We start from the raw sequence: 144,179 nt of genomic DNA, 5'->3' as shown, positions 1-144,179 counted from the left end.
GCTGGTCATTCAAACTTGTATTTAGATGCATTTTACTTTAATTAGTAATTACATCAGTATTTTCATAACAAACAATACATGTGCTTAGGGGGTAAGGGTTTCTTTAACTAATCTAGTGGAAGAAACTCGAGTGCTAAAATCCCGCGGGTTAGGGGGCGCAAATTACTTGCCTTGCCCCGGGTGCTGACAACCCACGCTACGCCACTGGTGGTAGCATACCTCAACAAACAGGGGGGCACACGCACGAACAGTCTCTTGACTTGGGTCTCTCCTTGACCCAGCATATTCTGAGCTGGGCAGAAAGTCGTATTGCCTCAATCAGGGCTGTCCACATCAATGGCACAATAAATATTCTAGCAGATTATTTGAGCCGAGTAAAAGTCAGCAGAAGCAATTTGGAATCGAACAGGGAAATCTTCCAGGAGAATACACAGAGATGGGGAGTACCCTCAGTGGACTTCTTCGCTTCCAGTCAGAACACAAAGCTTCCAGCCTTCTCATCACTGGAAAGAGAGACTACGGTGTTGGGAACAGATGCACTGACCTTCCTATGGGGGTTCAATCTCTCTTATGCCTTCCCGCCATTTGCAATGTTACCTCTAGTGATCCGAAAGATTGCCCAGGAACAGGCAGAGGTAATCCTGATAGCTCCTTGGTGGCCCGATTCTGAGGTCCCTCTCAACAGCACCCTGGCGCATGCCAGATCGAAGGGACCTTCTCCAGCAAGGGCCAGTGTTCCATCAAAACTTTTAGATTAACCAGCTGATGGCTTGGAGGCTGAGCAGCTCATCCTACAGTTAAAGGGGTGTTCACAAAAGGTTATTAGTACTATTCTAGACAGCCGTAAATTGATCACAAGAAAAATTTCCAGCAAAGCCTGGAAGATGTTTGTGACCGGGCAAAATAAGGACGAGGTTGATTCTTTTCTATTCCCTGTATCTTGAATTTTTTACAGGAAGGATTAGAAAAGGGTCTTTCTGTTAGTCCCCTAAAAGTACAGATTTCTGCCCTGTCACTTTTCTTAGATGTCAGGTTGGACAAGGATCCATTGAATAAAAGATTTCTCCTATCTAGAGCCAGACATACTCCTAGATTAGTTGTACAGATACCTCCTTAGGATCTGTCTTTAGCGCTGAATGCGCTTACCAAAGATCCCTTCGAGCCCTTGAGTGAGGTTTCTTTAACCACTTAAACCCCCGGAAGATTTTACCCCCTTCCTGACCAGGAGATTTTTAGCGATTCGGCACTACGTGAATTTAACGGATAATTGCGCGGTCGTGCGACGCTGTACCTAAACGAATTTGGCGTCCTTTTTTCCCCACAAATAGAGCTTTCTTTTGGTGGTATTTGATCACCTGTGCGATTTTTTGATCATGCGCTATAATCAAAAAAAGAGCGACAATTTTGCAAAAATAACAATATTTTTCACATTTTTTTATATGAAATTCCCAAAAAAAAAAAAGTCATGACATCACTTCCGAGGTTTTTACATGGAGACCCGATCAGAGCCGAATGCGGCTTTGATCGGATTTGCGGCAGCCGTGCGGGCTGGTTGCCCGGGTCTCCCTCCCGCACCTTGTAATGACAGCCGAGCGGCTTCTCAGCCGCATCGGTTGTCATTACAAGACAGCCGACCGTTGGCTATGGACGCCGGTACCGGGGTGATTCCTCTAGCTGCAGGCATCACTCCGGTACAAGCACTTTCTGAAATATCTGAAATAATGGCCGATACTGATATATCGGAGAAAGTGCATATTGGCCCTTGATATATTGGCTTTGCAGGCAGAAAAGCCTAGTTATAACCCTTTCTATGTGTATTATTCAAAATAAAAACAAGTTTTGCCTAGAATTCTACTTCTAAATTTCCGCCATATCAATCTTAGCCACTAGGTGGCAGTGTCTCACTAGAGATTGAACTACTAATGGCACAACGCTGACAGATATTGCACTTATAGAAAGTTTATGTAATAAAAGACAAGTAATACAATTAAATTGTGTCTTAGCATAGGCTGCTCTGGTGAATAAAACATTTTAGAAAATTAGTGGAATGTATCTGGGAATTCAGATTTCACTGCATTATTTCTGTTGATAAAATATTGGGAAAATAATATAAGGAAAGGCCCAATTCATAAATCTCTGGAAGGGTTTTCTTGTCTCCTCTGGCATGGAAATTTCTGGGGATAAATGTGAGAGAAGGAAGTTTGCAGCAGTACTGCAGGTTAGTGGAATCACCTCTGGCACTGCGGTACGTGGCACTGGCGGTGTTGCTGGGTGCTGCGCGGTGCCCGCTGGCTGCAGGGCTGTCTTTAACACAGGGCAAAAGGGGCAGCTGCCCCGGGTCTAGTCATTGTTGTGGGGCCCAAAGTAGCTGCCTCTTGAGCCCCCAAATAGTTGAAAAGTGGATTCAAGAGGGCCCAAGAAAATATTTGCCCAGGGTCCAATCAAGCATAAAGACGGCCCTGGCTGGCTGCATAGATCCATAATGATGTCAGTTTTGGTGTCAGATATTTTCTGCATTGTACAGAAGGTCATCTGACAAGTGAAGGTTAATGATGACATGAACATTTCCTGACATGTATCATTTTTTTTTCTCATCTCTTTTATACAAAAAAAAAATAAAATAAAAAGAGATATTGAGGAGGGTTATCGATCCTGACACCCCAGCAGAGACAGACAGATTTACTATGAGATCTCTGTCTGGTCCATGTAGGGTTACTGTTAGAAATCACGGGCCCCCATCCAGCCGACCTGACAGGGCCCCCATGACTGAGGGCATAGATTTATCAGCTCCACAGATTACCAGTTCTGGACCGGAAGATTTTCCCCCCTTAATGACCAGGCCCTATTTTGCAATTCGGCACTGCGTCAGTTTAACAGACAATTGCGCAGTCGTGCGACGCTGTACCTAAATAAAATCAATGTCCTTTTTTTCCCCACCAATAGAGCTTTCTTTTGATGGTATTTGATCACCTGTGCCATTTATTTATTTATTTATTTATTTATTTATTTATTTATTTTTCACTATAAACAAAAAAAAGAGCGACAATTCTGAAAAAAAAAAAAAAAAACAATATTTTTCACATTCTGCTATATAACATTCTCAAAAAAAAAAAAATTTAAAAATCAAAATTTTTTAACATTTTAGGCCAATTGGTAATTAGTTTTCTGCTACATATTTGTGGTAAAAAAAATTGCAATAAGCGTATTTTGATTGGTTTGTGCAAAAGTTATTGCGTCTACTAAATACGGGAGAGATTTATGTCATTTTTATTGTTTTTATTTTAGTAGTAATGGCGGCGATCTGCGATTTTTAGTGGGACTGCGACATTGCGGCAGACAGATCGGACCCCTAACTGACATTTTTGACACTTTTGGGGGTACCGGTGACATTACTACAGTAATCAGTGCTAAAAATATGCTCTGTTGCTGTAATAATGACACTGGCAGGGAAGGGGTTAATACTGTGGGTGATCAAAGGGTTAAATGTGACCCTAGGGGAGTGATTCTAACTGTGGGGGGGTTGGACTTGTGAGATGATCACAGAGACATGTGATCCTATATAGCAGCATCACATGGTCTCTGTGATCATTGCAGAGAGAAGGACAGACAGATGTATTTACATCAGCCAACCGTCCTTCTCTCTCAGTAGGGAGCGATCGCGGGTGTCAGGCGGCAATCGGAGCCACCTGACACGCGTGTCGGCTTCCCTGCTGACAATTGGGGGCGGGAGCGCGCCGGCGGCGGGGCGCGCTTGCCCCCTAACTCCTCCCAGGCAAATTACGTATATATACACCCAGGGCTGCTGTTAGAAATCGCGGGGCCCCGTACAGACTACCTGGCAGGGCCCCCCCCAAGAAAATATTAAAGATATATTTATCTAAAATTACAACAAAATCACTATTATCAGACACAAATATAACATAACTCGCATAATTCCTGCTAAATCTAAAAAAAAAACTATGTTAAATAAAAATGAAGATGAGATGAGAAAAATATACAGGCTGGGCAGTTGGAGCTCAGTGATCAGAGAGACAGAGAGAGAGAAACAAAGTTACAAATAAACTCCTGAGTAGAGATAACATTAGAGCCAGTGCTGGGAGGGGGCCCACACAGGGAGGGGGATTAGTGAGGGATGACTGTCTCTTTCTCAGCAGATAAAAGCTGATAGCAGGTAGAGGGACAGATCAGATTCAGGTGCTGGAGGAAGATTTCTGTATTTGTTGTCCATCACTAATCCACCTCTCTGTGTGGGCCCCCCATGTGCTAGAGGGTTGGTGGTCCCCCCCCTATCAGCGGCCTTGTATACACGTAAATCTGCCTGTAGGTGCCACTTTGCCGCCGCTTAAATACAGTAAGTGGTCGGCAAGTGGTTAAATTAATAGATAGCGCTCTGAAGCTTCCTGCTCATTCACAAACTGAAGCATAATAAACACAGTTTACTATGCTTCATTGATGAATGGACACAGGAGTGATTGGTACCGATTGCTCACTGTGTTTATTCAGGGGCCAGTAACTTACCTATTTACCAACCCCCTTCCCCTGCTCTCCATCCTGCAACATCCCCCTGTGTTCATAGCAACTGCCAGGAGGAGAGGAGGGAAGCCAGCAGTAGTGCAGGGAAAGGGGCACATGGGGGGGGGGGGGCTGGACAGCAAATGGAAGGGGTACACATGCTAGGACCAATCCCCTGCAGTGCGGCCAGAGGGAGAAAGAAGAGGAGAAGCTGGCAGCGCTGCAGGGGGAAGCAGAAGGGGATTGGTGTCTGCAATAAGAGAGTACAGCAGGTGCCCGGGCCCCCATTTTGAACTGATGGGGCCTGGGCCCAGTACAGAAGGACTGGCTGTACTGCCTTATCAGTGGCCCTGATACTACAGGAGATGTTCAGAGACTCCTGTAACTGCAGTCTTCATCCTCCAGGAACTGGCTGCATACTCTCGCCACATGAGGCCGGGCATTGTCATGCACCAGGAGGAACCCAGGACCCACTGCACCAGAGTGGGGTCTGACAATGGGTCTAAGGGTCTCATCCCGATACCTAATGGCAGTCATGGTGTCATTGTCTAGCCTGTAGAGGTCTGTGCGTCCCTCCATGGATTTGCCTCCCCAGACCATCACTGACCGACCACCAAACCGGTCATGCTGAACGATGTTACTGGCAGCATAACGTTCTCCACGGCTTCTCCAGACCCTTTCATGTCTGTCACATGTGCTCAGGGTGAACCTGCTCTCATCTGTGAAAAGCACAGGGTGCCAGTGGTGGACCTCCCAATTCTGGAGTTCAATGGCAAATACCAATCGAGCTCCATGGTGGCGGGCAGTGAGCACAGCGCCCACTAGAGGACGTCAGGCCCTCAGGCATAGCTCCCAACTGTCCCTGATATTGAGGGACTGTCCCTGATTTGGAACAATGTCTCTCTTTCTTCTTCATTTGTCCCTCGCTTTGGTCTGATCTATAGAAATGTCTATGAAATGCATTATTTATCTTTCAAAAAGTATTTTACAGTGATAAACCTTTCATCCAATTTCCAAAAGCCAGTATAAAGGAATAGTAGTGGTAAAAAAAAAACACTTTTGAGTTTAACCAATCATTTATTTTTGTACAATCCTCCTTTACGGGGGCGTGGCAGGGGGTGTGTCCTATACCTGCATACTTTTGCTAATAGAAGTCCCTCATTCCGATCTCAGAAAGTTGGGAGGTGTTCCCTCAGGCCACCTTCATGAAGTCTGTTTCTGATTGTTTGGTCAGAGACATTCATACCGGTGTCCTGCTGGAGGTCATTTTGTAGAGCTCTGGCAGAGCTCATCCGGTTCCTCCGTGCACACAGAAGCAGAAGTCCTGCTGATGGGTTAAGGATCTTCTACGGCCCTGTCCAGCTCTCCTAGAGTAACTGTCTGTCTCCTGGAATCTCCTCCATGCTCCTGAGACTGTGCTGGGAGACACAGAAAACCACCTGGCAATGACACGTATTGATGAGCCATCCTGGAGGTCAAAGACTGCAGATATAGTACAGGAGACGTTCAGAGACTACAGACATGATACAGGAGATGGTCAGAGAATGCAGATGTATTACAGGAGACGGTCAGAGACTGCAGACACTACAGGAGATGGTTGGAGAATGCACACATACTGCAAGAGATGGTCAGAGACTGCAGACATACAGTATCTCACAGAAGTGAGTACACCCCTCACATTTTTGTAAATGTTTTATTCTATCTTTTCATGTGACAACACTGAAGAAATGAGACTTTGCTACAATGTAAAGTAGTGAGTGTACAGCTTGTATAACAGTGTAAATTTTCTGTCCCCTCAAAATAACTCAACACACAGCCATTAATGTCTAAACCGCTGGCAACAAAAGTGAGTACACCCCTCCCTAAGTGACAATGTCCAAATTGGGCCCAATTAGACTTTTTACCTCCCTGGAGTCATGTGACTCGTTAGTGTTACAAGGTCTCAGGTGTGAATGGGGAGCAGGTGTGTTAAATTTGGTGTTATCGCTCTCACTCTCTCATACTGGTCACTGGAAGTTCAACATGGCACCTCATGGCAAAGAACTCTCTGAGGATCTGAAAAAGGAATTGTTGCTCTACATAAAGATGGCCTAGGCCAGTGATGGCGAACCTTGGCAACCCAGATGTTTTGGAACTACATTTCCCATGATGCTCAGGCACTTTGCAGTGTAGTTGAGCATCATGGGAAATGTAGTTCCAAAACATCTGGGGTGCCAAGGTTCGCCATCACTGGCCTAGGCTATAAGAAGATTGCCAAGACCCTGCAACTGATCTGCAACACGGTGGCCAAGACCATACAGCAGTTTAACAGGACATGTTCCACTCAGAACAGGCCTCGCCATGGTTGAACAAAGAAGTTGAGTGCACGTGCTCAGCGTCATATCCAGAGATTGTCTTTGGGAAATAGACGTATGAGTGCTGCCAGCATTGCAGCAGAGGTTGAAGGGGTGGGGGGTCGGCCTGTCAGTGCTCAGACCATACGCCGCACACTGCATCAAATTGGTCTGCATGGCTGTCGTCCCAGAAGAAAGCCTCTTCTAAAGATGATGCACAAGAAAGTCTGCAAACAGTTTGCTGAAGACAAGCAGACTAAGGACATGGATTACTGGAACCGTCTCCTGTGGTCTGATGAGACCAAGATAAACTTATTTGGTTCAGATGGTGTCAACCGTGTGTGGCAGCAACCAGGTGAGGAGAACAAAGACAAGTGTGTCTTGCCTGCAGTCAAGCATGGTGGTGGGAGTGTCATGGTCTGGGGCTGCATGAGTGCTGCCGGCACTGGGGAGCTACAGTTCATTGAGGGAACCATGAATGCCAACATGTATTGTGACATACTGAAGCAGAGCATGATCCCCTCCCTTCAGAGACCGGGGCGGCAGGGCAGTATTCCAACATGATAACGACCCCAGACACACCTCCAAGATGACCACTGCCTTGCTAAAGAAGCTGAGGGTAAAGGTGATGGGCTGGCCAAGCATGTCTCCAGACCTAAACCCTATTGAGCATCTGTGGGGGATCCTCAAACAGAAGGTGGAGGAGCGCAAGATCTCTAACATCCACCAGCTCTGTGATGTCATCATGGAGGAGTGGAAGAGGACTCCAGTGGCAACCTGTGAAGCTCTGGTGAACTCCATGCCCAAGAGGGTTAAGGCAGTGCTGGAAAATATTGGTGACCACACAAAATATTGACACTTTGGGCCCAATTTGGACATTTCCACTTAGGGGTGTACTCACTTTTGTTGTAAGTGATTTAGACATTAATGGCTGTGTGTTGAGATATTCTGAGGGGACAGTAAATTTACACTGTTATACAAGCTGTACACTCACTACTTTACATTGTAGCAAAGTGTCATTTCTTCAGTGTTGTCACATGAAAAGATATAATAAAATATTTACAAAAATCTGAGGGGTGTACTTACTTTTGGGAGATACTGTTTTACAGGATCCGCTCAGAGATTGCAGACATACTACAGGAGACAGTCAGAGACTGCATACTAACTACAGGAGATGGTTAGAGAATGCACACATACTGCAAGAGATGGTCAGAGACTGCAGACATTTTACAGGAGCCGGTCAGAGACTGCAGACATACTAACAGAGATGGTCAGAGACTGCAGATGTATTACAGGAGACGGTTAGAGACTGCAGACATACTAAAGGATCTGCTCAGAGATTGCAGACAAACTGTTGGCCAGCGTGTCCCTATCAAAAAGTGGGAAGCTTGATAAATCCCTCTATCCCACAAAGCCACCAGAGCGCGATCCAAAGTTCCCGGAGGGAACAACGGATGGCCCAACACCGGCAGAAGGGGTGAGGGCGAGGAAAAAAGGTGGAAACGTTCACCCCAATGTTCAATCACTGTAAGAGTGGCCCCAATCAGAGGATGCCAGCGAACCAAGGGTGGAACATAACGGATACACCCTGGTGCTCCCCGTATTGGGAAGCCACATTGTGCCTGTTCCATCTGGACCCATAGCTTGGAAGTAGCATGTCTGCACCAATCCAGGGCCCTGCAGAGTTGATATGCCTGTTGATATTTATAAACATCGGGGAGGGCTAAACCCCCCATACATTTCGGCAACGTGAGGAGGTTTCTACGTAGCCTAGGTTTTTTACAAGCCCACACAAAACGGATAAAAAAAGAATTGATCTGACGCAAAAACTGCCTAGGAATCCTCACAGGCAGAAAAATCTAAATTTTTCATCATTTTAGGCCAATTTGTTTTCTGCCATATATTTTTGGCAAAAAAAACCCACAAAAAGCGTATTTTGATTGGTTTGTGCAAAAGTTATCACATCCATAAACTAGGGCAGTGATGGTGAACCTCTGCACCCCAGATGTTTTGGAACTATATTCCCCATGATGTTCAACTACACTGTAGAGTGCATGAGCATCCTGGGAAATGTAGTTCCAAAACATCTGGGGTGCCAAGGTTCGCCATCGCTGAACTAGGGGAAAGATTTATGTCATTTTTATTTATATTTTTACCAGTAATGGCGGAGATGTGCGATTTTTAGCGGGACTGTGACATTGCGGCAGACAGATCGGACCCCTAACTGACATTTTCAACACTTTTGGAGGGACCAGTGACATTACTACAGCTACTGTTACTGTAATAATGACACTGGCAGGGAAGGGTTTAACACAGTGGGTGACCAAGGGGTTAAATGTGTACCTAGAGGCGTGTTTCTAACTGTATGGGGCGGGGCTTGTGAAATGATCCGGCAGCAGGCGGTTGGGAATCGGTTAAAAAAAGGAATCTTTGCAATCACTTTAAGAGGGAATGTTTAGAAGAGCTTACAATCTAATATGAAACGCACTGCGTAAATTGACTGCGCTATACACACCGACCGGCCTGCCACATGATGCAGTGGCGGCCCGTCCATTGGGGGCTCAGGGGCGCCGCCCCCTATCCATGCGTCCAGCCCCCTAATCTACATGCAGGGCGCCGTACACATGGATTCCAATAGGGTTTTATTTTTTTTTGAAGCACGTTATTAGAGCCAGAGGCTCTAATAGGCTTAAAAAAAGGGTGGGCTCGGGGCGCAGAGCACTGTGCCCTGAGCCCACCCAGTTGTGTGACAATAGCAAATGAATACTCGCTGTTGTCACACAGATTCTCCTCCTGGCCAATCAGGAAGAGGTTCCTGAGACCCGATTCCTGATTGGCCGAACGGAGAAGCCATGCTATTGGCCAAGGAGGAGGGAGGAGATGCAGGGGAAACGCAAACCATGGAGGAGACTGAGGGGGGAAGCCGCCGCCTGCCCTCCACATGTCAGGGTGAGTGAAACGGTGACCGGGGGGGCCTTAAGATGTGCGGGCTGGAGCTGGTGTGGTCCGGGGGGAGGGGTTATGGTGTGCGGGCTGGTGTGGTCCATCTGACGCCGGCCCATGGAGCACCAGCCGCCACGGACACAATGTAAAAGAACACGTGATTCATCAGACCAGGCCACCTTCTTCCGTCGCTCTGTAGTCCAGTTCTGATGTTCAATTGACCATTGTAGAAGCGGTGTGGACACGGATCACCATGGGCTTCACATCCCCATACACAACAAACTGCCATGCCCTTTTCGGCAACTTCATGGACAACATGTTCACTTCCTGCCTAAAATATCCCAACAATTTTCAGATATCATTGCAACAAGATATTCCCTTTACCTGTCAGTGTCATATTGTTATGGCTGATCGGTGTAATAAATAATAAGTGGCCATTATTTTGCATAGAAAGAAGTGAGTTTATGGTTGAGATTATTTACTTTATTCAAACTTTGTGTATGTCATAAACTGTTCAAACGAGGCAACCAAATTTCAATAAAAGAAGTTCATCGATTCACTGCATGCAAATACCCCCCAATGCACAGAATGTCGCCGTTATCCTCGCTGTGTTCATAGAACGCCGGGAAACGCAGTGACACCTCCATTGACGCACGCTCACAGTTCTGCGTCACCTCTGCTGGAAATCGCACACTTTGTGCCGCTCTTGTTTGTTTTAAAATAAAAGGATCGATAACTGCGTAGCGACCCGCGTCTAACATCGACCTCAGGAGACGCATCGGAGACCGCCAAGAAGAAAACGAGGATTTCTGCGCAAATACCAACCTCACCAAGCGGATTGAATGCGTTTCATCTGGTTGTTCATTTTAGCAGATTGTAACAAAAATATGGCGGAGACATCGAGAAATGTCCGTTGATTGAATATAGATTACAAATTAAAAATAAAGGGGGGGGGGGGGGTATACAGACGATACAAATACAAAAGTGGGGATACAGATAATACAAATACAAAAGGGGGGATACAGATAATACAAATACAAAAGGGGGGATACAGATAATACAAATACAAAGGGGGGATACAGATAATACAAATACAAAAGGGGGGATACAGATAATACAAATACAAAGGGGGGATACAGATAATACAAATACAAAGGGGGGATACAGATAATACAAATACAAAAGGGGGGATACAGATAATACAAATACAAAGGGGGGATACAGATAATACAAATACAAAGGGGGGATACAGATAATACAAATACAAAAGGGGGGATACAGATAATACAAATACATAGGAGGGTATACAGATAATACAAATACAAAGGGGGGATACAGATAATACAAAAGGGGGATACAGATAATACAAATACAAAGGGGGGATACAGATAATACAAATACAAAAGGGGGGATACAGATAATACAAATACATAGGAGGGTATACAGATAATACAAATACATAGGAGGGTATACAGATAATACAAATACAAAGGGGGGATACAGATAATACAAATACAAAGGGGGGATACAGATAATACAAATACAAAGGGGGGATACAGATAATACAAATACAAAAGGGGGGATACAGATAATACGAATACAAAAGGGGGGATACAGATAATACAAATACATATGAGGGTATACAGATAATACAAATACAAAGGGGGGATACAGATAATACAAATACATAGGAGGGTATACAGATAATACAAATACATAGGAGGGTATACAGATAATACAAATACATAAGGACATTTTTTTAATGACATCATGAGAGTCCCATAAAAACTCATTTTGAAGACGCAGATCCTTTTCTGGGAATGCAAAGCAGCCGTCCGTTTTGCATTTTCCATGGAATGTCGGGACATCTGACACCTCGCACTTTGTTTATGGTGTTTGCACCTAAATTTGTCCTCACACAGCTGTTGTCACCGGCTTTCCCCGGCCTCTGTTCCTGATGATGTGCGGACAATGGTGACACCTCTTTTGTGCTTTCCCTGTCACCCTTAGGAGGGGCAATAGGGATCATGTTCCCTGCGATGAGGTCAGGTTTAGGGAAGTGTGATATGAGGAGACAACCAGGAAACCCCCTGAGAGCGTCTTCTATCTCTATTGGTAGGATCTCTGCAGTTCCAGGGTCTGTACACCTGCTGTGCCCATTATGAGGGGTTCTCACCATCCCTGTGCTGAGTTCCCGGGTCTGTACACAGAGCTCACACATGGCCCACAGGGGACACAGAGCTCACACATGGCACAAAGAGCTCAAACAGGGGAACAGAGCATACATGGAGCTTACACAGAACACATAGAGCTTACACAGAGGACACAGAGTTCACCAAGCAGACAAAGAGCTCCAACAGGGCACACAGAGCATACAAGGGGCACACAAAGCTGCACAGGGGGAACACAGAGCTTACAGAGGGGAAACTGAGCTTGAACAGGGGAAACAGAGGCTACACAGATCCAGTGTATGTAATGTATGGAGTGCAGGGGTCCAAAGTATGCAATGTATGGAGGGCAGGGGTCCAGAGTATGTAATGTATGGAGGGCAGGGGTCCAGTGTATGTAATGTACAGAGTGCAGGGGTCCAGTGTATGCAATGTACGGAGTGCAGGGGTCCAGGGTATGTAATGTATGGAGAGCAGGGGTCCAGTGTATGTAATGTACGAAGTGCAGGGGTCCAGTGTATGTAATGTATGGAGGGCAGGGGTCCAGTGTATGCAATGTACGGAGTGCAAGGGTCCAAGGAATGCAATGTACAGAGTGCAGGGGTCCAAGGTATGCAATGTACGGAGTGCAGGAGTCCAGAGTATGTAATGTATAGAGTGCAGGGGTCCAGGGTATGCAATGTACAGAGTGCAGGGGTCCAGGGTATGCAATGTACAGAGTGCAGGAGTCCAGGGTATGCAATGTACAGAGTGCAGGGGTCCAGGGTATGCAATGTACGGAGTGCAGGGGTCCAGGGTATGCAATGTACGGAGTGCAGGGGTCCAGTGTATGCAATGTACGGAGGGCAGGGGTCCAGGGTATTTAATGTACAGAGTGCAGGGGTCCAGTGTATGCAATGTACGGAGTGCAGGGGTCCAGGGTATGTAATGTACGGGGGGCAGGGGTCAAGGATATGCAATATATGGAGTACAGGGGTCCTGGGTATGCAATGTACAGAGTGCAGGGGTCCAGGATATGCAATGTACAGAGTGCAGGGGGTCCAGGATATGCAATGTACAGAGTGCAGGGGTCCAGGGTATGCAATATACAGAGTGCAGGGGTCCAGGGTATGCAATGTACAGAGTGCAGGGGTCCAGGGTATGCAACGTACAGAGTGCAGGGGTCCAGGGTATGCAACGTACAAAGTGCAGAGGTTCAGGGTATGCAATGTACGGAGTGCAGGGGTCCAGGGTATGCAATGTACAGAGTGCAGGGGTCCACCGTATGCAATGCACAGAGTGCAGAGGTTCAGGATATGCAATGTACGGAGTGCAGGGGTCCAGGGTATGCAATGTACGGAGTGCTGAGGTTCAGGGTATGCAATGTACGGAGTGCAGAGATTCAGGGTATGCAATGTATGGAGTGCAGAGGACCAGGGTATGAAATGTACAGAGTGCTGTAGTCAGTGTACAAAGCCTCCATTCCTGATTCTCAGAACAACCCCCCCTCCCCCCCCCCCATCCCTCCTACCTGCAAAAATCATTCCTTCCCTTGATTACTCTTCTTAGCACAAAATCTCCCCCTTCTTCTATCACAAATCTTCTCCCCCATAATACCATCTTAGCACAATTTCTCTTCCCCCCATCTAGCACAAATCCATTCCCCAAATCTTCCCTCCCAGCAAAATCATCTCCACTACCCCAATCCACTATCTAGTACAGATCCTCTTGTCCTCCCATACCCCCTGTCCCACCACAAATCCCCTTCACCCAAAATCCCCCCCCCCCCCCACAGCACAAATCTCCTCACCCTTTAAAAACCCCCTCCCAACACCAATCTTCTTCTCCCTTCTAGCACAGATCCCCGCTCCGAGGACCAATTGACTTCCCTTTCTGCTACAAATTTTGTAGGAGATTCTAGGCACATGCCCTGGGCACCCCTTCGAGGTACTTTAGAGGATCCAAGTGCCAATACTCGTTCAGGCGCTGAGCTCTGAGAATGCAGCCTGGATGCTGGAATTTTGTTAAAATCCCAGAACAGTCCCGCTGAATCCAGGACAGTTGGGAGCTATGGAGTTGGTGGGCTGACGAGTGAACCTGGAATTTTGTCCTGAAAAGGTAAAAGGACAAATTTGCAACAAAATTTCTAAATTAGAACAACAAAAATTCAAAACATTTCCAATCAAATTCACATCTGAGGGGGATATCTGCCTGTTTATGGCCACTTGGCCTAACTTCCCCGTACATTGGCCCCCATATTGATATCAGTCACCAGGCCTCCAGCATCAGGTGAGAGCGGACCTGTGGATACATTGTGGATTGTGAGGCACCACAGAGAGGCCGATGGCTTTACTACATACTTGTAGATACGGGGTCCTCTGGCTCGGTGCACAGCTTCACGGCATTAGCAGGTGTTAGGAATGCTCTCCAAGTCAGGGGCAGATTAAAGCAGAATGGGGCCCCAAGCAGGGTAGCAGCTTTGGCCCCGTCATACCTTTTATTAGGATGGATAAAGACTGCAGTAGGTACAGAGAGGCCCATCCCTATTACATTTTAAGTACTGGCCCCATCAGACACCAACTGTCTACAAGTCCATCGTCCCCTGTGAGGATGCTGGAACCTGGACTTCGGACCTCAGAACAATGCAGAGACTTGTGTGGAATGTCATCTGACATAATCAATATCAATACATACCAGAAGACATTGGTGGCGCTCTACTCCTGCTCCTCCCCATACCTGTTCCCATACTCAGGATGATGTCCGATGAATCTTCCCAGGTCCATCAGTGAACTCTGGGTCCTAGAAGTCTGTCCCTGGTTTCCATAAGCCTGTGCCCAGACTTTAGGTCCTATAGGTCCATCCCTATACCCTGGATCCTATAGGTCTATCCCTGTACTCCGAGTCCTATAGGTCAATCCCTGGACTTTTGAGTCCCATGGGCCTGTCCCTTTATTCTATAAAAGCCTGTCCCTGGTATTTAGGTCCAACCCTATGCTTTGAGTACTTTAAGTCCGTCCTGGAATCTGGGATCTATAGGTCCATCCCTGGAATCTAATTCCTAAAGGTCCATCCCTTGACTCTATAAGCCTGTCCCCGACTTTAGGTCTCTATACGTCCATCCCTATACTCTGGGTCCTAATGGTCCACCTCTATACTCTGGGTCCTAAAGGGTCCATCTTTGGATTCTAAGTTCTATATAGGTCTGTCCCTGGTTTCCATAAGCCTGTCTCGGGACATCGGGTCCTTTAGATCCATCTCTGGGCCCTACAGACCCATCCTTCTACTCCGAGTCCTATAGGTCAATCCCTGGACTCTGAATCCCATGGGTCTGTCCCTCGATTTTAGGTTCTATAGGTACATCCCTATACCCTGGGTCCTTTAGGTCCGTCCCTGGAATCTGGGACATAAAGGTCCATCCCTGGATTCTAAGTCATATAGATCTGTCCCTGGTGTCTATAAGCCTGTCTCCAGATGTGAGGTCCTATAGATCCATCCCTCTACTCTGGGTTCTTTGGGTCCGTCCCTTGAATCTGGGTAATATAGATCAATCCCTACTCTCTGGGTCTTATAGATCCATCCCTGTACTCTGGGTCCTATAGGTCCATCCCTATACTCTGGGTCCTATATAGGTCCATCCCTATACTCTAGGTCCTATAGGTCCATCCCTGTACTCTGGGTCCTATAGATCCATCCCTGTACTCTGGGTCCTATTGGACCATCCCTATACTCTGGACCCTATAGGTCCATTCCTATACTCTGGATACTTTAGGTCTGTCCATGGAATCTGGGTCCTATAGATTCATCTCTATACTCTGGGTCTTATAGATCTATCCCTTTACTCTGGGTCCTATAGGTCCATCCCTCTACTCTGGGTCCGTCCCTGGAATCTGGGTCCTATAGATCAATCCTTATTCTCTGGGTCTTATAGATCCATCCCTGTACTCTGGGTCCTATAGGTTCATACCTGTACTCTGGGTGCTATATAAGTCCATCCCTAGACTCTGGGGTCTATAGGTCCATCCCTGTACTCTAGGTCACATAGATCCATCCATATACTCTGGGGCCTTTAGGTCCATCCCTATTCTCTGGGTCCTATATAAGTCAATCCCTATACTTTGCATCCTATAGATCCATCCCTATACTCTGGGTCCTATAGATCCTTCCCTACACTCTGGGTCCTATAGATCCATCCCTATGCTCTGGGTCCTATATAGGTTCATCCCTATACTCTGGGTCCAAAAAATCTATCCCTATACTATGGGTCCTATAGGTCCATCCCTATACTTTTGGTCCTATATAGGTCCATCCCTATACTGTGGGTCCTATATAGGTCGTCCCTTTAATCTGAGTCCTATAGATCCATCCCTATACTCTGGGTCCTATAGATCCATCCCTATGCTCTGGGTCCTATATAGGTTAATTCCTATACTCTGGGTCCTAAAGATCTATCCCTATACTCTGGGTCCTAAAGATCTATCCCTATACTCTGGGTCCTATAGATCCATCCCTATGCTCTGGGTCCTATATAGGTTCATTCCTATACTCTGGGTCCTAAAGATCTATCCCTATACTCTGGGTCCTAAAGATACATCCCTATACTCTGGGTCCTATATAGGTCCATCCCTATACTCTGGGTCCTATATAGGTTGTCCCTTTACTCTGGGTCCTATAGATCCATCCCTATACTCTGGGTCCTATAGATCCTTCCCTACACTCTGGGTCCTATAGATCCATCCCTATGCTCTGGGTCCTATATAGGTTCATTCCTATACTCTGGGTCCTAAAGATCGATCCCTATACTCTGGGTCCTATAGGTCCATCCCTCTACTCTGGGTCCTATATAGGTCCATCCCTATACTCTGGGTCCTATATAGGTTGTATCTTTACTCTGGGTCCTATAGATCCACCCCTGTACTCTGGGTCCTATATAGGTCCATCCCTGTACTCTGGGTCCTATACGTCCATCCCTGTACTCTGGGTCTCATAAATCCATCCCTGTACTCTGAATCCTATAGGTCCATCCCTATACTCTGGGCCATAAAGGTCCATCCCTATACTCTGGGCCCTATGGATCAATCCCTATACTCTGGGTCCTATATATCCATCCCTGTACTCTGGGTACTATAGGTCGATCCCTGTACTCTGGGTCCTATAGATCCATCCTGTACTCTGGGTCCTATAGATCCATCCCTATACTCTAGGTCCTATAGGTCCATCCCTATACTCTGAGTCCAATATAAGTCCATCCCTATACTCTGGGTCCTATAGATCCATCCTGTACTCTGGGCCCTATAGGTCCATCCCTATACTCTGGGTCCTATAGGTCCATCCCTATACTCTGAGTCCAATATAAGTCCATCCCTACTCTCTGGGTCCTATAGGTCCATCCCTATACTCTGGGCCCTATATAGGTCCATCCCTATACCCTGGGTCCTGTAAATCCATCCATATACTCTGGGTCCTATAGATCCATCCCTATACTCTGGGTCCTAAAGATCCATCCCCATACTCTGGGTCCTATAGGTCCATCCCTATACTCTGGGTCCTATATAGGTCGTCCCTTTACTCTGGGCCCTATAGATTCGTCACTGTACTCTGGGTCCTATATAGGTTCATCCCTATACTCTGGGTCCTATAGGTCCATCCCTGTACTCTGGGTCCCATAGATCCATTCCTGTATTCTTGATCGTATAGGTCCATCCCTATACTCTGGGCCCTATAGGTCCATCCCTATACTCTGGGCCTTAAAGGGCCATCCCTATACTCTGGGTCCTATGGATCAATCCCTAAACTCTGGGTCCTATAGATCCATCCCTATACTCTGGGTGTAATAGATCCATCCCTGTACTTGGTGTCCTGTATAGGTCCATCCCTATACTCTGGGTCCTATAGATCCATCCCTGTACTCTGGGTCTCATATAGGTCCATCCCTATACTCTGGGTCCTGTAGGTCCATCCCTATACTCTGGGTGCTATAGATCCATCCCTGTACTCTGAGTCCTATAGGTCCATCCCTGTACTCTGGGTCCTATATAGATCCATCCCTGTACTCTGGGTCCTATAGATTCATCCCAATTCTCTGGATCCTACAGATCCATCCCTGTACTCTGGGTCCTATAGATCCATCCCTATACTCTGGGTCCTATAGATCCATCCATGTACTCTGGGTCCTATAGATCCATCCATGTACTCCTGGTCCTATAGATCCATACCTATACTCTGGGTCCTGTAGATCCATCCCTATACTCTGGGTCCTATAGATCCATCCCTGTAGTCTGGGTCCTATATAGGTCCTTCCCTATATTCTGGGTCCTAAAGATACATCCCTGTACTCTGGGTCCTATAGATACATCCCTATACTCTGGGTCCTATAGATCCATCCCTATACTCTGGGTCCTATAGATCCATCCCTATACGCTGGGTCCTATAGATCCATCCCTATACTCTAGGTCCTATAGATCCATCCCTATACTCTGGGTCCTATAGATCCATTCCTATACACTGGGTCATATAGATCCATCCCTATACTCTGGGTCCTATAGATCCATCCCTATACTCTAGGTCCTATAGATCCATCCCTGTACTCTGGGTCCTATAGATCCATCCCTGTACTCTGGGTCCTATAGATCCATCCCTATACGCTGGGTCCTATAGATCCATCCCTATACTCCGGGTCCTTTAGATCCATCCCTGTACTCTGGGTCCTATAGATCCATCCCTATACTCTGGGTCCTATAGATCCATCCCTGTACTCTGGGTCCTATAGATCCATCCCTATACTTTGGGTCCTATAGATCCATCCCTGTACTCTGGGTCCTATAGATCCATCCCTATACGCTGGGTCCTATAGATCCATCCCTATACTCCGGGTCCTTTAGATCCATCCCTGTACTCTGGGTCCTATAGATCCATCCCTATACTCTGGGTCCTATAGATCCATCCCTGTACTCTGGGTCCTATAGATCCATCCCTATACGCTGGGTCCTATAGATCCATCCCTATACTCTGGGTGTAATAGATCCATCCCTGTACTTGGTGTCCTGTATAGGTCCATCCCTATACTCTGGGTCCTATAGATCCATCCCTGTACTCTGGGTCTCATATAGATCCATCCCTATACTCTGGGACCTGTAGGTTCATCCCTATACTCTGGGTGCTATAGATCCATCCCTGTACTCTGGGTCCTATATAGGTCCTTCCCTATATTCTGGGTCCTAAAGATACATCCCTGTACCCTGGGTCCTATAGATCCATCCCTGTACTCTGGGTCCTATAGATCCATCCCTATACGCTGGGTCCTATAGATCCATCCCTATACTCCGGGTCCTTTAGATCCATCCCTGTACTCTGGGTCCTATAGATCCATCCCTATACTCTGGGTCCTATAGATCCATCCCTGTACTCTGGGTCCTATAGATCCATCCCTATACGCTGGGTCCTATAGATCCATCCCTATACTCTGGGTGTAATAGATCCATTCCTATACACTGGGTCATATAGATCCATCCCTATACTCTGGGTCCTATAGATCCATCCCTATACGCTGGGTCCTATAGATCCATCCCTATACTCTGGGTGTAATAGATCCATCCCTGTACTTGGTGTCCTGTATAGGTCCATCCCTATACTCTGGGTCCTATAGATCCATCCCTGTACTCTGGGTCCTATAGATCCATCCCAATACACTGGGTCCTATAGATCCATCCCTATACTCTGGGTCCTATAGATCCATCCCTATACTCTGGGTCCTATAGATCCATCCCTATACTCTGGGTCCTATAGATCCATCCCAATACTCTGGGTCCTATAGATCCATCCCTATACTCTGGGTCCTATAGATCCATCCCTGTACTCTGGGTCCTATAGATCCATCCCTGTACTCTGGATCCTATAGATCCCTCCCTGTACTCTGGGTCCTATAGATCCATCCCTATACTCCGGGTCCTTTAGATCCATCCCTGTACTCTGGGTCCTATAGATCCATCCCTGTACTGTGGGTCCTATAGATCCATTCCTATACTCCGGGTCCTTTAGATCCATCCCTATATTCTGGGTCCTATAGATCCATCCCTGTACTCTGGGTCCTATAGATCCATCCCTGTACTCTGGATCCTATAGATCCCTCCCTGTACTCTGGGTCCTATAGATCCATTCCTATACTCCGGGTCCTTTAGATCCATCCCTATACTCTGGGTCCTATAGATCCATCCCTGTACTCTGGGTCCTATAGATCCATCCCTATACTCTGGGTCCTATAGATCCATCCCTATACTCTGGGTCCTATAGATCCATCCCTATACTCTGGGTCCTATAGATCCATCCCTGTACTCTGGGTCCTATAGATCCATCCCTGTACTCTGGGTCCTATAGATCCATCCCTATACTCTGGGTCCTATAGATCCATCCCTGTACTCTGGGTCCTATAGATCCATCCCTGTACTCTGGATCCTATAGATCCATCCCCGTACTCTGGGTCCTATAGCTCCATCCCTGTACTCTGGGTCCTATAGATCCCTCCCTGTACTCTGGGTCCTATAGATCCATCCCTATACTCCGGGTCCTTTAGATCCATCCCTGTACTCTGGGTCCTATAGATCCCTCCCTGTACTCTGGGTCCTATAGATCCATCCATGTACTCTGGGTCCTATAGATCCATTCCTATACTCTGGGTCCTATAGATCCATCCCTGTACTCTGGGTCCTATAGATCCATCCCTGTACTCTGGGTCCTATAGATCCATCCCTGTACTCTGGGTCCTATAGATCCATCCCTGTACTCTGGATCCTATAGATCCATCCCCGTACTCTGGGTCCTATAGATCCATCCCTGTACTCTGGGTCCTATAGATCCCTCCCTGTACTCTGGGTCCTATAGATCCATCCCTATACTCTGGGTCCTATAGATCCATCCCTATACTCTGGGTCCTATAGATCCATTCCTATACTCTGGGTCCTTTAGATCCATCCCTATACTCTGGGTCCTATAGATCCATCCCTATACTCTGGGTCCTATAGATCCATTCCTATACTCTGGGTCCTATAGATCCATCCCTGTACTCTGGGTCCTATAGATCCATCCCTATACTCTGGGTCCTATAGATCCATCCCTGTACTCTGGGTCCTATAGATCCATCCCTATACTCTGGGTCCTATAGATCCATCCCTATACTCTGGGTCCTATAGATCCATCCCTATACTCTGGGTCCTATAGATCCATCCCTGTACTCCGGGTCCTATAGATCCATTCCTATACTCTGGGTCCTATAGATCCATCCCTATACTCTGGGTCCTATAGATCCATTCCTATACTCGGGGTCCTATAGATCCATCCCTGTACTCTGGGTCCTATAGATCCATCCCTGTACTCTGGATCCTATAGATCCCTCCCTGTACTCTGGGTCCTATAGATCCATCCCTATACTCCGGGTCCTTTAGATCCATCCCTGTACTCTGGGTCCTATAGATCCATCCCTGTACTGTGGGTCCTATAGATCCATCCCTGTACTGTGGGTCCTATAGATCCATTCCTATACTCCGGGTCCTTTAGATCCATCCCTATACTCTGGGTCCTATAGATCCATCCCTATACTCTGGGTCCTATAGATCCATCCCTGTACTGTGGGTCCTATAGATCCATCCCTATACTCTGGGTCCTATAGATCCATCCCTGTACTCTAGGTCCTATAGATCCATCCCTATACTCTGGGTCCTATAGATCCATCCCTATACTCTGGGTCCTATAGATCCATCCCTATACTCTGGGTCCTATAGATCCATCCCTGTACTGTGGGTCCTATAGATCCATCCCTATACTCTGGGTCCTATAGATCCATCCCTATACTCTGGGTCCTATAGATCCATCCCTATACTCTGGGTCCTATAGATCCATCCCTGTACTGTGGGTCCTATAGATCCACCCCTGTACTCTGGGTCCTATAGATCCATCCCTGTACTCTGGGTCCTATAGATCCATCCCTATACTCTGGGTCCTATAGATCCATCCCTGTACTCTGGGTCCTATAGATCCATCCCTGTACTCTGGATCCTATAGATCCCTCCCTGTACTCTGGGTCCTATAGATCCATCCCTATACTCTGGGTCCTATAGATCCATCCCTGTACTCTGGGTCCTATAGATCCATCCCTGTACTCTGGGTCCTATAGATCCATCCCTATACTCTGGGTCCTATAGATCCATCCCTGTACTCTGGGTCCTATAGATCCATCCCTGTACTCTGGGTCCTATAGATCCATCCCTGTACTCTGGGTCCTATAGATCCATCCCTGTACTCTGGATCCTATAGATCCCTCCCTGTACTCTGGGTCCTATAGATCCATCCCTATACTCCGGGTCCTTTAGATCCATCCCTGTACTCTGGGTCCTATAGATCCATCCCTGTACTGTGGGTCCTATAGATCCATTCCTATACTCCGGGTCCTTTAGATCCATCCCTATACTCTGGGTCCTATAGATCCATCCCTATACTCTGGGTCCTATAGATCCATCCCTGTACTGTGGGTCCTATAGATCCATCCCTATACTCTGGGTCCTATAGATCCATCCCTGTACTCTGGGTCCTATAGATCCATCCCTATACTCTGGGTCCTATAGATCCATCCCTATACTCTGGGTCCTATAGATCCATCCCTATACTCTGGGTCCTATAGATCCATCCCTATACTCTGGGTCCTATAGATCCATCCCTGTACTCTGGATCCTATAGATCCATCCCCGTACTCTGGGTCCTATAGATCCATCCCTGTACTCTGGGTCCTATAGATCCATCCCTGTACTCTGGGTCCTATAGATCCATCCCTATACTCTGGGTCCTATAGATCCATCCCTGTACTCTGGGTCCTATAGATCCATCCCTATACTCTGGGTCCTATAGATCCATCCCTGTACTCTGGGTCCTATAGATCCATCCCTGTACTCTGGGTCCTATAGATCCATCCCTGTACTCTGGGTCCTATAGATCCATCCCTGTACTCTGGATCCTATAGATCCATCCCCGTACTCTGGGTCCTATAGATCCATCCCTGTACTCTGGGTCCTATAGATCCCTCCCTGTACTCTGGGTCCTATAGATCCATCCCTATACTCCGGGTCCTTTAGATCCATCCCTGTACTCTGGGTCCTATAGATCCCTCCCTGTACTCTGGGTCCTATAGATCCATCCATGTACTCTGGGTCCTATAGATCCATCCCTATACGCTGGGTCCTATACATCCATCCCTATACTCTGGGTCCTATAGATCCATCCCTGTACTCTGGGTCCTATAGATCCATCCCTATACTCTGGGTCCTATAGATCCATCCCTATACTCTGGGTCCTATAGATCCATTCCTATACTCTGGGTCCTTTAGATCCATCCCTATACTCTGGGTCCTATAGATCCATCCCTATACTCTGGGTCCTATAGATCCATTCCTATACTCTGGGTCCTATAGATCCATCCCTGTACTCTGGGTCCTATAGATCCATCCCTATACTCTGGGTCCTATAGATCCATCCCTGTACTCTGGGTCCTATAGATCCATCCCTATACTCTGGGTCCTATAGATCCATCCCTATACTCTGGGTCCTATAGATCCATCCCTATACTCTGGGTCCTATAGATCCATCCCTATACTCTGGGTCCTATAGATCCATCCCTGTACTCCGGGTCCTATAGATCCATTCCTATACTCTGGGTCCTATAGATCCATCCCTATACTCTGGGTCCTATAGATCCATTCCTATACTCGGGGTCCTATAGATCCATCCCTGTACTCTGGGTCCTATAGATCCATCCCTGTACTCTGGATCCTATAGATCCCTCCCTGTACTCTGGGTCCTATAGATCCATCCCTATACTCCGGGTCCTTTAGATCCATCCCTGTACTCTGGGTCCTATAGATCCATCCCTGTACTGTGGGTCCTATAGATCCATTCCTATACTCCGGGTCCTTTAGATCCATCCCTATACTCTGGGTCCTATAGATCCATCCCTATACTCTGGGTCCTATAGATCCATCCCTGTACTGTGGGTCCTATAGATCCATCCCTATACTCTGGGTCCTATAGATCCATCCCTGTACTCTGGGTCCTATAGATCCACCCCTATACTCTGGGTCCTATAGATCCATCCCTATACTCTGGGTCCTATAGATCCATCCCTATACTCTGGGTCCTATAGATCCATCCCTGTACTGTGGGTCCTATAGATCCATCCCTATACTCTGGGTCCTATAGATCCATCCCTATACTCTGGGTCCTATAGATCCATCCCTATACTCTGGGTCCTATAGATCCATCCCTGTACTCTGGGTCCTATAGATCCATCCCTATACTCTGGGTCCTATAGATCCATCCCTGTACTCTGGGTCCTATAGATCCATCCCTGTACTCTGGATCCTATAGATCCCTCCCTGTACTCTGGGTCCTATAGATCCATTCCTATACTCCGGGTCCTTTAGATCCATCCCTATACTCTGGGTCCTATAGATCCATCCCTATACTCTGGGTCCTATAGATCCATCCCTATACTCTGGGTCCTATAGATCCATCCCTGTACTGTGGGTCCTATAGATCCATCCCTATACTCTGGGTCCTATAGATCCATCCCTGTACTCTGGGTCCTATAGATCCATCCCTATACTCTGGGTCATATAGATCCATCCCTATACTCTGGGTCCTATAGATCCATCCCTGTACTCTGGGTCCTATAGATCCATCCCTATACTCTGGGTCCTATAGATCCATCCCTGTACTCTGGGTCCTATAGATCCATCCCTGTACTCTGGGTCCTATAGATCCATCCCTGTACTCTGGGTCCTATAGATCCATCCCTATACTCTGGGTCCTATAGATCCATCCCTGTACTCTGGGTCCTATAGATCCATCCCTATACTCTGGGTCCTATAGATCCATCCCTGTACTCTGGTTCCTATAGATCCATCCCTGTACTCTGGGTCCTATAGATCCATCCCTGTACTCTGGATCCTATAGATCCATCCCCGTACTCTGGGTCCTATAGATCCATTCCTATACTCCGGGTCCTATAGATCCATCCCTATACTCTGGGTCCTATAGATCCATCCCTGTACTCTGGGTCCTATAGATCCATCCCTGTACTCTGGGTCCTATAGATCCATCCCCGTACTCTGGGTCCTATAGATCCATCCCTGTACTCTGGGTCCTATAGATCCATCCCTATACTCTGGGTCCTATAGATCCATCCCTGTACTCTGGGTCCTATAGATCCATCCCTGTACTCTGGGTCCTATAGATCCATCCCTATACTCTGGGTCCTATAGATCCATCCCCGTACTCTGGGTCCTATAGATCCATCCCTGTACTCTGGGTCCTATAGATCCATCCCTGTACTCTGGGTCCTATAGATCCATCCCTATACTCGGGGTCCTATAGATCCATCCCTATACTCCGGGTCCTATAGATCCATCCCTGTACTCTGGGTCCTATAGATCCATCCCTGTACTCTGGGTCCTATAGATCCATCCCTATACTCTGGGTCCTTTAGATCCATCCCTATACTCTGGGTCCTATAGATCCATCCCTATACTCTGGGTCCTATAGATCCATTCCTATACTCTGGGTCCTATAGATCCATCCATGTACTCTGGGTCCTATAGATCCATCCCTATACTCTGGGTCCTATAGATCCATCCCTGTACTCTGGGTCCTATAGATCCATCCCTATACTCTGGGTCCTATAGATCCATCCCTATACTCTGGGTCCTATAGATCCATCCCTATACTCTGGGTCCTATAGATCCATCCCTATACTCTGGGTCCTATAGATCCATCCCTGTACTCCGGGTCCTATAGATCCATTCCTATACTCTGGGTCCTATAGATCCATCCCTATACTCTGGGTCCTATAGATCCATTCCTATACTCGGGGTCCTATAGATCCATCCCTGTACTCTGGGTCCTATAGATCCATCCCTGTACTCTGGATCCTATAGATCCCTCCCTGTACTCTGGGTCCTATAGATCCATCCCTATACTCCGGGTCCTTTAGATCCATCCCTGTACTCTGGGTCCTATAGATCCATCCCTGTACTGTGGGTCCTATAGATCCATTCCTATACTCCGGGTCCTTTAGATCCATCCCTATACTCTGGGTCCTATAGATCCATCCCTATACTCTGGGTCCTATAGATCCATCCCTGTACTGTGGGTCCTATAGATCCATCCCTATACTCTGGGTCCTATAGATCCATCCCTGTACTCTGGGTCCTATAGATCCATCCCTATACTCTGGGTCCTATAGATCCATCCCTATACTCTGGGTCCTATAGATCCATCCCTATACTCTGGGTCCTATAGATCCATCCCTGTACTGTGGGTCCTATAGATCCATCCCTATACTCTGGGTCCTATAGATCCATCCCTATACTCTGGGTCCTATAGATCCATCCCTATACTCTGGGTCCTATAGATCCATCCCTGTACTCTGGGTCCTATAGATCCATCCCTATACTCTGGGTCCTATAGATCCATCCCTGTACTCTGGGTCCTATAGATCCATCCCTGTACTCTGGATCCTATAGATCCCTCCCTGTACTCTGGGTCCTATAGATCCATTCCTATACTCCGGGTCCTTTAGATCCATCCCTATACTCTGGGTCCTATAGATCCATCCCTATACTCTGGGTCCTATAGATCCATCCCTATACTCTGGGTCCTATAGATCCATCCCTGTACTGTGGGTCCTATAGATCCATCCCTATACTCTGGGTCCTATAGATCCATCCCTGTACTCTGGGTCCTATAGATCCATCCCTATACTCTGGGTCATATAGATCCATCCCTATACTCTGGGTCCTATAGATCCATCCCTGTACTCTGGGTCCTATAGATCCATCCCTATACTCTGGGTCCTATAGATCCATCCCTGTACTCTGGGTCCTATAGATCCATCCCTGTACTCTGGGTCCTATAGATCCATCCCTATACTCTGGGTCCTATAGATCCATCCCTGTACTCTGGTTCCTATAGATCCATCCCTGTACTCTGGATCCTATAGATCCATCCCCGTACTCTGGGTCCTATAGATCCATTCCTATACTCTGGGTCCTATAGATCCATCCCTGTACTCTGGGTCCTATAGATCCATCCCTGTACTCTGGGTCCTATAGATCCATCCCTGTACTCTGGTTCCTATAGATCCATCCCTGTACTCTGGGTCCTATAGATCCATCCCTGTACTCTGGATCCTATAGATCCATCCCCGTACTCTGGGTCCTATAGATCCATTCCTATACTCTGGGTCCTATAGATCCATCCCTATACTCTGGGTCCTATAGATCCATCCCTATACTCTGGGTCCTATAGATCCATCCCTGTACTCTGGGTCCTATAGATCCATCCCTATACTCTGGGTCCTATAGATCCATCCCTATACTCTGGGTCCTATAGATCCATCCCTATACTCTGGGTCCTATAGATCCATCCCTGTACTGTGGGTCCTATAGATCCATCCCTATACTCTGGGTCCTATAGATCCATCCCTATACTCTGGGTCCTATAGATCCATCCCTATACTCTGGGTCCTATAGATCCATCCCTATACTCTGGGTCCTATAGATCCATCCCTGTACTCTGGGTCCTATAGATCCATCCCTATACTCTGGGTCCTATAGATCCATCCCTGTACTCTGGGTCCTATAGATCCATCCCTGTACTCTGGATCCTATAGATCCCTCCCTGTACTCTGGGTCCTATAGATCCATTCCTATACTCCGGGTCCTTTAGATCCATCCCTATACTCTGGGTCCTATAGATCCATCCCTATACTCTGGGTCCTATAGATCCATCCCTATACTCTGGGTCCTATAGATCCATCCCTGTACTGTGGGTCCTATAGATCCATCCCTGTACTCTGGGTCCTATAGATCCATCCCTATACTCTGGGTCATATAGATCCATCCCTATACTCTGGGTCCTATAGATCCATCCCTGTACTCTGGGTCCTATAGATCCATCCCTATACTCTGGGTCCTATAGATCCATCCCTGTACTCTGGGTCCTATAGATCCATCCCTATACTCTGGGTCCTATAGATCCATCCCTGTACTCTGGATCCTATAGATCCATCCCCGTACTCTGGGTCCTATAGATCCATTCCTATACTCTGGGTCCTATAGATCCATCCCTATACTCTGGGTCCTATAGATCCATCCCTATACTCTGGGTCCTATAGATCCATCCCTGTACTCTGGGTCCTATAGATCCATCCCTGTACTCTGGGTCCTATAGATCCATCCCTATACTCTGGGTCCTATAGATCCATCCCTGTACTCTGGGTCCTATAGATCCATCCCTGTACTCTGGGTGTAATAGATCCATCCCTATACTCTGGGTCCTATAGATCCATCCCTATACTCTGGGTCCTATAGATCCATCCCTGTACTCTGGATCCTATAGATCCATCCCCGTACTCTGGGTCCTATAGATCCATTCCTATACTCTGGGTCCTATAGATCCATCCCTATACTCTGGGTCCTATAGATCCATCCCTATACTCTGGGTCCTATAGATCCATCCCTGTACTCTGGGTCCTATAGATCCATCCCTGTACTCTGGGTCCTATAGATCCATCCCTATACTCTGGGTCCTATAGATCCATCCCTGTACTCTGGGTCCTATAGATCCATCCCTGTACTCTGGGTCCTATAGATCCATCCCTATACTCCGGGTCCTATAGATCCATCCCTGTACTCTGGATCCTATAGATCCATCCCCGTACTCTGGGTCCTATAGATCCATCCCTATACTCTGGGTCCTATAGATCCATCCCTGTACTCTGGGTCCTATAGATCCATCCCTGTACGGGGAGAGGGGGGTGACCCCTGGAAATCAGCTGACACCAGAAATGTCTGTGCTCTCACACCAGCCAATCAGCTTGTCTGTTTCTTGTTTGCAGGGCAGGTCAGGAAATATCTGGAAGCTCATTGGTTGCTGAGGTGGGTGGGGGAGGGGGGGTGATGATTGCCATGGGTAACAGTCTCACGCCAGAGAGGGCATGTCTCCATTATCCTCTGAGTCCTCTTGGTTGCTATGGACAACGCAGTTCAGCGGAACCTCCCCCTCTCCATATCACCCGAGTGACGTTTAAAGCCGGGCGGGGCCAGACCCTGGGAGGGCGTTTTGTCCTAAGAGGCGGTCTTTCTAGGTAGGCGGGTTCTCAGGCTGGGAGTCGGGCAATACAGTTCTACTCACTGGGCGGGTCCCGGAGGCGGTCCTTTTCCTAAAGGGGCTGGGCCTTTGTAAAGGGGCTGGGCGTGCGCGGGGCCGAGCTGTGAAGCTGATTGGGCGGGGTCGGGTGTGTCCTCCGTCCGGGGGGCGGATCGGATGCCGGGAGTGGGCGGTGTGCCGGAGGTGGGCGGCTCCCTGTCTCAGTCGGGCTGTGCGGGGTGTAGCGGGCTGTCAGCGCTCCGCTCTGTTCTCCGGGTGATCGGTGTGTGATCGGTGATTGGGCGGGAGGAGGACCGAGCTTCGCCGCCATGGGCTGCACGGTGAGCGCCGAGGACAAAGCGGCGGCCGAGAGATCCAAAAACATCGACAAGAATCTCCGGGAGGACGGAGAGAAGGCGGCCCGGGAGGTCAAACTGCTGCTGCTCGGTAATTCTACAGCCAGAGATACCCTGTAGTGTATACCCCTATATATACATCCATATATACCCTGTATACCCCTATATATACATCCATATATACCCTGTATACCCCTATATATACATCCATATATACCCTGTATACCCCTATATATACATCCTTATATACCCTGTATACCCCTATATATACATCCATATATACCCTGTATACCCCTATATATACATCCATATATACCCTGTATACCCCTATATATACATCCTTATATACCCTGTATACCCCTATATATACATCCATATATACCCTGTATACCCCTATATATACATCCATATATACCCTGTATACCCCTATATATACATCCTTATATACCCTGTATACCCCTATATATACATCCATATATACCCTGTATACCCCTATATATACATCCATATATACCCTGTATACCCCTATATATACATCCATATATACCCTGTATACCCCTATATATACATCCATATATACCCTGTATACCCCTATATATACATCCATATATACCCTGTATACCCCTATATATACATCCATATATACCCTGTAGTGTATACCCCTATATATACATCCATATATACCCTGTAGACCCTTATACACACACACACACCCCTATATATACACATCCTAATATACCCTGTATACCCCTATATACATCCTTATATATACACACACACACACACACATATATATACACCCCTATATACTCCCTTATATACCCCTATATATACATCCTTATGCCCTGTATACCCCTATATACTTCCTTATATACACACTATACATCCTTATATACCCCTATACACACACTATACACCCCTATATACACGCATCCTTATATACCCTGTATACCCTCTATACATCCTTATATACACATATATACCCTGATATACTTCCTTATATACCCCTATATATACACACATCCTTATGTACCCTGTATACCCCTATATACTTCATTATATACACACACTATAAATCCTTCTATACCCCTATATACACACACATATACCCTGTATACCCCTATATACACACCATACATCCTTATATACACACATATACCCTGTATACTTCCTTATATACACACATATACCCTGTATACTTCCTTATATACACACATATATACTTCCCTATATCTATATCTATATATATATATATATATATATATATATATATATATATATATATATATATATAATCTCCTGTATACCCCCCTATATACTTCCTTATATTCACACACTATACATCCTTATATACCCCTATATACACACATATATACCCTGTATACCCATATATACTTCCTTATATACCCACTATACATCCTTATATACCCATATATATATATATACACACATCCTTACATACCCATACACACACATGTTCCATGTATACCCCTATATACACACACTTTACATCCTTATATACCTATATATATATATATATATATATATATATATATATATATATATATATATATATATAAACACTCACACCCTGTATACCCCTATATACACACACTATACATCTCTATATAGCTTGTACACCCCTCTGTGTATACTGATCATTAATAAATACCATGTATTATATCTATTACCTCTATATACACACTCTGCTCTGTATACCCCTCTATATACACACTCTGCTCTGCATACCCCTCCATATATGCTATACTGGGCTTACAATGTATATACTTTATATATTGTATATCAACACATGACATCCTATCTATATATTGCGCATCGTCGTTAGCCATCTATATATAGTATATGGGGATATATTATATATACTACTTATTGCTGCTGCTGGGTAACCGAACATACAGGACTTCCCATATATATAGATTGTATCCATTCCTCTTACATATATAGCACACATCTATACATCACATCCTGTATAGATATACATTGTTTCCATCTTCTGTCTATACTATACTGGGCTATATATACCACCCTCTGCTACTGCTGGGTAAATGAACTTCCATGTATACACTGTAGACCCATCTGTATATACTATACCGGGCGCACACTGTATATACTATACATACATATATATTTATATTCTACCAGGCACACACTGTATATACTATACTGGGCACACACACACACACACACACACACATATATATATATATATATATAGGTATTTGGACATTCTATATATGTATATAGATTGTATATATTCCTTTTGCATATATACCTCACATCCTGTATAGATCTACATTGTATTTATCTACTGTATATACTATATATACCACCCACTGCTACTGCTGGGTAAATGAACGTCTACACATCATACATATATATCAGCCATTCCATATCTATCTATCTATCTCAGGGATAACATCATGTATACCGTTTTATATTTATCCATCTCTTCTGTATATACAGGAATGGCATCTATTGACACATAACATGATACATTGTATCCATCTTTTATACAACCCCAGGATAACATTGTATATAAATTGTATCCATTCTTCCAGTACACTATACTGTGCATCTACACAGCAATATAAATGTATATCCTTCATATCCATCACCGTGTATACATTGTATCCATCTTCCTTTCTACACTGAGGTAACATTGTATATACCTGTCCTATATTTACTGTACATCTACACTGCGATAACATTCTTCTATAGGCCACGTCTGCACTGGGCTTACATTGTATATACACTGTATACATCTACTATATATACTACACATCTATACTGGGATTACATTGTATATACAATATGACATGCTATTTCTATACTATATATCTACACCTGATGCTGTGATTGTATACATATTATATACATCTTCTATATACTACACATCTATACTAGGATAACATTGTCCATCTACAGTATATACATACTGGGCTGCCAATACATATATATATATATATATATATATATATATATATATATATATATATATATATATATATATATATATATATATATCTATCTTATATGCCACACATCTATGCCTGGGAAACATAGTGTATGTATGTGTGTGTGTATATATATATATCTCATGTATACTGTCCTCACCTTCTAGATACTGTATATTCACTCCTTTTTATATGTATATAACCTCTACATCTTTACTGTGCTAAATATCTATATATACTCTTTATATCCCCTTTATTACATATACTCCCCCATATCCTTGGTATATATAGTGCATCCCACCTGTATACTGTGCTATATATGGTACGCCATTCCTACACACTGTACACGCCTATATACACCCCTCATCCTGTATATACCGTACGCCCCTCATCCTGTATTGTTGTTAGATATCTATGTTGTGCACTTCATTGTGTAATGTTACCCTGTAGTGGGCGCTACACCTGAGTACACTTCCCTGTACCCCTCCTATAGTAGAGGGGCGCTCTCTGTACCCCCTCCTATAGTAGAGGGGCGCTCTCTGTACCCCCTCCTATAGTAGAGGGGCGCTCTCTGTACCCCCTCCTATAGTAGAGGGGCGCTCTCTGTACCCCCTCCTATAGTAGAGGGGCGCTCTCTGTACCCCCTCCTATAGTAGAGGGGCGCTCTCTGTACCCCCTCCTATAGTAGAGGGGCGCTCTCTGTACCCCCTCCTATAGTAGAGGGGCGCTCTCTGTACCCCCTCCTATAGTAGAGGGGCGCTCTCTGTACCCCTCCTATAGCAGAGGGGCGCTCTCTGTACCCCTCCTATAGCAGAGGGGCGCTCTCTGTACCCCTCCTATAGCAGAGGGGCGCTCTCTGTACCCCTCCTATAGCAGAGGGGCGCTCTCTGTACCCCTCCTATAGCAGAGGGGCGCTCTCTGTACCCCTCCTATAGTAGAGGGGCGCTCTCTGTACCCCTCCTATAGTAGAGGGGCGCTCTCTGTACCCCTCCTATAGTAGAGGGGCGCTCTCTGTACCCCTCCTATAGTAGAGGGGCGCTCTCTGTACCCCTCCTATAGTAGAGGGGCGCTCTCTGTACCGCAGTACTGCCCTCCTCTGTATCTTCATCATCACTTCTACATCTCTGTACACCATTCACTATACTGTGTACTATTCAAAGATATCCTGTGTCCCTGTCCGGTCGTGTGTACAAATCTGAGGGACTACAGGTCTCAGCAGGCCGTGTCATACAGGGACTTCTAGTTCTTGGAAGGCTTTGGATCCCACTGCAGGTCCCCTTTGTAGAACAGATCAGAGACGACATATGTGCTATCACTTGTATCCGCACAAATCCTGACTTTCCTGGTGAATTCAGCCTCTTGATTTCTGTAAATGGCGCCATCACAGCGAATGCGGCATGCGCGGCCGTCTTCTGACGCACAGATGATGCGAGATAAGCGACGCTCTAGGTGAGAGGAAAAGACTTGTGTATTTGGTCATGGCTGTCCTTTCCTTCTACACTGCGGGATTGTCTATTGCAGGTAGAAGCATTGAGTACTGCTGACCCCCTGTGTGGTAAGGAGGCACCCCAATATCTGATGTGACCCCACCCGGGGGCTGGGGATACCCTGCTGCCTCAGGATTCCATGTTTCAGTGGAATGCCTACAGGAGGGTCACATGTCTATCATATAGATTCCGAATTCTATCACCTCTGTATAGCACCAACATTGTACCAGTTTCTCAACCAGAGGAGCTTACACTTTAATGTCCCCCCCCCCCCCCCCACAGTCACAAACTATTATTATTATTATTATTATTATTATACATTTATATAGCTCTGCAATATACCGCAGCGCTGTACAGAGAACACTGAGCCAGTCACATCAGTCTCTGCACCAGAGGAGCTTACACTCTAATGTCCCCTCCCCCACAGTCACATCAGTCTCTGCACCAGAGGAGCTTACACTCTAATGTCCCCCCACAGCCACATCAGTCTCTGTACCAGAGGAGCTTACACTCTAATGTCCCCTCCCCCACAGTCACATCAGTCTCTGTACCAGAGGAGCTTACACTCTAATGTCCCCCCCCCAGTCACACATTTTTATTATACATTTTTATATCTCTGACATATACCGCAATGCCAATCACATCAGTCTCTGTACCACTGAGCCAATCACATCAGTCTCTGTACCAGAGGAGCTTACACTCTAATGTACCCCCACTGTCACACGCTATTAATATACATTTCTATAGCAGTGATCTTAATGGGTGTTGTGTGAGATGCCAACCAACACTTTTTTTTTTTTTTTTTTTTGTGGGGGGGCTCTAGAACTAATGGTTAAAAACATTTTAGTTGTGTTTTCAGTGATGACTGGGACCTGTAACTTGCCATAAAGGGTGGCAGGAGCCCAGTGCCCTGGCTTATAGGCTGCCAGTGGCATTTTCCATGTAAGGGATTGGTGGAATTGTAGAGGATGACATGTGTTGGTAGAAAACCATACAGGAAGGTGGAGGCCAGCGGCATGGCCTGGAGGAAGGTGGAGGCCAGCGGCATGGCCTGGAGGAAGGTGGAGGCCAGCGGCATGGCCTGGAGGAAGGTGGAGGCCAGCGGCATGGCCTGGAGGAAGGTGGAGGCCAGCGGCATGGCCTGGAGGGTGACAGGGTTTGGTGTAATGTCAGAGGATGGACTAGAGTATGTGAGGGGACTGTGGCATAGCAGGGAGCATGGCTGAGGGCTGGGAAATGGCACAGGGGATGGCAGAGGCCCAAGAAATGGCATGGACTAGGGGAAGTGAGGGGCTGATGGCATAGCATGGAGGATGGCGGAGGCCAGTAAAACAGCACAGACTAGAGGAGATGGCATAGTAGGGAGGATTGCAGAGGCTGGAGGAATGGCATATAGAGGAATTTGGACATGAATAGAATAGACAAGAGGATGGTAGGGGCCAGAGGAAAGCATATGGAGGATGTCGGGGACCAGTGGCATAGTAGAGATTATGGTTGAGGCCATAGACAAGCATATAGAGGATATGAGAGACAGGGAGAATGGTTGGGGCCAGTGGAAGGCATATGGAGGATGTGAGGGACTGGTGGCATAGTATGGAGGATGGTTGGGGCCAGTGGAAGGCGTATGGAGGATGTGAGGGACTGGTGGCATGGTATGGAGGATGGGTTAAGGACAGTGGAAGGCATATGGAGGATGTCAGGGACTGGTGGCATAGTATGGAGGATGTGAGGGACTGGTGGCATAGTATGGAGGATGGTTGGGGCCAGTGGAAGGCGTATGGAGGATGTGAGGGACTGGTGGCATGGTATGGAGGATGGGTTAAGGACAGTGGAAGGCCTATGGAGGATGTCAGGGACTGGTGGCATGGTATGGAGGATGGTTGGAGACATTGAAAGGCATATGGAGGATGTGAGGGACTGGTGGCATGGTATGGAGGATGTCAGGGACTGGTGGCATGGTATGGAGGATGGTTGAGGCCAGTGGAAGGCATATGGAGGATGTCAGGGACTGGTTTGCATGGTATGGAGGATGGTTGGGGACAGTGAAAAGCCTATGGAGGATCTCGGGGACTGGTGGCATGGTATGGAGGATGGGTTAAGGACAGTGGAAGGCATATGGAGGATGTCAGGGACTGGTGGCATAGTATGGAGGATGGGTTAAGGACAGTGGAAGGCATATGGAGGATGTCAGGGACTGGTGGCATAGTATGGAGGATGTCAGGGACTGGTGGCATAGTATGGAGGATTTCAGGGACTGGTGGCATAGTATGGAGGATGGTTGGGGCCAGTGAAAGGCATATGGAGGATGTGAGGAACTGGTGGCATAGTATGGAGGATGGGTGAGGACAGTGGAAGGCATATGGAGGATGGTTGGGGACAGTGGAAGGCATATGGAGGATGGTTGGGGACAGTGGAAGGCATATGGAGGATGGTTGGGGACAGTGGAAGGCATATGGAGGATGGTTGGGGACAGTGGAAGGCATATGGAGGATGTCAGGGACTGGTGGCATAGTATGGAGGATGGGTGAGGACAGTGGAAGGCGTATGGAAGATGTTGGGGGTGGGTGGCATAGTAGTGACTTAGATGAGGGTCGTGCATTACATTGGAAATGTCTCTCTCTAGGGGGCAGCGCACAGAGGATGTGGGGGGGGGGGGGGGCTTATGTTCTGTATCCGCGGTGGAACATTTCGGTTGATCTCGGTGTAGAAATGGCTTTCACAACATCGGACCACAACGTGGCTGATTCTTCATGTGACAGTCATCGCTGTCCCCGCCACTTCCTGCTCCGTTCTGCAGCCCTCTCTTCCCCGCTGCGTCGTCAATACGCCACTGCCAGAGGTGCAGCAGAACCTGGGCGGAGGCTGTGTGACCACATCCGTGTTGAGTAGGTTACTTGGCCTCGCGTGTATCGTGCTGAACAGGAAGGCTTTGCTTACATTTAAACAGCCCCCCCCCCCCCCCCAAAAAAAAAAATCTGCTTCACCCACAAGATTCTCAGTCTATCTTCCAGTCTGTGCCCCTCTTCACCCAAATAGTCTCACTCCTCCTGCTGCAGTCTCTGGCTCCCTGAGCCGGGGAAGGTTTGTGCAGTTGGTTGCCGCAATTAAAGATCAATGGCGGGCAAATTTTTTCTTTTTTTCCCACGAGTGGCCGGTGTAGCTTTTTACTGCCTCCCATCAGATTCAGACCTGCAGATGAAAATGGAAGAGTTTAAATCTGATTGGCTGCTGTGGGGCAGAGCAAACAGTTCTTAAAGACATATTAAGTCCTGGATAGTTGCAGATAAAGGGAACTAGTCAAAAATTACCCTCCCCCCCCCCCCCCTCCTTGGTGGGTTAGAAACAAGGAAAGTTCCGTCCTCTTCAGCCTGGTAGCGGCTTCCTGATTTGCTTCACTTCCATGTCATCATATTTTACACGCTTCTGCTTTTCTCCGTCTCTCGATTCTCTGATGGGGGAGGAGGCATTAGGTTTTAACCCTCAATTTTTGGATCATCAAGGGCATCAGCGCCATTCTGTGCCAACCCGGCACCCCTCTGGGGGGGGGACCACAAATATCTGATGACCCCCCCTTTCTCTTCCTAGTTAAAACCATTAAATACATTCTGGCCCTGTTCACATTCATGCATTTGGAAATATCCTGTTTGCAGCATCTTTGCTGCGATTTGCAGTAGAATGCATAGAGCTCAGTGGTATTGCTTGTTGTTTGTGCGTGTGCCACACCTAAAGGAGTGCAGGAGTCAGCAGAGTAATGAGGGTGGTGCTTTACAGCTTTTTCAGTGAAGCTTGGTTAAAAAAAGCAGTAAAAAGTCCCAGCATGCTTTGCCTGGGCTGGGCCTTGTGGTTCGTGGCCACTGTTTCCCTCAACCCCCCCCCCCCCCCACTTCTCCCACATTAACGGGTGATTTCCTAGATGTAGATTGACTGCATCATATCTAGCTAGGAACAAACTGATCTAAAACCTAGAAGGCTCCGCGGGGGCTTGGCCTGCTGAGGAGGGTTTGGCCACATTTGTTACATTTGTATTAGGAAAACTAAGTAGCAAATATGTGTGTATGAAGTTACATTTGTATTATAAGGAGCTGTTTTCCCCCAACCCCCCCTTCTCCCACATTAGCCAACACGTGATATCCTAGATGTAGATTGACTTCATCATATCCAGCTAGGAACAAACTGATACCAATTGCAAAACCTAAAAGGCTCTGCGGGGGCTGGGCCTGCTGAGGAGGGTTTGGCCACATTTGTTACATTTGTATTAGGAAAACTAAGTAGCAAATCTATGTGTGTGTATGAAGTTACATTTTGTATTATAAGGAGCAGAAAAAAGAAAGTCCCAGCATGCTTTGCTCTGGTTGGGCCTTGTGGTTCGTGGCCACTGTTTCCCCCAACCCTCCCTCCCCACCCACTTTTCTCCCAAATTAGCCAACGGGTGATATCTTCGATGTAGATAGACGGCACCATATCTAGCTAGGAAAAAACTGATTCCAATTGTAAAACCTAAAAGGCTCCGTGGGGGCTGGGCCTGCTGAGGAGGGTTTGGCCAAATTTGTTACATTTGTATTAGGAAAACTAAGTAGCAAATCTATGTGTGTATGAAGTTACATTTTGTATTAGAAGGAGCAGAAAAAATAAGGTCCCAGCATGCTTTGCCTTGGCTGGGCCTTGTGGTTCGTGGCCACGGTTTCCCCCAACCACCCCCCGCCCTCCCACATTAGACACCGGGTGATATCCTAGATCAGGGGTCTCCAAACTATGGCCCTCCAGTGGTTTATGAACTACAATTCCCATCATGCCTAGTTATGTCTGTGAATGTCTGAGTTTTACAATGCCTCATGGGATGTATAGTTCCACAACAGCTGGGGGACTGTAGTTTAGAGATACCTGTCCTAGATGTAGATTGACTGCATCATATCTAGCTAAGAACAAACTGATACTAATTGTAAAACCTAAAGGGCTCCGTGGGGGCTGGGCCTGCTGAGGAGGGTTTGGCCACATTTTTTACATTTGTATTAGGAAAGCTGAGTAGCAAATCTGTGTGTATGAAGTTACATTTGTATTATAAGGAGCAGAAAAAAAAGTCCCAGCATGCTTTGCCCTGGTTGGGCCTTGTGGTTCGTGGCCACTGTTTCCCCCAACCGCCCCCCCCCCACCCCCTTTCTCCCACATTACAGCGGGTGATATCCTAGATGTAGATTGACGACATCATATCTAGCTAAGAACAAACTGATACCAATTGTAAAACCTAAAAGGCTCTGGGGGGGCAAATCTATGTGTGTATGAAGTTACATTTGTATTATGAGCAGAAAAAAGAAAGTCCCAGCATGCTTTGCCCTGGTTGGGCCTTGTGGTTCGTGGCCACTCTTTCCCCCAACCCCCCACCCCCACATTAGACAGCGGGCGATATCCTAGATGTAGATTGAATTCATCATATCCAGCTAGCAACAAACTGATACCAATTGTAAAATCTAAAAGGCTCCGCGGGGGCTGGGCCTGCTGAGGAGGGTTTGGCCACATTTGTTACATTTGTATTAGGGAAAACTAAGAAGCAAATATGTGTGTATGAAGTTACATTTGTATTCTAAGGAAACAAAGTAACAATTGTGTGCCTCCCCCCCTCTTCCCAATTGGACAGCTGGAGATATCCTAGATGTGGATTGGTTGTGTAATATCCAGCTAACCACAAACTGATACCAATTCTAAAATGTAAAAGGCTCCATGGGGGCTGGGCCTGCTGAGGCTTCGGCCAGGTTTGTACATTTGTGTTCTAAGGAAACAAAGCCAACAAATATGTGTGCCCCCCCCCCCTTCCCATTGGACAGCGGGAGATATCCTAGATGTGGATTGGTTGCGACTTATCCAGCTAGGAACAAACTAATACCAATTCTAAAACATACAAAGCTCTTTGGGTGGCTGGGCCTGCTAAAGAGTGGTTTGGCCACATTTGTTGTTACTTTGTTTCCTTTTAATACAAATGTGGCCAAACCCTCCTCAGCAGGCCCAGCCCCTGCAGAGCATTTTATGTTTTAGAATTGGTATTAGTTTGTTCCTAGCTGGATATGACGCAACCAATCGACATCTAGGCTATCTCCAGCTGTCCAATTGGCAAGGGACACACACATAATTGTTACTTTGTTTCCCTATAATACAAATGTAACTTCATACGCACATATAATTGTTACTTTGTTTCCTTTTAATACAAATGTATGTGTATGAAGTTACATTTGTATTCTAGGGTAATTAAGTAACAATTATAGGGTAATTTAGTAACGATTATATGTGTGTCCCTTCCCCATTGGACAGCTGGAGATATCCTAGATGTGGATTGGCTGCGTCATATCAAGCTAGGAACAAACCGATACCAATTTTGAATTGTAAAAGGCTCCACGGGGGCTGGGCCTGCATGTTTTTTTAAATTTGTGTTCTAAGGAAACAAAATAATTATGTATGTGTATGAATTTTGTTATATTATAAGAAAACAAAGTAACAATTATGTGTGCCTCCCCTTCCCCCATTGGACAGCGGGCGATTATCTTCGATGTAGATAGACGGCGTCATATCCAGCTAGGAACAAACTGATACCAATTGTAAAACCTAAAAGGCTCCGCGGGGGCTGGGCCTGCTGAGAAGGGTTTGGCCACGCTTGTTACATTTGTATTAGCGAAAATAAGTAGCAATTATGTGTGTATGAAGTTAACTTTGTATTATAAGGAAACAAAGTAACAATTTTGTGTGCCCCCCCCCCCCTTCCCCATTGGACAGCAGGAATATATCCTAGATGTGGATTGGTTGTGTCCTATCCAGTTAGGAACCAAAATGTAAAAGGCTCCATGGGGGCTGGGCCTGCTGAGCCTTCGGCCATGTTTGTTATATTTGTGTTCTAAGGAAACAAAATAATTGTGTGTGTATGACATAACAATTGTGTGCCCCCCCCCATCGGACAGCTGGAGATATCCTAGATGTGGATTGGTTGCGCCATATCCAGCTAATACCAATACTAAAATTTACAAGGCTCCGCGGGCGCTGGTCCTGAGGAAGCGTGCGTAAGCACGCGAAACGCGTCGACATCACACGTTGACGCCCCGCCCACCCTTCGTCCCCGTAGGAGATCGCACCGGACTGGCTGTATACTTCCACCGTGACCCGGAAACAGCACCAGGACTGCACCCGGACACGGAACTGAGTCTGCCCCTGCAGTTTCCTCGATGGTAGAGGCCACAACGCCACTGGCAGTTACAAATCCATCGGACAGCCGAATCATCCATCATCTGCGTCTGCCTGCCCTGACTGTGACCTAAGTGCGGAGCATGCTACCTCCATCCCTGTTATCCTGGATGAGCACGGGTGATATCTGGTAAGACCAACACTTTCCTTAATACACATCCAACTTTGGATCATCAGTTATACATGGTCGCTACACCTCATCCCCGGAACCTTTAGCAGCTCCAGCCAATGGTCTGACCGGGACTTTTCTCATGCAGACTCTAGACGTCTGAGCTGTTCAGGCACTGCCAACTTGTGGATCAGCCACCCAGTGAACTAGTATCTCTGGCGATAAGCCATTATTTGGGACTATCATACAGCCCTCCCTCTACTCACACGGGAGATCCTTTTTAGGAAACAAACATTCATCTATTTTGCTGTCCTAGCAAAGTGGCTGGTTAAGCCCGGATCCCCCCAACATATCCTACCTTTTTTCGGTACTTGCTGATTAAGCAAAACGGCTGGTTAAGCCACGATCCCTCCCAGCACCACCATTCCGTGCACTGCCCCGTTGGGCTAGGTTTCCTTGGAGGCTCTCAGCCAGGAAATGAGACTTACATCATAGGGAGCAGGCCCGTGTTGTCTGTTACTACATGAGACAATGATGCTTTACTTTGTCCAATTTTTGTGATGCACTGATGATACTTTTTGACATGACGTCATATCAATATTTATAAGATTTCTTTCAGGTGCCTCCCCACACTTTATTGGCATCCCCATGTACTTTCCCTCCACGGGCCCACCATAGTTCCCTCCTGGCCACAGCACAGTTGCTCGGGCTTCTTGAGTGATTTTCAGGTCGTGTTTCCTCGACTAATCACACTAAGCCCGCCAACAACAGTGCACACTGGGACTGGGTGGGTGGGGACCTCAATGTGTTTTATTGCTGTCTGTACCATTCTGACCCCCAAGGGGTCCACGGAGTCAAACAGTTCACCTGATGAGCTTCCACACCTCTTTTATTGATTAGATTTACCTGTCTATATTTTTCATGTGTGTTTATCTTCACCATTAAAGCTTTTTTTGTCTGCACCTATATCCCTGTGAGCCCCTCATTGCAACCATTCACGGAGGGTAAATCTTGTCCCTCCACCTCTCAACCTTTTTTGTCTTCATATCTTAGGTTGCGCTGGGTTCCCGGTCCCATCTGACCGTGTGGTACGTATCCAAGTGCTTTCTCGCCGACATACTTAGTCTGGCTTGAGAGTACCACCTCAGCCACTCAGTTTTTTATCAATATTTTTTCTGCTGGGCCTGCTGAGGAGGGGTTTGGCCATGTTTGTTACATTTGTATTAGGGAAACTAAGTAGCAATTATATGTGTGTGTATGAAGTTAACTTTGTATTATAAGGAAACAAAGTAACAATTGTGTGCCCCCTCCCCCCTTCCCAATTGGACAACTGGAGATATCCTAGATGTGGATTGGTTGTGTCATATCCAGCTAGGAACCAAAACGTAAAAGACTCCATGGGGGCTGGGCCTGCTGAGGCTTCGGCCAGGTTTGTTACATTTGTGTTCTAAGGAAACAAAATAATTGTAGGTGTGTATGAAGTTACATTTGTATTATAATGGTTACTTTGTTTCCTTATGTGTGCCCCCCTATTGGACAGCTGGAAATGTCCTAGATGTGGATTGGTTGCATCCTATCCAGCTAGGAACAAACTGATACCAATTCTAAAACTTACAAGGCTCTGTGGGGGCTGGGCCTGCTGAGGAGGGTTTGGCCACGTTTGTTACATTTGTAATATAAAGAAACAAAGTAGCAATTATATGTATGAGGTAGCACTATAGACTTATTGGTTTTTACACTTTGATACATTTGAGGCATTAGAGTAAAGAACACCCCAGTACATTTACAAATCGGGGCCCCCCCCTCCTCCACAAACGTGGTTGTATAGGAGACAGCTGTCAGTGAGGAGGGGAGTGGCTTGCGGGTGCCATGTGTTTAAATGGACACACACAGCCCTGTCTACGGCTTTGTTCAATTACCTGCTTACTTATACTTCCCTTCCTTGCTATGGCAAAGAGCGACCCCCCCCCCCCCTCTTTACCTCCTCTCCTGGGGTCCCTTGCAGGCCGGGGCGATGGCCCAGGGGACGGCAGAGGCCAGAGCTGGCTCCCTCGCCAGGTGAAAAGCGGCAAATTCTCCGGCCGGGAATAACCTTGTACTAAGAATTGGGCCTCCACAATTTTGTAACTGACCCCACAGACTTGACTTCCGGCACCACCGGCCTCATCATTCCAGGTCAGTGACTCCTAATTAATGAAAGGATGAGCATGACACCCCCAGAGTTATTCTGCATTGGCAGCTCCTGTATTCTGCAGTGACAGGTTCATTTTAATGAAAACCGTAAAGCGTTGTGCTGAATTCCCATAATAACTGCCCGACTTTTCGTGTCTCAGTTGGGGAATAAATCTGAAGGCTTTGATGAGGGAGAAGCTCACTGGGAGGACCGGTGTGCACATACTGATATACAGAGGGGGAGGGAGTATGGGGACATGTATGATGATTGTACTCATAGATCAGGGGTCCAAATAAAGAGCCAGTTTACTGTCCTTCAGACCTTAGAGTGCCCCATCATTGGTGTTAGTGGGAGGAATAGTGTCCCATCATTGGTGTCAGTGGGAGGAATAGTGCCCCATCATTGGTGTCAGTGGGAGGAATAGTGTCCCATCATTGGTGTCAGTGGGAGGAATAGTGTCCCATCATTGGTGTCAGTGAGAGGAATAGTGCCCCATCATTGGTGTCAGTGGGAGGAATAGCGTCCCATCATTGGTGTCAGTGGGAGGAATAGCGTCCCATCACTGGTGTCAGTGGGAGGAATAGCGTCCCATCACTGGTGTCAGTGGGAGGAATAGCGTCCCATCACTGGTGTCAGTGGGAGGAATAGCGTCCCATCACTGGTGTCAGTGGGAGGAATAGCGTCCCATCACTGGTGTCAGTGGGAGGAATAGCGTCCCATCACTGGTGTCAGTGGGAGGAATAGCGTCCCATCACTGGTGTCAGTGGGAGGAATAGCGTCCCATCGTTGGTGTCAGTGGGAGGAATAGCGTCCCATCGTTGGTGCCAGTGGGAGGAATAGCGTCCCATCGTTGGTGCCAGTGGGAGGAATAGCGTCCCATCGTTGGTGCCAGTGGGAGGAATAGCGTCCCATCGTTGGTGTCAGTGGGGACAATAGCGCCCCCTTTGTTGGTGTCAGTTGGGGAGAATAGCGCCCCCATTGTTGATGGCAGTGAGGAGAATAACGCCTCAAGGGCTGGATAAAAGCAAATCGGAGCCGCAGTTTGGAAAGCACTGTCATAGATGGTCAGATTGGATTTATGTGATGATGTTAAGGATTCATCTTGTTCATCACTGGTGCAGTCTGCTCTACCTGTGCAGTACTTCGAATGATTCAGAAATTGGAATTAATACCATTACAGGGAGGTAAATGGTGAGTGATGGTTCAGGGTTGGCGGTGCGATGGTGTCACTCCCATTTATGTGCTGGAATCCTGTTTGTGGGGTTTTGATGCTCCAACAGTCGGGGGGTGGGGGAGGTGCTTTAATATTGTTGTCCAGTTGCATTTTCCTTATTAAAAAATAAATAAAAAATCTGTGACTGTGGAGTTCCCCTTTAGGTGGGCGGCGGCGTCCCGTTGATTCGGTGGTGTCGGTTGTGTTTGGCGCAGAGTGCCGGGACCCTCGCTGAGCGCCTTAAAAGGGAAAAATGTGGGATTTCCTGTTTATGTTGCATTCATTGTGTGGCCATCTGACGATAATATTTACATTATAAATAGGGCTGTTTATACGCCGCGCTGCCCGCCGCCAACCCGCGCTCAACAAATGTCACACAGGACAGGGGGGGGGGGGGGGTGGCTGGCCTTCTGTTAACCCTTCACCTGCCAGGGTGCTCGCAGATCAGATAATTGCTGCCAATGGCACACGGCTCTGACAATGGCGGCTTCCGCTTTCATTCATGACTTCCTGTTGGCTCATAAACGCCGCGCTGCACTTCGCAGGAAATGTTCGCCATTCCCGTCTGTCACCCCTCTGGGCTTTTTATCCTCATCTGGTATGGTTGGGGGGGGGGGGGGATTTCTCATTTTATAAAAAGGCCAGAAAGACCTTTAGGCCGTCTCACTCACACCTTTGTGTTGCAGCGACATCAGCGTTACGTGCCTCGCAATGCGTTGGCGTTCATTCTGAATGGCACGTATGGGCACATTCTCACTATTGCATTTGGGTAACACGTGCACGTTGGGTGAAATTCACTGTGATATGTATTACATACATTGGTGCAATGCAGTGCCATTCATTCTGAACCCCGACGCACCTGCATTGTAGCAACGCACAATGTGTAACAACATGCTAGCATGAGTTACGGTGCTGTGTGCTGCCTAAAATACTGCGTGCACCTTTGTAATGTCCATTATAGTGCGAAGGATGGGGCGCTGTCCCCTCCCGGGGACGCATGGGTCGCGCTGTCCCCTCCCGGGGACGCATGGGTCGCGCTGTCCCCTCCCGGGGACGCATGGGTCGCGCTGTCCCCTCCCGGGGACGCATGGGTCGCGCTGTCCCCTCCCGGGGACGCATGGGTCGCGCTGTCCCCTCCCGGGGGCGCATGGGTCGCGCTGTCCCCTCCCGGGGGCGCATGGGTCGCGCTGTCCCCTCCCGGGGGCGCATGGGTCGCGCTGTCCCCTCCCGGGGGCGCATGGGTCGCCCTGCCCCCTCCCGGGGGCGCATGGGTCGCCCTGCCCCCTCCCGGGGGCACATGGGGCGCGCTGTCCCCTCCCGGGGGTGCATTGGGGCGTCCTGTTCCCCTCCCGGTGACGCATGGGTCGCGCTGTCCCCTCCCGGTGACGCATAGGTCGCGCTGTCCCCTCCCGGTGACGCATTGGGGCGCCCTGTTCCCTTTCCGGTGACGCATGGGGCGCCCTGTTCCCTTTCCGGTGACGCATGGGGCACCCTGTTCCCTTTCCGGTGACGCATGGGGCGCCCTGTTCCCTTTCCGGTGACGCATGGGGCGCCCTGTTCCCTTTCCGGTGACGCATGGGGCGCCCTGTTCCCTTTCCGGTGACGCATGGGGCGCCCTGTTCCCTTTCCGGTGACGCATGGGGCGCCCTGTTCCCTTTCCGGTGATGCATGGGGCGCCCTGTTCCCTTTCCGGTGACGCATGGGGCGCCCTGTTCCCTTTCCGGTGACGCATGGGGCGCCCTGTTCCCTTTCCGGTGACGCATGGGGCGCCCTGTTCCCTTTCCGGTGACGCATGGGGCGCCCTGTTCCCTTTCCGGTGACGCATGGGGCGCCCTGTTCCCTTTCCGGTGACGCATGGGGCGCGCTGCCCCCTCCCGGTGACGCATGGGGCGCGCTGCCCCCTCCCGGTGACGCATGGGGCGCGCTGCCCCCTCCCGGTGACGCATGGGGCGCGCTGCCCCCTCCCGGTGACGCATGGGGCGCCCCGTCCCCTCCCGTTGACGCAGGAGTCCTCTTTGCTGAGGAGAAATGTACATTGGAAGAGATGCCGGGGATACAAAGTTTCCTATTACAATAATAGGAATGATTATGTGATTACAGATCAGATCCTCCTGCCCAGCTCCCCATTGCCTGGCATGGATCATCTAAGAATCTACAGAGCAGAAGCAGGAAAGTTTCAGAATAAAGAAGGGATATGGGGGGGGGGGGGGGATAGGTCTAGTGTGCCAGGACAGATCTAGATCCGATACTGTACAGATGCAGAGATTCACACAACAGGGTAGGGGATGCCTGTGATTTGGCTTCAGGCTCTCTGCAGTTTGCATGCCATGGTTGCAAAGTAAAGAAATGTGAATTTTTTTGTAGTTTTTGAATAACACTGAGCGTTGTATCAACAATGTAACACTATATGCAGAGAGCGGGAGGTACACCCCCAGGGACCCTGTGAGGTGCTGAGCCAGGAGGATCTGTAATCACATGATCAGTCCTATTGTTGTAATGGGAAACATTGTATCCCCGGCATCCCTTCCACTGTACAGTTCTCCTCAACAGACATGACTCCTGCAGCAGGGCAGGGGATGCCTGTGATGTGACTTCAGGCTCTGTCCAAAGAGGAATTGCATGCAATAGGACAGGGGATGCCTGTGATTTGGCTTCAGGCTCTCTGCAGTTTGCATGCCATGGTTGCAAAGGAAAGAAATGTACATTTTATGTAGTGTTTGAATAACGCTGGGCACAGTATTAACAATGTAACAATATATACTCAGAGCAGAGAGCGGGAGGTACACCCCCAGGGACCCTGTGAGGTGCTAAGCCAGGAGGGTTTGTAATCGCATGATCAGTCCTATTGTTGTAATAGGAAACATTGTATCCCTGGCATCCCTTCCAATGTACAGTTCTCACCTGACATGACTCCTGCAATAGGACAGGGGGTGCCGGTGATTTGGCTTCAGACTGTGTCCAAAGAGCAATTGCATGCAGCAGGACAGGGGATGCCTGTGATTTGGCTTCAGGCTCTCTACTTTTGCAACCATGGCATGCAAACAGCAAAGAAATGTGAATTTTTTTGAATATCGCTGGGCACAGTATCAGCAATGTAACACTATATACAGGGAGCAGAGAGAGGGGGGGGGATGTAAACCCCCAGGGACCCTGTGAGGTGCTAAGCCAGGAGGGTTTGTAATTGCATGATCAGTCCTATTGTTGTAATAGGAAACATTGTATCCCTGGCATTCCTTCCAATGTACAGTTCTCACCTGACATGACTCCTGCAATAGGACAGGGGGTGCCGGTGATTTGGCTTCAGGCTCTGTCCAAAGATGACATTCATGTATCGGGACAGGGGATGCCTGTGATTTGGCTTCAGGCTCTCTGCCGTTTGCATGCCATGGTTGCAAAAGTAAAGAAATGTGAATTTTTTGAATAACGCTGGGCACAGTATCAGCAATGTAACACTATATACAGGGAGCAGATAGAGGGGGGGGGGGGGGGATGTACACCCCCAGGGACCCTGTGAGGTCTCTCAGATGTGCAGAATTTCGTAGGGTAGGGGTCACCCTTTATATACACATTAGATTATGCTGCAGTTATGTATCCCGGTCGCAGTGAAATGAAGGTGGAGTGTCTCTTTAAGTGTGATGCCGCACTCTGCATGATAAATATGGATAATGATGGCGTTGTGCGCACTTCCTGTGTCTGCGGAATCGGTGCGGGCGCAGGGAGTCGTCGTGGTCGCACTCGGGAGGCTGTGATGTTCCAGGAGATGTGAATTTTAGCGTTTAAATTTAGAGTAACGGTTCTCTATAACATCGGCCGATCATTAGTGTAACTCCGCCCGGCGCGTTACGTCCTTCTTCCCTGCAGATGGTCCGCTTAGCTGTCTCTCCTCCACCATTCTCCCAAATAATGAACAATCTATTTTTATTCCTCATTCTTCCCACGCTGCCCACATTCCCCCCCATCCCCCCCCCCCTTTTCCCAAACCAAGGCTGGAATCTGAGGAGGGGGACGGTCCGCACTTAACCCCTCGACTGCCATGTCGAAAGTGCCAAGGGGGCAACAAGCCTCGGCATGGCACAGAACAGAGGAGGGGACGGTCCGCGCTTAACCCCTCAACTGCCATGTCGAAAGTGCCAAGGGGGCAACAAGCCTCGGCATGGCAAGGCACAGAATAGAGGTTTGTAGCTCCACACTGACTGAAGGTCTACAGCAGGCTTACCATCTCTGTATAATATGTAAATGCCAGTGGTGGACAAAGCCGGGAATAGCCATAAACGCCCTCATTTGAGGCAGCCAAGAATTGCAGAGGATCGGCGTCCTTGTGTCCGGCATCTCAGTCCAGAAAGTAGATGGTGACTCTGGATGATGCCTAAATATAGATGGTGCCGTCATGAAGGGAAAGGGGGGATGCTGTGATCTCTGTGAGAGCTAATAAATACCTGGAAGGGTTACACTGACACATTCCTCAGCATGCTGCGAGTATATCTGATGACGGGTCCACTTTAACAAATATTGATACAATTGTTTCCATTAATCTGATCACATTATTAGTATTATCAGGCTATTGGGGGATGCTGGTTATTGTGGCCCCCACCTCCAGAATGAGAGTTTCATTATCTCTTTAATATGGTATCGGACTGTGCATGCTGGGAGTTGTAGTTCCACCCAGGCTACTGAGACACAAGAGCTTTGTTCAGTCATCGGACAATTAATGCATGCTGGGCATTGTAGTTCCACCCAGGCTACTGAGATACGGGAGCTTTGTTCAGTCATCGGACAATTAATGCATGCTGGGAGTCGTAGTTCCACCCAGGCTACTGAGACACGGTAGCTTTGTTCAGTCGTTGGACAATTAATGCATGCTGGGAGTTGTAGTTCCACCCAGGCTACTGAGACATGAGAGCTTTGTTCAGCCATTGGACAGTTAATGCATGCTGGGAGTTGTAGTTCCACCCAGGCTACTGAGACACGGGAGCTTTGTTCAGTCATTGGACAATTAATGCATGCTGGGAGTTGTAGTTCCACCCAGGCTACTGAGATACGGGAGCTTTGTTCAGTCATTGGACAATTAATGCATGCTGGGAGTTGTAGTTCCACCCAGGCTACTGAGACACGGGAGCTTTGTTCAGTCATTGGACAATTAATGCATGCTGGGAGTTGTAGTCCCTCTGTGCATTCCTCTTGTTGCTCTCTTGGTAACCCAACTCACGCAGCGCCATGTTTACTCATCTCTTAGCAGCGAGTTCGGCTTCTTCTCCTGACACTCGGCAACAGGGAGGGGGGGGGGAAGAATCTGCCTGGGGGGCAAAGTCCAGCTCTTATGTCAGCCCTCATACGAAGGGTTAAGTGCCTGCGGGGTGGATGGGAGGGGTGGTTGTCACCTGCATGCTGCCGGATTGTAATTTGACATCTGCGCCGTCACCCCGACTGCTAATTAGATGATATTCATTTAACGCCATTGTAACGAGGCCTGGGGCCCCACACACCCTCCAGAGGGAGAGACATCTGGGGGGGGGGGGGTATTATTGCTCTATTTGTACCCCATTCACCCCTCTGCCATTTTTTATTGTACACAAATCCTCCCCTCACCCCTCTATTGTACCCTATAAACCCCTCTATTCCACTGTGATACCCAACCCTCCAGTCCATCTCTTTATTCTACCCTAGTGCCCCCCCCCCCCCCCATCCCTCCATTGTACCCACTTCCTCCTTTATTTCTCTCAATTCCCGCGCTGTTTCTTTGTCTCCCAGTGACCCCCATTTTATACCCAATTCTCATGTATGTCCCTTTGATTCCTTTTTTATTATACCCTAGCCCTTCACTGTCCCTCGGTTTTTACCCCAATCCTCCTCGTTTTGTTCACTTCAATATACCCTCGATCTTCCAATGTTCCCCCTTTTTGTACCCCAATCTCTCCTGCCCCTCTATTGTACACCAACCCCCCCATCCCTCTTACACATCAATCCCCCTCTGTACCTCTATTGTATTCTAGCCTCCCCCCATTTCCTCTTTTGTACCCCAATGTCCCTCTTACATGCTAATCCCCCCCCTCTGTCCTCCTATTGTCACCCAAATCCCCTTCTATCCCCCCCCCCCCCCATTATATCCCTATCCCTCCTGTCTTTTTTTTTTTTAACCCAGTGCCCCTCTGCCCCCTTCTCTTACACCCCACGCCTCCCTCTGCCCCCTTCTCTTACACCCCATGCCTCCCTCTCTGCCCCTCTATTGTACCCCAGTCCCCCCTTTGTCCCTATTATACCCCAACCCCCTGCTTGGTCCTTCTATTGTACCCCAGTCTATTGATCCCCTATGTTGTACCCCAATCACCTCTGTTTGATCCCAATGTCCCTTTCACACCACAATCCACCTGCTGTCTCCCTTATTGTAAGCCAACTCCCCTTCTGTCCCCTTATGATACCCCTATCCCTCCTCTGTCTCTATTTTTTTTTTTTTTTTAAATCCCAATGTCCCTCTTACATCCTAAACCCCCCCCCCCATCTGCCCCCTCTAGTGTACCCCAATCCCCATCTGTACCTTTTTTATGCCCCAATCCCTCTTCTGTATCTCTTCTCCCACAGCCCAGTCTACCCTTGCTCCCTCTTTTTTTTACCCCTGTCCACCTTTTGGCTTCCCTTTTGTACCCCAGTCCCCCCTCATTCTCTCTGTTGGTCCCCAATATTATTCTCTCTGTTGGTCCCCAATATTATTCTCTCTGTTGGTCCCCAATATTATTCTCTCTGTTGGTCCCCAATATTATTCTCTCTGTTGGTCCCCAATATTACTCTTTCATGCCAATCTCCCCTCTGTCACCCTTATTGTAACCCAACTCTCTCCTTTTATTCCCCTATTATACTCCTATCCCTCCTCTGCTCCCTTTTTATACCCTATTCCCTTCCTGTCCCTCCAGTGTACCCTAATCCCCCATCTCTACCTCTATTATGCCCCAATCCCTCCCCCTCTGTCATACCTCAATTCTCCCTCTGTCCCTCTAGTGTACATTAATCCCACATCTGTATCTCTATTATGCCTCATTCCCTCTTCTGCCCCCCCCCCTCATTCCCTCTTCTGCCCCCCCCCCTCATTCCCTCTTCTGCCCCCCCCCCTCATTCCCTCTTCTGCCCCCCCCCCTCATTCCCTCTTCTGCCCCCCCCCCCTCATTCCCTCTTCTGCCCCCCCCCTCATTCCCTCTTCTGCCCCCCCCCTCATTCCCTCTTCTGCCCCCCCCCTCATTCCCTCTTCTGCCCCCCCCCCCCCTCATTCCCTCTTCTGCCCCCCCCCTCATTCCCTCTTCTGCCCCCCCCCCTCATTCCCTCTTCTGCCCCCCCCCCCTCATTCCCTCTTCTGCCCCCCCCCTCATTCCCTCTTCTGCCCCCCCCCCCATTCCCTCTTCTGCCCCCCCCTCATTCCCTCTTCTGCCCCCCCCTCATTCCCTCTTCTGCCCCCCCCTCATTCCCTCTTCTGCCCCCCCCCTCATTCCCTCTTCTGCCCCCCCCTCATTCCCTCTTCTGCCCCCCCCTCATTCCCTCTTCTGCCCCCCCCTCATTCCCTCTTCTGCCCCCCCCCCTCATTCCCTCTTCTGCCCCCCCCCCCTCATTCCCTCTTCTGCCCCCCCCCCCCCTCATTCCCTCTTCTGCCCCCCCCCCTCATTCCCTCTTCTGCCCCCCCCCCTCATTCCCTCTTCTGCCCCCCCCCTCATTCCCTCTTCTGCCCCCCCCCTCATTCCCTCTTCTGCCCCCCCCCCTCATTCCCTCTTCTGCCCCCCCCCCCCTCATTCCCTCTTCTGCCCCCCCCCCCTCATTCCCTCTTCTGCCCCCCCCCCCTCATTCCCTCTTCTGCCCCCCCCCCCTCATTCCCTCTTCTGCCCCCCCCCTCATTCCCTCTTCTGCCCCCCCCCTCATTCCCTCTTCTGCCCCCCCCCCTCATTCCCTCTTCTGCCCCCCCCCCCCTCATTCCCTCTTCTGCCCCCCCCCCCCTCATTCCCTCTTCTGCCCCCCCCCCCCTCATTCCCTCTGTCATACCTCAATTCTCCTTCTGCCCCTCTATTTTACTCCAGTCCTTCTATCCCTCTATGCTACCCCAAGTCCCCTCCCCATACCTCTATTTTACCACAATCATCCATCCCCCCATCATTGTACCCCAATCCCCTCTCTGTACCCCCAATTATACCCCATACAAGTCTGTGGGAATAGAAAACGCACTTGAAGCAGGGGTCATATGGAGTTATTTTTGCAGTATATGAAAACTCATTTTATGGATCGGGGGGGCAGGTATTTAATAAACAATAATTTTTGGTCTTTCTCTGGGAATGCGGTGTGCGTCGGGGCGTGTCTTCTGTCCAAAGTTGTCCTTCTTTCCCCGTGTTGGGAAGTTCAGAGTCCTTGGCCGGTGAGGTGTTTATGTTTTCTGCGATTTATGGGACGCTCCCACCGCTCTTCTATTGTTAGTTCCGCTTTGTGACGGCGCCCATCCCTCCGCCGAGCATTTTATGGGCTTCACATGAAGGTCTCAGATCTGTAAATGGATCTTCTCTTCTCTGGCTGTCACTCTGACATCGTGAGAACAAAGTTTGGCGGCCTTTCAGGTAATGCACCTGCTGCACGGTGGGCCCAGCCCTGCCGGGGCCCGTCACCTCTATGCACCCATCCCACCATGAACATAGACTCAGGCATGTCAGCGGACGTTCAGCCATCAAATCCGTTCCTCCAGATGTACCAAAATGCCTCCAGTCTGTATGAACGCTTGGGATGTTTGTGTGTGCCATGGAAAACGAGGTGACCCTCCGTTATCACTTCGCCTCTCCCACCATCAACTGCCACTGTTACCTGCTGGGTGCACTGTGTATTATCAACAGCTGCCATCTTTAAAAAAACATAAAATACACTCACCAGCCACTTTATTAGATACACCTGTTCAATTGCTTGGTAACACAAATTGCTAATCAGCCAATCACATGGCAGGAACTTAAAGCAGAGTTCCACTTAAATGTGGAACTTCCGCTCATTTGCTTCCCCCTCTGGTGCCACATTTGGCACCTTGGAGGGGGCAACGGGTACCTGTTTTTGACAGGTACCCTTCACCACTTCTGGAAAACGGCGCTGTGGCGAAGTTAGGTCCCCTCCTCCTACCCCCCGCCACTGAGCCAATCCGAATGGGCAGTAGGGACCCGCCCGTGAAGCCGCAAGTCTTCACTGACGGGTTCCCTTACCCTCAATGGCGGTGGCAGCACCCGACAGCCAATGGAAACATCAGCTGCGGTGCCGACATCGCTGGACTCCAGGACAGGTAAGTGTCCTAAATATTAAAAGTCAGCAGCTACAGTATGTGTACAGTGTGTGTAGCTGATGACTTTTCATTTTTGGAGGGGGGGGCGGATCTCCACTTTAATGCATTTAGGGCTCTTTCACACAGTCCGCCTCCGTAGGCGGATCCGCTCCGTCTCCGCTTGCAGTGCGGAGAGGGAGGTGTCGCAGCTCCCGCTGCTCTCTATGGGGGGATCAGATGAGAGCGGACCGCCTGTCTGCTCTCATCCGATCCGATACCTGAACGGATGGAAAATAGGGTTTCCATCCGTCCAGATTTCACGGACAGGATCGGATGCGGATGGCAGCGGGGGTCAGTGGAGGTTTCTCCGCTGACATCCGCTGCCCCATAGAGCTGCATGGAGGATCCGATCAGATCCGCCTAAAAAAACTGACAGGCGGATCTGATCGGACCGCCCGTGTGAAAGAGCCCATAGGCATCCAAACATGGTGAATACTTTTTTCTGAAGTTCAATCCAAGCATCAGAATGGGGAAGAAAGGGGATTTAAGTGGCTTTGAACGTGACATGGTTGTTGGTGGCAGACGGGTCGGTCTGAGTATTTCTGGGTTTTTCACACACAAACATCTATCGGGTTTACAGAGAATGGTGGGAAATAGAGAAAATATCCAGTAAGCTCAAGTAAACCCGCTACTAGCAAGATCTCTATCTGGTTTACATAGAAAATATCCAGTAAGCGGCAGTTGTATGGAGGAAAATGCCTTGTTGAGGTCAGAGGAGAATGGGCAGACGATAGAAAGGCAACAGTAACTCAAATAACCACTCGTTACAACTGAGGTATGCAGAATACCATCTCTGAACGCATAACACATTGAACCTTGAAGCAGATTGGCTTCAGCAGCAGAAGAACACACCGGGTGCCACTCCTGTCAGCTAAGAACAGGAACTAAGGATACAATTCACACAGGATCACCAAAATTTACAATAGAAGATTGGAAAAATGTTGCCTGGTCTGATGTCTCGATTTCAGCTGCAACATTCAGATGGTGGGGTCAGAATTTGGCGCATGAATCCATCCTGCCTTGTATCACCGGTTCAGGCTGGTGGTGTAATGGTGTGGGGGAGATTTCCTTGGCACACTTTGGGCCCCTTGGTACTTGAGCATCGTTTAAACCCCCTGACCTACCTGAGTATTGTTGCTGACCATGTCCATCCCTTTATGACTACAGTGTCCCCATCTTCTGATGGCTCCTTCCAGCAGGATAATGTACCATGTCACAAAGCTCCAATCATCTCACCACTGGTTTCTTCACCATGACAATGAGGTCACTGTCCTCCAATGGACTCCACACTCACCAGATCAGGTCACTGTACTCCAATGGACTCCACACTCACCAGATCAGGTCACTGTACTCCAATGGCCACCACACTCACCAGATCAGGCCACTGTCCTCCAATGGCCACCACACTCACCAGATCAGGCCACTGTCCTCCAATGGCCACCACACTCACCAGATCAGGCCACTGTCCTCCAATGGCCTCCACACTCACCAGATCAGGCCACTGTCCTCCAATGGCCTCCACACTCACCAGATCAGGCCACTGTACTCCAATGGCCTCCACACTCACCAGATCAGGCCACTGTACTCCAATGGCCTCCACACTCACCAGATCAGGCCACTGTACTCCAATGGCCTCCACACTCGCCAGATCAGGTCACTGTACTCCAATGGCCTGCACACTCGCCAGATCAGGTCACTGTACTCCAATGGCCTCCACACTCGCCAGATCAGGTCACTGTACTCCAATGGCCTCCACACTCACCACATCTCATCCAATAGAGCACCTTTTTGATGTGGTGGAACGGGAGATTGGCATTATGGATGTGCAGCCGACAAATCTGCAGCAACTGCATGATGCTATCATGTCACTATGGAGCAAAATCTCTGAGGAATGTTTCCAACACCTTGTTGTATCTATGCCACAAAGAATGAAGGCAAAAGGGGTCCAACCCACTACTAGCAAGGTGCACCTAATAAAGTAGCCAGTGAGTGTATTCAACTTTTTCATCCTTTGTTACATTCTTTTGCTGTTGATCTCCTAGAGCCTCTTTGCAGCTACTTCCTGTCTTCATGCTCCAGTGATGTCTGCATGGTATTCCTCAGGGCAGGTTTCCGGATAGTGACCATGTGTGTTGAAACGACCACTTGCAGCCTCCATCAGAATCCCATGTGAGGGTGACAACGCAGGTGGGCGATTGGGCGTCGGGGACAGAGCGTTGTCACCCTCTAACAGGAAGTGGCCATCATGGCAGGGTCACTAGAGATTTTAAAATTATTTTAAGATGACATTTGAAATGACACAAAATGTTAACATTTCCACCAGACTGGATTTGATGTACTAAGGAGCCTCCCTGTGACAGATGAAGGGTTAATGAGGCTTGTGGCTTCTGCAAAAGGCGGGGTTTATCTTCTCTGCGTGTGGCTGGGAGGTCAGTTAGGGCTGCAATTATACCGGGCCGGTTGCCTGAATAGTGCGAGATGTGGCAGTGCCCTCAACAACAACACAGACATGACGTGACGTAACTTGTACGGTTGAGGTGCCAGCCATCCTTGTTACACACATATCACCCCCACCCCCTCAACAACCACTTTCCAGCCCTTCCTGCTGGGTGACAGTGCCAGAATGCCATCTTCCTACACCACGAAATGACAGACCATAAAACTAAAAATCATGAAAAACCTCCAGGAGATACAATGGTGACGGGATATAGATGACATTTTTCTGGATTGAATTTTTTAATTTGTATTTTTTTTTCTTTTAAGATGGTCCTTGGTCTATTTTTAGTTCATTTTTAGTTGACACCTTAATGTTTATGACTAGTGTCAGTATTGTTTCATATAGTTTTGTGGAACAGATACTTATTATTTCATGTGTATCAGTTATTGTTTAAGCAGAAAATGGCGTTATTGCAATCCTGTGGACATGAAATTTAGATTTTCTTTCATAAAGCTGAACTCCAGGGATCATCACCGCGTTTCGGAGGTCTAAACACTCCCCCCTTCATCAGGGCTACAAAAGCATAAACTGTAACATATCTTATTCAAAAAGGCGCATTTCATATATTTTCCACTTTGGTCCAGCTTGGCACGGCCCAAGCGGGTCCCCCACCGGTATCAGTTGTTTAGGTAGGAAATGGTGTTATTGAAATCCTGTAAACATGAGATTTGCTTTTATTCGATTCATAAAGCTAAACTCTAGGGATCATCAATGCGTTTCGGGGGTCTGAACACTCCCTCTTCATCAGGGCTATAAAAGCATAAACTGTAACCTATCTTATTCAAAAAGGCACATTTCATTTTTTCCACTTTGGGCCAGCTTGGCACGGCCCAGGTGGGTCCCCCTACAGGTTTCCAAAGTCCCAGCAGCCCACCTTGGAACCTTGACTGCCCCCCCCCCTTCTCCCAGCTTGGTACAGCGTAGGTATGTATATATAATATCTTATGTGCCCTTGGGAGGTTACCCTTCTACATAGTATTTATTTTCCACTTTGTTTGGGCCAGCTTGGCACAGCCCTGGCGGGTCCCCCACAGGTATCAATTATTGTTTAGGTAGGAAATGGTGTTATTGAAACCCTGTGAACATGAGATTTGCTTTAACTTAATTCATAAAGCTGAGCTCCAGGGATCATCAATGCGTTTCGGGGGTCTGAACACTCCCTCTTCATCAGGGCTATAAAAGCATAAACTGTAAAGTGTGTCGTATCCAAAAAGGGTATATTTGCCACTTACTTTGGGCCAGCTTGGTACGGCCCAGGTGAGTTCCCCTCACAGGTTTCCAAAGTCCCAGCTTACCCGCCTTGGAATCTTGAATGACTTCCCCCCCTTCTCCCAGCTTGGTACAACGTAGGTTGGTACAAGCATGCTGTTGCCCTTCGGTGTAGTAACCACAGGAGGTTGCTCGGTACAGAATGTGCAAGATAATGGCCATCACTTGAGCAGCTCGGACTAATATATGAATTTACAGCTTCCTCAGAGACAGCTCAGGTATGAAATATTCATACTTGCCTTGTGCCAAGCTGGTCGTGAGGTGTGGGAGAAGGGGGAGCTGGCCGAGGCTTCAAGGCAGGTGGGGAGTTTGAAATGCCCAGGGAGACCTGGCCCGGTCGTGCCCAGCTGGCTTCGAGGTGCGGGAGAAAGGTGAGACGGCCAAGGCTTGAAAGTAGGTGGCTGCGGCTTTGAAATGCCCTAGGGCAGTGATGGCAAACCTTGGCACCCCAGATGTTTTGGAACTTAATTTCCCATGATGCTCCACTACACTGCATGAGCATCATGGGAAATGTAGTTCCAAAGCATCCGGGGTGCCAAGATTCACCATCACTGGCCTAGGGAGACCTGTTTAGGTCATGCCAAGCTGGCCAGGAGGTGTGAGAAGGGGGAGAGACGGCTGAGGCTTTGAAATGCCTTGGGAGACCCAACTGGGTCATGCCAAGCTGGCCACAAGTTGTGGGAAAAGGAGAGACGTCCAATGCTTTGAAATATTCTGGGAGACCCTTCTGGGACGTGCCAAGCTGGCCTCGAGGTGCAGGAGAAAGGCAAGACAGCCAAGGCTTGAAAGTAGGTGGCTAGGGCTTTGAAATGCCCTAGGGCAGTGGTGGCGAACCTTGGCACCCCAGTTGTTTTGGAACTACATTTCCCATGATGCTTATGCACTCTGCAGTGTAGGTAAGCATCATGGGAAATGTGGTTCCAAAACATCCGGGGTGCCAAGGTTCACCATCACTGCCCTAGGGAGACCTGTTTGGATCTTGCCAAGCTGGCCACGAGGTTTGTGATTAGGGGGAGACAGCTGAGGCTGTGAAATGCCTTGGGAGACCCAAGTGGGTCATGCAAGCTGGCCACAAGTTGTGGGAAAAGGAGAGACGTCCGCGTCTTCCAAATATTCTGGGAGACCCTTCTGGGACGTGCCGAGCTGGCCCAATGTAAGTGGAAAATAACTCATGGAGTTCAGCTTTAGGTGAGCTTTTTTTGGATATCCTACACATTACATTTTAGGCTTCTTATAGACCAAAGAGGGGCTTTCCAGACCACCGAAATGCGTTGGCTGTTTGACGAACGTTTAAAACTTCTTTAGACTCCCTTCTGGTCTGGCGCTCTTCATGCCATCTTTCTGGATTCTGAGTCTGGGGCCCGAGTTAGGGTCTCCGGGGCCCGAGTTAGGGTCTCCGGGGCCCTCGAGCCTTAGAAATTGGTTGGACAAACTGCAATATCACCCCGTGGCTTATCGGTATTTCATGTGTCTCCCCAATACCCCCCATGCTCCTCTCCGTTTTATTTGGGGTCTCATTAAGGGGTCATCACACCGAAAACTGCGCTTGTCATCCGCGGATGAAGGGGAGTTTACTGTTCCCATAGGAGGGTGGGTTATTCAATATTCTGATCCCCCCCTCCCCCCCCCAAATTCTTTGGAATGGGCAGGACCCGACACTTTACAGGGATCACCTTCTGGGTCCTCAGAGTCCTGGCCACGCCCCCTGCAAAGGGGGTGTGGTTTTTATTTTTGGATTTTCCTTTATATTAGAGAATACGGGAGGAGCAGTGGGGATCTGGGCTGTGGTGTGTGCAGGATTTCCTCCTCCTTCCTTTCACACCTTGTGTTCTTGTTACTGTCTGTGCTGGCCCAGCTCCCCCCTCCTTACACATTATTATACCTCTCCTCTTCTGAACGGGTCTAATTACTGTCTGTGCTGGTCCAGCTCCCCCTTCCTTGCACATCATAGCCCTCTCCTTTACTGTGAGGGTCTAATCACTGTCTGTGCTGGCCCAGCTCCCCCCTCCTTACACATCATAGCCCCCTCCTCTTCTGAACGGTTCTAATCACTGTCTGGGCTGCCCTAGCCTCTCCCTCCTTGCATGTCATATACCTCTCCTCTTCTGGTAGGGTCTAATTACTGTCTGTGCTGGTCCAGCTCCTCCTTCCTTCCATGTCATATCCCTCTCCTCTACTAGGAGGGTCTAATTACTGTCTGTGCTGGCCCAGCTACTCCCCCCTGGCATGTCCTAGCCCTCTCCTTTACTGTGAGGGTCTAATTACTGTCTGTGCTGGTCAAGTTCTTCCCTCTTTGCATGTCATAGCCCTCCCCTCCTCTGTTAGAATCTTAATACTGTCTGTGCTGACCCAGCTCCTCCCTTCTTGTACATCACAGCCCTCTCATCTTCTGGAAGGGAATGGGAATACTATAGAATGTACATGAGTGACGGCTCCGAATCTGCTGGGGCTGCTGACATCGCATCCAAGATGGCGGCACCCAGCAGCAGCCATGAGGCTTTTGGATGTCTACGCAACGGGCGATTTTTTTTTTTTTTTTTTTTACAGGGAAATGAGATGAATGAAATACATTCTACACACATAGCATCTTAGGGGAAAAGTTGCAGAAATGAAAGGTCAGGTGACAGCGTCTCTTTAAGCCCAAAACGCAGGTCCATCCATCAGTCCATCCACATTCTTCTCCCGGTGGTGTGTGTGTGTGTGTGTGGGGGGGGGGGGGGGTTGATAGCACTAAGTACACAATCGCCGGCTTATCTCTGATATCTTCACTCGTCTGATAATCTCCGACACTCCGGCATTGTTCTCGGATTATGTCACCCCGGGTGTTACATTGGATGCAAAACCAAAAACCGTCATCAATTTTCCACCCAACTTATAAGTGTGCAACATCCCTGATATACCGATACATTTACCTACACCTATATTTCTATATTGTGTATTCATTTCCTTCCTTTGTATATTAGAACCTCTATGTATACAATGTATGGGAGGATCCCTGAAGAAGAGTAGAACTTTGAAGTCTCAAAACGCGTTGGATGTCTCACTGTTTTACGTTTTCCATAGAGGTTCTTTTCCTGTTTGTGTGTTTTTCCACTTTTATACACTTAAGCCTGAATTCCCCTTTTTTATGGATGATTTTATTCTGACGTTTAATAAATTTATACTTTGTATCCATTCATACCTGTGTGCTCTGTCTCCGGTATTACCTATAATAGTCCCGCATTTTGGTGGGAGGGGGGGTAGCAATAAGTTATGTACAGTGGACAGTCCTGGGGGGCTCTGGGGGTCTCGCTCTCTTTCCGTGTTGTGGACGGTTCTTCCAGTAGTCCTGCGTTTTGGGGAGGGGGGGTAGCAATAAGTTATGTACAGTGACAGTTCTGGGGGGGTCTCGCTCTTTCTGTGTTGCAGACGGTTCTTCCATTAGTCCTGCATTTTTTTTTGGGGGGGGGGGGGTTGCAATAAGTTATGTACAGTGACAGTCCTGGGGGGTCTCGCTCTCTTTCCATGTTGCGGACGGTTTTACCAGTAGTCCTGCATTTTAGGGGGGGGGGGGAGCAACAAGTTATATACAGTGACAGTCCTGGGGAGTCTCGGTCTCCTCGCTCTCTTTCCCTGTTGTGGACGGTTCTTCCAGTAGTCCCGCATTTTTGAGGGGCGGGTTGCAATAAGTTATGTACAGTGGACAGTCCTGGGGGTCTCGCTCTCTTTCCATGTTGCGGATGATTCTTTCAATAGTCCCGCATTTAGGGGGGGGGGGCAAAAAGTTATGTACAGTGACAGTCCTGGGGGTCTCGCTTTTTTTCCATGTTGTGGACGGTTCTTCCAGTAGTCCCGCGTTTTGGGGAGGGGGGGTAGCAATAAGTTATGTACAGTGACAGTCCTGGGGGGCTCTGGGGGCCTCGCTTTTTTCCATGTTGTGGACGGTTCTTCCAGTAGTCCCGCGTTTTGGGGAGGGGGGGGTAGCAATAAGTTATGTACAGTGACAGTCCTGGGGGGCTCTGGGAGTCTCGCTCTCTTTCCATGTTGCGGATGGTTCTTCTAGTAGTTCCTCATTTTGGGGGGGGGGTAGCAATAATTTATGTATAGTGACAGTCCTGGGGGGTCTCGCTCTTTCCTCGTTGTGGACGGTTCTTCCATTAGTCCTGCATTTTAGAGGGGGGGGGTAGCAATAAGATATGTACGGTGACAGTCCTGGGGGGCTCTGGGGGTCTCGCTGTTTCCTCGTTGCGGACGGTTCTTCCTCCTCTCACACATGATCTGTTATCTGCAGAGAGGAGGAAGTCAGGCTTGCGGTCAGAGACGTCTTCATGTATACAGATAGTGGCAGCGCAGAGGTTCTACCATCCCCACCCCCATCCTCCAGTCCTCATTGGGCTCCCTGCAATTATACAGTGCCGCTGCGTCTGTCTGCGCCATGTCTCCCTGGCAGTGCTGATGTGTGAATAACGGGAGTGATCATCAGTAGGGTTTTTTTTTTTTTTTTTTAATTGGGGGGTAGACAGTCTTTTCCTGCGCCCCCCCCCCCCCCCCAATCCAGGTGATGCCAGGACGCCCAACGCGAGGGGACAGCTTGGGGACCCCTCTCCCTGTTGGCGACAGACCGCGCACAGCCTGGATTTTATTTGCAGCAGATGGATGGGAAGCAGCGTGCGCACCGATCTCAGCGTATCGCCATTTGCATCTGGCCTCCCCCCCCCCACCCCCACTTTCCTGTCCGCCGCAGCTAATCGCATTAAGAGGCAGCGAGGAGAGTGCGAGGTGGGCTGAGGTTGCTCCCTTCCTGCTGCGGCCCTCCGACTTCCCCTCTGAGCAGAATGGCAGGAAGTGAAGAATGGAGGGATGAGGGGGGGGGGGCAGCTGTTTACACAATCACAGGGCATTGTGGTGTGGGGGGGGGGGGTAATGAGGACGCAGGACTGAGGGACAGCAGAGGGGCGCTAATGAACGCTAATGGACTCAGCGGAACAATTCAAACGTCATCGGAAAACAAAGATTTTTTTTTTTTTTTTTCTGTAAAAGACGCTGAATGAAGAGCAACGCCAGCCTCGCCGTTTCCAAAAATACCAACCATGTGCGAGATTGTATAAAAATTTCAAATATCCGATTTTATTTAAAAAAAAAAAAAAAAAAAAAAAAACACTGGACGCACTGCTGAATGACTCCTTGTGTTTGCTTCTCCCTCCCCCAGTCTGAGCTCTGCTGCGCTGTAGACGGTAAAAGGCGGATACAAAAATGCCGATATCAGCGTTTTTGTATACATTGAAGTGTAGTGGAGGGGTTTGGGGTCTTTTAGGCCCCCCGATCCCTCCATAAAGAGTACCTGTCACTACATATTACTATCACAATGGATGTTTACATTGCTTGTGACCGCAACAAAAGTGATCAGATTTTTTATTTTTTTTTTAATGAACAGTGTTAAAAATAAAAAATAAAATAAATAGGAAAAAAAATTTATTTTTTTAAAGAGCCCCCCCCCCCGTCCCTGTGAGCTCGCGCACCAAAGAAAACGCATACGTCAGTCGCACCTGCAAATGTAAACTGTGTTCAAAACGCACATGTGAGATATCGCCGCGATCGTTAGAGCGAGAGAAATAATTCTACAAAAAGAGCTACTCTAACTAAACCGGTAAAATTATTTAAAGCGTTGCCTGTGGAGATTTTTAAGTATCGTACTTTGTCGCCATTCCACGAGTGTGCGCAATTTGAAACCGTAGCATGTTGGGTATCTATATACTCAGCGTGACCTCATCTTTCATAAAATACAAAAAATTGGGCTAACTTTACTGTTTTTTTTTTTTTAAATTGAGTGAAGTGTATTTTTCCAATAAAAAATTGCGTTTGAAAGACCGCTGCGCAAATACCGCGTGACATAAAAATTTGCAACGACCGCCATTTTATTCTCCAGAGTATTTGTATTTGCCAAAAAAAAAAAAAAAAAAAATATATATATATATATATATATATATATATATATATATATATATATATATAATATAATATAAATGTTTGGGGGTTCTAAGTAATTTTCTAACAAAAAATAAGGATTTTAACTTGTAAATAACATTTCAGACAGAAATAGGCATTAAGGTTTGGGTATCTATTTTCTTTCTTTTATATTTTCCAAAATAGCTGAGAATTTATTGTGTTTTTGTGCCCCCTATAATTTAACTTTTTTACATTTTTTTTTTTTTTTTTTTCAAATTTGCAACGACTGCCATTTTATTCCCCAGAGTCTTTGCTAAAAGAAAAAAAAAATATATATATATATATATATGTGTGTGTATATATTTGGGGGTTCGAAGTAATTTTCTAAAAAAAAAAAAAAAAATCTCTCAAATTTTACGGTAATATCGTGTGAAATAATAAAAAGTTGGAACTATCGATATTTTATTCTCTAAGGCCCATGTGTCAAACACAAGGCCCGTGGGCCAAATCCGGCCCCCCAGACACCCTCTCCTGCAGCTGCTGCACCTCTCCCATCTCTGCCCCAACCTTGTCTCAGCAGAGAGGACAGAAGTTCTCTACCAGATCCCGTCCACAGAGAGGCCCATCTCTGAGACTCCTCCCCCTATCTCAGCAGTCGGCAGCAGAGAGGAGGACAGAACTCTACCTACAGATCCTGCACTTCTCTGTGCAGCCGCAGCACCCCCCTCACCTCCTTCTTCCCTGGTCTCAGCATTCAGCAGACTCCAGCCCTCCTCTGGTCCACCTCCAGGCCATGCACTTTCTGCTTCCCAGCTCCACCTCCGGCTTCCTCCCTGCATCAGAGACTTCTTTATAATTGCTTGGACCCTGGGTAAACATTTTCTTGGGACCTCCTAAATTCACTTATCAACTATTTGTGGGCAGTGCGGGGCTCAAGGGGCCCAGTCATTGTTGTGGGGCCCAAACCTGCTGCCCCTTTTGCCGTGTGTTAAAGATGGCCTTGCCCTGCAGAAGCACATGGTAAGGGGAATGCACTGTAATATGGGGGGGGGGGAGGGAAAGGACTCTTGACTTCTAATGGGGGTGGGCTACAGATAGAACCGGCCCTCTGAGGGCGACCATAATGCTGATGCGGCCCGCAATTAAATTTGAGTTCGTTTCCCCTGCTCTAAGGTGTCTGCTTTAAGAAAAATATAGAAAGTTTTGGGGGTTTTATGTAATCTTCAGGCCTAAAATAATTTTTTTTTATTCACCGCCAGGCCGCATCGCTCGGGAGAGGCGGCAGAAGGGGGGTGGGACCCCCTTCCGCCACCCGCAGAAGTGATCAAGTGGCTAATTAGCCCCTCGGATGCATTTAACCCCTTGCCGATCGCCCACCGCAGATATACTGTGGCAGGCTGGCTCCGCGAACTGCCGTACTTGTACAGCAGTTTTGCGGGAGCGCTCCTGGGGGGGGGGCGCACCTCCGGAGATGCGCGTCTTCTTCCATTATGAAGCAGGGAAGCCAATCCATTGGACCGTCGGCACCCGCGATCGTTCCCCGCTAAGAGAGAATGACGGTCTACTGTTGTAAACACAGCTGAACGTTGTTCTCTCTGGAATGAACGCAGCGCCTGTGATCCTCCTATATAGAATCACAGGTCTCTGTGTTGATGCCAGAAGTCCCTCCCCCATACAGTTAGAAAGCACCCCCTAGGCTCACAATTAACCCTTTTGATCACCCCTTCCCTGCCAGTGTCATTAGTACAGTGACAGTGCATATTTATAGCACTGATTACTGCAGTAATGTCACTGGTACCCCCAAAAGTTTTAAAAATGTCAGTCAAGGGTCCGATCTGTCCGCTGCAATGTCGCAGTCCCGCTAAAAATCGCAGATCGCCGCCATTACTAGTAAAAAATAAATAATATGAAAAATTTTGATTTTTTAATTTTTTTTTTTTTTGGGTATGTTTTATAGCAGAAAGTGAAAATTTTATTTATTTTTATTTTTTTTCAGAATTGTCGCTCATTTTTTGTTTATAGCTCAAAAAATAAAAATCGCAGAGGTGATCAAATACCACCAAAAAAAAGCTCTGTTTGTGGGAAAAAGAGGTCATCAATTTTTATTTGGGTACAGCGTCGCATGACCGCGCAATTGGCAGGTAAAGTAATGCAGTGCTGAATCAGAAAAAATTGGCTTGGTAATTAAGGGGTCAAATCTTTCGGTCTTAAAGTGGTTAAATTATTATTTTTTTTTTGAGAATGTTCTATATAGCAGAATGTGAAAAATTGTTTTTTTTTTTTTTTTTCAGAATTGTCGCTTTTTTTTTTTTTTTATTATTTAAAATAAAAATCGCAGAGGTGTTCGAATACCACCAAAAGAAAAAAAGGACATCCGTTTTATTTGGGTACAGCGTCGCAAGACCGTGCAATTGTCAGTTAAAGCAACGCAGTGCTGAATCACAAAAATTGGCTTGGTCATTAAGGGGGAAAATCTTCCAGTCTTAAAGTGGTTAAATTATTATTTTTTTTTGAGAATGTTCTATATAGCAGAATGTGAATTTTTTTTTTTTTTATTTTTTTTTTTCAGAATTGTCGCTCTTTTTTTTATTTTTTACATTTTTTATTATTTAAAATAAAAACCGCAGAGCATACCACCAAAAGAAAAAAAGGACATGAATTTTATTTGGGTACAGCGTCGCACGACCGCGCAATTGTCCGTTAAAGTAACGCAGTGCTGAATCACAAAAAATGGTCTGGTCATTAAGGGGGCAAATCCTCCATAAAGTGGTTAAATTATTTATTTATTTTTTTTGAGAATGTTATATATAGCGGAATGTGAAAAAAAAAATGTTTTTCTTCAGAATTGTCGCCTTTTTTTTTTTTTATTTAAAATAAAAATCGCAGAGGACATCTGTTTTATTCGGGTAAAGTGTCGCACAACTGTGCAATTGTCAGTTAAAGTAACGCAGTGCAGAATCGCAAAAAATGGTCTGGTCATTAAAGGGGAAAATCTTCCGGTCCAGAAGTGGTTTAAGAGAATCACCGGCTGAAAATACCGGGATGATGCCTGCAGGTGCGCCCACCATCCTGGTATAACCACCGTACGTCCTTGGGTGGGAAGTGGTTAAAAAAAACCCCTGGCTTCCTAATTGTTTTTACGCATCTCCCAGATTCAAAGCAAATCGGTCCAAGCCCTGCCTAAAGCGCAATGTGCAAAAATGGCGTGGGCGCCCGGGCGCACCTCCTGCTGCTGTGAATGAGCCCTCTATGGTTTCCTTTTTTATGAAGCGCCCTCAGTTCCCCTTTTATAAAATGTAAATCGCCGCCGTAGAATTATCTTTATCAGTAGACGTGTCGGAGCCGCCGTGTCGCGTGCGGGCGGGGTCCTCCGCGATGGCGCGGCGCAGAGGTCGTCTCCCGTGGGAGTTTTTTATCTTTTAGAATTTGGTTGCGTTTTAAATATTATCTTTCGCTTGCCAGTTGTATGAAAATTAAAGTGCTCGGCTTTTTGGTATCGGGCAATTAAAAATAAAAAAGATAAAGTGGCCCCGGCGAGCTCTCCTGGGGCCCCGGGGAATGATGGGCGGGTGCAGCCGTAGCCCCGGGACCCGGTAACGTGAGCCGCCGCCAGTAAATTGAGCAGGAGAGATCCGTCACCTGATGACACCGAGCCGTGTACTGACACCAGGAGCGAGTCTATTATCTCTCATTGTCATGTCGGAGGGAGGGGGGGGGGGCGGAGCTCAGACAGGTCAGACCGGCGTGCGTTTTGCAGATCACACGCCGTTTGGCCTGGTGAAGAATTTGGGTTAAAGGAGACTCCCAACAGCTCCATGGTTACGGCTGAAGGTTATTATAAAGTCATAAAATAGATTGCGCAGTCCTGGGGCTCCGAGAACGGAGATCTGCGCTTATTTCAACGCCATGCGAAGGGGAACTCTGCGTGGGGCTCAGTATGTCGGGACTACAGAATCCACTACAACACCGCATGCAACAATGTATCCAACACAAATCAGGAGAAAAGTTTGAGGTGTCAGTGGGAGGAATAGTGTCCCATCATTGGTGTCAGTGGGAGGAATAGTGCCCCATCATTGGTGTCAGTGGGAGGAATAGTGCCCCATCATTGGTGTCAGTGGGAGGAATAGTGTCCCATCATTGGTGTCAGTGGGAGGAATAGTGCCCCATCATTGGTGTCAGTAGGAGGAATAGTGTCCCATCATTGGTGTCAGTGGGAGGAATAGTCTCCCATCATTGGTGTCAGTGGGAGGAATAGTCTCCCATCATTGGTGTCAGTGGGAGGAATAGTCTCCCATCGTTGGTGTCAGTGGGAGGAATAGTGTCCCATCGTTGGTGTCAGTGGGAGGCATAGCGCCCCATCATTGGTGTCAGTGGGAGGAATAGTGTCCCATCATTGGTGTCAGTGGGAGGAATAGTGTCCCATCATTGGTGTCAGTGGGGGGAATAGTACCCCATCATTGCTGTCAGTGGGGGGAATAGTACCCCATCATTGCTGTCAGTGGGAGGAATAGTACCCCATCATTGGTGTCAGTGGGGGGAATAGTGCCCCATCATTGGCGTCAGTGGGAGGAGAATAGTGTCCCATTAGAACTGTGCCCCAAAGGCTGGCTAAAGGCATGCAAAGGGCCACCTTCGGCCCTTGAGCTGCAGTTTGAAGATCGATGCTTTAGTTACTTAAAGTGATAATCTCAGAGTTCTCCACTATATTATTATTATTATTATTATTAGGATCCATTCACACTATTCCATTTGCCCCGCATTACGGAAGCTTGTAGAAGCGCGTGTTGCGCTTGCGGTGCCATTGATTAGTAATAACACCCGTAGTGCGGGTAGCTGGCGCATGTTTGCCAATGCCGCATATGCACCGAAACGTGCGATGTAAAAACGCGTCAAGCTCTGCTCCAAAAAAAAAAGTGTTGCCGCTTCTTTGGGGCATTTGTCATACCATACGCAGTGAGCAAAAACAAAAGCCCACTCAGGTGTGAACCCAGCCTTGGGGCTCATTTTCACATGTGCAGTGGGGACTTCCTCTCCTCTAAAAAGCGATCTACTTTCCGATCACTTTTCAGAGTTGTTTGTCAGATGGTGAGGCTGATTTAACCCCATAATTGCTGTAGCACCACGCCTACAATCACATGCATTACAATATTTTTCACATTCTGCTATGTAACATTGCCAAAAATAAAATTAAAAAAATCTAACTTTTTCATAATTTTAGGCCAATTTGTTTTCTGCTACATATTTTTGGTAAAAAAAAATCGCAATAAGCGTATTTTAATAAAGTTTGCAAAAGTTATCGCATCTACAAACTAGGGGAAAGATTTATGTCATTTTTATTTATTTATTTTTTTGACTAGTAATGGCGGCGATCAGCGATTTTTAGTGGGACTGCGACATTGCGGCAGACATATTGGACCCCTGACTGACATTTTTGACACTTTTGGGGGGACCAGTGACATTACTACAGTAATCAGTGCTAAAAATATGCATTGTAACTGTACTAATGACACTGGCAGGGAAGGGGTTTAATCGGGGGCAATCAAAGGGTTAAATGTGAGCCTAGGTGGTGTGTTCTAACTGTGGGGGGGGGCGAGGCTTGTGAAATTATCATAGAGACATGTGTTCCTATATAGAAGGATCACAGGAGCTCTGTGATCATTCTCTCAGCGGGGAGCGATCGCGGGGGCCCGGTGGCAGTCGCGCCCTCCAGGCCCCATGGATTGGAATCCCCGCTGCCCAGTGCCAGGAGCGCTCCCGCGATCCGACGTACCCCTATGCCGTTTCGCGCAGCAGTGCCAGCCTGCCGCAGTAAAACTGCGACGGGCGGTTGGCAAGTGGGTAACGGCGTCTACTGCACATTTGCTGAAGGGCAGCGCGTTTCTCTGGGTATTGGGAAATCACATGATTTTGCACGCGTTTCCGACTTGCAATAGCGGGAACCTAGCGCCCAGCAGGCCGCCGCACCCTAAACCCACGAACATATAAAATGTTCTCCATTGCTGCGCTCTCGGATCTTCATCTAATGCAGCGACAGAACGCATTCTCTGCGCAGTCGCCGCTCGTCGCGGAGGGGGCGGGCCCTGCTCTGTCCTGCACCTGCCTCATCAATGATAGTTTTGTCCTCAGCGTTTAGGGAGAAAGGAGGACGACAAAGGATCAGTCTGTGCCGGGGGACCCGCCGCCCGCCACAAAGGAGTCGCTGAATATTAATGCACGTCGGAGAGGGTTTATCCTTAAAGGGCCAGTACACCTAATCTGTTCCTATGGATGTGTAAGAGCGCTGCTCGGAATGTTCACGGATCTACACAGGCACCAGGATCTTCACCAAGGGTCACAAACTGGTGGCCTTCCAGCTGCTACAGAACTACAATTCCCATGAGGCATTGCAAGGCTGACCATTACAAGCATGACTCGTAGAGGCATGATGGGACTTGTAGTTATGCAGCAGCTGGAGGGTTGCCAGTTTGGGACCCCTGATCTACACAATGGTGTGATATCTGATTCAGGAAATAGACGGTGATGCCTGAACAAAGATGGCGCTGCCCTTCTGGTAGATGTCAGCATTGCCCGGGGCGATAGTAAATATCTTGAAGCGTTGCACTGACACATCACTCAGCATCTGTGTACTTGTTATATACAGTATCCCACAAAAGTGGGTCCCCACATACACATTTTTAGAAATATTGTATTTTATCTTTTCATGTGACAACACTGAAGAAATGACACTTTGTTACAATGTAAAGTAGTGAGTGTACAGCTTGTATAACAGTGTAAATCTGCTGTCCCCTCAAAATAACTCAACACACAGCCATTAATGTCTAAACTGCTGGCAACAAAAGTCAGTACACCCCTAAGTGAAAATGCCTAAATTGGGTCTAATGAGCCATTTTCCCTCCCCGGTGTCATGTGACTCGTTAGTGTTACAAGGTCTCAGGTGTGAATGGGGAGCAGGTGTGTTAAATTTGGTGTTATCGCTCTCACTCTCTCATACTGGTCACTGTAAGTTCAACATGGCACCTCATGGCAAAGAACTCTCTGAGGATCTGAAAAAAAGAATTGTTGCTCTACATAAAGATGGCCTAGGGCCCAGTGATGGCGAACCTTGGCACCCCAGATGTTTTGGAACTACATTTACCATGATGCTCAAATACACTGCAGAATGCATGAGCATCCTGGGAAATGTAGTTCTAAAACATCTGGGGTGCCAAGGTTCGCCATCACTGGGCCGCCCTAGGCTATAAGAAGGTTGCTAAGACCCTGAAACTGAGCTGCAGCACGGTGGCCAAGACCATACAGAGGTTTAACAGGACAGGTTCCACTCAGAACAGGCCTCACCATAGTAGACCAAAGAAGTTGAGTGCACGTGCTCAGCGTCATATCCAGAGGTTGTCTTTGGGAAATAGACGTATGAGTGCTGCCAGCATTGCTGCAGAGGTTGAAGGGGTGGGGGGTCGGCCTGTCAGTGCTCAGACCATACGCCGCACACTGCATCAAATTCATCTGCATGGCTGTCATCCCAGAAGGAAGCCTCTTCTAAAGATGATGCGCAAGAAAGCCTGCAAACAGTTTGCTGAAGACAAGCAGACTAAGGACATGGATTACTGGAACCATCTCCTGTGGTCTGATGAGACCAAGATAAACTTATTTGGTTCAGATGGTGTCAAGCGTGTGTGGCGGCAACCAGGTGAGGAGTACAAAGACAAGTGTGTCTTCCTACAGTCAAGCATGGCGGTGGGAGTGTCATGGTCTGGGGCTGCATGAGTGCTGCCGGCATTTGGGAGCTACAGTTCATTGAGGGAACCATGAATGCCAACATGTACTGTGACATACTGAAGCAGAGCATGATCCCCTCCCTTCAGAGACTGGGGGGCAGGGCAGTATTCCAACATAACGACCCCAAACACACCTCCAAGACGACCACTGCCTTGCTAAAGAAGCTGAGGGTAAAGGTGATGGACTGGCCAAGCATGTCTCCAGACCTAAACCCTATTGAGCATCTGTGGGGCATCCTCTAATGGAAGGTGGAGGAGCGCAAGGTCTCTAACATCCACCAGCTCTGTGATGTCATCATGGAGGAGGGGAAGAGGACTCCAGTGGTAACCTGTGAAGCTCTGGTGAACTCCATGCCCAAGAGGGTTAACGCAGTGCTGGAAAATAATGGTGGCCACACAAAATATTGTCACTTTGGGCTCAACTTTTCATTTAGGGGTGTACTCACTTTTGATGCCAGCGGTTTAGAAATTAATGGCTGTGTTGAGTTATTTTGAGGGGACAGCAAATTTACACTGTTATACAAGCTGTACACTCACTACTTTACATTGTAGCAAAGTGTCATTTCTTCAGTGTTGTCACATGAAAAGATAGAATAAAATATTTACAAAAAGGTGAGGGGTGTACTTACTTTAGTGAGATACTGTATCTGATGACAGGTCCACTTTAAGAACTAAAATATTGGACACCTGCAGATTTGTGAGCTTCCATTGGTCAGTAATGCGTTCTGCATTTTTCTACATGCAATATTTTGGCACTACATGATAAGGTGACTGCATGCAAAGGTGTCACATTGGGGTATGGGGGGGGGGTTGGAGGTCATTGATCGGGGAGGGTGGGTATCTCGTGAATCTGGAATCCTCTCCGTATCCCCAGCACCATTTTGCTTCTTTTTTTTTTTCTCATTTTACTGAACATCTAATATGTCATCCAGTCCTCTCCTGACCCCGCGTCCTGTATATTCTACCGAGCGTTCCGCACTTCTGCCAGTGGGCGATGTAAAGAGAATTACGTACGTGATGTGCTGAGGATACCGCCGGAGGGTTCAAATGAAGTCCTCAGATATTGAAAATTTTCTTACTGCTGGAAAGTGGCGCTCACAAATCCGTGGAGCATGAAGAGGGGGCGGGGTCAGGGCGAGATTTCACCGCCGCGCCTGAAAAATGAGCAGGGTAAGTATCCAACAAAATAATCGCCAAAGAAATGAGCGCCTTTTCTGCTGGGGGTGATGGGAATGGCGTATAAATGTAAAGCTCTGCGTTTTCCCCTGCGTCGCAGGACGCTCTTCGTATTCCCCCTGCACTTTGACAGCGAGGCGAGTCTGTGGATTCCATTCCAACAAATGCTAATTATAGAGGCGGAGTCTCCCCATGGAGGAGCACTTATTGAACGCGTTCCCATGCGTTCAGCGAGTGTCTTCTTAACAGAGGCGCCACGAACAGGCGATTTGCGTATTTTACATTATTAGATATCATCTAATCACACAAATAATATAAAAAAATAGTGTAAAATCAATGATTTGGTGCTGCAATGTCTGGCATAAGCAGTGGAAAATTCTGGAAATGCACTGAATATATACTCCAAAAAAACAAATGCCACATGTTTCTCCTCGACTTTGTTACTTCTTCCGTGAGATAAACACGCCATATGCTGCACACACCACCACCAATAGCAGCTCGCATCACTATTTGACATACATTCAATAGGTCACTTGTGGCGTCTTTTTAAGGGATGTAATGCAGATTTGACAACTGGATGGAGGTCCTTTCTACGTCACCTGACCCTGCCACAAGGCGTGGCTTCATCCATTTGGATTCCTCTGATAAAGCCACTCCTTGTGGCGTAACTCGTAAGGGGCAGGAGACGGTGACGTAAGATGTCTTTCTTGGCAGTTTGGGTGGAAGAGTATATGAGAGCGTTAACCTCTAATCGGGTCAAGAAGGACATCCATTGTTAGTTGTGCCTTCCCTTTAAGGGGTGTAATGCAGATTTGACACCTGGATGGAGGTCCTCCTTGATCTGAATGGATTATATTAACGCTCCCATATATTCAAAAGAGAGGTTCTGGCATTCTCTTCTACCCAAACTGTCAAAGACAGTGACCTACTCTAAGGGATCCAAACAGATGAAGCCACTCCTTGTGGCGTAACGCGCAAGGGGCAGGAGCCGGTGATCTAGGACGTCTTTCTTGACCGTTTGGGTGGAAGAGAACGCCGGAACGTTGATCTAAACGAATCGGGTCAAAAAGGACATCCATTGTTACTTGTGCAGTCCATTTAAGGGATGTAATTCAGATTTGATAACTGAATGGATATCCGTCCTTGATCCGAATACAGGCGGTCCCCGTGTTACAAACATCGGATTTACGAAGGACTCCTACTTACAAACGGAGGGAGACAACAGGAAGTGAGAACAAATCTACCCCTAGGAAGGAAATTCACTCCTGTAAGAGTTCTCACGGGAAAAAGGTGTCTCCACTGAAGCTATATCACCAATCTTTGCTTCCTCAACAACCAAAAATGTTCAAAATCCAATTGTCACAGGGACAGTGAGGTGACGTCTTCAGAACAGAGGCACAGACCGCAAAACAAATGATACAGGGGTGTTAACTAACTTAAAAATTACTTAGAGCTACACTTAAAAAATGTACCTGTTCTGACCTACAAACAAATTCGACTTAAGAACAAACCTTCAGACCCTGTTTTGTTTGTAACCCAGGGACCGCCTGTACATGATCCATTCCAAACGGTCCCATATATTCAGAAGACAGGCTCTGCCATTCTCTTCTGCCCAAACTCAAGTCAAGCAAGGCATCCTACGTCACCTGACCCTGCCTTTTACGCGTTACGCCATAAGGAGTGGCTTCATCCATTTTGGATCCCTCTGATAAAGCCACTCCTTGTGGTGTAACGCGTAAGGGGCAGGAGACGGTGAACGTAAGACGTCTTTCTTGGTAGTTTGGGTGAAAGAATATATAAGAGTGTTAACATCTAATTGGGTCAAGAAGGACATCCATTGTTAGTTGTGCCATCCCTTTTAAGATTTGACAAATGGAGGCCTTTCTTGATCTGAATGGATTATGTTAACGCTCCCATATATTCAGAAGAAAGGCTCTGGCATTCTCTTCTACCCAAACTGTCAAGAAAGGCAGTGACTTACTCAGAGGGATCCAAACAGATGAAGCCACTCCTTGTGGCGTAACGCGTAAGGGGCAGGAGACGGTGACATAGGTCGTCTTTCTTTACAGTTTGGGTGAAAGAGAACATCGAAGCCTTGCTTCTGAGTATATGGGAGCGCTAATATCTAATCAGGTCAAGAAGGACATTCATTGTTACTTTTGCTGTCCCTTTTAAGAGATTTAATTCTGGTTTGACAACCGGGTGGATGTCCTCCTTTATTCAAATACATTATATTAACACTCCAATTTACTCAGAAGACAGGCTTTGGTGTTCTTTTCTGCCTAAACTGTTGAGAAAGACCTCCTATGTCACCGGCTCCTGCCCCTTATACGTTACGTCAGAAGGAGTGGCTTCATCAGAGGGACTCAAACAGATGAAGTCACTCCTTGTGGCGTAACGCGTAAGCGGCAGGAGCCGGTGATGTAGGATGTCTTTCTTCACAGTTTGGGTGGAAGAGAACGCCAAAGCCTGTCTATTGAATATATCGGAACGTTATTACAATCTATTCAGGTCAAGGACATCCACCTAGTTGTCAAATCTGAATTGCATCCCTTAAAGCATGGGTGCTCAGCTTGTGGCCCTCCAGCTGTTGCGGAACTACAAGTCCCATGAGGCATTGTAAGGCTGACAGTTACAAGTATGACTCCCAAAGACAAGCATGATGGGACTTGTAGTTCTGCAACAGCTGGAGGGCCATAGGTTGAACACCCAAAAAGATGGCGTTGGTGACCTACTGAATGTAGGTCAAAAAGTGAGGTGAGCTGCTATTGGTGGTGGTGTGCAGCATATGGTGTGTTTATTTGACGGAAGATGTTAAGGAGAAACCCTTTGATACAACACGTGGACTTTTTTTTTTTTTTTGTTATATATTGTCCATTTCTAGAATTTTCCACTGCTTATGGCTGGGCATATTGCAGCGCCAAATCATTGATTTTAAACCAACAGATACTTAATATACAGAGCAAGCAACCGCATTGGTTTAAATGTGTCAGTTAGTGGCGGACAGCCTGGGAACACCTCCTGTGGCGTCTAGTCCAAGGCTTGTCAGAACCTTCGGCTGGACTCTAGTGGGTCCACTGATGAGAGAAGATAATCGGTGCTCCCTCTGGACTTGCTGGGCTGGTAAAGTGGAACTTCAATCAACATTGATTATCTTTTAATCCTTATACTGCTATCAGTATTCAATTGATAGGAAAGGAGAGATATATAATTTTTTTTTATTTACGTTTTTTATATTTCTTCAGTTACTTCTGAATCCTTGCCTTGGCCAATTACGTTGTACATCCCAGGAGTCTTCAGGGGGGGGGGGAGGAGGGGCTTTCTCAGTTGATCACATCCTCCTGCCTGAGCTAAGGGTAGATGGTTTCCAGGAAGCAAATGCTACATAAATCATTTGCCCTTACTCAAGATGGCCACAGCCAGAACTGTTGGGGGTTGTTTTTCAAAGTGATTTCCCAACATAAGAAAGCATGGAGACATGGATGGATTGTTGCATGGAGACATGGATGGATTGTTGGATGGAGACCTGGATGGATTGTTGCATGGAGACATGGATGGATTGTTGGATGGAGACCTGGATGGATTGTTGGGTGGAGACCTGGATGGGTTGTTGGGTGGAGACCTGGATGGGTTGTTGGGTGGAGACCTGGATGGGTTGTTGGGTGGAGACCTGGATGGGTTGTTGGGTGGAGACCTGGATGGGTTGTTGGGTGGAGACCTGGATGGGTTGTTGGGTGGAGACCTGGATGGGTTGTTGGGTGGAGACCTGGATGGGTTGTTGGGTGGAGACGTGGATGGGTTGTTGGGTGGAGACGTGGATGGGTTGTTGGGTGGAGACGTGGATGGGTTGTTGGGTGGAGACATGGATGGATTGTTGGATGGAGACCTGGATGGATTGTTGGGTGGAGACCTGGATGGATTGTTGGGTGGAGACCTGGATGGGTTGTTGGGTGGAGACCTGGATGGGTTGTTGGGTGGAGACCTGGATGGGTTGTTGGGTGGAGACCTGGATGGGTTGTTGGGTGGAGACCTGGATGGGTTGTTGGGTGGAGACATGGAGGGATTGTTGGATGGAGACCTGGATGGATTGTTGGATGGAGACCTGGATGGATTGTTGGATGGAGACCTGGATGGATTGTTGGATGGATTGTTGGATGGATTGTTGGATGGAGACCTGGATGGATTGTTGGATGGAGACCTGGATGGATTGTTGGATGGAGACATGGATGGATTGTTGGATGGAGGCCTGGATGGATTGTTGGGTGGAGACCTGGATGGATTGTTGGGTGGAGACCTGGATGGGTTGTTGGGTGGAGACGTGGATGGGTTGTTGGGTGGAGACGTGGATGGGTTGTTGGGTGGAGACGTGGATGGGTTGTTGGGTGGAGACGTGGATGGGTTGTTGGGCGGAGACGTGGATGGGTTGTTGGGCGGAGACGTGGATGGGTTGTTGGGCGGAGACGTGGATGGGTTGTTGGGCGGAGACGTGGATGGGTTGTTGGGCGGAGACGTGGATGGGTTGTTGGGCGGAGACGTGGATGGGTTGTTGGGCGGAGACGTGGATGGGTTGTTGGGCGGAGACGTGGATGGGTTGTTGGGCGGAGACGTGGATGGATTGATAGATTGAGACATGGATGGGTTAATGAAGCCTTTTTCAACCTGAGTGCCCAGGCACCTTGGTGTGCTTTGAGGTTTCCTTACCAATGCCTCGGCAAAATGTCCTAAAAATTTCCCAAAAAAGTGTATACAAGGCAGCGGGTGGATGAAGCCTGCTTTTTAGTTTACACATAGTCACAGGTTTTCCTTGTGCACCACTACGACCTTCTAGCTGCCAAACTAACGACAAATGATATCATCAGTTGATAAGGAGGATGTTGGTTGCCTGCATAGCATGCTTTTAACCCTCCCCTGCTTCTCTCCATATGTTTTGGGGTCACATTAGCTGAGCGATGGGAGAAAAACTGAGGAAAAAGAGAAACCTTGGAATACTAGTCAGTACCAACTTGTACCTCTAATATTGGGCGTCCTACGTGTGTGGATGTTGCTGCATTATGTAAAACTATTAGAATAGTTTTTACATTTTAGGATGGGGTGCCTCAAGGCTGTCCATAATTTTAAAGGGTGCCTTGAGACTGTACATAATTTGGTGGTGTGCCTCGACTGAAAAAAGGCTGAGACAAGGATGGATTGATGGATGGAGACCTGGATGGATTGTTGGATGGATTGTTGGATGGAGACCTGGATGGATTGTTGGATGGAGACCTGGATGGATTGTTGGATTGAGACATGGATGGATTGTTGGATGGAGACCTGGATGGATTGTTGGATGGAGGCCTGGATGGATTGTTGGGTGGAGACCTGGATGGATTGTTGGGTGGAGACCTGGATGGGTTGTTGGGTGGAGACCTGGATGGGTTGTTGGGTGGAGACCTGGATGGGTTGTTGGGTGGAGACCTGGATGGGTTGTTGGGTGGAGACCTGGATGGGTTGTTGGGTGGAGACCTGGATGGGTTGTTGGGTGGAGACCTGGATGGGTTGTTGGGCGGAGACCTGGATGGGTTGTTGGGCGGAGACCTGGATGGGTTGTTGGGCGGAGACCTGGATGGGTTGTTGGGCGGAGACGTGGATGGGTTGTTGGGCGGAGACGTGGATGGGTTGTTGGGCGGAGACGTGGATGGGTTGTTGGGCGGAGACGTGGATGGGTTGTTGGGCGGAGACGTGGATGGGTTGTTGGGCGGAGACGTGGATGGATGGGTTGTTGGGCGGAGACGTGGATGGATGGATTGATAGATTGAGACATGGATGGGTTAATGAAGCCTTTTTCAACCTGAGTGCCCAGGCACCTTGGTGTGCTTTGAGGTTTCCTTACCAATGCCTCGGCAAAATGTCCTAAAAATTTCCCAAAAAAGTGTATACAAGGCAGCGGGTGGATGAAGCCTGCTTTTTAGTTTACACATAGTCACAGGTTTTCCTTGTGCACCACTACGACCTTCTAGCTGCCAAACTAACGACAAATGATATCATCAGTTGATAAGGAGGATGTTGGTTGCCTGCATAGCATGCTTTTAACCCTCCCCTGCTTCTCTCCATATGTTTTGGGGTCACAGCTGAGCGATGGGAGAAAAACTGAGGAAAAAGAGAAACCTTGGAATACTAGTCAGTACCAACTTGTACCTCTAATATTGGGCGTCCTACGTGTGTGGATGTTGCTGCATTATGTAAAACTATTAGAATAGTTTTTACATTTTAGGATGGGGTGCCTCAAGGCTGTCCATAATTTTAAAGGGTGCCTTGAGACTGTACATAATTTGGTGGTGTGCCTCGACTGAAAAAAGGCTGAGACAAGGATGGATTGATGGATGGAGACAAGGATGGATTGATGGATGGAGACAAGGATGGATTGATGGATGGAGACAAGGATGGATTGATGGATGGAGACAAGGATGGATTGATGGATGGAGACAAGGATGGATTGATGGATGGAGACAAGGATGGATTGATGGATGGAGACAAGGATGGATTGATGGATGGAGACAAGGATGGATTGATGGATGGAGACAAGGATGGATTGATGGATGGAGACAAGGATGGATTGATGGATGGAGACAAGGATGGATTGATGGATGGAGACAAGGATGGATTGATGGATGGAGACAAGGATGGATTGATGGATGGAGACAAGGATGGATTGATGGATGGAGACAAGGATGGATTGATGGATGGAGACAAGGATGGATTGATGGATGGAGACAAGGATGGATTGATGGATGGAGACAAGGATGGATTGATGGATGGAGACAAGGATGGATTGATGGATGGAGACAAGGATGGATTGATGGATGGAGACAAGGATGGATTGATGGATGGAGACAAGGATGGATTGATGGATGGAGACAAGGATGGATTGATGGATGGAGACAAGGATGGATTGATGGATGGAGACATGGATGGATGGATTGATGGATGGAGACGTGGATGGATGGATTGATGGATGGAGACGTGGATGGATGGATTGATGGATGTTGACATGGATGGATGGATTGATGGATGTTGACATGGATGGATGGAGACATGGATGGATTGATGTTGACATGGATGGATGGATGGATGGATGTTGGCATGGATGCATTGATGGATGTTGACATGGATGGATGGATTGATGGATGGATGTTGACATGGATGGATGGATGGATGGATGGAGACTTTGATGGATGGATACATAGAAGGATGGAGATGTGGATGGATGGAGGGGATGGATGGGGGGAGTTTTCTTTCAATAATAAAAATGAATGAAATGGCATTTTTGGATTGTGGTGCTCAGATGTGATGAAGATTCGCTATAAACTACGTTCTGAACTCTGATCTGGACGCTCGTGTCCGATGTTGTGCAGTACGAGTCGGTCTGACATTGCTGGAACGCATCTCTAACTTTCCACCTTTAAAGTACAATGAAAGGCAAAGCTTTTTCTTTTGTTTTGGATGGAGTGGAGAGAGATTCGACCCCCTGTCAGTTTTTATTGCTGTCTGTGTCCCCGTTAGGGAGATTCTCCCTCTCTTATTTGCCTGCTTACCATTATCATAAAAAGTGAAAATGAAGAAAATCCCAAATTTACGATTGTCATCAGAACAGGAATAGAGGGGAAATATTCTAATGGGGGACACTAATTCTGGTGGATTAAGGATTCCCTTAATCTGCAGAGATTTTCTCTCACTTCCTGTTTTGGCTATGGAACAGGAAGTGAAAGGAAATCTCTGAAACGAGACACAGATGGTGGGAAAAATAAAATCTAACCGGGTTATAACCCCTCCCTTACTCTATTCCGAAATAAATAAAAATAGTTTTGCCTATAGATCTATTTTAAGGAAAAAAAAAATTAAAATAGGTTTTGTTTATGGTTTTACTTTAATAAAATAAATAAAATGGTTTTGCCTACAGTTCTACTTAAGTATATATATATAAAAAACCAAAAGGCTGAACTTCAAATAAATATAAAACCTCATTAATGGTTAATCACTCTGTAATGTGGCCCCTCGCCGCCATCTTAGAAAATCCGGTGCGTTCACAGTTGTGCCAGCGGGCTCCGCCCGGCGTTTGGCGCTCACGTCTTCTCACATTCGGGAGTTTCCCATGCATGCGCAGACACTATGAAATCTTGGACCTCTGTACCTACGGCCTCTGCACATGCGTTGGAAAATCCCCTTTGCGTGCGCTGATGTGCTGCAGGTCTGTGCCGGATTCTGTAGCCCTGCGGCACATCTGCACATGCGTGGAATCCGGTGGCACTCGTCATTCTTGCTGGGTGGAGCCAGGTGCGAATAACGTGTTATTAGGTGAAGGCCACTTTAAATACAAGCAGGTACTTAAATTAGGCTTGGCAATTAGCCCCTTGTAGTCTTCTGTACAGCAGAGCTCAGACTGGGGGGAGGGAGAAGCAGCACATGGAGCCAATCAGCTGTGCTGCAGTGTAAGGAGCATGCTGAGAGAAGAAGAGAGCAGAGAGATGACCTTATCAGTGTGTTGCTTATCCATTTATTGCCCGGTCGCAGAGTGGGGGTGGGGAGGAGACTTTTGTAAGTGAAAGGTAGAAATATCAGATCCCCCTGCCCTGCCTGTGATGACATCACTGGGTATAAAATGAAGGTATTTAGTGGAAATGTTGATGAGGAGGGGGGGGGGATCCAGAGAAAACAAAGAGCGTATCTAGCGGCTTTCTAATTGGTTTCTTCTTTGGCCAGAGCTCCACTTTATTATCTGTATAGTTTATAGGACGATATCTGGGATCAGTAAGTCGGTAATCCCCCGATGCGGCTGCCGGTTATTGGTGGAACCGCCTTCACTTCACACTTTATCTTCTACTGACGAATTCTGAAACTGCCCCACCCGCCCAGGAAGACAAAAGTGTGAAATATTCTTTGTAGTCTGAGATCGTATCTTGTGCACCTTCTCAGAACGTTAGAATAGGTAACACCGGGAGAGGGGGTGGTAAAAAAAAAAAAAAAACTGGGGTGTCATAGATATACATTGTGGGGTACAGCAGTGGTCCTCAACCCTGGCCTACAGGGCCTACTAACAGGCCAGATTTTAGGTATTACCTTGGGGAGATGCAGACTAGAGTACTGCAGTCACTGAGCAGCAAATATCACCTGGGATGTATTTCAGTTATCTTGAAAATCTGGCCTGTTAGTGGGCCCTGTAGGCCAGGGTTGAGGACCACTGGGGTACAGGATCTCCTAATTAAAGGTCCTCCTTGGGGAAAGCGTAGCTTGTACTTCCAATTTCGGTTGGAATTCAGTGCTTTAAGTCAAATATGTGACCTGGAATTCCAGGCACATGGAAGTCCTAGGGCAGTGATGGGGAACCTTGGCACCCCAGATGTTTTGGAACGACATTTCCCATGATGCTCAACGATACTGAAAAGTGCATGAGCATGTTGGGAAATGTAGTTCCAAAACATCTGGGGTGCCAAGGTTCTCCATCACTGGCCTATATATACATTTCGGGATGTAAGATCCTCCATGGGGCGTCTTGCACCCTCCGAGGCTCATGGTCTTCTCCTATCCGTCATCTCTTGTATTATTTTGGTATGTCCTATTGTTGTAGATCAGATAAATTGTATCTTTTTACGACTTTCATGTTTTTGGAGTCACGCATTACATATATGATTGTTCATTGTACTTTATTCTGAGATCTTCTCCGGTCTGAGTACAGTCTCTTCTACATCATATTGTTGGAGGTGTGCAGATTTCATCTAGGTTTGTGCATATCGGCAACCTCAGAGCAGGCAGCTATCGGATTGTGTGTTGGAGGATTGTGCAGCTCTATAATATATGGTGATGGCTGATACCTATGGTGGATGGAGTTTGTGGCCTGCAGGTCTGTAGCATGGTCATCGCATGGCCTGCAGGTCTGTAGCATGATCATCGTATGGCCTGCAGGTCTGGTTGATTGTTGGTGTATGGCTTGTAGATCTGGTGGGCCATCAGTGTACAGCCTGTAGGTCTCGTGGATGATCGTCATACGGCCTGGTGTTTGTCGAATGTCATTGCAGATCTGAAAACTAGAGCTGTAGTAAATGGTGTACGGACTGCAAATCTGGTGGGCCATCAGCGTACAGCCTCTAAGTCTGCTTAATGGTCATTGTATGGTCTGCTTGATGGTTGATGTACAGACTGCAAATCTGGTAGACCATCAGCATACCGCCTAAAGGTCTGGTGGAAATATGTTGTACAGTCTGGTGGACAGGGGTTGTATGGTTATTTGGTTTGTAGGTCTATTGGATGAAGCTCAATGCCTGCAGGTCCAGTCGGTATTTGTTGTATAGCCTGTAGGCCTTTTAGATGGTTCACATATTGCTTTTAGGCCTGGTGGACGGTCATTCTACAGCCAACAAGTCTGATGGACAGTTGTATGGTGTGGTGGTCAGTTTTCGGACAACCTGCAGGTCTCGTAGGTATTTGTTGTATAGCCTGCAGGCCTTTTAGATGGTTCTCACAACGCTTGCAGGCCTGGTGGATGGTCATTCTACAGCTAACAAGTCTGATAGACAGTTGTATGGTGTGGTGGCCAGTTGTTGGACAACCTGCAGGTCCAGTAGGTGGAGCTCAGGGCCTGTGTTTCTGGCGGCGGTCATCGTGCAACCTGCAGGTCCAGTAGGTGGAGCTCAGGGCCTGTGCTTCTGGTGGCGGTCATCGTGCAACCTGCAGGTCCAGTAGGTGGAGCTCAGGGCGTGTGCTTCTGGCGGCGGTCATCGTGCAACCTGTAGGTCCAGTAGGTGGAGCTCAGGGCCTGTGCTTCTGGCGGCGGTCATCGTGCAACCTGCAGGTCCAGTAGGTGGAGCTCAGGGCGTGTGCTTCTGGCGGCGGTCATCGTGCAACCTGTAGGTCTGGTAGGTGGAGCTCAGGGCCTGTGCTTCTGGCGGCGGTCATCGTGCAACCTGCAGGTCCAGTAGGTGGAGCTCAGGGCCTGTGCTTCTGGCGGCGGTCATCGTGCAACCTGCAGGTCTGGTAGGTGGAGCTCAGGGCCTGTGCTTCTGGTGGCGGTCATCGTGCAACCTGCAGGTCCAGTGAGCAGTTCTCGTATGACCTGGCTGAAGCTCAAGGCCTGCAGTTCTGTTGGACAGTCCTCTTATACCCTCGCCAGTCTGAGGAACTTGGCACCAGGAAGGTCTCTATGACACAACCAAATTCTGCTCGTTCGACTAAATTAAAGAACACGCCCCACAATTTTCCGTAATCTTACCGGCTGCTGTGCCAGTTGCAGTGAGCCCAAATGGGTTTAGCTGATGTTAATTAATCACATCACCAATCCGTTCCCTTTTCCTCTACATCTGTTAGGCTGCGGCAGAGAGGCAGTTGATAGAGGGGTATGTAGGTCTCCTAAAGCAGTGGTCCTCAACCCTGGTCCTCAGGGCCCACTAACAGGCCAGGTTTGCAAGAGAACTGAAATACATCCCAGGTGATATCATTTGCTGCTCAGTGATTGCATTACTCTAGTCTGCATCTCTCCAAGGTAATACCTAAAATCTGGCCTGTTAGTGGGCCCTGTAGGCCAGGGTTGAGGACCACTACAGTAAGTGTTCGTAGAAAGGATGCTTAAAGTGAACCTGTTTTGCACATTGCTGTACCTGAACCAACAGCCGCAGGTAGAACTGCATTGTGTGTAAAGGCCAGTTTTTGGAGCCCGCTGAACCTGGCTGTTTTACCCCTCTCTTGGGGTCACCGGTTGGGTGTTTGCAGTAAATCTCGCCCCTTTAGGACGGCACATTGGGGGTTTTCTGCTCCTAAACAAAATTGTGCGTCCCGGAGACACAGGCCGGGTGCACTGTAAACACGACTACCACCCTGCCGGATAAATCACTGCCGGGGGAGCCTGGCGTCTCCACACCATAAACTGTTTATTCAACACCCAGCGGTGTTTGTCAGAAGGATGGGGGTGGAGGGGGGGTATGATGGTGGTGTCACGTAGACAGGGGCTCTTTTTTTTGTTTTGTCTGTATAGGGGGGATGAGGCCCTGAAATGTTACCCCATCACAGAACTGTCCTTTCTGGGACATTGATAGTCTTCTCTAGCTTAGCCGTACACAAAGGCAGGAGGGGGTGTCCTGTAGTCCTAGGGTGACAACGCTGCTCCTCCATAGATAACAGTACAGTGAGTGTTGTCACCCTACAACAGGAAGTTTATTACAGGCAGCAATAAAGTAAAATAAACTAGAAAAAAGGAAACAAATGTAGCCACTACATGTCCGGATTGGTGGGATGGAATGTGATGGTTGTTGGGTTCAGATTGGGTGTACGGGGCGGTATGGCGTCCTCCGGTGGACACGCTTGGCTGGGTCAGCTGATTACCATTGATGCATGGAGTGTGTGGTTCTGGGTGCGGCTCAGGAAGAGGGAAGCTTCCTGTCTCTGTACATTCTGCACACTTCTCAGAAGAGGAACTGAGCTGCATCACAGCTGTAACCCTCCGCGGCCCACCATGGATGGGGGGTGATAGGAGCCCCCCGCTCTGCCACCAACACACAATGCAACCGTTCCATCTAGCAGCAATCTACCAGACACCCCATTCTGTGAGCTCCCCTCCCCCACACTACTGACAGGAAGGGGGGGGGGTGGAGGGGGGGGGGTCACGTCACGGCTCCTTTGACTAACAAATCCGAGTTCACTTTGAAGAAAAGATTTATCAGATGAAAAGAGGAACTCCGAGTGGAATCCACTTCTGCAGAATTCATCTCTAATGTCTGAGATCTTCACCAAAATCCCACCGCCTGCGCCACAATCCCACCGCTATCGCCGGCTCCAAGATCCCACCGCCACCGCCTGCGCCAAAATCCTTCCATTTATTACTGACAGCGGAGGGGGCGGAGTCTACCATTAGGAGGAATCCGTCCAATTCCAAAAATATAGATACAAAAACTTCATAGGTTTATTATTGTGTGACTGACAGGCCAGGAATGTCCGACACCGTCCCGGGAAATCATGGAAATGTCCGCCTTTCTTTTCACTCCATAAAGTCCTAATTATTATTTATTATTATTATTATTATTATGCTAAAAATAACCACGACTATAACAAATACTTTCATTATAGTCAATGGAGCCTCCTCTCCATCCCTGTCTCTCTCTTCATCCCCCCATTTCTCTCTCCCCCCATTTCTCTCTCTCCCCATTTCTCTCTCTCCCCATTTCTCTCTCTCCCCATTTCTCTCTCTCCCCATTTCTCTCTCTCCCCATTTCTCTCTCTCCCCATTTCTCTCTCTCCCCATTTCTCTCTCTCCCCATTTCTCTCTCTCCCCATTTCTCTCTCTCCCCATTTCTCTCTCTCCCCATTTCTCTCTCTCCCCATTTCTCTCTCTCCCCATTTCTCTCTCTCCCCATTTCTCTCCCCCCTCCCCATTTCTCTCTCTCCCCATTTCTCTCCCCCCCCCCCATTTCTCTCTCTCCCCATTTCTCTCCCCCCCCCCCATTTCTCTCTCTCTCTCTCCCCCCCCCCATTTCTCTCTCTCTCTCTCTCTCTCTCTCTCTCTCTCTCTCTCCCCCCCCCATTTCTCTCTCTCTCTCTCTCTCTCTCTCTCTCTCTCTCCCCCCATTTCTCTTTCTCCCCCCCATTTCTCTCTCTCTCTCTCTCTCTCTCCCCCCCCCATTTCTTTCTCTCTCTCTCTCCCCATTTCTCTCTCTCCCCATTTCTCTCTCTCCCCCCCATTTCTCTCTCTCTCCCCCCCCCCATTTCTCTCTCCCCCCCCCTCCATTTCTCTCTCTCTCTCTCTCTCTCTCTCTCCCCCCCATTTCTCTCTCTCTCTCTCCCCCCCCCCATTTCTCTCTCTCTCTCTCTCCCCCCCATTTCTCTCTCTCTCTCCCCCCCCCCCATTTCTCTCTCTCTCTCTCTCTCTCTCCCCCCATTTCTCTCTCTCCCCCCCATTTCTCTCTCTCCCCCCCATTTCTCTCTCTCCCCCCCATTTCTCTCTCTCCCCCCCATTTCTCTCTCTCCCCCCATTTCTCTCTCTCCCCCCCATTTCTCTCTCTCCCCCCCATTTCTCTCTCTCTCCCCCATTTCTCTCTCTCTCCCCCCATTTCTCTCTCTCTCTCTCTCCCCCCCATTTCTCTCTCTCTCTCTCTCCCCCCCATTTCTCTCTCTCTCTCTCTCCCCCCCATTTCTCTCTCTCTCTCTCTCCCCCCCATTTCTCTCTCTCTCTTCTCCCCCCCCCCCATATCTCGCTCTCTCTTCTCTCCCCCCCCCCCCATATCTCGCTCTCTTCTCTCCCCCCCCCCCCCCATATCTCGCTCTCTTCTCTCCCCCCCATCTCTCGCTCTCTCCCTACCCCCCCTCTTTACAACACAGACAGACATAATTGGGAGTTCTGGTGTTCTGTCATGTGATAGGAGCGTGTCTATGACGGCGCATTATTAAAGGGGCGCACCGCCTCCGATCTGCATGAGCTGGCATGCCGCTTCTCCCGGTCACCTGCGGCCTCCGTGCCAATCCGCTTATTGGATGAGGGGAGATCATAGCCGAGGATAACCAGCTGAGACGTTTACAGGAGATCAGATTAACGCGTCTTATCTGCTACTGAGACGCTCTGCCGCAGCATGGGGGGGGGGGTCATAGGAGTCCCCGAATAAAATCCAACCAATCGGCTTCACTTCATGAGGACCGGTCACTGACCTTCCCCCAATCTCCATGAATCCATCCCTGACCTGTCACCATATACATCAACGGGGTCATTCCTCCGACACTCCCCATCTTCTATCATTAGAGAGCCGGCCCTGAGATCCACTCAGTGACTCCGCCTAGGCTTAGATGATGTCATCAGTCTGCTGCAGGCAGGAGGAAGCATTTCCTCAGTCTCCCCTCCCCCCAGTGATCAGACTGTGCATTGTAACTTTGTAGAAGGAGGAGGAGTCATTTCCTCAGTCTCCCCTCCCCCAGAGATCAGACTGTACATTGTAACTGTGTAGCAAGTCACAAGGTGCGTGGCTGCAGCAGGGGGCTGATCTGTGTCAGACATTTGTGAACACAGCTGAGAACTGCACAAGAAGTTATTGAGCCGGCGTCTCAGTCCAGTAAGTAGATGGTGACCCTGGATGATGCCTGAACAATGATGGCGCTGTCCTTCCGGAGAGAAAGCAGAGGAAGGCATTGTCAGTGTCCTGTGACTCTGGAGGTCGCCTATGGTGGCACGCCGTGTCCATCTGATGACCTCGTTTGCTCCTCTGAATTAGCGATCGTTCTCCTCCCCCGTTATGAAATCGCAGGTTACTTCATTACAGGAAACATTGCAACCATAAAATAAATCTTCCTGCACCATAAATGATTCATTGTTATAATGTATCAGAGCCGGACTCAGCAGGGTTTTCTCAGTGCCCCTGGGCGGGCCTGCAGCCTCTCACTCCATGGTTCTGTTTGGTGTGTCCTTCATCCATGGAAGCCCATAGGTGGGCGGTCAAGCCCCACCCCCTCTCCCTCCTCCTCCTCCCCCAGCGGCTTCATCATGGGGAGTAAAAACACCCAACAGGTTACACTGGACTGACTCAGCCTCACATGTGGGCGTCACCTATGGAAATACAGCCTGCCTAGGAACGCCCACTCCAAACTGACCCCACCCATCAAGGTGGTTTGATATTTGCATAACTCCTCCTACTGCCTGCATCAGGGCTCTTGAGAGAAGTACTGCTGTGTACAGGCTCCTCCCACCAGCCGTGATCTCCCTGCATCGCATAGAGAAGCACAGAGAGCCAGTGATGCCATTGGGACTCTGGTGAGACGCGTAATAATTTTTTTTTAATTTAAAAAATGTCGTTATGTTAATGACGGGGGAGGGGAGGAACCAGGAAAGGCACAATATAAGCAGATTAAACTTCCTCTTTGAAGGATGTGGGCGGTGCATTCTGATTGGACGGTTCTGGCGCTGTTGGTACAATGTTCGAGGACAGAGGTGTTATTGTACTGGGGACAGGAGGGGGGTGTATGGGACTGTCACTGTACAGAACCAGTGACACGGGGGGGCCGTCTCCTTCTGTTCTCTATCACTGGGTTGGGGGTCACCGGTCTGATCCCGCCTACTTTAAAGCTGAACTCCGGGAAGATAGAAGAGACAGAAATCCATGGAGCTCCATCATTCCATGTTCTTCCCTTCCAGACCCCCCCCCCCCCCCCGCCGCCTTCTCACACTTTCTATTTACAGTTTGTTTTTTGCTACAGAATTACTTAGAACCCCCATATTGTGTGTGTGTGTGTGTGTGTGTGTATATATATATATATATATATATATATACACACACAATCTCACAAAGTAAGTACACCCCTCACATTTTTGTAAATATTTTATTCTATCTTTTCATGTGACAACACTGAAGAAATGACACTTTGCTACAATGTAAAGTAGTGAGTGTACAGCTTGTATAACAGTGTAAATTTACTGTCCCCTCAAAATAACTCAACACACAGCCATTAATGTCTAAACCGCTGGCAACAAAAGTGAGTACACCCCTAAGTGACAATATTTTGTGTGGCCACCATTATTTTCCAGCACTGCCTTAACCCTCTTGGGCATGGAGTTCACCAGAGCTTCACAGGTTGCCACTGGAGTCCTCTTCCCCTCCTCCATGATGACATCACAGAGCTGGTGGATGTTAGAGACCTTGTGCTCCTCCACCTTCTGTTTGAGGATGCCCCACAGATGCTCAATAGGGTTTAGGTCTGGAGACATGCTTGGCCAGTCCATCACCTTTACCCTCAGCTTCTTTAGCAAGGCAGTGGTCATCTTGGAGGTGTTTGGGGTCGTTATCATGTTGGAATACTGCACTGTGGTCCAGTCTCTGAAGGGAGGGGATCATGCTCTGCTTCAGTATGTCACAGTACATGTTGGCATTCATGGTTCCCTCAATGAACTGTAGCTCCCCAGTGCCAGCAGCACTCATGCAGCCCCAGACCATGACACTCCCACCACCATGCTTGACTGTAGGAAGACACACTTGTCTTTGTACTCCTCACCTGGTTGCCCCCACACACGCCTGACACCATCTGAACCAAATAAGTTTATCTTGGTCTCATCAGAGCACAGGAGATGGTTCCAGTAATCCATGTCCTTAGTCTGCTTGTCTTCAGCAAACTGTTTGTGGGCTTTCTTGTGCATCATCTTTAGAAGAGGCTTCATTCTGGGATGACAGCCATGCAGACCAATTTGATGCAGTGTGCGGCGTATGGTCTGAGCACTGACAGGCTGACCCCCCCACCCCTTCAACCTCTGCAGCAATGCTGGCAGCACTCGTACGTCTATTTCCCAAAGACAACCTCTAGATATGACGCTGAGCACAGGCACTCAACTTCTTTGGTGGACCATGGTGAGGCCTGTTCTGAGTTGAACCTGTCCTGTTAAACCGCTGTATGGTCTTGGCCACCATGCTGCAGCTCAGTTTCAGGGTCTTGGCAATCTTCTTATAGCCTAGGCCATATTTATGTAGAGCAACAATTCTTTTTTTCAGATCCTCGGAGAGTTCTTTGCCATGAGGTGCCATGTTGAATTTCCAGTGACCAGTATGAGAGAGTGAGAGCGATAACACCAAATTTAACACACCTGCCCCCCATTCACACCTGAGACCTTGTAACACTAACGAGTCACGTGACTTGGGGGAGGGAAAATTGCTAACTGGACCCAATTTGGACATTTTTACTTAGGGGTGTACTCACTTTTGTTGCCAGCGGTTTAGGCATTAACCACTTCCCGCCCGCCATTCAGCAAAATTATGGCAGCAAGTGATTGCACTATCCTGACTGGCTATCATATGACGTCCAGCAGGATAGACCGACAACCCCTCCTTCTGCTTTTGAAAGTAATCCAGCAGCTAATTAGCGGCTCTGTCCGCTTTCATGAAAGAGAATCACCGGCTAAAAAAATAAAATAAAAAATCTGGCGTAGCTGCATCATCACCCCGGTACACCACTTGTAAAGCACAATGTATCTATACATACTGCGGTGGGCAAGTGGATATTTTAATTGCAGGCCGTGTGACCTGCTATCCACCTCTGTACAGCAGAGCTCAGACTGAGTGCAAGAAGCAGTACAAGGAGCCAATCAGTTCATGTGCTGACCAGAAGCATGCTGATAGGAGGAGAGAGCAGAGCGGTACTGCTTCTCCTATTGCAGGCTGAGGGCAGAACTTGTGCTCAGAGGAAGCAAGTTAAATGATTCTGGCCATCTAGTGGCAGATGTTAGTACTGCAGGGGGATTGAAGGTTATTGTTGCAGCGGTAGTTGGTGGTGTTGTATTATTTGGCTGCAGTTGTGCTATAAATCCCCTCTGTTGCGGGATCATGAGAGGCGTGAGGTGTGAGGTGCGCTCAGACTGTTTTTTACCAGTAATTCTGATCTTTTAGACAGTCAGCTGACTTAGATTAATCCACCATCCATCCCCCCCCCCCCTCCTGGAGGAGAGGGACCTTTGCTCCCCGCGTCTCATCACATATTTCTCTTAAATCCTTTGATATCTTCACACTTGGCTGCCCCCCCCCCCCCCCCCCCCAGGCTTGGCACGGGGCAGGCACTGAGGCACCCCAGGGAGCGGGTGGGGGCTGGGAGGGGCAGTTTTCTAGTCTTGTGCAAGAAATTGCAGTAGTTGTACACCTGAACTGGATGAGGATTATATTCCTCCATGTACCGACATTTGTCATTTTTACTACTACATAAATGTTCTCTTCCTGTTATTTCATTCTTTGTTAAATCTCAGTGCTGCTGATCTCCTGCGGCCTCTTTTCAGCCACTTCCTGCCTACATGCAGTCCAGCGATGGTCACTTTAACTTAATTGTGACAACAATTGATGTGTAGGGTCCTACTTAGAAGCACATGTGACCGGACGACAACACCCGAGCACAATTGGGAGACAAAGACAGAGCGTGGTCACCCTATAACAGGAAGTGCCTGAACAAGGATGACAGGGTGACAATGCAGGAGCACAGTTGGAAGACAGGGATACAGCGTTGTCACCCTGAGACAGGAAGTGCCTGAACAAGGATGATAGGGTAACCACTCAGGAGCCCAGTTGGGAGACGGGCAGAACGTTGTCACCCTATAACAAGAAGAGCCTCAACAAGGATGACAGGGTGACAACACAGGAGCACAATTGGGAGACGGGGACATAGCGTTGTCACCCTATAACAGGAATTGCCTGAACAAGGATGACAGGGTGATAATGCAGGAACACAATTGGGAGATGGGCAGAGCGTTGTCACCCGATAACAGGAGAAGCCTGAACAAGGATGACAGGGTGACCATTCAGGAGCACAGTTGGAAGACAGGGATACAGTGTTGTCACCCTGAGACAGGAAGTGCCTGAACAAAGATGACAGGGTGACAATGCAGGAGCACAATTGGAAGACAGGGATACAGTGTTGTCACCCTGAGACAGGAAGTGCCTGAACAAGGATGACAGGGTGACCTCACAGAAGCACAATTAGGGAAAAGGGATAGAATGTTGTCACCCTATAACAGGAAGTGCTAGAACAAGGATGACAGGGTGACCACGCAGGAGCAAAATTGGGACAGAGCGTTGTCACACTGAGACAGGAAGTGCCTGAACAAGTATGACACGGTGACAACGCAGGAGCAAGATGGGAGACGGGCAGAGCGTTGTCACCCTATAACAGGAAGTGGCTGAACAAAGACCTCCATGGCAGGATCCATAGGGATTGTTTTATTAAAAACTGCTTAAAGATTTAAAAATGACTTTTCAAATATTAGCCTGGTAATGGTTGTAGCAGAATTTGGTAATCGGGTTCACATTGAGTTTATATGTACCTGTCATGCAAGGGGGAGGGGGATGGAGCTGCACTTCACACTCAATCCATGAGGGTTTATGTCTATAAAACACTCTCCATAGATTCTGGAGAAATTAAGCGAGAGAAGTAAGACTACCCCGCGGTGAGCCAGGACATTGGCAGGAAGATTTTTGCTCCTGGAGTCTCGTAGAGCTATAAGAAATCAGTGGATGACTCCTCCCACTAGGCTCCACTATGAGAAGTGGGGGGATGAGCCCTTTAAATGAGCGTTTCCAGTGTTCAGTCCTGGTGTCGCTGTACTGTCAGCTGGTTTCTGGGGACATCTATGAGCTCCAGGACCCCACGGTGGTCCATCAGTGACCCCGTGACCTTAGATGCATGTGGGGTGGGGGTGACAATTGGAGGCAGCCCTCCATAGAAGTGGTAAGTCAGGGTGTTCAGCTTCCGTCGCTCGGCTTCTAATCTCTCTTCTCTCTCTTCTCTCTTCAGGTGCGGGCGAGTCTGGCAAGAGTACAATCGTCAAACAGATGAAGTAATAATCCACTTTAATCTCACAGTAATCTCACAGAAGTCCTTTTCCTGGCTCTGCGCTCTGTTGGCGGCGGGTGAACCGGCCAATCGGCGGCATCCAATCACAGAAGATAAAGAAAGGAGATCATGTGACCTTCCCCCGCAATCCATCACCGACCATTCCGGATCCCCCAACTAAAATCTGTTTATAGAGCCCAGAAATGCAAATCTGATATCAAAGTCTCCAAAACGTAACAAATTCATTATAAATTATATTAAATCTGAAGAGGTTACAATGTATAGAAGTGATCTCCACTGACACCAATGATGGGGCACCCTTCCTCCCACTGACTCCAATGATGGGACACTATTCCTCCCACTGACACCAATGATGGGGCATTCCTCCCACTGACACCAATGATGGGGCACTATTCCTCCCACTGACACCAATGATGGGGCACTATTCCTCCCACTGACACCAATGATGGGGCACTATTCCTCCCACTGACATCAATGATGGGACACTATTCCTCCCACTGACACCAATGATGGGGCACTATTCCTCCCACTGACACCAATGATGGGGCACTATTCCTCCCACTGACACCAATGATGGGGCATTCCTCCCACTGACACCAATGATGGGGCACTATTCCTCCCACTGACACCAATGATGGGGCACTATTCCTCCCACTGACACCAATGATGGGGCACTATTCCTCCCACTGACATCAATGATGGGACACTATTCCTCCCACTGACACCAATGATGGGGCACTATTCCTCCCACTGACACCAATGATGGGGCACTATTCCTCCCACTGACACCAATGATGGGACACTATTCCTCCCACTGACACCAATGATGGGACACTATTCCTCCCACTGACACCAATGATGGGGCACTATTCCTCCCACTGACATCAATGATGGGACACTATTCCTCCCACTGACACCAATGATGGGGCACTATTCCTCCCACTGACATCAATGATGGGACACTATTCCTCCCACTGACATCAATGATGGGACACTATTCCTCCCACTGACACCAGTGATGGGACACTATTCCTCTCACTGACTCCAATGATGGGGCATTGTATAATCCCACTAATGCCGGGACATTTTCATCTCCCATTGGTCACAGTGCAGCCCCCCTAAACTCTGAAGGACAGTAACCTGGCCCTTTGTTTAAAAAGTTTGGAGACCCCTGATGTATAGAATAACAAACCCGTAGATTCCCCTTTTCATTTCCCCCATTGATCTCGGATCCCCATTCACCTGGCAGTGGGCGGAGCTCAGCTTCTCGGCTTCCCATTCACCTGGAAGTGGGCGGAGCTCAGTGTCTCGGCTTCCCATTCACCTGGAAGTGGGCGGAGCTCAGCGTCTCGGATCCCCCATTCACCTGGCAGTGGGCGGAGCTCAGCGTCTCGGATCCCCATTCACCTGGCAGTGGGCGGAGCTCAGTGTCTCGGATCCCCATTCACCTGGCAGTGGGCGGAGCTCAGCTTCTCGGCTTCCCATTCACCTGGAAGTGGGCGGAGCTCAGTGTCTCGGCTTCCCATTCACCAGTCAGTGGGCGGAGCTCAGCGTCTCGGATCCACATTCAACTGGCAGTGGGCGGAGCTCAGCGTCTCGGATCCCCATTCACCTGGCAGTGGGCGGAGCTCAGTGTCTCGGATCCCCATTCACCTGGCAGTGGGCGGAGCTCAGTGTCTCGGATATTCTGTGATGTTTGTTGTATGTTCTGATCTGTGAATATTTGTGGTGTGGGCGAGCGGCTCATTCTGTTCTCTTTTCCCCCCAGAATTATCCATGAGGACGGATATTCAGAGGAGGAGTGCCGGCAGTACCGCGCCGTGGTATACAGCAACACCATTCAGTCCATCATGGCCATCATCAAAGCCATGGGCAACCTGAAGATCGACTTCGGAGAGTCAGCCCGAGCAGTAAGTGATCGCACCACTACATACTTTTATCATTGACAACCTGCGGCTGCCGAACTACAGATCCCAGCACTCCTATCTAGTTCTGTGGAACTACTGGTCCCAGCATGCCCTGCTAGCTCTTTAGTTGCTCTTGTATTTCAGACTCCAACTGCTGTGGAACTGCAGATCCCAGCATGCCCCACCAGCTCCTCTACTACAGATCCCAGCGTGCCCCACCAGCTCCTCTACTACAGATCCCAGCATGCCCCACCAGCTCCTCTACTACCGATCCCAGCATGCCCCACCAGCTCCTCTACTACCGATCCCAGCATGCCCCACCAGCTCCTCTACTACCGATCCCAGCATGCCCCACCAGCTCCTCTACTACCGATCCCAGCATGCCCCACCAGCTCCTCTACTACCGATCCCAGCATGCCCCACCAGCTCATCTACTACAGATCCCAGCATGCCCCACCAGCTCATCTACTACAGATCCCAGCATGCCCCACCAGCTCCTCTACTACAGATCCCAGCATGCCCCACCAGCTCATCTACTACAGATCCCAGCATGCCCCACCAGCTCATCTACTACAGATCCCAGCATGCCCCACCAGCTCATCTACTACCGATCCCAGCATGCCCCACCAGCTCATCTACTACCGATCCCAGCATGCCCCACCAGCTCCTCTACTACAGTTCCCAGCATGCCCCACCAGCTCCTCTACTACAGTTCCCAGCATGCCCCACCAGCTCCTCTACTACAGATCCCAGCATGCCCCACCAGCTCCTCTACTACAGATCCCAGCATGCCCCACCAGCTCCTCTACTACAGATCCCAGCATGCCCCACCAGCTCATCTACTACAGATCCCAGCATGCCCCACCAGCTCATCTACTACAGATCCCAGCATGCCCCACCAGCTCATCTACTACAGATCCCAGCATGCCCCACCAGCTCATCTACTACCGATCCCAGCATGCCCCACCAGCTCCTCTACTACAGTTCCCAGCATGCCCCACCAGCTCCTCTACTACAGATCCCAGCATGTCCCACCAGCTCCTCTACTACAGATCCCAGCATGTCCCACCAGCTCCTCTACTACAGATCCCAGCATGTCCCACCAGCTCCTCTACTACAGATCCCAGCATGCCCCACCAGCTCCTCTACTACCGATCCCAGCATGCCCCACCAGCTCCTCTACTACAGTTCCCAGCATGTCCCACCATCTCCGCAACTACAGTTCCCAGCATGCCCCACCAGCTCCTCTACTACCGATCCCAGCATGCCCCACCAGCTCCTCTACTACCGATCCCAGCATGCCCCACCAGCTCCTCTACTACAGATCCCAGCATGCCCCACCAGCTCCTCTACTACAGATCCCAGCATGTCCCACCAGCTCCTCTACTACCGATCCCAGCATGCCCCACCAGCTCCTCTACTACAGATCCCAGCATGCCCCACCAGCTCCTCTACTACCGATCCCAGCATGCCCCACCAGCTCCTCTACTACAGTTCCCAGCATGTCCCACCATCTCCTCAACTACAGTTCCCAGCATGCCCCACCAGCTCTTCTACTACAGATTCCAGCATGCCCTGCCTGCACTCCAGCTGTTGTGGAACTACAGATTCCAGCATGTCCTGCCCGCTCTTCAGCTGCTGTGAGATTACAAATTCCAGAATGCCCTGGCAGCACTTCGGGGGCTGTGGATCTATAGATCCCAGTCGTTCAGCTCCTGTGGAACTACAAATCCCAGCATTCCCTGCCATCACTTCAACTATTGTGGAACTGTGGATCCTTGCATGCCCTGCCAGCTCTTGAGCTGTTGTGGAACTACAGACCTCAGCATTCCCTGCCAACAATTTAGCTGCTGTGAAACTACAGATCCCAGCATGTCTTGCCAGCACTCCAGCGGTTGTGGAAATACAAATCCTAGCATGCCCTGCCAGCTCTTGAGCTGCTGTGGAACTACAGATCTCAGCATGCCCTGCCAGCTCTTTGGCTGCTGTAGAACTACAGATTCCAGCATGCCCTAGTCGTGTTTCGCATTAGCAACATTAAAGGGCGGAGTTCAAGGGGGACATGAGCTGCTGGCAGATCGACCGTTTTTGCGATAAGATCTATGTTTTATCTCATCAGGAAACTGAGTAATGAGAAACGGTCACAGGGGAAATTCGCTGCGAATATCTGTTGTTCCGTGTCTGCAGAGCGTCTCATTTGTCTATCATAAAAAGTTTTCTATTCTTCACACGCAGGTCGGAGCGCGTTCACCGCTGCGCCGGAGTCACCTGACAGCCGCGCTCTGAGCTCCGTGTGGATCATGCAGATAATTAGCAGGTGGAGAGGCAATCATTGGGGCCTGGATAATCTAATTAAGCGCGGATCCTGGGAGTCGGGTGCCCTCGTTAAGCTGAGTCCTCATTAAACTCCTCCCCGCAGGGAGCGCAGCGTCTTTCTGATCTCGTAACCGCTCTCTCCCAGCATCAGCGTTAACCCTTCCCTGTGTCGGCTTCCAGGAACTGCGCAGTTTTCTCAATCTCCGCTGAAGCAACCTATTTCCAACCATTCGTTGTTGAGGGATTTTAGGTTGGCCAATCGCAGAAGACCATATATACTATAAATGAGATCTCTGCATCTCTCATGTGTAAAAGTTATAAAGTTCCCGAAAAAGCAACAGATGTTATAGAAAGAATCCCGCCACTGATATAAAGTATCTAAACCAAAGAAAATTGTATCCAAGGAAAAGTGCGATCGCTAAAACGCGGGATTGGGACGCACTAAAAGAGCGTGAAGAGGAAGAACCCTTCTAATAGAAATATACAGGAGCATCTCATAAAATTAGAATATCATCAAAAAATTATTTTATTTCAGTAATTCAATTCAACAAGGTAAACTCCTATATTTTCTATAGATGCGTTACACACAGAGTGATAGATTTCCAGCATTTCTTTTTCATTTTGATGATTATGGCTTACAGCGAGTGACACCCCAAAATTCAGTATTTCAGAAAATTAGAATATTACAGAAGACCAATAATAAAAAGGATTTTTAATACAGAAATGTTGGCTTAGTGAGAAGTCTGTCCATGTACAGTATAGGATGCACTCAGTACTTGGTCGGGGCTCCTTTTGCATGAATTACTGCATCAATGCGGCGTGGCATGGAGGCGATCAGCCTGTGGCACTGCTGAGGTGTTATGGAAGCCCAGGTTGCTCTGATAGTGGCCTTCAGCTCATCTGCATTGTTGGGTCTGGTGTTTCTCATCTTCCTCTTGACAATACCCCACAGATTCTCTATGGGGTTTAGGTCAGGCGAGTTTGCTAGCCAGTCAAGCACAGTGATCCCATGATCATGTGACCAGGTGTTGGTAGATTTGGCAGTGTGGGCGGTGCCAAGTCCTGCTGGAAAATGAAATCAGCATCTCCATAAAGCTGGTCAGCAGAGGAAAGCATTAAAAGCTCTAGAATTTCCTGCTTGAGGGCTGAGCTGACTTTGGACTTGATAAAACACAGTGGACCAACACCAGCAGATGACACGGCTCCCCAAATCATCGCTGACTGTGGAAACTTCACACTGGACCTCATGCAACTTAGATTTGGTGCCTCTCCACTCTCTCCTTCACTCTCCCCTCCCTCCCTTCCTCCCTCCCTCCCTCACCCGCTCTCCTTCACTCTCCCCCTCCCTCCCTCACCCGCTCTCCTTCACTCTCCCCCTCCCTCCCTCACCCGCTCTCCTTCACTCTCCCCCTCCCTCCCTCACCCGCTCTCCTTCACTCTCCCCCTCCCTCCCTCACCCGCTCTCTTTCACTCTCCCCTCCCCTCCCTCACCCGCTCTCTTTCACCCTCCCCTCCCTCACCCGCTCTCTTTCACCCTCCCCTCACCCGCTCTCCTTCACTCTCCCCCTCCCTCCCTCACCCGCTCTCCTTCACTCTCCCCCTCCCTCCCTCACCCTATCTCCTTCACTCTCCCCCTCCCTCCCTCACCCTATCTCCTTCACTCTCCCCCTCCCTCCCTCACCCGCTCTTTCACTCTCCCCTCCCTCACCCGCTCTCTTTCACTCTCCCCTCCCTCACCCGCTCTTTCACTCTCCCCTCTCTCCCTCACCCGCTCTCTTTCACTCTCCCCTCTCTCCCTCACCCGCTCTCTTTCACTCGCTCCTCCCTCACCCTCTCTTTCACTCTCCCCTTCCCTCCCTCACCCGCTCTCCTTCACTCTCCCCTCCCCTCCCTCACCCGCTCTCCTTCACTCTCTTCTGCCTCACCCGCTCTCTTTCACTCTCCCCTCCCCTCCCTCACCCGCTCTTTCACTCTCCCCTCCTTCCCTCACCCGCTCTTTCACTCTCCCCTCCTTCCCTCACCCGCTCTTTCACTCTCCCCTCCTTCCCTCACCCGCTCTTTCACTCTGCCCTCCTTCCCTCACCCGCTCTTTCACTCTCCCCTCCTTCCCTCACCCGCTCTTTCACTCTCCCCTCCTTCCCTCACCCGCTCTTTCACTCTCCCCTCCTTCCCTCACCCCTCCTTCCCTCACCCGCTCTTTCACTCTCCCCTCCCTCACCCGCTCTCCTTCACTCTCCCCTCCTTCCCTCACCCGCTCCCCTTCACTCTCCTCTCCCTCCCTCACCCGCTCTCCTTCATTCTCCCCTCCCTCCCTCCCCTGCTTTTCTTGTGTCCTCTCCCCCCTCACCCGCTCTTCTGTCTTTCCAGGACGACGCACGGCAACTGTTTGCACTGGCCTGCACGGCGGAGGAGCAGGGGATATTGCCGGATGATTTGGCTGGAGTGATTCGCAGGCTGTGGGCAGACCAGGGCGTCCAGGTCTGCTTCAACCGTTCCCGGGAGTACCAGCTGAACGACTCTGCAGCATAGTGAGTACCACCATCCCTTCATATTGTATTGTATACAGGATGGGAGGAATCCTGGAGTCTGAGTCAACCCACAGTTTGGAATTTCTCATTTTTAGGTGTATGTAAACCCCAACAATGAGCGTTTTCTTCGTTCTAGTCTGATAAATATCCCATTGAAAGCAATCTGTTTATTAAATTCAAAAATACCTGTTGATGCTGCTAGAAATTTTGCAGGTACATAATCGGTTGGAAGGGCTCGGGGTGCAGAGGTGGCGGAAGGGCTCGGGGTGCAGAGGTGGCGGAAGGGCTCGGGGTGCAGAGGTGGCGGAAGGGCTGGGGGTGCAGAGGTGGCGTTGGGGCTCAGTATGTAGAGGCGGCGTTGGGGCTCGGTATGTAGAGGTGGCGTTGGGGCTCGTTGTGTAGAGGTGGCGTTGGGGCTCGTTGTGTAGAGGTGGCGTTGGGGCTCGGTATGTAGAAGTGGCGTTGGGGCTCGGTATGTAGAGGCGGCGTTGGGGCTCGGTATGTAGAGGCGGCGTTGGGGCTCGGTATGTAGAGGCGGCGTTGGGGCTCGGTATGTAGAGGCGGCGTTGGGGCTCGGTATGTAGAGGCGGCGTTGGGGCTCGGTATGTAGAGGCGGCGTTGGGGCTCGGTATGTAGAGGCGGCGTTGGGGCTCGGTATGTAGAGGCGGCGTTGGGGCTCGGTATGTAGAGGCGGCGTTGGGGCTCGGTATGTAGAGGCGGCGTTGGGGCTCGGTATGTAGAGGCGGCGTTGGGGCTCGGTATGTAGAGGCGGCGTTGGGGCTCGGTATGTAGAGGCGGCGTTGGGGCTCGGTATGTAGAGGTGGCGTTGGGGCTCGTTGTGTAGAGGTGGCGTTGGGGCTCGGTATGTAGAGGTGGCGTTGGGGCTCGGTATGTAGAGGTGGCGTTGGGGCTCGGTATGTAGAGGCGGCGTTGGGGCTCGGTATGTAGAGGCGGCGTTGGGGCTCGGTATGTAGAGGCGGCGTTGGGGCTCGGTATGTAGAGGCGGCGTTGGGGCTCGGTATGTAGAGGCGGCGTTGGGGCTCGGTATGTAGAGGCGGCGTTGGGGCTCGGTATGTAGAGGCGGCGTTGGGGCTCGGTATGTAGAGGCGGCGTTGGGGCTCGGTATGTAGAGGCGGCGTTGGGGCTCGGTATGTAGAGGCGGCGTTGGGGCTCGGTATGTAGAGGCGGCGTTGGGGCTCGGTATGTAGAGGCGGCGTTGGGGCTCGGTATGTAGAGGCGGCGTTGGGGCTCGGTATGTAGAGGCGGCGTTGGGGCTCGGTATGTAGAGGCGGCGTTGGGGCTCGGTATGTAGAGGCGGCGTTGGGGCTCGGTATGTAGAGGCGGCGTTGGGGCTCGGTATGTAGAGGCGGCGTTGGGGCTCGGTATGTAGAGGCGGCGTTGGGGCTCGGTATGTAGAGGCGGCGTTGGGGCTCGGTATGTAGAGGCGGCGTTGGGGCTCGGTATGTAGAGGCGGCGTTGGGGCTCGGTATGTAGAGGCGGCGTTGGGGCTCGGTATGTAGAGGCGGCGTTGGGGCTCGGTATGTAGAGGCGGCGTTGGGGCTCGGTATGTAGAGGCGGCGTTGGGGCTCGGTATGTAGAGGCGGCGTTGGGGCTCGGTATGTAGAGGCGGCGTTGGGGCTCGGTATGTAGAGGCGGCGTTGGGGCTCGGTATGTAAAGGCGGCGTTGGGGCTCGGTATGGAGAGGCGGCGTTGGGGCTCGGTATGGAGAGGCGGCGTTGGGGCTCGGTATGGAGAGGCGGCGTTGGGGCTCGGTATGGAGAGGCGGCGTTGGGGCTCGGTATGTAGAGGCGGCGTTGGGGCTCGGTATGTAGAGGCGGCGTTGGGGCTCGGTATGTAGAGGCGGCGTTGGGGCTCGGTATGTAGAGGCGGCGTTGGGGCTCGGTATGTAGAGGCGGCGTTGGGGCTCGGTATGTAGAGGCGGCGTTGGGGCTCGGTATGTAGAGGCGGCGTTGGGGCTCGGTATGTAGAGGCGGCGTTGGGGCTCGGTATGTAGAGGCGGCGTTGGGGCTCGGTATGTAGAGGCGGCGTTGGGGCTCGGTATGTAGAGGCGGCGTTGGGGCTCGGTATGTAGAGGCGGCGTTGGGGCTCGGTATGTAGAGGCGGCGTTGGGGCTCGGTATGTAGAGGCGGCGTTGGGGCTCGGTATGTAGAGGCGGCGTTGGGGCTCGGTATGTAGAGGCGGCGTTGGGGCTCGGTATGTAGAGGCGGCGTTGGGGCTCGGTATGTAGAGGCGGCGTTGGGGCTCGGTATGTAGTGGTGGCGTTGGGGCTCGGTATGTAGAGGTGGCGTTGGGGCTCGGTATGTAGAGGCGGCGTTGGGGCTCGGTATGTAGAGGCGGCGTTGGGGCTCGGTATGTAGAGGCGGCGTTGGGGCTCGGTATGTAGAGGTGGCGTTGGGGCTCGGTATGTAGATGTGGCAGAGAGCGAGGTGCCACCGCAGGTGTTGAAGTAGCGATTTGCATGTCACGTATTTCCAAATGCAAATTGGTGAGATCTTCTATTTACCGGCTTGTGCTCCTTTAACCCGTTGTTATCCTGATGACTACTTCACCTGAAGAAGAATATAAGGAGTACGAGAGACGGCAAGAATTGAATTGGAGCCTTTTGGCTTTTTTCGCTAAGTGTTGTCACCGGAGATTTTGTCACGTTTATCACAATACAAAAGTCTGCAACCCACTGATCAGTTGGCCCGCCTCCTGCACCTTCCTAATCGCCCAGCATGGCAATGAGTAGCCAGTAATCGCAGCCAATAGAAAGCAGGAGGGGAGTGTCATCTGTTGGCATCACTAGGAAGTGTTAGAATTTTCATATTGGAGACAAAAGGTTTTCTGTAGCATTTGGAAAGCCGTCATTGCTGACAGGTCCCCTTTAAATCCCCGTGTCCCCCCCCCCCCCCTTCCATGGTGTTTCCATCCTTTATTTGCCTGGTGCGGCTCGGTGTTCCCCCCTGCAGATGGCGGTTAATGGGATTATGCAAAGTAAAGTTTGCATGAGCGGTCGAGCTCCATGTAAGGGGATCCACCCGTGTTTTCTAGCAACACTAATCTTCCAAACAAAAATAAAATATGCAAAATATCCCCCCCCCCCCCCCCCATGGAGTACTTTCCTGCCCCATCCCTCCTGTGTTCCATGCAAAAACGTGGCCGTGATTTGTACGTCGCCTGGAAACTTTCCTCTGTAATTTTATTATATGCAATGCCGGCCGGGATTTACCTGTGCGCAGGTGAGGAATCTCCTGATTTATGAAGGAGAAGCTCACTATATAAATCTGATACTAAAGCTTTCCCATGGACAGGTGTGTGTGATATTGGGGGAAACCTTTTCCTGCGCACAGATAACTTCCTGTTCAGAGATCCCATTGAAGGTGCTGCATGCAGTCTCTGCTCAGCCTCGTGCAGCCGGTAATGGATCACCGAGATCAGATCCTCGATCCCCGATACCAGATTCTGATTCTGTGTCTGAGATCCCATAGATGCATTGTAACACCGAGACCTCAGATCCATTCCCACCAATCCAAATACAGTGATCTCTGTACAGCAATACGGTATATGTCAGAGATATATAAAATAATATATAAACAATATTTTCTGTGACTGTGGGGGACATTAGAGTGTAAGCTCCTCTGGTACAGAGACTGATGTGATTGGCTCAGTAATCTCTGTACAGCACTGCGGTATATGTCAGAGCTATATAAATGTATAATGTCCCCCCACAGTCACACACTATTATTATTATACATTTATATAGCTCTGACATATACCGCAGTGCTGTACAGAGAACACTGAGCCAGTCACATCAGTCTCTGTACCAGAGGAGCTTACACTCTAATGTCCCCCCACAGTCACATCAGTCTCTGTACCAGAGGAGCTTACACTCTAATGTCTCCCCACAGTCACACACTATTATTATTATACATGTATATAGCTCTGACATATACCGCAGAGCTGTACAGAGATCACTGAGCCAGTCACATCCATCTCTGTACCAGAGGAGCTTACACTCTAATGTCCCCCCACAGTCACATCAGTCTCTGTACCAGAGGAGCTTACACTCTAATGTCCCCCCACAGTCACATCAGTCTCTGTACCAGAGGAGCTTACACTCTAATGTCCCCCCCCCCCCCCCCCCCACTGTCACATCAGTCTCTGTACCAGAGGAGCTTACACTCTTGTAATCACTGTGTGACTGTGGGGGGACATTGGAGTGTAAGCTCCTCTGGTGCAGAGACTGATGTGACTGTGGGAGAGGGGACATTAGAGTGTAAGCTCCTCTGGTACAGAGACTGATGTGACTGGCTCAGTACATTCGATCTTTGCTCTTGGCGTCTTCCATGTTGTCTGTCAGTTGAATGTTCGGCACACAATCAGGCGTCCGTTCGGTCGCGTTGCACGTTCTGGTTGTTCGGATCCCATCCTCTGCTGCGCTCTCAGATCTCCCGGTGGAATGGATGGAGTCCTCGGAGTCTCGTTTGCGGGGGGTCCCGGCGGGGTTCTGGTGGTAAAGGGCTGTGTACATAATAAAGCTATTTTTTCCCTGGTAGTCGGTAGAGTTCAGCCGGCAGCTGTGTAAGTGGTTCATTAGAGATCTTAACGAGGCCAAATCAATATTAATTAGCAGGGTGGTAAGTGAGGGACCCACTTGGGGGTTTTTATTGTTCGGAAGCAGCGCAGTCTCCTGAGAGACGCTCAACAAGTTGAGGCTTGGGCTGCGAAAACTGGCAGACGCAAAGCGCACGCCTTCCAATGTACCTGGGGGTTCTGTACAGTGCATTCTGCCTCCTAGTGACAGAAGGGGATCATTACACTGCGTGTCTTCTGGCTGGAGACCGGTACGCTCCATGCATGTTCATTTGTAAATGGCTGAATATTTAAAAAAAAAGGAGCTGTCATTAAATATATAGTTCCATGTTCCGTAACACTTCCAGGTATTTATTACCTCTCACAGAGATTCCCCCCCCCCCCCCCCGACAATGCTGCCTTCTGCTTTTCTCTCCCGAAGGATGGCGCCATCTTTGTTCAGGCATCATCCAGGGTCACAAGCCAGCTCCTGGTCTGACATGCCGGCTCAGAGATGATACCTGGCTCAGTTCACAAATGTTTGACACAGATCAGTCCCTCCCCTTGTTACAATGTACAGTCCGATCACTGGGTGGGAGAAATGCTTCCTTCTGCCTGCAGCAGACTGATGACATCACAGCCTTGGCAAAGTTACAATGTTACAGATTGATCTCCCCTCTACAAAGGTACAATGTTACAGTCTGATCTCCCCTCTACAAAGTTACAATGTTAGTCTGATCTCCAGGCTCCGCCCTACAAAGTTACAATGTTAGTCTGATCTCCAGGCTCCGCCCTACAAAGTTACAATGTTAGTCTGATCTCCAGACTCCGCCCTACAAAGTTACAATGTTAGTCTGATCTCCAGGCTCCGCCCTACAAAGTTACAATGTTAGTCTGATCTCTGGGCTCCCCCTACAAAGTTACAATGTTAGTCTGATCTCTGGGCTCCACCCTACAAAGTTATAATGTTAGTCTGATCTCTGGGCTCCACCCTACAAAGTTACAATGTTAGTCTGATCTCTGGGCTCCACCCTACAAAGTTATAATGTTAGTCTGATCTCTGGGCTCCACCCTACAAAGTTACAATGTTAGTCTGATCTCTGGGCTCCCCCCTACAAAGTTACAATGTTAGTCTGATCTCTGGGCTCCCCCCTACAAAGTTACAATGTTAGTCTGATCTCTGGGCTCCCCCCTACAAAGTTACAATGTTAGTCTGATCTCTGGGCTCCCCCCTACAAAGTCTGTAACTTTGTAGAGGGTAGCCCAAGATCAGACTGTAACATTGTAACATTGTAGGGTGGAGACTGGAGATCAGACTATAACATTGTAACTTTGTAGGGGGGAGCCCAGAGATCAGACTGTAACATTGTAACATTGTAGGGTGGAGACTGGAGATCAGACTGTAACATTGTAACATTGTAGGGTGGAGCCCAGAGATCAGACTAACATTGTAACTTTGTAGGGTGGAGCCCCGGAGATCAGACTGTAACATTGATCGCCAGTCTCCCCTCTGCAATGTTAGTCTGATCTCTGGGCTCCTCCTACAAAGTCTGTAACTTTGTAGGGGGAGCCCAGAGATCAGACCAACATTGTAACTTTGTAGGGTAGAGCCCCGGAGATCAGACTGTAACATTGTAACTTTGTAGAGGGGAGCCCGGAGATCAGACTAACATTGTAACATTGTAACATTGATCTCCCGGCTCCCCTCTGCAATGTTAGTTTGATCTCCAGGCTCCCTCTACAAAGTCACAATTTACTGTCTGATCACTGGGGGAGGGGAGACTGGGGAAGTTCTTCCTCCTGCCTGCAGCAGACTGATGACATCATCTCAGCCCAGGCAAAGGCGCTCACTGGAGCTCAAGGATGGCTTTTTAGCGATGTATTGTGACACGTCAGGGATTTATTCATCTAGACTTGTTACTAATCTCATGATATAACGATGTATCAGATCTCAGTATAGATGACACCTGTATCTCTTCCCACAGTTATCTCAATGACCTGGAGCGAATCGCACGGTCGGATTACGTGCCGACGCAGCAGGACGTCCTGAGGACGCGAGTGAAGACCACGGGGATCGTGGAGACGCATTTCACTTTTAAAGACCTTCACTTCAAGTGAGTGCAGAGCTCCCGGGAATGCGGGAAGCTCATTGGAAGATCGCTCATTGGAAGGGGGATTTTGAACTTAAATTGCAATTGGTGACGTTGGCGCCAACGGAACTATGGCAGCAGTGCGTCCACCAATGTAAAGATATAAAGTCACAAACGATCGTGTTTATGGATTTCTGGAGAAGAGTTAGGGACTTCTTTTCTGCGTTTCGCATACGTAGGGCAGGCCATTGAAATGAATGGGCTGCCCTACATGTGATGCGCAGAGACGCCCCCGCGGTTGGTGGCTCCTGTAAGTGTGAACCCGGCCTTAGGCTCCTTTCACACCATGCAGGCGCAACAAAGTGCGGAGGTTCTGTGAATTCCTTTCCATCGCGTTTACATACAAAAAACGCACAAATGGAGCGCCTGACCCTATTTTAAAAATTGCGCCGCACCAAAACTCGTGGAAATTTGTTAGCATGTGTCATGGCAAACGTGTGCACATTAACAAGATGTATGGGGGAGCCAATAAGAATGAATGGCACCACCGCATGTCTGCAGAAGGGCTGCACGTTTGTGTATTGCGGGACAGTGCGCTATTTTGCAAGTGTGAATGTAGCTTTCATTTTTGTGATAACCCCTCCCCCACCACCCCTCCTTGACTAAGGTGATAATTCACCCCCCCCCCCCCATCTGGGCTTATATGTTCCTCCTCTGATGGCTGCACACTATCCCCCCCCATTGACATGATGTGATCTTGCTCATGTGGTGCGGGTTATGTCCTATTGAGGTATATGGGGCGTTAGTGCGTGGGCAGCACTGCAATAGATTTCTATTGGCTGCAATGTAGACCACGCTGGTGTAGGGGGGAGGGGGGCATGCTTAAGGTGGGCTAGAGAGGGGAAGTGAGGGGGGGCTATAGAGGGTAAGTGTGTGTGGAGGGGGGGGGGGGTTGTATCATCAGCTTGGTCTGGTTAAAGGGGCTCGGGGGGGGGGGATTATGGTCAGACTGTCCTACTGTCCTGGTTAAAGGGATATAGGGAGGGGAAGGGGGGTGTATGGTGAGCTTTGCCTGTTTAAGGGGGGGGGGGGTGGTGTATAGTCAGCTTGGCCTGATTAAAGGGGCTAAGGAGGGAAAGCAGGGAGGGGTGTGTTTGATTAACACTTGGCCTTGTTAAACGGAGGTTAGGGTACGGTCAGCTTGGCATCCTTGAACGGGCTAAGGGGGCGTACGGTCAGCTTGACTTAGTTAAGGGAGCTAGGGAGGGGGTGTATGGTCAGCCCGACCTGGTTTAGGGGGGCTAGGGAGGGGGAAGGGATGTTTGGTCAGCTTTTCCTTGGTTAAGGGGGGGGGGGCCTGAGGAAGGGAGAAAGAGGGGTATATCGTCAGTTTGGCCTCATTAAGGAAGCTAGGGAAGGGGGTGTATGGTCAGCCTGGCCTAGTTTAGGGGGCTAGGGAGGGGGAAGGGGTGTATGGTCAGCTTTTCCTTGGTTAAGGAGGGGCTAGGGGGGGGTGTACAGTCAGCTTGGTCTGATTAAAGGGGCTAGGAAGGGGGAGTGGGTGCATGGTCAGCCTGGTCTGTTTACCTGGTTTAAGGGGCTAAGGGGTGTTTGGTCAGCCTGGCCTGGTTAAGGGCGCTAGGGAGGGGTGGGCTGTATGGTCAGTCTGGCCTAGTTAAGGGGGCTAGGGCAGGGAAGTTGGGGGGTCTATGGTCAGCTTGGCCTGGTTAAGGATGCTAGGGAGGGGAAGTTGGGGGGTCTATGGTCAGTCTGGCCTAGTTAAGGATGATAGGGAGGGGAAGTAGGGGGGTGTATGGTCAGCTTGGTCTGGTTAAAGGTGCTAAGGAGGGGAAGTTGGGGGGTGTATGGTCAGCTTGGCCTGGTTAAACGGGCTAAGAGGGGGGCATACGGTCAGCTTGGCTTAGTTAAGGGGGGCGTATGGTCAGCCTGGCCTGGTTTAGGGGGGGGGGGGGCTAGGGAGGGGGAAGGGATGTTTGGTCAGCTTCCTTGGTTAAGGGGGGGTAGAGGGGTGTGTACGGTCAGCTTAGCCTGGTTAACGGAGCTAGGGAAGGGGGTGTATGGTCAGCTTTTCCTTGGTTAAGGGGTAGGGGGGGTGTACAGTCAGCTTGGTCTGGTTAAAGGGGCTAGGAAGGGGAAGTGGGTGCATGGTCAGCCTGGCCTGTTTACCTGGTTAAAGGGGTGTATGGTCAGTCTGGCCTGGTTAAGGGTGCTAGGGAGGGGAAGTTGGTTGGGGGGGTGTACGGTCAGCTTGGCCTGGTTAAGGATCCCTGGGAGGGGTGGGGGTGTATGGTACACTTTTCCTTGACTAAGGGAAGCTAGGTAGGGGGAGGGGTTATTACATAAGTGAACTTGTCCTTTAAATACAATACATATGTATGCAAAGATAGGTAAACATTGTAGTGGAAAGAAAGCACAGTGTAAGGTGGGATTCCTGGGCAGGAAGTCAGCTGTGTCCCGGTAAATATTTTCCCCATTAATCCTCACTTTACAGGGACCTGGCACTAAGCTCATACATGAAGGCCTTTTCTGGGTCCCCCAAACCCTGGATTTGCCTAGTGATTGGATAACCATTCCAAGACCGGGTATAGTCTCACCTCCGACCTCCCACAATGCAATGCCAGCACCTCGGTGACCTGTTCAGAGACGCCGCATTGCATTATGGGAACGCATTGGCATGCCTGGGATCCGACTGAAATAAATAAGAAAATAAACAGATTGGCGACAAAATGGAGACAGTCACGCTTCATTTTCCATCCGGTGTCTGTGCAGTGCCACCCAGTGACCACACTGAGAACTGCACCATCTGCGGCTTCCTGCGAGCTCATTGTAGCCCTGCGTCCTGTTTATCTGATGAAGTTTCTGGGTGGAGCTGAGAAGACGATCGCAGTTTGCTTTTCTAGCTCTTATCGGATGATCGGCCCGGTGATTGTATCATTCCAAATAAATCATCTCTGTGTTACCCGAGCGCGGCATTAATTCTGCAGAATCGTCTGCCAATCAGAAACGGTTATAGAAGGCGGCATAAAAAAACAAAAAACTGAGACTTTGTGTATAAATGTATGACGGGAGCTGCCCAATGTCTGATTTAACCCCTTCCTGACTGGAGGAAAGTTCATAACCCCAAATATTCTCATATTGTTCCCGAATGATGAGGATTATTTTCAGCCGAGTGCTTCATCCTGCATTCATCATGTCGATCTTTATCGACCCGCTCTCTGTCGGCGACCCGCTCTCTGTCGGCGACCCGCTCTCTGTCGGCGACCCGCTCTGTAACCCACTTGCTATCCATCCACAACCCACTCTCTATCTGCTCTATAGCCGTAATCCCGTTCTATATCCACAGTCCACAACCGCTCTATATCCGCAACCCGGTCTATTCCTTCTAAAGTTGTATTTTTCGAAGTGATGAATTACAAGGAGAAATTTCCTGAAATGTATTTGCTCATCTTATCGCAGATACTGAACTCTTCCATTTCTAACAATTAACATATGTATTCATTTCTTTCTGTCTTTTACTTTCCATACATCTGCACCTTGTTTATCATATTGGTAATAGGGGTGTGCTAATAATATTGGGGGGAGGGGGGGGTTATTAGTAATAGGAGAGGTGTTCTTGGTAGTGGGGGGGAGGTGTTATTAATATTGGGGTGTGGTAGTAAGGGGGTGTTATTAATAGAGGTATTATTAATAGGGGTGTGTTATTAATTTTGAGGGTGTGTTAATATTATGGGAAGGGAAGTTATTAATGGGGGGTGGTATTAATATGGGGGGTGTTATCATTGTAGGTGTGCTATTAATATTGACAGGGTTATTAATAGGGGTGTTATTAATTTTGAGGGTGTGATATTTAATATGGGGGGGGGTTATTAGTAAGAGGGGGGTTAAATAATATTTGGGAGGTGTTATTGATAGGGGGAGAGTGTTAATAATATTGGAGGTCTTAATGATAGGGGGGAGGTGTTATTAATATTGGAGGTCTTAATGATAGGGGGGAGGTGTTATTAATATTGGAGGTCTTAATAATGGGGGGGGGGGATATTAGTAATGGGGAGGTGTTATTATCAATGGGGGGGGGTTATTGATGGGGGAGAGTGTTATTAATATTGGGGGGTGTTATTAGTAATGAAAATTCAATTAATATTTGGATGTATTGGGGGCATGTTATTAGAAATGGCGGTGTTATCAATAATGGGGGGCATGTTATTAGAAATGGCGGTGTTATTAATATGGGGGGGCATGTTAATATTAATATGGGTGTGTTATCAATATTGGAGGTGTTATTAATTTTGAGGGTGTTATTAATATAGTTATTAGTGAATAATAAAAGCGCTTACAAGCGCTTGATTTATTCTCCCTGGAGAGGAGACGCCTGAGAGGGGACATGATAGCAATTTATAAATACCTCAACGGTGATCTCAGCATAGAAAAATAACTATTCAGTCGCAAGGATTGCATGGGGACTCGAGGACATACAATGCGATTAGAGGAGAAGCGTTTTAACTTCAGGCTACGCAGGGGGTTCTTTACAGTAAGGGCAGTAAGATTGTGGAACTCTCTACCACAAATGGTGGGGAGTTTGTCTACTTTTAAAAGACTCTTGGAAATGCATCTCCAAGTTTAGAACATTCAGGGGTATGAGAGATGAATACGTCCACACACACCTACACAGGGGGAACTGGATGGACTATTGTCTTTATTCAACCTCACCTACAATGTAAGAGGGGGTTAAATAAATAATATTTGGGAGGTGCTATTAATGGGGTGAGAGTGTTATTAATATTGTGGGTACTATTCATATTGGAGGTCTTAAAAATAGTGGGGGAGGCGGGGTTATACGCAATGGGGAGGTGTTAAGGAGTGTTGTTAGCAATGGGGGGAGTGGCATTAATATTTGGGGGGGTGTTAATAATATTGGGGGGTGTTATTAGTAATGGGAGTGCTATTGATATTGGATGTATCATTAATAGGGGTGCGTTGTTAATTTTGTGGCAGTGTTAATATTGGGGGGGGGGGGGGGGATGTGTTACTAATAATGTGGGGGGCGTGTTATTTGAAATGGCAGTGTTAATATTATGGGGGCCATGTTCATATTAATGTGGGTGTGTTATTAATATTGAGGGTGCTATTAATATGGAGGGTATTAATATTAACGTTTTTTGTTATGGGGGGGGGGGTTATTAGTGATGGGGGTGTGTGTTTAATAATGGGGGGGTGTTATTCATATTGGGGGAGTTGTTACTATTATTGGGTGGTCGGTTATTAATGGGCGGGTGTTAATAATAATGGGGGGTATGTATAATAATGGGTTTTTTTTTTAATAATGGGAGGTGTATTACTAAAATTGTGGGGGGGGGGGGGTGTGGTAGTAATAAAAGGGGGTGTGTACCTAATAATGGGGGAGTTGCAATGCATGAATGTCCAGCATTAATCGAACTTTCTCTTCGGAATGCGTGATCCTACCTTGGACTGGTTTAGAGATGGGGAGGAGGACATAGATTGTGTTATAAAATCCGGGACAATGTGGGAACAGAGAGCCGGGATCGTTCATTTCAAAGAGAAGGACCTCCCAATGCTGGACATTCATGTATTGTTACCACACATTATTAACACCCAATAATTTAACCACTTCACGTCATATGTTTGTAAATGGCATTGAAGAAAGCACCCTTAGGCGGGCATTGCGCCCATTAATGGCCATCGTTGGACGCAGACACAGTGTACAGAGCCGATCTGATAGGCTCTGTACCCTGTGACCACTGTAATTGGTCACGAATGTAGACGTATGAGGAGAGTAAATGGTGAAATTTATGAATGGGGAATGAATGGGTCCCCCAGCAGGTAATTCATGGTGAGGGATTTCCACTACTGTTGGTATCATTTTTAACCCTTTCACCCCCCCCCCCCCCTTTACACCTGATTTTCATTCAGTCTCTATATGTGACCTGGCTGTGACGGGTTCTCTTTTATCACATTTGGTCATCATATGCAGTGGATGTCCTCAAACATAAAGTAACACCCCCCCCCCCCCCCTGATTTTTTGCAGGATGTTTGATGTCGGTGGACAGAGGTCCGAGCGTAAGAAGTGGATTCATTGCTTCGAGGGAGTGACGGCCATCATTTTCTGTGTGGCTCTCAGCGCCTACGACCTCGTCCTGGCAGAAGATGAGGAGATGGTGAGTAGATGAGGGATGGGGCCCCTTATAATGTCAGTAAATGTTATTGTGAACAAATAAAACTTATACTGACCCCCCCCCAGGAGGTCATTTCCTCTGTCTTTTATTAAGGATGGTAAATGGTTAAAGCTGAACTCGGGACATAAATGTTCTCCTATGCTTTCATTTACCCAACCTCAAGAAAAAAAGGAGTTACTTTGCGATAAAGATCTTTTTAATGTGACGACATGACTGTGACGGGCAGTGGCGGCCAGTGCGTTCAGGGCGCCGCCCCCCGTCCATGCGTCCTGCCCCCTAATCTGCATGCAGGGGCGCCGGACGCATGGAGCTCAATTGTTTTTTTTTTTTTTTTTTTTCTCATCACCTGATTGGAGCCAGAGGCTCTAATAGGGCGATGCAAAGGGTGGACCCGGGGCGCAGAGCAGTGCGTCCCGAGCCCACCCATTATGTGACAATAGTGAATGAAAATTCACCCTATGTCTATTAGGGGCAGAGGGTGACCAAGGAAATGGACAGCTACTTAATGGACAATGATAATATGGTTTGGATTACTTCAAATGGGACAGTAATATTTATCAACCATAAATCTCAAGAAATATTTGGAGACTATTCCTGGTCTGTTTCATTCTGAACATGTTCATTGAAAGAGCAGAGCTGGTCACATCGGCCTCTGTTCCATGTTCTTCAATGTAAGAGACGGACAGTCTGTTACTGGTGGTCTCCTGCTATTGTCTGTGTATTGAGGTGGTGTGTTTTCTGCTAAGCCTGTCTGTCCCATTGTTAATTAACTCACCTATTGTTTCTGTCCAAATGAAAGAAAATAAAGTTGGGACTTTAAATGAAACATATGGCAGCAATCAGGGGAATTAAATATAAATGTATCAATGGGCTAGCATAGGTATTGCATATGTGTATATAAAATCCATAACAACATAAATATATATCACATTTTAATAGATAAATGTACATGTTAACATTCCAACATAATGACAATGGTAATCATTACTGGTTGATAACATAGATAAATATAAAAAACATAACATCATATTGGATCAATAAATATGTACATACATCTCACATCAAACCAAAATGACATAGATGCATCATTTCTGGTAGATGACATTAAAAAATGCATATAAGTCAGCCCATTGCAGCAAGCATGATACGATTGCACATAATGATGTCAATGGTGTCCAATTGGATATTACGGATAAACACCAGCAAAGATAATATAGATAAACTAATAAATTGGGGTTAAAATACATTACAATAGATAAAAATATAGTAGACACATGATAGTCATGACGTGGCATCCTAAACAGCTCTACGCGTTTCATGGTTGTAACCAATCATCAGGAGCAGATGCGAAGTATGTAAATATATGCGTGTCTATAATGAAATGCATGGTTGTTACCCACTTAAGCCCCGGAAGATTTTACCCCCTTCCTGACCAGGGGGTATTTTGCGATTCGGCACTGCGTGACTTTAACGGACAATTGCGCGGTCTTGCGACGCTGTACCTAAACAAATTTGGCGTCCTTTTTTTCCCACAAACAGAGCTTTCTTTTGGTGGTATTTGATCACCTGTGCGATTTTTTTTTTTTTTTTTTTTGATCATGCGCTATAAACAAAAAAAGAGCGTCAATTTTGCAAAAATAGCAATATTTTTCACATTTTTTTTATATGAAATTCCCCCCAAAAAAAATGTAAAAATCAGAATTTTTTAACATTTTCGGCCAATTTGTTTTATGCTACCTATGTTTTGTAAAAAAAATCGCAAAAAGCGTATTTTGATTGGTTTGCGCAAAAGTTATCGCGTTTACTAACAAAGGGAAAGATTTTTGTCATTTTTGTTGTTTTTTTTTTAACGCGTAATGGCGGCGATCTGCGATTTTTTTTTTTTTTTTTTTTTTTTTTTTTTTTTTGCGGTACTGCGACATTGGGGCGGACAGATCGGACCCTTGACTGACATTTGTGACACTTTTGGGTTACCAGTGACGTTTCTACAGTAATCAGTGCTATACATATGCACTGTTACTGTAAAAATACACTGGTAGTGAAGGGGCGTGCTTTCTACTGTGATTGGCTGTGGCTTGAGCTGTAAGGACACTGATCAACGGGATCTACATACTAGATCCATGTGATCAGTGTTTTTACACCGAGGAGAATGACAGGTGGCTTGTTTACACAAGCTGCCTGACATTCTCCCTCTCCCCCGCCGATCGCCGAGTGACCGGCGGACATCGGGTCCGCTGGTCACACGCGCGGGGGGGTCCGTGACCACGCGGGAGCGCGCCTCCGGGGGCGCGCGCTTGCTTACTCCCTAGACCCTCACAAGCTAGTGACGTAGCCCTACGTCACTTTGCCTGTGAGGGGCTGACTGCCGACGTAGATCGGCGTTAGGCAGTCGGCAAGTGGTTAATGTGGTATAACAAAAGGCCATGGGGAAAAGGAAACGGGGTGAGGAGAAGGGAAAGGAGGGAGAAAAGGGGGGGGGGAGGGGGGGATGGGGATATACCTGTTGGCACTAGTAAAGTAGCTAAGATTGCAAAAATCACATGAGGTAGTTCGGAGGTGCATAAGGAATGGCATCCCCTTCCCGGGAGCTGTGGCAAGAGGATCGTGGCGGAAGGTCAGCAGGACCACCATTGGACAATAACTGGAAATTTGTGGGATACATCCTAGTAAATCAGTAAAGAAAGAAATGATTAAATATCTCAAGTGTGCTGCTGTATAATAACTTATAAGTGTGTGAGGTATAAACAAGTATCTTGTATGATTAAAATAGAGATGATGCCCAAAAAGGTAGTCACTGTAGGGTGACTGTGAGTGATATGATGGAAAAATTGAAAATTATGTAAAAATTGTATAGATGAAAAATGTGTAAAAAGTTAAGACCATAGGTCTTAGGCTAAAGAAAAAAAGAGGAAAAAATCCAAAAATGAATGACAAGTAAAACATAGCCGTTTTTTGATTACCATTGTCATTATGTTGTAATGTTAACATGTACATTTATCTATTAAAATGTGATATATATTTATGTTGTTATGGATTTAATATACACATATGCAATACCCATGCTAGCCCATTGATACATTTATATTTAATTCCCCTGATTGCTGCCATATGTTTCATTTAAAGTCCCAACTTCCTTTTGTTTAATTTATGCATAGGGATGGAGGAATATGACCCTACCCCGTCATTTACTCATTTAAAGTTCCAAACTTCCTCCCCCCCCCCCCCTTTTTTTTAATATTGTTTCTGTCCAGATCGCTAGGTAAATAGCTCAGGTTAATTATGTTTCTGTATAGAATTTTATCTGCGTATGATAATGTAATCAGGCTCATCTGACCTGGTGGAATATATTTTCGGTGCGAGTCTATTTAATCAATGTTCCAGATCTTATACAAGCTATACTTGGCTAGTTTTGTATGGGGGCGGCTAGAATATCTGATATCTATGTTCAAGACTGAGGGAAGCGGTATAGTGACGGAAGAAGCATACAATCACCATGCTGGAAGGAGGGGGACATTGACCACCCCATTGAACTACAAGCCCCATGATGCTTTGGGGCATTAGCAATGCCAATGGGTGGGCATGTAGCTCAAGCTCTATTATGTCTATGTCTACATCAGTGGTTCTTAACCACCAGGCAGTTGGTTATTCTCCTGTCTGCCTGAGGGGAAGGTGGGGGGGGGGGGCACTAATCCTTTTTCATTCTATCTAAAACAAAAGCCTTTGTGTGTTGCTGTATTTTATATCTGAGCGTTGATCTCTTTGTACAGAATCGGATGCACGAAAGTATGAAACTGTTTGACAGCATCTGTAACAACAAATGGTTCACGGAGACCTCCATCATCCTCTTCCTCAACAAGAAGGATCTGTTCGAGGAGAAGATCACACAGAGCCCCCTTACCATCTGCTTCCCCGAGTACACCGGTAAGATGCCCGCCGCTTGTCCCATACCAATCCATTAACACACAATCCTACCCGGGACAGCCTTGTGTTACCTAGAACCGCGTCAGACAAAAACTGAGAAGAAAAATGAGCTTGCACCTTCCAGGTGTTTATTTGTGATTAAACAGTAACATAGATACATTATATGGCCAAAAGTCTGTGGACTCCTGACCATCACACCTTTATCGTCTTGTTGGATTTCCTATTTCAAAATCATGGCCATTATTGCAGAGTTCACCCCCCCCCCCCCCCCCCACCGCGGCCGTTGTTGCCGAGTCGCCCCCAAGCCCCCACCGCGGCCGTTGTTGCCGAGTCGCCCCCAAGCCCCCACCGCGGCCGTTGTTGCCGAGTCGCCCCCACCGGGGCCGTTGTTGCCGAGTCGCCCCCAAGCCCCCACCGGGGCCGTTGTTGCCGAGTCGCCCCCAAGCCCCCACCCGCGGCCGTTGTTGCCGAGTCGCCCCCAAGCCCCCACCCGCGGCCGTTGTTGCCGAGTCGCCCCCAAGCCCCCACCGCGGCCGTTGTTGCCGAGTCGCCCCCAAGCCCCCACCGGGGCCGTTGTTGCCGAGTCGCCCCCACCGCGGCCGTTGTTGCCGAGTCGCCCCCACCCGCGGCCGTTGTTGCCGAGTCGCCCCCAAGCCCCCACCCGCGGCCGTTGTTGCCGAGTCGCCCCCAAGCCCCCACCCGCGGCCGTTGTTGCCGAGTCGCCCCCAAGCCCCCACCGCGGCCGTTGTTGCCGAGTCGCCCCCAAGCCCCCACCGGGGCCGTTGTTGCCGAGTCGCCCCCAAGCCCCCACCCGCGGCCGTTGTTGCCGAGTCGCCCCCAAGCCCCCACCCGCGGCCGTTGTTGCCGAGTCGCCCCCAAGCCCCCACCCGCGGCCGTTGTTGCCGAGTCGCCCCAAGCCCCCACCCGCGGCCGTTGTTGCCGAGTCGCCCCAAGCCCCCACCCGCGGCCGTTGTTGCCGAGTCGCCCCAAGCCCCCACCCGCGGCCGTTGTTGCCGAGTCGCCCCAAGCCCCCACCCGCGGCCGTTGTTGGGTTTGGAGCTGTCAGTCTGTCTGAACCTTTCTCAGGCAGCTGAACCTGAGCTGGCAGGTTTGGTTCAAGCAGGTACATGAAAATGTCTGTTCTCGCGGTTTGGGTCCTCGCAGGCTGGATCTGGTCTGGGATCTGATGGTTGGAAGTGGTTATGGAGAGTTCTGCCTTATCAGAGATAAATATCAGATCAGACAAGACAATGCAGCCCATTCAACGTGTGCCAACTGTGCCTTCCCGATACCAACACTGGCACACGATTCATAAACAGATCATCACACAATCCGCACATTGTATGATGGTCTGTGATTGATATCCTGGAGGCCCAGCTGAGGCTCCCAGAAATCTCCTTCATGAGATGTATGAGAGGACGTCAGCTGTCAACAATCGCATCCGTAATTATTTGTAGCCCCCTTCATGGGATCATGGATTATTTTGTGCTTTTAAAAAAGTGACTTAAAGTGGAAGTGAACCCATTGATTTAACAGTTTCAAAAAACAGTCACATTCCCGGCACGTGCCAGGAATTTAACGGTTACATTTGCTTGTTCTGTCAACCAAACTGTCAAACCATCCAATGGCTGGTGTCATTCCTGACCACATGTGCAGCATAATGACAGTTGAAGATTAAACAGAGGCCAAGATAGCCGCTTCCTTGACTGAAAACGATAGGAGGGTTTACTTTCACTTTAATGGATGAGAAGGAGTCCGCTTGTCCTGTTTGCCCGTTTCAAGCTGGTCTGACAGATCCCGCCCACCCTCTGGAGATCCCACCCACCCTGTGGAGATCCAACCCACTCTCTAGAGGTCCCGCCTACCCTCTGGAGTTTCCGCCCACCCTCTGGAGTTTCCGCCCACCCTCTGGAGTTTCCGCCCACCCTCTGGAGTTGCTCGCTTACCTTGAATGACAGCCGTGGCCTCCAGGGATTACTTACATCCAGCACTGGAAGTCCTTTGTCTCCGGGTGGCACCCACACAGTAGAAGTCTATAGGACTGTCTACGTCCATCTCTGTCTGGGAGACGGGCCCCCATAGCCTTCTATGGGGCTCTACTGCGCAGATGTGGCCAGGAGACCGAGGACATGGCCAGTGCGAGATATAACCTATCCCCCGAGGCCGCGGCCATCGGATTGAGTTAAGCTTTTAACCACTTCAGCCCCTGGAAGATTTCCCCCCTTAACCACTTCAACTCCAGAAGGATTTGCCCCCTTAATGACCAGGCCATTTTTTGTGATTTGGCACTGCGTTACTTTAACTGACAATTGCAATCGCAAGAAATGCCCCGGTCATTAAGGGGTAAAATCTTCTGAAAAAGTGAACTTCCACTTTAAATACTCCTGACCCCCTGACATGCCACATTTGGCATGTCCTTTTTCTTTTGGGGGGGGGGGTACCTAGATTTGACAGGTACCCCGCTCCCACTTCCGCTCGGGCTGCCTAGGCGGCTCGGGTAGAAGTTCTCCTCTCCCGCTCCCTCCCTGCAATCTTCTGGGACACTTCACAGGCCCCAGAAGATTGCCCGTCCATTCACAACACGTAGCGCGACTCGCAAGCCGTCACAGCCGGGTGCCCACACTAGACATGTCGGCGCCGCCGAGAGGAGCGAGGCTTCCGGCGGCCGCATCGCTGGATCGTGAGACAGGTGAGTGCGTGTTTATTAAAAGTCAGCAGCTACACTTTTTGTAAATTGAGTGGAACTCTGCTTTAAGTTATTCGGTCGATCTCTGCTCCCCCTCGTATCTCTGCTCCCCCTCGTATCTCTGCTCCCCCTCGTATCTCTGCTCCCCCTCGTATCTCTGCTCCCCCTCGTCTTCTCTGCTCCCCTATCACTGCTCCCCCTCGTCTTCTCTGCTCCCCCTCGTCTTCTCTGCTCCCCCTCGTCTTCTCTGCTCCCCTATCTCTGCTCTCCATGGCTCTCACATTCTCTCCATCTCTGTCTCCTCTGGACAGGCGCCAACCAGTACGATGAGGCCGCCAGTTACATCCAGAGTAAATTTGAGGATCTGAACAAGAGGCGGGACACCAAGGAGATCTACACACATTTCACCTGCGCTACTGACACAAAGAACGTCCAGTTTGTGTTCGACGCCGTCACAGACGTCATCATCAAAAATAACCTGAAGGACTGCGGCCTGTTCTAACCCGAGGTGAGGAGCCACCTGTGTGGTCAGCTGGGCCCGGCTGCAGGTTGTCGGTGGTAGTCGGACAGGTTTGGGGTGGGGGGGAGGGGTGGTTGTTGGGGAATACACTTAAATGTATTTTATTGGACACAAATACAATTTAAAGTAGAACTATAGGCAAAACTTTTTTTTCATTTTGGATATTATATAATACAGGATTTATATAGCGCCAACATTTTGCGCAGCGCTTTACAATGTGAGGGCAGACAGTGCAGTTACAATACAATTCAATACAGGAGGAATCAGAGGGTCCTGGTCGTTGGAGCTTACAATCTAAGAGGAAGAAGCAAGTGATAGTGAGGGAGGGTTATATCCCCTGTTAGAGTTGTTTTCACCATTTGTGTCCAATTGCCGAGATTTCCCTTCACTTCCTGTCCCAATAACCAAACAGGAAGTGAGAGGAAATCCCTGCAAATTAAGGGAATTCATTGGGGACCACCAGATCTAGTGTCCCCATTGGAAGATTTTCCTCCATTTTCTGGGGACAACCCAAACTTGGGATTTTCTTTTACTTTTAATGATAACGGTAAACAGGACAAATAGGGGGAATCTGACCGACAGCAATAAAAACTGACGGGTTCTAATCCCTCTCCACTCTATACAGAACAAAAAAAAAGTTTTACCTTTTTAGTTCTACTTAAATCCCCAATTTTTTCATTAAAAAAAAGATGAAGTTTTAAATTAAATTTTATTATCTTTTTTTTGAATAAAACTTTATTGCCATTGCAAGCCCACTATGTGATAACATTGGGCCGGTGACAAGTCCTCTTTCTTTTTTTAGTTTGTTAGACCCCCCAAAAGCCTCTCCTGCTCTTCACAACAACTAATCAAACATCCCCTCCCCCCCCTCCAAAAAAAAAGCCACTCCTGCTCTTCACAACAACTAATCTGTTTTAAATTCAATTTTATAATTTTTTAATTTTATCAACTATGTAATGCAGGGATCCTCAAACTACGGCCCTCCAGAACTACATATCCCATGAGGCATTGTAAAACTCTGACATTCACAGACATGACTAGGCATGATGGGAATTGTAGTTCCTGAACAGCTGGAGGGCCGTAGTTTGAAAACCCCTGATAGTGCAAGGGAATGCCTGATTGCATACACATTGAAAGGGTTTAGGTTTGACCTCCTATTATATAGTTTTGGTAAATCTGAAGGAAAATTGTATAATGTATGGCCGGCCTTAGACATCTCTGGCTCTGAAGGGGGTTAATGATTATTTTCTGTGGGTCTGACATTCATTTTTTTTCTCTCTCTCTCCTCCGCAGGGCTGTCGGCCATGTTGACCAGATCGGGAAGCAGAGACCCTTTTGCCCCCTCTGTGGATTTTCCGGTTTTTATCCCGAGTGTCTCATTTTGTAATTAACCTTTTCTTTGCTGGATAAAGACTGCCGCCATGAAGCGGTCCTCTGCGTATTGCTGGGCTGCGCCGGTATATTACCCACTCCCCCTGGCTCTCACCCCTGGAAATTCTGCCCCCCCCTGCCTCTGGAAGAACCCACGGGGGGGCGCCTTCTTTGCCTAATAAGACGGCCATACAGCACTCCTGGCGGAGGCAGGGCGGAGGACGGCAGAGGTCGGGTGTCTGATACACAGCCTCTCTTCTCCGCCATGAGTCAGACTTTTTCATATTCGTCTTTTATCGCTGTTGATCCAGATCCGGTCTGTGCATGCAAGGGTTAAAAAGGCAGTTAACTCCTTGATTACAAGGAAAAAAAAGCACAAAGCAGGCCGGAATCTGCAAGCCCAGGAAGTTGAGGGCAGATTTAACCCATTCTTTGCTGGGCTGTACTTCCTGCCTGGGCCTGCAGACTCCCGGCTCACAGCAATGAATCTGTCCTACAAGACGTTTCCTGTGTACATTAACCTCTTCCCTGCCAGGTGGGGCCTATAGCACAACGTCTGCCTTCCCCAACCCCCCCCCCCCTCCCTCCGCGCTGACAGCCATTTTATTTGTTGCACTTCATCGATGAAGGTTTAACACCCTCCACACCATCTCACATTCCTGTAACAAGAAAAGATGTAATAATTTTAAATAAGAGAATGAAGAGTAGACGGTAGGCCCGGGCAGAGGTTCTGCTCTGCTGTTTGGGGCGGAGGACCCCCCAGGTGATAGAAAACAGTAGCTTTTGTGCCTTCAGCGGTTCTCTGTGTGTTGTTTTTTTTTTTGTTTTTGTTTTTTTTATATTTTATTTTTATCTTAATAAATATTGTAACTTTAGCTCAGCACATAACAGGATAATATTAAGAGTCTCTCTCACTTTTATCAACTTTCCTGTCTGAAAACTCCCAATAGACGAGAACTCTCCCCCGTCCAACTTCCTTCCTATATTTGCAACATTCAAATTTCTCCCATCTCCAGATCCTGTGACCTTATCTCCCCCCCCCCCCCCCCCCCCCGTCCCCAGATCCTGCGACCTTCTCTTCCTCCCATCCCCAGATCCTGTGACCTTATCTTCCTCCCATCTCCAGATCCTGCGACCTCATCTTCCTCCCATCTCCAGATCCTGCGACCTCATCTTCCTCCCATCTCCAGATCCTGCGACCTCATCTTCCTCCCATCTCCAGATCCTGCGACCTCATCTTCCTCCCGTCTCCAGATCCTGCGTCCTTATCTTCCTCCCATCCCCAGATCCTGTGACCTTATCTTCCGCCCGTCTCCAGATCCTGCGTCCTGATCTTCCTCCCGTCTCCAGATCCTGCGACCTTATCTTCCTCCCGTCTCCAGATCCTGCGACCTTATATTCCTCCCGTCTCCAGATCCTGTGACTATCTTCCTCCCATCTCCAGATCCTGCGACCTTATGTTCCTCCCATCCCCAGATCCTGCGACCTTATCTTCCTACCATCTCCGGATCTTGCAACCTTATCTTCCTCTGATCTCCATATCTTGCAACCTTCTCTTCCCTTTATTTCCAGATCCTGCATCCCTATCTTGCCACCATGTCTAGAATGTGCAAACGTATGTTCCGGTCATCTCCTGATCCAGCGTGGTTTTTGCTCCTGGGTTTCTCCTTCTGCTAGACATTCCTTCTGCTATGATCTGATCCTGTAAATGTAATTTATTCGCATCTGTAGGTCCTGCAGATCTCTGCCATCTTGGCTTCCTCCATCTTTTGTCACACGTCAGCCTTTGTTTCCCCTGAATTATGGGTCATGTACAGGTTCTGGATTGGGGACTTCACACTAACATGTGTCCCATAGGTTATGTACAGATTCTGGATTGGGGGCTTCACACTAGCATGTGTCCCATGGGTTGGGAATAAGGTTTTGTGACCGGTTCCCTTTTAGGTTCCTCAGCTGCAGAACCTCCATCCTCTTCCTATTCTAACTTTCTCTATCACTCGACATATCCTGACTTCTCTGCCTGTCCTGTGCCCCCAACTTTGGCGTCTCTGTGTCCTGATCCCAGAATCTTTTAGCTCCTTCCTGTCCCCTCCAGGATAAGGCTAGCCATCGTGACTTAATTATTTTCAATATCCGAGGCATGGAAAAGAGTTTAGGTTGATATGTATATAGTGAAGCAATGTGGGCGTCAACTAAGAGGAAGCTGGGCCGAATCCAAGAATGGTTTTCATAGTTTGTAGTGCAGGTTGGGAAGAAAGAAATGGACCAAAACCATAAAGTAGATGTACGTGAAAGTGACCACTTACAGGAGGGGAGCGTAGGCCACACTGGGGGGGGATCTTAAGGGGTTTCCACTCATGTCTGAACTTTGCTAGGCCAGAGTAGAACGTGCCTGATTATAGCCCAAAGTGAAGTCCGCCATGTTTTATTCCAAACCAACACTCAGGAGCCTGTAGCCAATTGATTTCCTGGGAACTAGTGATGTCAGTTGGTCTTCCCAGTGATTGGACAGGCTAAACATTCTGTGTCTACACAATTCCCTCCCCTGTTGTATGTAAACAGCAGACAGCCTGATAAGGATGTATGTCTGGTGTGCACACATCAGAGCCCCCCCCCCCCCGTGATGGACGGGATTTACTCTGACGGTTAACGCTTAGTTTACAGATCCAGCCAATGAATTCATTCCACGCCCTGAATTTGGGGATTTCCTTGTGTACGTCACCCCTCCCCCCTGCCGCCTACTTACTCAAGTTTATTAGTTTTTATTTTTCTCTTTTCTCTGAAATTGTTCACAAAGTTTTAAATAATAAAATGTAGAAATGTTCATTCTGTGTGTCTGATTCCTTCCTTTTGATGGTTTAATTATATGATGAGTGTGCTTGGAATCGGTATTTCACAACGATCAGACCGATTCGGTCCGCCTGTCCGTTTTCCAGGCGGACTTTATCAGGCCACACATTCTCCTACTATGGAGAGGCGGCTGTCAGCGGAGATGTCTGCTGGCATCCGATCCGCTGAAAACAGACGGATGGCGATGCATTCGCCATCCGTCCAGCGGGTCGGATTGGATGAAAACAGACATGCTGTCCGTCTGATGTCCCCATAGAGGAGAGCAGGACTCTTGACACGTCCGTCACAGTGATCAGAGATGGACCTGTCATCCGCCTGCTCAGCGGGGATCAACCGAGGGATCTCCACTGTGCTAGCGGAGTCCGCCCCATGTGACAGGGGTCTTAAGGATGAAGGCAGCAAATGTTGTACAAGCTGGCATAGGTATGCACAGCCTATTGAATTAGGGTGTGCACCCCAAAGCTTGTGCGTGTGTGTGTGTGTGTGTGTGTGTGTGTGTGTGTGTGTGTGTATATATATATATATATATATATATATACACACACACACACTGCATTGCGAAAGTATTCGGCCCCCATGAACTTTTCGACCTTTTGCATTTCAGGCTTCAAACATAAAGATATAAAGCTGTATTGAAGAATCAACAACAAGTGGGACACAATCATGAAGTGGAATGAAATTTATTGGATATTTCAAACTTTTTTAACAAATAAAAAACTGAAAAAATGGGCGTGCAAAATTATTCAGCCCCTTTACTTTCAGTGCAGCAAACTCAGGAAGTTCAGTGAGGATCTCTGAATGATCCAATGTTGACCTAAATGACTAATGATGATAAATAGAATCCACCTGTGTGTAATCAAGTCTCCGTATAAATGCACCTGCACTGTGATAGTCTCAGAGGTCCGTTTAAAGCGCAGGCATCATGAAGAACAAGGAACACACCAGGCAGGTCCGAGATACTGTTGTGGAGAAGTTTAAAGCCGGATTTGGATACAAAAAGATTTCCCAAGCTTTAAACATCCCAAGGAGCACTGTGCAAGCGATAATATTGAAATGGAAGGAGTATCAGACCACTGCAAATCTACGAAGACCTGGCCATCCCTCTAAACTTTCAGCTCATACAAGGAGAAGACTGATCAGAGATGCAGCCAAGAGGCCCATGATCACTCTGGATGAACTGCAGAGATCTACAGCTGAGGTGGGAGACTCTGTCCATAGGACAACAATCAGTCGTATACTGCACAAATCTGGCCTTTATGGAAGAGCGGCAAGAAGAAAGCCATTTCTTAAAGATATCCATAAAAAGTGTTGTTTAAAGTTTGCCACAAGCCACCTGGGAGACACCAAACATGTGGAAGAAGGTGCTCTGGTCAGATGAAACCAAAATCAAACTTTTTGGCAACAATGCAAAACGTTATGTTTGGCGTAAAAGCAACACAGCTCATCACCCTGAACACACCACCCCCACTGTCAAACATGGTGGTGGCAGCATCATGGTTTGGGCCTGCTTTTCTTCAGCAGGGACAGGGAAGATGGTTAAAATTGATGGGAAGATGGATGGAGCCAAATACAGGACCATTCTGGAAGAAAACCTGATGGAGTCTGCAAAAGACCTGAGACTGGGACAGAGATCCAAAACATAAAGCAAAATCTACAATGGAATGATCCACTAATAAACATATCCAGGTGTTAGAATGGCCAAGTCAAAGTCCAGACCTGAATCCAATCGAGAATCTGTGGAAAGAACTGAAAACTGCTGTTCACAAACGCTCTCCATCCAACCTCACTGAGCTCAAGCTGTTTTGCAAGGAGGAATGGGCAAAAATTTCAGTCTCTCGATGTGCAAAACTGATAGAGACATACCCCAAGTGACTTACAGCTGTAATCGCAGCAAAAGGTGGTGCTACAAAGTATTAACTTAAGGGGGCTGAATAATTTTGCACGCCCAATTTTTCATTTTTTTTATTTGTTAAAGTTTGAAATATCCAATAAATTTCGTTCCACTTCATGATTGTGTCCCACTTGTTGATTCTTCAAAAAAATTAGTTTTATGTTTGAAGCCCGAAATGTGGCAAAAGGTCAAAGTTCAAGGGGGCGAATACTTTCGCAATGCACTGTGTATGTATGTATGTATGTATGTATGTATGTGTGTATATATATATATATTGAAAAAAAAACGCGCTGAAGAGGTTAGTTAGTATTTGGCCAAAGAACACATTGACTGGCCTAAAGAGAAATGGCATAACATTAGTTGGACTGATGAAAGCAAGATTGTTCTTTTTAGGGTCTAGGGCAGGGGTCCTCAAACTACGGCCCGCGGGCCGCATGTGGCCCGCCAGGGTCCTGAACCCGGCCCACCCGCCGGGATCGGCATAGGACTGACTGTCGGTCACTCAGGAAAGGGTGGACCCAGGGCGCAGAGCACTGCGCCCTAGCCCACCCATTTGTGTGACAATAGCGAATAAAAATTTGCTATTGTCACATGGATCCTCCTCCTGGCCAATCATATTGGCCAAAAGGCGAACCCATGCCATTGGCCGAGGAGGTGGAGGAGGCGGGAGGAGACGCAGGGGACTGAGGAGAAGCCGCCGGCCACTGCAGGTAAGTGCACTGGTCTCTCTGGCAGTCTCTGCACGCTGGTCGCTTTGCATTGAAAGGGGGCACACTGTGGTCACTCTGGCATTGAAATTCCGGATATTTACAAATGGGCGTTCTTGTCAAACTAATCTCTTAACATTCTACGAGGAGGTGAGCTGTGAGCTAGATAGGGGCAGACCAGTGGATGTGGTGTACCTGGATTTCGCCAAGGTGTTTGATACAGTTCCCCACAAGCGCCTAATTTATAAAATAAGGTCTGCAGGTATTGACAGCAGGGTTTGCTCTTGGATACGGAACTGGCTAAAAGGGCGTGTCCAAAGGGTGGTAATGAACAGCTCATACTCAGACTGGTCTGAGGTGGTAAGTGGGGTCCCCCAAGGCTCAGTCCTGGGACCAACCTTGTTCAATTTATTCATAAACAGCATTGAGGATGGGATCAGTAGTTCTATATCAGTTTTTGCGGATGACACAAAATTGGGCAGGGCAATAACTGCACAGCATGAAGCAGATATCCTACAGAATGACCTGGACAAAATAACGGAGTGGGCAACGACATGGCAAATGAGGTTTAACGTGGAGAAGTGTAAGGTTTTGCACTTGGGGACTAAAAACCTAAAAGCACAATACACTTTAGGGGGGGGAACCCTTGGGGGAATCAAAAATGGAGAAAGATCTGGGAGTCTTGGTTGATGATAGATTAGGCAATAGCATGCAATGTCAAGCGGCAGCTGCCAAAGCCAGCAGAATATTAGCATGCATAAAGAAAGGGATGTATTCCAGAGATAAGACTATAATCTTTCCACTTTATAAAACTCTGGTCCGACCGCATTTGGAGTATTCTGTCCAGTTCTGGTCGCCAGTCCTCAGGAGGGATGTGTTGGAGCCGGAGAGGATCCAGAGAAGGGCAACTAAACTAATTAGGGGATTGGAGGACCTTAATTATGAAGAGCGTCTGCAATCTCTTGATTTATTCTCCCTGCAGAAGAGACACCTGAGAGGGGACATGATAGCAATTTATAAATATCTCAATGGTGATCTCGACATAGAAAAAAAGCTATTCAGTTGTAGAGAGTGCATGAGGACTCGAGGGCATACACTGCGATTAGAGAAGAAGCGTTTTAACCTCAGGCAACGTGGGGGGTTCTTTACTGTTAGAGCTACAAGATTGTGGAATTCTCTACCACAAGAGGTGGTTTCTGCGGGAAGTATGGTGGCTTTCAAAAGACTCTTAGACGTACATCTCAAGGATCAGAACATTCAGGGGTATGTGAGATGATTACAGCCACACACACCTACACAGGTTGAACTGGATGGACTATTGTCTTTATTCAACCTCACCTACTATGTAACTATGAAAAGGGGGCACGCTGTGGTCACTGGCATTGAAAGGGGGACACGCTGTGATCACTCTGGCATTGAAAGGGGGACACGCTGTGGTCACTGGCATTGAAAGGTGGACACGCTGTGGTCACTGGCATTGAAAGGTGGACACGCTGTGGTCACTGGCATTGAAAGGTGGACACGCTGTGGTCACTCTGGCATTGAAAGGGGGACACGCTGTGGTCACTGGCATTGAAAGGTGGACACGCTGTGATCACTCTGGCATTGAAAGGGGGCACGCTGTGGTCATATATTATATATAACAATAAATATTGTATTTTTTTTTTTGTGCACTACAAATAAAATATGCGCATTGGAATTTGTTCATATTTTTTTCAAACTATAGTCCAGCCCCCAACAGTGTCTGAGGGACCGTGAATTGGCCCCCTGTTTAAAAAGTTTGAGGACCCCTGGTCTAGGGGCTGCAGACTGTCAGAAGACCCCCCCCCCCCAAAACATCTATACTCTCCTCATACATGTTGCACTTGTCAGGTTGCTTTACTTAGCCAGAAAACTTATAGCAAGATCGCGGTTATCGCCTAAAAGGCCTACATGCCACCAATGGATTCAACAGGTTAATAAGATACTAATTCGGGGAAAAAAACACTTAACATAGGAACACACTTAAAAAAAAAAAAAAAAAATTCCAAAAAAATCTGGCAGGAGTGGCTGGATACTCCCAGTGTAGCTCCCTCCCTTGTTCCTTCCAGATTGCTTCACACTTGAAGAGGTTTTTGAGGGTACTTGCAGTGAGATATGGGGGGGATGTTCATGCCGGTGTCGGGTTGCTTTACGACGGGCAAACAGTTCTTAAAGTTTCAAATATGTGCCTAGAAGTGGAATGCACACATGAGACAAGTCTGTCTGTTCTTTCTCCAAGTTTATTTAGTTTGCTTTGTTCTTTTTTACCAGACAAAAATGTTGCTGTAAGATACGAAATATGCAAAAGGAAGAGGTTCCCCTAATTGGGACTTTAAAGGCACATAGTAATTGGTAAACTAGTATATAATCAATATTTTTACTTTATTAGGTACAAAAGATAGAAAACAATAAAATTTAAAAACATTGTACAAGCGTTGGGCAGATAAGAAAAAAAGCTTATGACGCTAGAACATAAAGACCCGACATGTTTCGAAGACAAATGCTTTCTCCTTCTTCAGGGAGTGTTCATAGTGGTACTCTAGTGATACAAAAATATGCGTGTAAGAGCCATGGATTGTAAAATCTGCACATACAAAATAATTTTATATAGTGTGAGTACTTACATAGCTGATCATAACTGAACTTTATATGCTTGTACAAAAATTTAAAAACATCTGGTTGGTCTGGATCTGTCTGGCGATATATGATGATATAGATTATAATTTCATCAAGTTTGTAGAGCCACAAGGAACAGGGTCAGGTGGATGCCTCACATATAGATGGCCATCTGAAGTCCTATATAGAGGAAGCCAGGAGCGACACCTTATAGGTGAATCGTCCAATGTAGATACCGCCAATCTAAAGATGGACTATTGTCTTTATTCAACCTCACCTACTATGTAACTATGTAAAGGGATGGGCAGAAAAATACTTATAAGGTTGTGCCCTGATTCGGAGAGAATGACAGGGAAATTGATGCAAAATTACTTGAGCATAATGAGTCAATAGAAATGACTGGAGACCAAAAGTATGGGCAGTCAGAGTAATAAGTAAGTATTGGAGTTACCTTGAGGTGGTATAAATCAATGTGCACGTCCTCTCCAGCCAGCAACCAGCAGACAAATGCATTGTCTGTGCGCTGGGAGAGGTGTGCTTTTACCTGATCTAGATTAACTATAATGGAAGGCAGCTGGCGTCCAGGAAGGGCTTCCTGGATCGCCGGGGCCGGGCCCGCCCCCAAACCTCGTGTGTGTCACGCTGCAGCGTGACGAGGTGTGGGCGGGACCGGCGCCTGCGTTCCACCGGCACGGTGATCGAAACCGGAAGTGCGAATGCACTTCGGTTTGCGATTGGTCACACGCCGGCCTGGGCAGGCTCAGCGCGAGGAGGAAAGAGACCAATGGGATACATCGCTGTGAGGGCGATGTGTCTCACCGTGCCGGGATGGCCAGAAAAAGGAGGCAGCGTATTGACCTGTGGATGGTAGGGGGCGCTAAGCCAAGCATACTTGTGCAGAGGATCACATGTAAATCCAGTGCAGCGGCAGAGGCGTAACTAGAACCTTCAGGGCCCTGATGCAAGAAACCATGAAGGGCCCCCCAGAGCCCTGGCCGGGGCCCTTACCTTCAAGCCCAGGGCTCTTCCCACTAATCCTGGGGCTCTTTACACTCGTTGCATGGCCTTTTATTACGGTCCCGCAGCAGGATTCTTTCACAAGTTCTGCAGTGGGCCCCCTTCCTGCAATCTTGTGGGCCCACTTCCTGCAATCTTGGGGCCTCCCCACAGTGGTGCAATGCCAGGGTCCGGTCGCAAGTGTGACCTTTGCGATCCTGGAAGTTCACCCACTGGTTTGCTACCGGGCCCTCTGGAGCATGGGGCCCGGTAGCGATTGCAACCCCTGCAACCCCTGTAGTTACGCCCCTGTGCAGCGGTATCCTATAATGTGGCTGAACACTTTGGATAAGGGGAATTGTAAGGAGAACATGTATGTAAGATACGGAATATGGGCAAATAAAAAAAATATATTTTTTGTAGAGTAAAACAAATTCCTGATTGTCTGTCTGATACCTTTTTGGAGTTTGTAAGTTTTTTATTTTGTACAATAAAAACTTTTTCTGATTTAAAAAAAAAATAAAAATAAATAAAAAGACCCCCAAACTTTGAATTCAAACCACAGTACACTGTGAAGCATGGTGGTGCAAGGACATCAATTTTATTTGGGTACAGCGTCGCACGACTGTGCAATTGTCCGTTAAAGTAACGCAGTGCTGAATTGCAAAATATGGCCTGGTCATTAAGGGGGAAAATCTTCCGGACCAGAGCTGGTTAAGATTGATGTTTAATCTGCTTAAGACACACACACACACTAAAACCTTTCCACTTTCATTAAGCACCTTATTTTAGACCCCATTATGTCATCACTGGGTTCCTGTAGTTCTCTATGCAATCATGGCTGGTGGGAGGAGCCTGTACATAGCCTCCTGAACACATCACAGCCCCCGCCTCTCCACTCCAGAGCCCTCAGCCCTGATACAAGCAATGGGAGGAGTTATGTAAATATCAAAATGCCTTGATGGGCAGGGGACGGTCTGGAGGAGTGGGCGTTCCTAGGCAGGCTGTATAGGTTAAGCCCACATTAGTTTGCAAGAGGCCGAAACGTGTCAATAACTACATGTATTGATTCCTTTTTTTTTTTTTTTTTGATGGATTAAATTAAAATCGTACGTTTTATTTTTGAGACATTGTGGTGCCGGATTTTATTTCTCTTTGATTAAATGCCCACAACTGAAATCTGATGAAAGGGGGTGGGGCCCAGAGATAGGATGGGGGAGGAAAAGGCTAAAAGATACTGGATGTCCAGCCAGGAAATGAGGCGGGGCTTTATCTGACTTGCTGCATCTTCTAAGGCACATGGTGAGAAGCTCGCAGTGTGCGGTGATATCAGAGGAAGCCGTTTCAGTCCAGGAGATCAGTCGTTTTTTTTGTTAACACTTTGTCTGCTGTGTTGCAGTCGGACTGACACGGAATGTTGTTGGGGAAATCATGCAAAGTGGAATTGTTTTAGTAAAATCGTCTCGGGATGCAATGTGGTGAAGCCGTGCAGAGCTCCGGCCCGGTATTTGTATACGTCTCTCTGTAAGTCGAATATACAAATCGTTCGGAGAGCCGTCAGCTGTCGGGGGATGTGGTTTTGGAGACAGCGAGAATGATGGAAATGAATGATCAACAGATTAATGTAAACCTGTCTTCTCCCTATCCCCCTCCCCCATTTACCTGTCAACTACGCCACAGCCTAGGGCTCCACCCAAGCCTGGAGGGGACACCCAGTACCTGGAGCGCCCCTTGTTAAATGTAACGTGATTGGAGCTCTGCAATGTACGCTCATCTGAATGAATGAAGAGGCGGAGCTCCCGCCGGGGCATCCAGGAAGTGTGTGCTGCACATGGTGTATACTAACCACCTAATCACTGCAGTTTAACTGCGGCAGTCGGCTCTGTACCACAACTGTACATCGCTTTGCGGAACCGCTAGTGGGCATGCACCCTTTCGCCACAGGAAGCAGTTCCAGCAGGCGCAATTGCCGCCGGGCACCCGCGATCGCTCCCCATGGAGACAGAATGGCGCAACTGTACGTCGCATTGCAGAACCGCTAGCAGGCATGCGCCCTTTCGCCACAGGGGAAGCCGATCAGCGGTTCCAGCAGGCACGATTGCCGCCCGGGCACCTGCGATCTCTCCCAATGGAGACAGAATGGCGCAACTGTACGTAGCTTCGCAGGACCGCTAGCGGGCGCGCACCCATTCGCCACAGGGAAAGCTGATCAGTGGTTCCAGCAGGCGCAAATGCCGCCGGGCACCTGCGATCGCTCCTTGTGGAGACAGAACGGAGCAACTGTGCATTGCTTCACAGGACCACTAACGGGTGCGCACCCATTCGCCACAGGGGAAGCCGATCGGCAGTTCCAGCGGGCACGATTGCAACCGGGCACCCACGATCACTCCCTGTGGAGACAGTACGCCGCAACTGTACATTGCTTCGCAGGACTGCTAGCGGGCGCACGCCTATTTTCCACAGGGAAAGCCAATTCGTGGGTCCGGCGGCTACAATAGCCGCCGGCACCCGCGATCACTCCCAGTGGAGACAGCATGGCGCAACTGTACGTCGCTTTGCAGGAGCGCTAGTGGGCACGCGCCCATTCACCACAGGGGAAGCCGATCAGCGGTTCCAGCAAGCGCGATTGCCGCGGGGCACCCGCGATCACTCCTCGTGGAGACAGAACGGGGCAACTGTACGTCGCTTCGTAGGACCGCACAGGGAAAGTTGATCAGTGGTTTCAGTTGCCGCAATAGCCGGCGGGCACCCGCATGACGGTCTGCCATGGTAAACACAGCAGACCGCTGCTCTGTCACTTATGAACACAGGGATCCTCCTATTTAGGAACACAGGCTTTCTGCATGAACACAGAGACATATCCCCCCCCCCCATAGTTAAAAAGCACCCCCTAGGGACACATTTAACCCTTTGATCGCCCCTGAATTAACCCCTTCCCTGCCAGTGTCATTAGTACAGTGACAGTGCATATTTTTAGCACTGATTACTGTAGTAATGTCACTGGTCCCCCTCAAAAGTGTCAAAAATGTCAGTTAAAGATCCGCAATGTCGCAGTCCAATTAAAAATTGCTGATCGCCGCCATTACTAGTATAAAAAATAAAATAAAAGTGACATAAATCTTCCCCTAGTTTGTAGACACGATAACTTTTGCGTAAACCAATCAAAGTACACTTATTGGGATTTTTTTTTTGTTACCAAAAATATGTAGCAGAATACAAATTGGCCTAAAATGATGAAAAAAATTAGATTTTTTTTTTAAAAAAAAATTATATTGGGATTGTTATATAGCAGAAAGTAAAAAATTATATATATTTTTTTCAGAATTGGCGCTCTTTTTTTTGTTTATAGCGCAAAAAGCACTGATTACTGTAGTAATGTCACTGGTCCCCCCAAAAGTGTCAAAAATGTCAGTTAGGGGTCCGATCTGTCCGCCGCAATGTCGCAGTCCCGCTAAAAATCGCAGATCGCCGCCATTACTAGTAAAAAATAAACAAAAATGACATAAATCTTTACCCTAGTTTGTAGACGCGATAACTTTTGTGCAAACCAATCAAAATACGCTTAAGGTGATTTTGTTTACCAAAAATCTGTAGCAGAATACAAATTGGCCTAAAATTATGAAAAAATTTGATTTTAAATTTTTTTTTTGAGGGAATGTTATATAGGAGAATGTGAAAAATATTGTTTTTTTTTTCAGAATTGTCGCTGTTTTTGTTTATAGCGTAAAAAATAAAAATCGCACAGGTGATCAAATACCAGCAAAAGAAAACTCTATTTGTGGGGAAAAAAAAGGAAATCAATTGTATTTGGGTACAGCGTCGCATGACCGCGCAATTGTCCGTTAAAATAACGTAGTGCCGAATTGCGAAAATATGGCCTGGTCATTAAGGGGGTAAAACCTTCCGGGGCTGAAGTGGTTAAAGTAAAGACAGAGTGCTGAGTGCGTTGGCTGTGATGTGAAACTTGGAAAAACAGCATTCGCCCCCCGATATCCCACTGTCTGTGCTGAGCCAGCCATACCGTGACCACAGTAAGAAATCAGAATGTCTCCCCCTGTTGGTGAGGATGGGGCAACACGTATAGTATGATCCCTGTGTCTGCAGGTAAAGGTGATTTATACATACAGTATATTACCAAAAGTATTGGGACGCCGGCCTTTACACACACATGAACTTTAATGGCATCCCAGTCTTAGTCCGTAGGGTTCAATATTGAGTTGGCCTACCCTTCGCAAGCTACAACAGCTTCAACTCTATAGGGAAGGCTGTCCACAAGGTTTAGGAGTGTCTATGGGAATGTTTGACCATTCTTCCAGAAGTGCATTTGTGATGTTGGATGAGAAGACCACGCTCACAGTCTCTATCTTATCCCAAAGGTGTTCTATCAGGTTGAGGTCAGGCCAGTCAAGTTCCTCCACCCCAAACTCGCTCATCCATGTCTATGGACCTTGCTTTGTGCAGTCATGTTGGAACAGGAAGGGGCCACCCCCAAACTCTTCCCACGAAGTTGGGAGCATGGAATTGTCCAAAATGCCTTGGTATGCTGCAACCTTAAGAGTTCCCTTCACTGGAGCTAAGGGGCCAAACCCAACCCCTGAAAAACACCCCCACACCATAATCCCCCCTCCTCCAAATGATTTGGACCAGTGCACAAAGCAAGGTCCATAAAGACATGGATGAGAGAGTTTGGGGTGGAGGAACTTGACTGGCCTGCACAGAGTCCTGTTCTCAACCTGAGAACACCTTAGAGCGGAGACTGCGAGCCAGGCCTTCTCGTCTAACATCAGTGCCTGACCTCACAAATGTGCTTCTGGAAGAATGGTGAAACATTCCCATAGACACTCCTAAACCTTGTGGACAGCCTTCCCAGAAGAGTTGAAGCTGTTATAGCTGCAAAGGGTGGGCCAACTCAATATTGAACCCTACGGACGAAGACTGGGATGCCATTAAAGATCATGTGTGTGTAAAGGCCGGCGTCCCAATATACTTCTGCGACCAATTAGCTTCTAACTTCAGCTTGTCCAATTAAGTTTTGACAAAACCTGGAAGCTGATTGGCTTTCACGCACAGCTGCACCAGATTCTGCGCTCTCCAGTTTTAGTAAATCTACCTCCCCCCCGCAGTGTATTCAGGTAAAGGCGATGTACTGGAATAGGAAGGGAAGAATGATTTGCCTGTTCAATTTCACTACAATATCACTAGATGGCGATCTGCTCCCACATAACAATGGAGTGTCAGAGACTGCTCACAGACATGTAACAAATGACTCTCAGCGACTGATTACATGTTAGAAAACACAGTCAGAGACTACTCCTCTGTAACAACAGACTGATGGAGACTGCTCATGTTTAACCAAAGAGTGTCAGAGACTGCTCACAGGTAACAACAGATTGTCAGAGACTGTCAACAGGTAATAATGGAGTGTCAGGGACTACTTGTATGTTACAATGGACTGTCGGAGACTCCTTACATTTAACAACAGAGTGTCAAAGACTGTCCACAGGTAACAATGGAGTTTCAGAGACTGCTCTCAGGTAACAATGGATTGTTAGAGACTGCTCACAGGTAATAATGGAGTGTCAGAGACTGCTCACAGGTAACAATGGATTGTTAGAGACTGCTCACAGGTAACAATGGATTGTTAGAGACTGCTCACAGGTAATAATGGAGTGTCAGAGACTGCTCACAGGTAATAATGGAGTGTCAGAGACTGCTCACAGGTAATAATGGAGTGTCAGAGACTGCTCACAGGTAATAATGGAGTGTCAGAGACTGCTCACAGGTAACAATGGATTGTTAGAGACTGCTCACAGGTAACAATGGAGTGTCAGAGACTGCCCACAGGTAACAATGGATTGTTAGAGACTGCCCACAGGTAATAATGGAGTGTCAGAGACTGCTCACAGGTAACAATGGATTGTTAGAGACTGCTCACAGGTAATAATGGAGTGTCAGAGACTGCTCACTGGTAACAATGGAGTGTCAGAGACTGCTTGTATGTTACAATGGACTGTCGAGGACTCCTTACATTTAACAACAGAGTGTCAAAGACTGTCCACAGGTAACAATGGAGTGTCAGAGACTGCCCACAGGTAACAATGGAGTGTCAGAGACTGCCCACAGGTAACAATGGAGTGTCAGAGACTGCCCACGGGTAATAATGGAGTGTCAGAGACTGCTGACAGGTAATAATGGAGAATCAGAGACGGCCCAGAGGTAATAATGGAGTGTCAGAGACTGCTCACAGGTAACAATGGAGTGTCAGAGACTGCTCAGAGGTAATAATGGAGTGTCAGAGACTGCTCACATGTAATAATGGAGTGTCAGAGACTGCTCACAGGTAACAATGGAGTGTCAGAGACTGCCCACAGTTAATAATGGAGTGTCAGAGACTGCCCACAGGTAACAATGGAGTGTCAGAGACTGCCCACAGTTAATAATGGAGTGTCAGAGACTGCTCACAGGTAACAATGGAGTGTCAGAGACTGCCCACATGTAATAATGGAGTGTCAGAGACTGCTCCCAGGTAATAATGGAGTGTCAGAGACTGCCCACAGGTAATAATGGAGTGTCAGAGACTGCTCACGGGTAATATAGGAGTGCCAGAGACTGCCCACAGGTAATAATGGAGTGTCAGAGACTGCTCCCAGGTAATAATGGAGTGTCAGAGACTGCCCACAGGTAATAATGGAGTGTCAGAGACTGCTCACGGGTAATATAGGAGTGCCAGAGACTGCCCACAGTTAATAATGGAGTGCCAGAGACTGCCCACAGGTAACAATGGAGTGTCAGAGACTGCCCACATGTAATAATGGAGTGTCAGAGACTGCTCACAGGTAATAATGGAGTGTCAGAGACTGCCCACAGGTAATAATGGAGTGTCAGAGACTGCTCACAGGTAGTAATGGAGTGTCAGAGACTGCCCACATGTAATAATGGAGTGCCAGAGACTGCCCACAGGTAACAATGGAGTGTCAGAGACTGCCCACATGTAATAATGGAGTGTCAGAGACTGCTCACAGGTAATAATGGAGTGTCAGAGACTGCTGACAGGTAATAATGGAGAATCAGAGACGGCCCAGAGGTAACAATGGAGTGTCAGAGACTGCTGACAGGTAATAATGGAGTGTCAGAGACTGCTCACAGGTAACAATGGAGTGTCAGAGACTGCTCACATGTAATAATGGAGTGTCAGAGACTGCTCACAGGTAACAATGGAGTGTCAGAGACTGCCCACAGTTAATAATGGAGTGTCAGAGACTGCCCACAGGTAACAATGGAGTGTCAGAGACTGCTCACATGTAATAATGGAGTGTCAGAGACTGCTCACAGGTAACAATGGAGTGTCAGAGACTGCCCACAGTTAATAATGGAGTGCCAGAGACTGCCCACAGGTAACAATGAAGTGTCAGAGACTGCCCTCATGTAATAATGGAGTGTCAGAGACTGCTCACAGGTAATATAGGAGTGCCAGAGACTGCCCACAGGTAACAATGGAGTGTCAGAGACTGCCCACATGTAATAATGGAGTGTCAGAGACTGCTCACAGGTAATAATGGAGTGTCAGAGACTGCCCACAGGTAATAATGGAGTGTCAGAGACTGCTCACAGGTAATAATGGAGTGTCAGAGATTGCTCACATGTAATAATGGAGTGTCAGAGATTGCCCACATGTAATAATGGAGTGTCAGAGACTGCCCACAGGTAATAATGGAGTGTCAGAGACTGCCCACAGGTAATAATGGAGTGTCAGAGACTGCTCACATGTATCCAATGACTTTCAGTGACTGCTCACAAATAACAATAGACTGTGAGAGATTGGATCATGGTTGCTCCTAAAATGTGTGCCATGCCGGGTGCCTCCTTCCTCTCCCCCTCTCCCCCCATCCTGGGATTTATCTTCCTGGCTCTGCGCTCCGGTCCAGCTTTCCTTACAGAACAAAAATGATAAAAGGTGACGAGAGTTGAACACCCAGATGAAGCCCCTCTATGGGGTCCACAGACTCCGCCCCCACCATAAAACACTCTTCACAATCTGCCACCCTGCGGACTCCGCCCACTGACCCCCCCCCCCCCCAATCACTCCCTGAGCTTCTCAATGAATATCACCCCTCTGGGGTCCTCCTAAACTGACCTCTTCCTGAATTCTTATCCGTGTACCTCCCTCTCCTCACCCCCACGACTTTACAGACCTGCCATCCCCACTGCAAGTCTGATTTCTACCTTCACCTGGTGTGACAGACCCTGAAGAAGGACTGCAGTTACTTCCACTGGTTGGGATGAAGAACTCCAAGCCGTGTCGTATACTGGACTGGAACAGCTATAAACACAGAAGAACACCAGAAGACACAGGAGCTCATAGAAGAACTGTCAGCAGGCAGAGATCATCTGACAACACAGAGAAGCAAATTGCTACATTTTATCTCTGATGTTTCCCTTTAATTGGCTGCCCTGATTTCTGCTCTGCAGATCTGTGAATGTCCAGGAGGTGGCGCAATGAGCATATGAAATAGATTTGGAGTCTCGCTTCTGCCTGGCTAGAAGATACCCCAATCAGCCATAACTAACATTGATTATCTGGTTACCATGGCACCTGAAAGTGGGTGGGATATATTAGGCACCAAGTGAACATGTTGTGCATGAAGTTGATGTGTTAAAAGCAGAAAAAATGTTCATCGCAGTTTGTTGTGTATGGGGCGGGGTAGTTGCATAAATTCCCCCTCCTCCCAGTATAAATCTGCCTCCTGCTGAAATCCCCTTCCGGCATGTATAGTTGCCCCCCCCCCCCCAACCCCCTTTCTCAAATCCTCTCATTACCCATATGCTCCCAGCACAAATCCAGCCTGCCCCCCCCCCAAAAAAAAAGAGCACTAATGCATGCTTACCCTCTAAGCATAAATCCCCCCACCTCCCAGTACAAATCTGCCTCCCCCTGAAATCCCCTTTCGGCATAAATCATTGCCCCCCCAACCCCCCTTGCTCAAATTCTCTCATTCCCCATGTGCCCCCAGCATAAATCTACCCCCCCCCCCCAAAAAAAATAAAAAATCATCCCCTCCTAGTACAAATCCTCTTCCCCTCAAATTTCCCCTCTGAACACAAATCTTCTCCCCCCAGTCCCAGCACAAATTTCTCCCCAATCCACCATCCTAGCACAAATTCCCCCCAAATTTCCCCTCCTAGCACAAATCCCTTCAGTCATCCCTGCTGGCACCCACCCCACCTCCCAGTACAAATCTGCCTCCTGCTGAAATTCTCTTCCAGCATGAATCGATGCCCCCCCCCCCAACCCCCCCTTTCTCAAATTTTCTCATTCTCCAAGTACCCCCAGCACAAATCTACCCCCCCCCCCCCAAAAAAAAAAATCGAAAAAAATATTTCGCCCCCTCCTAGTAAAAATCCTCTACCACTCAAATTTCCCCTATGAGCACATATACTCTCCCCCCACAAATATCTTCCCGATCCCCCATCCTAGCACAAAGCCCCCCCCCCAAATTTCCCCTCCTAGCACAAATCCCTCCAGTCATCCCTGCTAGCACCCACCCCACCTCCCAGTACAAATAAAAAATTCACCCCTCCTCCCTCTCCTAGTACAAATCCTCTACCCCTCAAATTTCCCCTCTGAGCACAAATCCTCTCCCCCCTCCCAGCACAAATATCTCCCCAATCCACCATCCTAGCACAAATCCCTCCAGTCATCCCTGCTAGCACCTCCCAGTACAAATCTGCCTCCTACTTAAATCCCCTACCAGGAAGGAATCATTGCCTCCCCCCCCCCCTGCTCAAATCTTCTCATTCCCCATATGCCCCCAGCACATATCTACCCTCCCCCCCAAAAAAAAAGTCATCCCCTCCTAGTACAAATCCTCTACCCCTCAAATTTCCCCTCTGAGCACAAATATCCCCCCCCACACCCCACTTCCAGCACAAATATCTCCCCAATCCCCCATCCTAGCACAAATTCCCCCCAAATTTCCCCTCTTAGCACAAATCCCTCCAGTCATCCCAGCTAGCACCCACCCCACCTCCCAGTACAAATCTGCATCCTGCTGAAATCCCCTTCTGGCATGAATCATTGCTCAAATCCTGTCTTTCCCAATGTGCCCCCAGAACAAATCTACCCCCCCCCCCCCCAAAAAAAAATAAAAATCACCCCTCCTAGTACAAATCCTCTACCCCTCAAATTTCCCCTCTGAGCACGAATACCCCCCCCCCCCCACTCCCAGCACAAATATAGAGAGATATAGAGAAAAGAGAATAGTCCTCCAGTAGTGCAGAGTATTTCAGGAGAGGAGAGTTATAGAGGAAGGAGCAGAGTCCTCCAGCAGTGCAGAGTATTTCAGGAGAGGAGAGTTATAGAGGAAGGAGCAGAGTCCTCCAGCAGAGTATTTCAGGAGAGGAGAGTTATAGAGGAAGAAGCAGAGTCCTCCAGCAGTGCAGAGTATTTCAGGAGAGGAGAGTTATAGAGGAAGGAGCAGAGTCCTCCAGTAGTGCAGAGTATTTCAGGAGAGGAGAGTTATAGAGGAAGGAGCAGAGTCCTCAAGCAGAGCAGAGTATTTCAGGAGAGGAGAGTTATAGAGGAAGGAGCGGAGTCCTCCAGTAGTGCAGAGTATTTCAGGAGAGGAGAGTTATAGAGGAAGGAGCAGAGTCCCCCAGCAGTGCAGAGTATTTCAGGAGAGGAGAGTTATAGAGGAGGAAGCAGAGTCCTCAAGCAGAGCAGAGTATTTCAGGAGAGGAGAGTTATAGAGGAAGGAGCGGAGTCCTCCAGCAGAGCAGAGTATTTCAGGAGAGGAGAGTTATAGAGGAAGGAGCAGAGTCCTCCAGCAGTGCAGAGTATTTCAGGAGATGAGAGTTATAGAGGAAGGAGCAGAGTCCCCCAGAAGTGCAGAGTATTTCAGAAGAGGAGAGTTATAGAGGAAGGAGCAGAGTCCTCCAGCAGAGTATTTCAGGAGAGGAGAGTTATAGAGGAAGGAGCCGAGTCCTCCAGCAGTGCAGATTATTTCAGGAGAGGAGAGTTATAGAGGAAGGAGCAGAGTCCTCCAGCAGTGCAGAGTATTTCAGGAGAGGAGAGTTGTACAGGAAGGAGCAGAGTCCTCAAGCAGAGCAGAGTATTTCAGGAGAGGAGAGTTATAGAGGAAGGAGCAGAGTCCTCCAGAAGAAGTATTTCAGGAGAGGAGAGTTATAGAGGAAGGAGCAGAGTCCTCCAGCAGAGCAGAGTATTTCAGGAGAGGAGAGTTATAGAGGAAGAGGCAGAGTCCTCCAGCAGTGCAGAGTATTTCAGGAGAGGAGAGTTATAGAGGAAGGAGCAGAGTCCTCCAGCAGTGGAGAGTATTTCAGGAGAAGAGAGTTATAGAGGAAGGGGCAGAGTATTTCAGGAGAGGAGAGTTATAGAGGAAGAAGTAGAGTTCTCCAGCAGTGCAGAGTATTCCAGGAGAGGAGAGTTATAGAGGAAGGAGCAGAGTCCTCCAGCAGTGCAGAGTATTTCAGGAGAGGAGAGTTATAGAGGAAGGAGCAGAGTCCTCCAGCAGTGCAGAGTATTTCAGGAGAGGAGAGTTGTAGAGGAAGGAGCAGAGCCCTCCAGCAGTGCAGAGTATTTCAGGAGAGGGGAGTTATAGCGGAAGGAGCAGAGTCCTCCAGCAGAGCAGAGTATTTCAGGAGAGGAGAGTTCTAGAGGAAAGAGCAGAGTCCTCCAGCAGTGCAGAGTATTTCAGGAGAGGAGAGTTATAGAGGAAGGAGCAGAGCCCTCCAGCATTGCAGAGTATTTCAGGAGAGCGGAGTTATAGAGAAAGGAGCAGAGTCCTCCAGCAGTGCAGAGTATTTCAGGAGAGGGGAGTTATAGCGGAAGGAGCAGAGTCCTCCAGCAGCGCAGAGTATTTCAGGAGAGGAGAGTTCTAGAGGAAAGAGCAGAGTCCTCCAGCAGTGCAGAGTATTTCAGGAGAGGAGAATTATAGAGAAAGGAGCAGAGTCCTCCAGCAGTGCAGAGTATTTCAGGAGAGGAGAGTTATAGAGGAAGGAGCAGAGTCCTCCAGCAGCGCAGAGTATTTGAGGAGAGGAGAGTTATAGAGGAAGGTGCAGAGTCCTCCAGCAGAGCAGAGTATTTCAGGAGAGGAGAGTTATAGAGGAAGGAGCAGAGTCCTCCAGCAGCGCAGAGTATTTCAGGAGAGGAGAGTTATAGAGGAAGGAGCAGAGTCCTCCAGCAGTGCAGAGTATTTCATGAGAGAAGAGTTATAGAGGAAGGAGCACAGTCCTCCAGCAGTGCAGAGTATTTCAGGAGAGGAGAGTTATAGAGGAAGGAGCAGAGTCCTCCAGCAGCGCAGAGTATTTCAGGAGAGGAGAGTTATAGAGGAAGGAGCAGAGTCCTCCAGCAGTGCAGAGTATTTCAGGAGAGGAGAGTTATAGAGGAAGGAGCAGAGTCCTCCAGCAGTGCAGAGTATTTCAGGAGAGGAGAGTTATAGAGGAAGGAGCAGAGTCCTCCAGCAGAGTATTTCAGGAGAGGAGAGTTATAGAGGAAGAAGCAGAGTCCTCCAGCAGTGCAGAGTATTTCAGGAGAGGAGAGTTATAGAGGAAGGAGCAGAGTCCTCCAGTAGTGCAGAGTATTTCAGGAGAGGAGAGTTATAGAGGAAGGAGCAGAGTCCTCAAGCAGAGCAGAGTATTTCAGGAGAGGAGAGTTATAGAGGAAGGAGCGGAGTCCTCCAGTAGTGCAGAGTATTTCAGGAGAGGAGAGTTATAGAGGAAGGAGCAGAGTCCTCAAGCAGAGCAGAGTATTTCAGGAGAGGAGAGTTATAGAGGAAGGAGCGGAGTCCTCCAGCAGAGCAGAGTATTTCAGGAGAGGAGAGTTATAGAGGAAGGAGCAGAGTCCTCCAGCAGTGCAGAGTATTTCAGGAGATGAGAGTTATAGAGGAAGGAGCAGAGTCCCCCAGAAGTGCAGAGTATTTCAGAAGAGGAGAGTTATAGAGGAAGGAGCAGAGTCCTCCAGCAGAGTATTTCAGGAGAGGAGAGTTATAGAGGAAGGAGCCGAGTCCTCCAGCAGTGCAGATTATTTCAGGAGAGGAGAGTTATAGAGGAAGGAGCAGAGTCCTCCAGCAGTGCAGAGTATTTCAGGAGAGGAGAGTTGTACAGGAAGGAGCAGAGTCCTCAAGCAGAGCAGAGTATTTCAGGAGAGGAGAGTTATAGAGGAAGGAGCAGAGTCCTCCAGAAGAAGTATTTCAGGAGAGGAGAGTTATAGAGGAAGGAGCAGAGTCCTCCAGCAGAGCAGAGTATTTCAGGAGAGGAGAGTTATAGAGGAAGAGGCAGAGTCCTCCAGCAGTGCAGAGTATTTCAGGAGAGGAGAGTTATAGAGGAAGGAGCAGAGTCCTCCAGCAGTGGAGAGTATTTCAGGAGAAGAGAGTTATAGAGGAAGGGGCAGAGTATTTCAGGAGAGGAGAGTTATAGAGGAAGAAGTAGAGTTCTCCAGCAGTGCAGAGTATTCCAGGAGAGGAGAGTTATAGAGGAAGGAGCAGAGTCCTCCAGCAGTGCAGAGTATTTCAGGAGAGGAGAGTTATAGAGGAAGGAGCAGAGTCCTCCAGCAGTGCAGAGTATTTCAGGAGAGGAGAGTTGTAGAGGAAGGAGCAGAGCCCTCCAGCAGTGCAGAGTATTTCAGGAGAGGGGAGTTATAGCGGAAGGAGCAGAGTCCTCCAGCAGAGCAGAGTATTTCAGGAGAGGAGAGTTCTAGAGGAAAGAGCAGAGTCCTCCAGCAGTGCAGAGTATTTCAGGAGAGGAGAGTTATAGAGGAAGGAGCAGAGCCCTCCAGCATTGCAGAGTATTTCAGGAGAGCGGAGTTATAGAGAAAGGAGCAGAGTCCTCCAGCAGTGCAGAGTATTTCAGGAGAGGGGAGTTATAGCGGAAGGAGCAGAGTCCTCCAGCAGCGCAGAGTATTTCAGGAGAGGAGAGTTCTAGAGGAAAGAGCAGAGTCCTCCAGCAGTGCAGAGTATTTCAGGAGAGGAGAATTATAGAGAAAGGAGCAGAGTCCTCCAGCAGTGCAGAGTATTTCAGGAGAGGAGAGTTAT

The 144,179-nt window shown here is 48.4% G+C and overlaps 1 protein-coding gene across 1 annotated transcript; it reads left to right on the top strand.

Annotated features, from left to right (window-relative positions):
- Positions 1–29,319: 29,319 nt before the first annotated feature.
- Positions 29,320–121,245, top strand: GNAI2 (G protein subunit alpha i2). Its single transcript, XM_082266153.1, has 9 exons — positions 29,320–29,566; positions 92,868–92,910; positions 94,696–94,837; positions 99,518–99,678; positions 106,239–106,367; positions 112,408–112,537; positions 116,323–116,476; positions 119,474–119,670; positions 120,976–121,245. The coding sequence occupies exons 1-8, from the start codon at positions 29,449–29,451 to the stop codon at positions 119,662–119,664; spliced, it is 1,068 nt and encodes a 355-aa protein (XP_082122279.1). The 5' UTR covers positions 29,320–29,448; the 3' UTR covers positions 119,665–119,670; positions 120,976–121,245.
- The last annotated feature ends 22,934 nt before the right edge of the window (positions 121,246–144,179 follow it).

This window comes from Pelophylax lessonae (genome assembly GCF_965119305.1).
Source record: "Pelophylax lessonae genome assembly, chromosome: 8".
In the NCBI taxonomy this organism is placed as follows: domain Eukaryota; kingdom Metazoa; phylum Chordata; class Amphibia; order Anura; family Ranidae; genus Pelophylax; species Pelophylax lessonae.
This window is presented reverse-complemented; position numbering and strand designations above follow the sequence as displayed.

What these genes read in the sequence shown, in the direction of transcription:
- GNAI2 (XM_082266153.1), top strand. Translation starts at nt 29,449, where the DNA reads ATGGGCTGCACGGTGAGCGCCGAGGACAAAGCGGCGGCCGAGAGATCC. An exon ending in TTTAAAGACCTTCACTTCAA is followed by an intron (nt 106,368 to 112,407) that starts GTGAGTGCAGAG and finishes GATTTTTTGCAG; the next exon opens with GATGTTTGATGTCGGTGGAC. An exon ending in TGGCAGAAGATGAGGAGATG is followed by an intron (nt 112,538 to 116,322) that starts GTGAGTAGATGA and finishes CTCTTTGTACAG; the next exon opens with AATCGGATGCACGAAAGTAT.